This window comes from Myotis myotis, unplaced genomic scaffold (assembly GCF_014108235.1).
Source record: "Myotis myotis isolate mMyoMyo1 unplaced genomic scaffold, mMyoMyo1.p scaffold_m19_p_7, whole genome shotgun sequence".
Classification (NCBI taxonomy): Eukaryota; Metazoa; Chordata; class Mammalia; order Chiroptera; family Vespertilionidae; genus Myotis; species Myotis myotis.
This window is the reverse complement of record NW_023416379.1, coordinates 21,194,405-21,338,583: the sequence shown is the minus strand read 5'-3', so window position 1 is coordinate 21,338,583 and position 144,179 is coordinate 21,194,405. Positions and strand designations below refer to the sequence as shown.

The 144,179-nt window shown below is 38.2% G+C and overlaps 2 protein-coding genes across 2 annotated transcripts; one reads left to right on the top strand and one right to left on the bottom strand.

Moving 5' to 3' along the window:
* The first annotated feature begins 43,796 nt into the window (after positions 1 to 43,796).
* CCN2 (cellular communication network factor 2) lies at positions 43,797 to 47,059 on the top strand. The gene is made up of 5 exons (XM_036317765.1): positions 43,797 to 44,101; positions 44,236 to 44,455; positions 44,735 to 44,986; positions 45,118 to 45,329; positions 45,712 to 47,059. Exons 1-5 carry the CDS (start codon positions 44,033 to 44,035, stop codon positions 46,006 to 46,008), a joined length of 1,050 nt encoding a protein of 349 aa, XP_036173658.1. The 5' UTR covers positions 43,797 to 44,032; the 3' UTR covers positions 46,009 to 47,059.
* A 36,752-nt stretch (positions 47,060 to 83,811) lies between these two features.
* ENPP1 (ectonucleotide pyrophosphatase/phosphodiesterase 1) lies at positions 83,812 to 143,620 on the bottom strand. The gene is made up of 25 exons (XM_036317343.1): positions 143,378 to 143,620; positions 121,189 to 121,261; positions 118,765 to 118,881; positions 117,968 to 118,093; positions 116,054 to 116,114; positions 113,404 to 113,501; positions 112,088 to 112,167; positions 110,925 to 111,044; positions 109,504 to 109,613; positions 107,741 to 107,806; positions 107,376 to 107,448; positions 106,226 to 106,334; positions 104,705 to 104,836; positions 101,429 to 101,460; positions 100,314 to 100,441; positions 99,130 to 99,199; positions 98,133 to 98,220; positions 96,448 to 96,617; positions 95,595 to 95,646; positions 93,883 to 94,037; positions 92,173 to 92,302; positions 91,020 to 91,100; positions 90,046 to 90,178; positions 87,929 to 88,091; positions 83,812 to 84,956 (listed from the first exon to the last, which is right to left on the bottom strand). Exons 1-25 carry the CDS (start codon positions 143,612 to 143,614, stop codon positions 84,786 to 84,788), a joined length of 2,775 nt encoding a protein of 924 aa, XP_036173236.1. The 5' UTR covers positions 143,615 to 143,620; the 3' UTR covers positions 83,812 to 84,785.
* Positions 143,621 to 144,179: the final 559 nt, after the last annotated feature.

The window sequence follows — 144,179 nt, the reverse complement described above, 5'->3', positions numbered from 1 at the left end:
TCCTGGCTTACTGGCTTGTCTCACTTGGTTATCTTCCCTGTGTTTACTCATTCTCTAGCTAATCTCACCCACGCTCGTAACTCATCTAGTTAAACATCATCTATTTACTGAGCTTTCCCAGCTCTGTATTCCCTGCCCCCTGCCCTGACCCATCCAGCTGCCTGCTTGACACCTGCAGGAGGATGTCTAACAGGCATCACACTTAACTGTTACAAACTGAGCTCCTCCCCACCCTGCTGAAAGCTGCCCCGCCCCCAATGGATTTTCCTGCGGTATGGCAACCTTATCTGTCCACTGGCTCAGGCCAATAAATCCTGAAGTCTTTGGCTCCTCTCTCACTGCACCCCCCAGCTCCCAATGCTGAACCATCAGAAAGCCCTATTGCCTCTGGCTCCAAAATATATACAGTAGTTACCACCGCCCCTGCCATTGCCCTGCTCCACACCACTATCGCTTTCATTTGGCTTTTTACAACAGACACCTAACTGGTCTTCCTGCTTCCACCCTTGTCCCTCTCACTCTATTCTCAACACAGCTGACAGACTGATCTTTTAAAACATGTTGTGCCATGTCACCCCTCTGCTCAAAACCTTGGATTGGCTCTTTATGTCACTCAAGGTGAATGGCAAAGTCCTTACTATGATCTCCAAGAGCTACCCTGTCAGGCCTCTCCAACGTCCTAGTTTCCTCTCTGACCTCTCCTATTACGTTACCTGTCCCTGGTTCTGCTCTAGTCGCAATCACCTACTCATTGTTTCTGAAGCGAGCCAGGTTCACTCTCAGGGTCTTTGCACTTGCTATTACCTCTTCCAAGAATATACTTTTTATCTAAGATAGGAGCATGGCTCACGACCTCACCTCCTTCAACTCTTCACTCAGTAAGATTTTCCTGAAATTCGTCTGTTGAAAGTGCAGCCCTCCATATTCCCTCTCCCCTCTTCTCAACTGTTCTCTTCATTTACCAATACATAACATTTTTTATATTTTACAATCAATGTTAGTTCTATGAAGACAGGGATATTTGGCCTTTTTTTTTCATTGCTGTATCCCCAGCATTTGAATTAGTGCCTGGGACACAGTTGGTGTGTAATAAATGAATTGAATGAATAAATTCAGTCAGCTTACTGCCAGGAGATGTTTCAGTGTAATATATGTATTTATGATGAGCAAGAAAGATGATTTGAAAGTAGAAGAAAGTAGTAGATAAGACAGAAATAAAAAGATGAAGGTGTGGGAACAGGGGCAATGGGCTAATGAGGAAGCTGAGGTAGGACCAACTATTAAGATATTCTGAACTGTTGGGGTTTCCCCACAGCATACAGGTACTGTCCATCTGTAGCTCCTGAACACTTGAGGCTTGAAGTTCCCAGGCAGGTATGGCCTGGCTCCATGGCTGCTGAACTACACTCCAACTCTGGAGTCCCTTGGACTACAGCTGAGTTTTCAGTGCTGAGGATCCAGGGAGCAGATCCAAGGGACAGGAGCAGTCCTGAGCCAGGGCCTGGAGAGGGACTGGGCTAGGCTAAGGCATATGAAGGAACCCAGGCCCAGGTGTTTGTGAAGGACAGAGGTGGAGCCCAGCTTCTGATTCCCACAACTCCCAATGGCACTAGATAGATAGAGGTCCGCATCCTTGTTCTACTGCTTATGAACTAATCATTTTATATGTGTATGTTACTTCACTGCTCTGAACCTGCAGTTGTAAAATGGAAATGGTAAAAGGACATATCTCATATAATTATGATAAGAATTAAATGGGATGATATATGTACAGGACACAGCACAGTGTTTGGCACATAGTAAACACTCATATACACTGTAGCTTTTAAAAATTATTTCAGTACCTCATCTATATAATACCCAAGATTTAAGAGAAAAATTCTTGAATTTTATCATCCTTTCAAGCAAACAAAAATTTAAAAACAAAAAATCTCCATTATCTGAATAACCTGTTTATGAACTCATGTAAAGAATGCTCTGAAATATTTTTGAGTACCATGAGATTCTTTAAAAACTTTTAATAAAAAGCCTTCATAAAGATCTCCCTAGATTGTAGAGCAGAGGTGAGTAAGAAATTATTTTGCCTCTACATTATGGTCATTACCAAATAACCTGACTTACTAAAATAATAATAAATTCTGCAGATTGCCTTAGATCAGTGGTCGGCAAACCACAGCTCGCAAGCCACATGTGGCTCTTTGGCCCCTTGAGTGTGGCTCTTCCACAAAATACTACGTGCGGTATTTTAAATATGAGCGAAGCTTTTCTCAACAGGTTTCAGAAATTCAGAAACAGCAAAGCGACGTTAGCCTTTGTTAAAAAAATCTCTCAATGCTACTGTAACAGAATTAAATTTTTCTCCCTTTAATACTGACAATGGCAACTTTGAAATGCAATTGCTGGATTTAAAAAACAAAGAACTGTGGAGCTCGAAATTTGAACATCTTTGTGCTGATATAGAAATATTGGAGAAAAACAAATGTGAACTTAGTTCACAGAACAAGTGGTCTGCTTTGAAAGACCTGGAGAAGGAAGATATGTTGATTTTTAACACCTGGAATAGTATTCCTAACTCATATAATCAACTGAAAAAACTAGCGTTTGCTGTTCTTTCCTTATTCGGGTCTACATATTTATGCGAACAATCATTTTCAAGCATGAACCTTATCAAGAGTAAATTGAGAAGTCGTCTTATTGATGAGAACCTGGAATCGTGCCTAAAATGAAAAACAACAACATACAAACCTGACTTACCCAAACTTTCCAAGGAGATGCAAGGCCATTGTTCACATTAGTGTTTGTCAGTCATTGTCATGATTTAATTTTATGGATATTGTAACGTAAATTGTAAGGAATTTAATTTTATCAATAAATAATATCCTCCCCTAACCGGTTTGGCTCAGTGGATAGAGTGTTGGCCTGTGGACTGAAGGGTCCCAGGTTAAATTCCGGTCAAGGGCATGTACCTTGGTTGCGGGCACATCCCCAGTGGGGGGCGTGCAGGAGGCAGCTGATCAATGTTTCTCTCTCATCGATGTTTCTAACTCTCTGTCCCTCTCCCTTCCTCTCTGTAAAAAAATCAATAAAATAAAAAAAATAATATCCTTATTAAGTATAATATCAAGTTTTATTCAATGTACCTATAGTTTAACTAAGACTTAAAACTTTAAGTTTATTAAGCTAATTTTAGGGAACGTTGTGGAGTGAAAGAAGATGTAGTGTCAAGGATTGAGAAATGTATGTTGAGATGGTTTGGACATATAGAGAGGATGAATGAAAGGAGATAGACGAAACAAGTATACAAGACAAGTGTGGATGGGAGAGTTGGAAGGGGTTGACCTCAGCGAACGTACCTCAATAAGATTGAGGACATTTTTAGCAAAAGCCAGCTTAGGAGTACCCTAATTAAGTTAATAACAATGTACCTACCTATATAGTTTAAGTTTAAGTTTAAAAAATTTGGCTCTCAAAAGAAATTTCAATCATTGTACTGTTGATATTTGGCTCTGTTGACTAATGAGTTTGTCAACCACTGCCTTAGATGAAGGTGCAGAAGGCACTCAGAGCGGAGGTTAATTACCTATCAATGTGGGAATACTAAGTACTTTACCAACCTGAATAGCTGTTCTAGTCCTGACCAATTGACTATCTGTCCTGCTAATCTTGCCTTATATCCCACAGGGAATGGCTGATAACAAAAGGAAGTGAATTTAGAACTCTCAGAACTCACCTCCCATTTGCAACCTAATGCTTTCTTTTTATAAAAAATGTAATTAATTAATTTTTATTAAGTGTATTGGGGTGACATTGGTTAATAGGATCATATAGGTTTCAAATGTACAGTTCTATGTTACAGGGTCAGTATATAGCACTGTGTGCCCACCACTCAAGGTCAAATCATCTTCCATCACTTCACTCCCCACTCCCTTCCCTGTAGCAACCACCACACTGCTATTTGTGTCCATGAGTTTCAGTTTTATATCCCACATATGAGTGAAGTCATATGGTTCTTAGCTTTTTCTGACTCACTTATTTCACTTTGCATAATATTCTCAAGATCCATCCATGTTGTCGAAAATGGCAGTATTTTGTCTTTTCTTATTGCTGAATAATCCCTTTGTTCTTACAAGGAGATCCTTACATTTTAAAACCTGAGACCCATTCCCATTGCTACAAAAGTACATGAATTTTGAAAAATAAATATAAGCTTAAAATTATCACTCGCAAGTACTCATACGCAAAGCACTTCTTTGTGAGTTATACCTGTCAGATTAACCTGAGATGAAAGACTTTCTGCATTTAGTAGGTGTCAAATTTTCCCTACATAGACAATTTACTGAGAATAGTTACATTTTACTAGTTTCCAAATAAAAACAAAAAGATGATTCATGTCAAACAAATCCCTTAAAACATATTGGACCTTGGGTAGGGCATTTACATTTCCTGGGGCTCAGTTTCTTCCTCTGAAAAGTGAAGGAGTGGGACTAGGCAATTTCTGAAGAGGTAATTTTCTTTTTCCATCTTAAGTATTTTATTTATTTATTTTTCATTAATCCTTACTTGAGGATATATTTTTCCTTTGCTTTTTTTTTTTTGGAGGGGGAGAGGGGTGGAGATTCTCTCTTGAAGCCAATGTTCTCCATCAGCAATGAATCATGGGGACTTCCAGTGCTGGAATCCCCACTATATCTGCTTGACCCTTTCTGTTGACAGGAAATTTACTACCTCTTGAGGCTGTCCAATCATACGCCCCACAGTTATTTTCATTAGGAGGTTCTTCCATCTATTAAGGTGAAATTTTCACACGTAGATCATGAAACACAATATTCTATGTAATTAACTCCCTCTGTATCAGGATTACTGTATTGAATTGAATGGCTTCCTTATCAAGCCTTAAAATAAAGTACATGTAAGTCATGTCACCCATGTGTACTGCTGTAGCTGAAGAGCAGGAAGTTATTTCCTGAGTCAGGCAATTTGGACCTACAGCCTACATACTTATATGTTCTACTTTCCACACTGGGCTTCAATCCAACAAGCACAACAATAACAGAGATGTTCTGAAGCATACGCATATTAATTACAATACAGATTAAACATACATAGGAATACCTGCATTTTCATGTGGATTTTGTATTGATACACTTTAAAAATGGTAAGTAAAGGATGTATGGCATATGCACATATCATAAGGGATGATATTCAAATATTTAGAAAGCACTGTCAGATTGATTCAAACATAGCATTACCACAAAGACTTAGTAATAATATACTAGTATTTGAAACTTTATCACATTAAAAAATGTGAGAGGTCTTACAAACCAGGCTTTAAACTAATGAGTTCTGTTCAGTTAAACTCTGTAAAGAATAACATATTCATTTTTGTTTACTTTTATTTGCCACAATTTTAGGCATCTACAACACTCCTATAAATGTTGAAATCCAAATCCTTCTTCATTTTAACCATAAATGTATCATTTTTTAGGAGTTTAGATTTGTCTAATTCCTCTATACTTTCAAATCAACATTAGATTACAATTTCTTATGAAGTCAGAAATAGCAGAACAACACATTGAATATTTTGATTTCAGGTACAAACTGAGCACAGCAACAGGCAGAGCTAAGCATTTAATCATCTTTTAAAAAATTATTCATAAAGAGTTGTATTTGTATTCACAAAGGGTACTGGGAACAGACCTCAGCACTTCTGTGTTCCGGAATAACCTTGATCTACAAGATGAAGAAATTCAGGTCTTTATGAGCACCTAACCAGGCAAGAGGTACTACCCTAGGCAAAGCAGCAAAATAAACGTTGCTGTGAGCACTGTGTTTCACTTTCCTCATTTGTAAAATAGAAGTAAAACCAGCACACTCTTCTGTCTGATAAGGTGTTTGTAAGCCACCAGAGGAGAAAAAGCCTGTGGAAGAACATTGAAACCCCTAGAAAGTACCCTACAGGCAATCAGATGTTAGGATAGTTGCAATTATTGTTGCTATCCATATAAGTGAAATTCTTATTTCAATATTAACCTAAGTGCTTGAATCCCATATTTTAAAACAACAACAATTCAAGCTAGAATTTTCTTGAGGACAAACTTTCTCAAGACATTTTAGAACTTCCTGCTTATTTAACTTCTAGCCAAAAGCACTGCAAAACAGCCACAGTCGTCATTCTTTCACACCTCTGTTTCCAATCCTGGCCAGACTCTCAAGTACGAAAAAGATGTGCTAAGATAGTCGGGGGGAAAAGTTCAGTGGATGCTACTGAGCCTCTAAAACAAACTTTGAAACAAAAGTGATGGCAGTTATTTTTTGGTAATTAGTCTGTCTACTGAAATGGTCAATCTGCTCTAATTTTTAGAATTTTAAAAAATAAACATTTTAATCGCCTACCATGCTTTCCTTATATTTGTAATTCTAATTCCCAGGACTGAAATCCTATACCTGCCTAAGACAATGGAATGTATAGGATCATTCAAACCCTGCCATACTTGCCCTAGCCGGTTTGGCTCAGTGGATAGAGCATTGGTCCACAGACTGAGGGTCCTGGATTCGATTCCAGTCAAGGGCACGTACCTTGGTTGCAGGTTCCCTGGCCCTGGTTGGGGTGCATGCAGGAGGCAACCAATCGATATGTCTCTCTCACATCAATGTTTCTCTCTGTCTCTCCTTTCCCTTCAACTCTCTAAAAATTGATGGAAAAATACCCTCAGATGGGGATTAACATACACACACACACACACACACACAGCACCCTGCCAGACTCAAAATCAAGTTCAAAACTATATATCTAATATTCAGTGACTTTAGTAATAGAAGCACTTGATAATAGTATTTTTTTTCTCTAACACCTACTCTAATAAGTACTCACAAGGGACTCGGGAGAATATGGGAAGCAATAAGGACCATCCTGTACTAATGGAATAATCTCAATGTTCAATGATTCCCCTCTAGTTTGCACTAAGTTCACAAAGGAGTGAAGGGGTTCATGTCAAACGTCTTTAGCGAAAGAGGGAAGGGCTTTGAAGACAGACAAAGGGTAGAATGGGACATAACACTAGGATAAAGAGAATTGTTTGGTGGTGAAAAATCTCCACACACACACAAAAACTAGAAACTAATATTCTGGTAGATTAATTTTAGATGTTTTGATGAAGTCATTCTTTGAAGGGCCATTGGAAATCAGTAAGTTATTTAAAGTTACTGCCTAGCTGGTTTGGCACAGGGGATAGAGCTTTGGCCTACGGACTGAAGGGTCCTGGGTTGCAAGCTCAATCCCTAGTAGTGCAGGAGGCTGCCAATCAATGATTCTTTCTCATTGATGTTTCTATCTCTCTCTCTTCCTCTCTAAAAAATTAAAATAAAATAAAAATGAAAGGTTAGAAGGGCTTAGGGGGCCTACATCCCCACAATTTCCAGGAAACATAAGGCACGGACCAACCCTAGTACACCTCTAAGCATATAATTAAAAGAAGAAAGCTCCAGTGCATTGCTAGTCATAGCAGCCGGGACTCCTGTGCTTTATTTTTTTTACCTAAAAGAGGAAAAACAACAACAGTGAAACTAAAACCACCAAGTTCAATTCCATGGGCCAAATCCTAAAAATAGGTCAGACTCAGCTTTCTTACGGAAAGAAATACAAAGTAAAAAAGAAAAGAAAAAAAAAAAAAAAAACAGGAGATCTGAACTGCTTTTCAAAGTCGTCTGAATTTAATGCCAAGTCCACAAGGCTGCTTGGACCTTTGGCACCTCTTGTGAACTGTGTTAGGCTTTATATAGTCACCAGTGACTAAGTTCATGATGCTGGGATGTGATGGGGGGGGTGGGGAAGGAAGGTTATTAAAAAGCACACAAGCTACGTTCTGTATACTCTTGTTTAAACATACAATTTCAGTTATTACAGAGATTTATGTTGAAGTAGTTTTCCTAATGAACCAATTTAGATAATTTTTCTTAAGGGTGCCACATCTATTGAGATCAAGAGAGGAGGATAAAAAGTTTCATGTTCTACATGCATTTGCCTTCTAGATTCACCTTTCAGCAAATATTGATTATCTACAACCATGCCATGTGCTATGCTGAATCCAAATATAAATAAGAAAATCTTCATGCACTAGTGGAAAGAGCTTCGCATAGTTTCTGTAGCATGCCTGTCACAGAATAAGCCCTCAATACACATGAGCTACTGCAAGGATGACAGCACCAATGAAGACTCTTCTACATACAAAACATCCTGAAATGTCTGTGCTTTCGTTTTCCACAAATATATTGTGCTATTAATTTCATTTTTAATAACAAAAAGCCTTCTTCCTGCCAGGGGGAAAGGTCAGGCAACTGTATAAAAACACACAATACAGCATGAAATGTGACTGGAGAGATAAAAATAAAGCATTATGGTTGCTCCAAATAAGGCGTGAAAGTCAGGAAAGACTGCCTTCTTGTGGGAGTTAATATTTGATCTGGGTTTTGAAAGATGAGATGCAGTTCAATAAGAGAGTTCAACTGGATTACAGAATATATAAAGGATGTTGTTAGGCAATATAGTGGCTAATCTTGAATGCTAGGCTAAGAGCTTAAATTTTAGATTTTATTCACCGAGGAAGATGAAGCCAGTAAACGTATTTAAAGAGAGGAGTAAAATATACATATACATGATTATATACATGCATCCATATGTATGTGTGTGTGTATATATATATATTTAAAAAGTAAATAGGAAAAAATCAGTATAAAGTTCTTAAATAAAAAATGAAACATATTAACAAAAAATAAATAACCCAATAGAAAAAAATAAGCAAAAGGATGAACAAACACAAATGGTCAATAAACATAAAAAAATCAACTCTAGCCCTGGCTGGGTTGCTAAGTGGTTATAGCACCAGCCCGCAGACAGAAGTCTCAGGCTCCATTCCAGGTCAACGGTCCATTCCAGGTCAAGGGCTCCTACCTAGGTTGCCTGTGTTTGCTCCCTGCCCCCTCCTCATCCCCCCTTGGGCATGGGTAGGAGGCAACCAGTCGATGTATCTCTCTCACATTGATGTTTCTCTCTCTCTCTCTCTCTCTCTCTGTCTCTCTCCTTCCTCCTCCTTCCTTCCTTTCATTCTCTCTAAAAATCAATGGAAAAAATATCCTTAGGTAAGGATTTTTAAAAAATCAACTCTAGCAATAGTCAAGTAACTTCAAATTAAGATAATTTTAACAAAAATTAAGACAAATAACAAAACAAGATATGGACCAATGGGGATTCATACACATTGCTTGTGGGAATATAAAATTGTGCAGTGGAAAGCAACTTGGTATTATTTTGAAAAGTTGATCATTTGCTATGACCTAACAACCTAAAACATCTTTTTTGTAAGAAATGAACTAGAATGTTGAGAGAAGCATATTTCATAATGACAAAAAAAATCTAGGAAACCAAATGATCCCTTACAAAAGAAAAGACAAATTTTGACATATTCTCAAAGTTAATATTACATAGCAATAAAAATGACTAACTTACCACTGATATTAATATGTATTATCTTAGCAACAATATTGGGTGGAAAATACTGATATATACATTATGAAACCATCTTAATAAATTTAAAAAAACAAGAAAGTATGTAATATCTTATTTCAATTCATATGACTATATGTTAAAACAATTTTTCAAGAGAATGATTAATTTAAAAATTCAGCATTAAGGTTACCTCTGGGGAGGAGCTGGATAAGTAAAGAATACAAAGGTATGGTGTTTTTCTAATTCTTTTCTTTTTAATTGAGTTTATTGGGGTGGTACTGGTTAACAAAACCACACAGGTCTCAAGTGTACAACTCAACAAAACATCATCTGCACACTGCATCGTGTGCCCATCGCCCAAAGTAAAGTCTCTTTCCGTCCCCATTATTGCCCCCTTTGTATTACTTTGAAAATATGTTTCATAAATTATTCATATTACATGTAAGTTTATTTGTATAAAATAATATATTAAAATGTAGAAGGATTGGACATTGAGGAGATCTTGGAAAGAGATAATAGCAGAAGAGCAGGAAGTATATCTTGCTGCAATGTTTTCAGCTGAGTAAATACTCACCTGCTTAACTGTATTTCTTTTTTAAGTCCCAATTATAATAACATGTATTTTTTAAAATATATTTTTTATTGATTTTCAGAGAGGAAGGGAGAGGGAGAGATAGAAACATCAATGATGAGAACCATTGATCGGCTGCCTCTTGCACGTCCCCTCTCTCCCCCCCACTGCAGATCAAGCCAGCAACCCAGCCATGGGCCCTTGACCGGATTTGAACCCAGAACCCCTCAGTCCCCAGGCAGATGCTCTATCCACTGAGCCAAACCAGCCAAAGCATACGATAACATTTAAATAATTAGGTAATAATACATTTTGGAGTAATAGGTTTTTCAAAAGTCATATTTCTGTTAAAAATGATTTTCTGAGTATTCATAAACTAATAATTTGTATAAAACACATTTTTTGTTTTTTTCTTTTTAAAACACATTTTTTTATGAAATAATTTTTATTTCAATTTTATGTAAAAATATCCTGGCACTTGCAACTTAGTACTGAAACTCATAATTTAAATAGACCCTCCCCTTTGGTTTATAACTAGTTTGATAGTATACAGTAACTATTGTTGAGACAAAAAAAAATTACAATTTATCATTCCCAGATAAGGTTTCTAAGTTATATCCTCTCTTTCCACAATATCTTGTCTCAATTGATATGTGCTTTTTGTTTTTAAATGTGGCTCGTTTTGAAAGAAATGCTTTCAGAAAAAAACCATGTATGATTAATGCTAACTTTCAAAGATACCCTAAAATTCTGTGGTCTTCTGAACATCACATGTTTAAAAAAAGCTATTTGAGATCATATTGTAGATTTTCCAAAAAAGGCCACAGAGGCTTTTCCTAGTGATGTTACGGAGTTCATCTTGAAAGCAGCTGGGAATATTTAAGGAAATAGTCACAATTTGGAATGTAATTAGATTCTTAGTCATTAGGGTAAAGAACACACCAGAAAACAATCAATATGCCAGGCTTCCTCAGACCAAGGATGGAAAGTGAATAGTAAATCCAGAAAATATTTCCAGAGGAAAAAAAATGTGCCTTATTTGTTTCTTCTACTTACCAAGTATGTTTTAAATTCTAATGGATCAGCTTCTCCAGCAAGTTTACTGGTTCAGTTTATTGGAATGCTAAAACATATAAGTGATTAAGAGCAGGGAAATGCCCATGTGGAGTATGGTTGAGATCCTTCCGACTCACGTGTGGTCTGCGGACCACATGGGAGCTTGGTGGAAATGCAGAATCTTGGGCCCACCCAGACTTCCTGAGTCAGAATCTTCATTTCCACAAGACCTCCACGTAATTTATGTGCACATTAAATTGAAGGACTCACTGGTGTAGATTAAGTTTATTTTAAATAAAGTTACATAAAAGTCATCTGCTCTTCTTGAGGTCACTAAATTCCACAGAAATGCATATGAATAATACAGAAAGCCTAGCAAGAGTTGTTGCTGTTTTCTTTTAATTGTTCTTCTAATTTAAAAAAATAATAATAATTCTATATATTTTTTTCTGGATATCTGTTTTTGGGAACTGGGAAAGCAGGAATTTCCCTCAGGATTGAGGACACAAGGACAATTACTAAACTGGAATTATTATTCTGTTAAAAATCCTTTTCTGTTTTCCTTTTTAATTTTTATATATTTTTAAAAAAGACCCAAACAACCCCAGTTATCCCAGTAGATACTAACTTTTTAATTTCTGAAGGTTAAGAAGAATTGGAAAGTACCCAGGTAATATGTGGCCATTAGAGTTTACAGAGAATCCTTAGAATACGTAGCCTTTCCCTAATTTCCCTCTGTAAGTCATCAGCAAGGCCTGTCAGTCCTAGCTCCACTGTATTTCTCCGGTTGTCCTCCCTTTCCTCTGAAACCCTTCTCATCCAAATCACCATCATCTTTCTCCTGGGCCAGTGCAGTAGGCTCCGAACTGGTCTCCCTAAGTCACCTCTTGCCTCTCTCTAATCCTTCCCAAAGGGAGATCAGAGGGACCTTTGTAAAGGTAAATCAGACCATCACCTTCCTGACTTAAGGCCTCCCACTGGCTCCTGTACAATGGCCTGATGGGCACAGCATGCAAAGGCGCCAGCTGCCCTCACCACAGGGTATCTCCCTGTCCTCCCTAAGGTGCAACCACACCAGCCTCAAGCCCCCATTCCTGGCCCCTTTCCTGACTCTGGGTCTCTGCACCTGCTCTTCTCACCCCACCCCCAGCACATACACTCTGGCTCTTTCCACACCTGGCTCATTCTTATCCTTCTACTCGAACTGTGTAGTCCACATTAGTAATAAAAATATGCTCTATTCTACTATATAAAGACCAAAATGTCCATTCAGCTCAACCTTTAAAATGGCTTTTCTTCTGTCCTAGCTGGTTTGGATCAGTGGATAGAGCATTGGCCTGTGGACCAAAGGGTCCTGGGTTTGATTCTGGTCAAGGGCACATACCTTAGTTGCAGGCTCCTCCCTGGCCCAGGCCCTGGTCAGATCACATGCAGGAGGCAGCCAATTGATGTGTTTCTTTCACATCGATATTTTTCTCTGTTTTTTCCTCTCTCTTCCACTCTCCCTAAAAATCAATGGGGAAAAAAATGCTTTTCTTCTAATGTAAAGATGGTTCCCAACACACAAACACAGTAGTTATGTTACGAGATATTTGAAGGAAGGACCTGTTTAGTCAACTGGCACACAGTGGGTACTCAATAAAGACGAATGAATAAATCAGGTTTAATCCATTTTATTCTAAAATAGAAACACTACCACATGCTTGGTACACAATAAAAGTATCTTAGTAAGACAGTAACTACTACTAGAAAATATTTACAAATTGTCTGCTAAGAATAAAGAAAATATCTGGCGATGGTGCCAATTGTTGAGAATTGACTGTGATCCAGTTACTTTACATTTATTGCCTTATTTAAACCTTAAAAAAAAGCCATACAAGGCAAATACTATTAGAATACATATTGTACAGACAGGGGAACTAAGGCTCAGAGTTACATAATTTGCCTATGTCACATCACTGCTAATGGTAGAGCAAGACTTTGACCTCAAACAATCTGTCTCTCACATTTACCCCTTTAACCACTGTGTTACCCTATCTTCAATTTTTTAAACCACTTTTCAACTTACAGTATGTAGTCTTGGAAAGTCAATAAGGGAAAAAAGCAATAGGCAGACTTCTACTTCCTAAAAGGAGATATGAGACATAATGAAAGTGCTTGTAATGGCATATATTGAAGCCAAGATGGTGGTTTTTAATAAAACTGAGAAAGGGTGGATTGCTTTCCCACAGAAATTGTGGAAACACAGACGCTGTCCAACCTTAGAAATGTGAAATTGTTCATGTTTTTGATCTCTGGACCAAAGGAAAAACTACAAATTCCACTGTTTGGAACATTTAATGGAAGAGTTTAAAAGGAAACCATTATTATAATCATGGTACTCACCAGCATTATGAGAATCCAAGCTCTGTCAACATTTTCTTTATAAATTCACTATTAGGACTTTCTAACTCATCCAGTATTATTCAGCTAGAGCTTTAAAATCTGAAACGTAAGATCTTAAATTGTGGGCGATATTATTCCAAGAATTAAGGAGGAAAATGGATATCATGTGATACAGATACAATAGAAAAATGTTTGGCTGATGCTGCAGTTTAACAGGTATTAGCTGTTTTTTTACTTTTTTTCCCCCCTTGCTTTGGAAGGAGGGTTGACCTGGGAAGGAAAGTTGTATTGCCATCTAACCATAAGCAAGATTTTAAAATCTCAGTATGTTATATGCAGTTTGATAAACTTAAAAAAAAACCCACAAGCTGTTGTCTCCACTTTCTGAATCTGCACAAAGGCTTGGAATCTCATAAAGAGAGATTACTTTTAAGAACTTTGGCGCTTGGCTTTTACCATAAAAAAATGAAAGAACAGTCATTTCTAATCCTGTCCAGTACATTCCAGCTAAATGGAAGCAAGAAGACACAGAATAAAAGGAACTATTCAGTCATTTCAGAACTTCAACAAACATGGAATTAAATTCCTTTCTCCATAAGGGTTAAAGCTGCAGGGATCTGTTATCTCTACCCAATGTTGCTGGACCTTATTATTTTTTTTCATCCTCCTTTCTTGAGACGATTTACCTTTAATAAGAAATCAAAGGTTATAAAAAGAAATGTAGCAAATTGTATCACATGAAGGCAATTGAATACACTTTTTTAAAAACTCAATCTGGAATTATAGTTCATGTCACCATTTATCACACTCACAGATCAGAATGAACAGTTTGTAGGATCCCATGAGATGCTAAGTCAGAAGAGAACAACTGGAACAATGCAATACATTCAATTTATCGTGGCCAATCTACAGTTATGAAATGTGGAAGAGACCTAGAAAGATTAGGCCCCTCTCTGATGCTGTAAAGTAACAAAGTGAAATGCCCAAGCCCATCCTACTTGACTGGACTCACATAAATGTAATCTTTTTTTTTTTTAAATATATTTTATTGATTTTTTACAGAGAGGAAGGGAGAGAGATAGAGAGTTAGAAACATCGATGAGAGAGAATCATCGATCAGCTGCCTCCTGCACATCTCCCACTGGGGATATGCCCGCAACCCAGGTACATGCCCTTGACCGGAATCGAACCTGGGACCCCTCAGTCCGCAGGCCGACGCTCTATCCACTGAGCCAAACCGGTTTCGGCCATAAATGTAATCTTATGCGGCTTCTTTTGCTAATATTTCTAATTATATTTTTACCTTGATGGATCTTAAAAAACATATACTCTACATAAAGTTCCAACCTTAAATCCCTCCTGCCTCCTAGGATTACTAAAAATCAATTGGTTGATTATTAGAGTACAAAGTAATTTAGATTTATTTTTCTGGTAGGGCCTGATATTCCTCACCAAAAGAGTCATCAGACTATTTTACCTAACCTAGAATTTTTGCTTCCAGATTTATTTTACCTAGTAAATTTCTGCATCATATATTCACTTAATGAATAATGTCTTATAATAATAGACCCATACTAAATAAACTGTCCATTAAGTAAGTAAAGTCTTGAAACTATGAAAATTATAGCTATGTCCACTATTATGCTTCAAATCTTATGATTCACACAAGGTTCTGATGTACCTTTTTGGCTACACGTACATCTTAATATTACATTTTTTAAAAATGGTTTAAAAGTAAACTCATGTGTCAGCATAATCTAAATATGGAAGGCATCATCTTATAAGTAGAAATGGTACTAAAATTCTGAAATTAAAAGGTTTACTGTAAGTAAGAAGCCAAAAGTTCAGACATTCAACCAAAGTTGATCCAAACCTCTTGGGTTGAAAATATCACAAAAGCGGGCTTTTCCATGAAATGGCCTGTATTTCCTGTTTTTAGCTAAGCTGGAAGTGCAATAGGAACAATACTTATTATGGCATGTCACTGCTGCTACTTTTGGTCTGAAAACACCAAGCAGAGACTATGAGTGTGACGAATCAAAAGAAAAAAAAGTTGAGTGGAGAGGTGTTCTGGGCTAAGAAGGGGAGAGTTAATGGGAACAGAATTTCCTAACTTGACCACCAGTTAGCCATAGCTTGATGCCCAATGTGCTATGAGTCACTAGCAACTTGCTCCAAAATAACACAAGAACAACTTGGGCTAGATTGTTACTGAATATACTGTTAATAATATTTCCAGAAGAAAAAAAAAACAAGCAGCAACAGTTATTCAAGGGGTCAAATAGTACTCAGGTAACTTTCTTTTTACAGAACAATCTGGAAATGAGATAGCATAAACGACTTGCTAGACAGTCTGATAATGTTATTCATCACATTCATTTAGGAATTTTTGGCAAAAATCACAGCTCTCATGAACAGGGTTGATAATAACTCTTCGCAGGAAGAGTGTGAAATTGCTCAAGACAGAACACACACTGAATTTTCAAAAGCAAAGTCTGAGAAGTTTTGTGGATTGTGAGTATGAAGGTATACTTTGCATTTTCCGAAAGGCCAATAAATGCTGCTGTCTCTAACTTAATTTCTTGACTGATAAGCTCAAACTACTAATATTCAACCAGTTTGTTAATATATGTAGTGGGCCTTTACAGTACTGACTGTACATACTCAATTAAGGAGGAAAATCTTGGAGCTGTTGCTCTTTTCTCCTTGACTGCTCTGTGCTAGAGGACGGGGTGTAAAGTTGGACAAGGCACTTAGTGAGGCAATATCTCAGCACCCTCTTCTAGAACCTGGAAATAGTATTTGCCCCTAAAAAAATCAATCCTCAAAGATGAAGAAAATAATAATAATCTATAATATTAAAAGCATAATATGCTAATTAGACCGGATGGCCTTCCAGACCACCTTCCGGATGAAGCCGTGGTGGCGGGGGCCAAGGCAGAGGGAGCAGAGGTGACAGGGGCCTCCAGACGCTGAGGCGGTTGAGGGACCAAGGCAGAGGAGGCAGGGGCTGAGCCACTTGCATGAATTTCATGCATCAGACCTCTAGTAATAATAATAATAATAATAATAATAATAATAATGATAATACACAGGAGAAAAAGAAAACAAGTGTTTAGGATCTACAGCCAGGACAAGTCAGCCTTAGTATACAATGTTGACACTAATCTATAAAGGGATTTGTGAGACCCTGCACAAAAGAGTGAAAAGTAAGAACACAAGGAAATGAGACACAGAACAACCTGCTCATCCCTTTGTGGAGGTCTGTTATTCCTAGCACAAGGAGCAGGCCAAGCAGCCGGTAGTAGGGTGGCACCCTGGCCCTCCAGGGCTTGGTGATGCAGCAACCCAGACTTGGCTAAGCAGAAGAGCAGAGGAGGCACTGCTCAAGCTAGCCCTGGGGCAACTTCTCCACCAAGACCAGGCTATGAAGCCAAGAAGGGCAAGGGTGAGTAAGGAGCTGTACATCTCAGGCAGAAAGATGAGGAAAGGGCCTCATGGGGAGTAAGGGTGATAGGCCTAGATGTGCTTTCGGTGGGTGCAGTGAATGAGGGCCGCCCTCTAGTCTGAGGCAAAACCCAGCACTGCTGTGTGCTATTTTGTTTTGCTCTGTTTCCACGGTTTGAGCATCTCCATTTTGCCACAGCTCCTGCCTCTCCTCTTTGTTTATACCCCTGACACTTTGTATGTGTGTTGCTTGTGTGTGCCCAGGAGTTTGTAGTCTAGGTCTGAGTAATATTCAATATGAAAACAGTTCATCAAGTGCACATACAGTAGGTTTATTATTCATGTCTATGGCTGGGTTAATAATTGAGTCATGTTAGTTAACGGTTAAAAACAGAGAGAGATAAGGTAATAATGGGCCTCTTGTTTGGTGGCAGCCAGGCTTCCTTCCTGGAGCCATTCTGTTGGCGGGCTCTGAGACAGGCATGAGCTGCGCCGTGGGACCACATTCAGGGGACGGTAAAGCCTGGAATAGCGTTGCGGGACTTTAAATGAACAGACTATGCATGTTTGTTGAATTTTGAGTCCATAACAAAAAGGCTGTGTTTGATCTCTCGAGAAGGGCTTGCCTAGCTGAGGTAATTCTGACACAAAGGAAACTCAAACTATAGAGAAGCAAAACAAATACGTACAGAGTGGCTCTCCTAATTTAAAAATTGCAGAACAATGAAACCCTTATAGTGAGTTATGTACTGGGGCAAAGCCCATGCCTCATTGGGTTTTATTTCCCAGCATCTAAGCATAATGTCTGGCATATGGTAGGGGTTCTATAAACATTCAGTGAACTGAACTGAACTGAGTTGCTTCATATCCCCACCACTGGTCTCCTTTCATCCGGTTAACAACTGTACTTGCCCTTGGCTCAGCCACAACTTCCTCCCTGACCTCCCTGACTTGATCGATTCCCCTTAATATTTCCACTTATACTGTTATGCACATACCTTCAAAGAATCTATCATGGCTATAATTTTGCATTTGCAAAGACCCTTTGATATAACAATACAAACCATAGACAATAAATTCTGAGGGGTAAGAGCTGTGCCTTTTTGTTTTCCACTCATGCAGTAAATATTGTTTTTGTTGGCGCTCGGTAAATATTTGTTAAACTAGTGAACCACAAACCCATAATTTTCATGGTTTCCTCTCATTCTAATAATACTCACAAGTCCTCAAATAATATGAAATAAATTGTCTAGAACTAACTCACATAAGAGTCAGAGATGGGAAAGTAAGTCTGTGGTGTGGGCCATCCAAGTTAGGAAGGATTTTGATAAAGCGAAAGAAAAATGCAAATATCTTCCACTGGCTAGAAGTTCGGTCTTCATCCTGAAGTATACCATACATATGTTTATGAAGATATGTTTAATTCTTTTACAGGCATCTCAGGTGTTTTATTTTTTAAAAGAAGAATAAAAAAGTAAAGTCAATTAAGTTGAACCATAAAAGGTCAAAAACTCTCAAATATTGTCAATTTCATATGGCCTAACCTAGCAGACTATGACTAACCTGGCAGACCATGACTAACATGGCAGACTATGTATATTTGTTTACATAGTTTAGTCACAGGTAAACAATTTTTCCATGGTATTATCCTCTGAACCTTAGGAGTAAAAAAAAAGAAAGAAAAAAGAAAACTGCTCCCATCCAAAATACAATATTATAGAATATGAGATGTGGTGAGTGATGAAGTTATTTTCTGGTTAAAGGAAAAGAAAGAGCAGAAACTGAAACTTAGTCATGTTTAAACTAATATCCAAACATTTATAATAACCCAATATATCCACTATTATTTCAGTCAACTACTTAAAAAAGTAAAATTGCAGAAGGATTAAGACAAAAAAAAAAAGCCCATCCAAGAGGGCTGTTGCTTTAATTCAATTGGATCATATTTATGAAGCAACTCGTGTGTGTCAGGCAGCATACTAGTACTTGGCACACAAAAATGCAGCTATAATCCCAGCTCTCAAGAACTTACAAGCTCGGCCCACATGACATGGCTCAGTGGTTGAGCATTGACTTATGAACCAGAAGGTCAGGGTTCAATTCCCACATGCCTGGGTTGCAGGCTCAATCTCCAGTGTGGGACTACATGAGGCAGCCGATCAATGACTCTCTCTCATCATTGATGTTTCCATCTCTCTCTCCCTCTCTCTTCTCTCTGAAATCAATAGAAAAATATATTTTTAAAAAAGAAGAACTTAGAAGCAATGAAAGAGTCCCCAGTCTGTATCCACACCCTCCACAGCTGCTCTATCTTCCTCCCATTCCATGGGGGAAACTCCTGGCCTCAGGCAGGTTCACAGTAGATGCTCTCCTCCCCCTAAAGGGAATTATTTCTGTTCACTTGGCCAAAATTCTTAAAGGAAAGTGCTATGTACCAAGTTAGGTTTCAATAAATATTTTCAGAATAAATTAATTAATCACCCAACTGATATGAGAGGGAGATCTATCTGTAAATAAAGAATTGGACAAGAACACATATAGCTTGCTTTCAACATAGGTCATGTTTTCTGACTTGGCTCTGACCATCTAAGTTCAAGTGTATTTATTTTTTTTACTTTTTTATTCCTCACCTAAGGACATGTTTTTCATTCATTCTAGAAAGAGAGGAAGCGAGAAAGAGAGAGAGAGAGAGAGAGAGAGAGAGCCATTAGTTGCTTCCCATACCTTCCCATACCCTCCCCAACTGGTGATCCAACCCAGATAAACAAGACATTTTTATGACTGAGTTAAGTCAGCCTTACCCAAAAGAAAAAGGTCACCTTTCTTCTTTAACTATGTAATATATGCAGCAGATACTCTGGCTCTGAGAAGGCAGAAGAATCTCAGGCCTGTCACTGTATGATTTTGAAAAAATGATAGTGTCTTTGTGTCCCTGTTTTTTTTTTTATAAAATATTGATAATCATACAGTAATTTCATGAGGATTAAATGTGGCAATACATGTAAAGCACTTGGCACAATATCTGGTATATAGTAAGTGTATAGCCAATGTTAGTATTATGATTATTATCATATTCCTTGTAGTCGTATTATTTCTCTTTCCACGTACTTTTTTATTGGTGAAATCAAGGACCTAGTTAGATTGAAGAGCTAAAAAAAAGCTAAAAAAAAAAAAAATACCAAGTACCTTCATTCAATCATTCTACACATATTTATTGAGCTTCTGCAAAGTATCTGGACTGACCAACTCCCAGAATCAAATGGGTGACTTTCTGGGGTATTGGAAGGGAGAGGGTAGAATTGTGGAAAAATAAGTGAAGTATAAGTTAGTGGGACCAAACTAAGGTCCAATCCCTGGGGACAGTTAGTATAAATAAAAAGGGTCAGGTATAGAAGTGAACATCAATGTCATTGGGCAGCATTAAGTCTTAAAAAAATCACATTGACTTTTAACAGGAAGAGAGCTCAAGCTTAAAGAACTTTCTTACCCAGGACTGGACCTTACTTAACCTAGGATGCTAAAGAACAATTCCCCATCTTAAATGAGCATAAATCCCATCGGAGATGATTTGTTGTGTTTTTGTTCATCGTCATAAAAAATCAAAAGATAGAAATCAGTTACCTTGGCAAGAATTATCATCCAAAAGTGAACTAGAAATCTATTCAGAAATGGAAGTCTAGTACTGACTAAGGATAAAAATCAAGCCAAGTGAGGAATAGTGAGGATAATTACTAATATATTTAGCAATAAAATGGGAAAGTAAAAGCAGCTCTTCAGACTATCGACCTATAACCCAAGTTGCTCAAGGCTGGCCTTACTGGGAGTGAAGTCAGCAGTGGAAGAGCAGCAGTGAATTATCTGAAAGCCCCCAAATTCGTCAAAGTGTCATTATTTGCTGATTGCTTTCCATCAACTACATACATATCTGGTGTCCGCAGACAGTGGTTCATTGTGAAATGCCAGAATCATCCTGCTAGAAATACACAGGACTCAGGAAACTGCATATGCATGGACTCAAAATGTCCTGTGGTTTTGTTGTTGATTTTGTTTTTCACTAAACCAGAGATTGGGCAAAGAGGAGATGCCTTGTGACCTGTCAGAACTGTGAAGACTATTTGCAAGCTAACACTTAAGTTGTAACACTGTCGGACTTTTGTGGATGCTGGAGGAAGACATGATATATCAGGATCAGAGACAACTGACTTTATTACTCTCAGCAGTAGTGGTAGCCAGAATTTTCTTGCACTAGTTCCAATTCTCATAGGGCACAAAGAGAGAGGGCCAGATGACTCTTGTATAAACATTATAAGAGAGGGATCCTGAGCTGAAGGAACCTGAATCTTTTAAATTGGGCAGTAAGCAAGCCTGTCCCTTTCTCTGGAGGGATACACTATCTCCATCTTCCAAAGTTGTTCACTCTACAAACATTCTTAAAATGATGGAATGGAATAAAGTCAGGTAGTTCCTCTTCTAGCAAGACATAGAGAAATGAGACCCATTCTGAGAACTGTCTCTCAATATGACCTTGACCCTAAAGCAACATGCTTAAGTGTCTGGCGTCCTATTGGTGGACACCTTAAATAACTGGAGCTACAAAGCCCTTTCTGGTTCAGGATGTCTAATCTGGACAAACCACAGTTGCACATCCCCAAGAACATTCTCCTGAGCTTGCAAACCACAGGTATTCATTTCACCTTTTTTTTAAAAAAAAAAAAACTTTATTGATTTTTCACAGAGAAGAAGGGAGAGGGACAGAGAGCTAGAAACATCAATGAGAGAGATCGATCAGCTGCCTCCTGCACGCCCCCTACTGGGATGTGCCCGCAACCAAGGTACATGCCCTTGACCGGAATCGAACCTGGGACCCTTCAGTCCGCAGGCCAACGCTCTATCCACTGAGCCAAATCGGTTCGGCCATTTCACCTTTTTTTAAGGTCAGTACAAATCCCTAAAACTTTTGTCTTCTACTATTTCCCATAAGAATTTGGGGGTTGATACTGTAAAAGGCTTCTGCAACATGGAACATCTCTTCCACTATCGCTAGAAAAGTTTTCAAAAGTATACCCTATACCTAGTATAGGATTTAAGGTTGTCATAGTCCAACTTTATACTCTAAAAGCATTTTAATAATAATGCTCCCTGCATCCACTACTAGTCCACCCAAACCTTCTAAATAAGGGTGTCAATACCGAATAGTAATAAAGGCATGACTCTTGGCTTTAATACTTACTAGCTATTGTCTTGGATGAGTCACTTCTTCCTTACTGTGAAATAGGGATAAGAACACTCACTCTTCCTACCCTCACACAATTTTTTTAAAAAGTCACATCTGTGAAAGCAATTTATAATCAAGAAAAAATCATCCCCTCAGAAACTGGGTCTTCATAGTGCATTAGCAAAGTTGTGGGGTAATCAGTCATTTGCAATTGGATTCATGTGTTTTGGGGTGTCCAGGGGAAACCTCTTTGTCATCAAAATTTGGGGGGGAAATTGGGGTGAAAAGGGTATGGAGGGAGGAAACACAATGTTATTTCTAGGTTTGAAGCCATTCCCAGATACATAAAAAAGCCAATATTTTATAATACCAAACATTGGCTTTTGGTTAATCTTTGTTGAAAATCAGTGAATAGGAAAAAGATAAAATGTGCTCTCCACTTTTCATTAACATCTTTATAAATCTGCCTTCTATATGTTTATCTTTTCCTAAGGCACCAATAAGACTACTGTGGGAGTATATATTATTTTTCCCCAACAGTGTTAGGGTGAATCTACAGGCAATGCACAGAAGTCCTGAGAAAAATAGTTTAAAAGCCATAAAAGATGCATGACAGTTGGTGAAGCAGTTCTCATGCTGCAAATTACAAAGATTTGGATAAAAAAAATTCTGCTCTCTGCCTAACTTTCCAGAAATGGAAAACCTTATAGACTTTTAATATAGTAAAAAGGTAAGGAACATAAGCACTGAACAGATAAGCAAGAAAACAGGAAAAAGTGGAGGGATCTGATAATGATCCAAATTGTTTTGAAATGAAAACCAGAATAAGAATAAGAAAGAACTAAAACAGGGAAATAGTAATCCATTCTTATGGCACTGCATTATTTCCTATAGAAAGAAAACTTGGTCCAGATTATTCCTACTCCCCAGAATTTTTCTCTGTTCAGTCATCGTCAAATTTTGACAATAATACCATTTACAGAAAACAGATTTTCCATTAACATTTAAAGTTAAAAGTATCTCTCAATTACTTAAGTTACCTTGAAAGATAAATGATTTGCATCAGCAATGGAATTAGTTGTGTCTAAGTATGTTTCCAATAGCATCCAATAGTCCAGAAGAAAGCAATTCATAGAACTTCTAAGTGTGAAGTATCTTTCTGGAGAACAGTGACTTCCAAAGTCAGTTTGTGTACTGCATGTTTTTATGCTCTATTCTATTTTCTCTTCTATCCTAGCTTATTTTGACCTCTTTTCTGGTTTATTAAACCTTGGTGTATTCATCTGGCTGTTCAAAGTTCTTAACGTTAAATATTGTATTTTTCAGTTCAAGAGTATGCATTTGATTAATTTAAACAAATTCCAATCTTCTGTTGAAGTTATCCATCTTTTCATCTCTTTTGTACACCATTTTCTTGATCTTATCAATCAGTTACTTTAAAGTCCCTATTTGATAACTGTAATATCTGAATCGCCAATGGGTTTATTATTGTCTTTTTCCTCTTGGGTTTCGGTTATTTCTTCCTGTTTTATAGCATGCCTTGTAATTTTTTTTTTTATTATTGAATGATGAATAGCATGGAGGGTCTGAATGTTATCTTCCTTCTAAAAAAATTAAATTTTTTCTCACATTCAGGAAAAAAAAATATTCTGGTAGATCATCTGATCCTATCTAGGCTCAATGTAATGCTCTGTTAGGGCTTATCTATTTCAGTTTTCCTAGGGTTAGGTGCCTACTCCTGGGCTTGACAGACAGTGTCTCCATAGAAAGCCGGCACCTGTTTCCCAATGTCCCTCCACCTTGGCAGCATCTGAATGCCTCTCTTTCTCCCCAGCATTATGCAACTACATATATCCCAGGTCAGTTATCTGGCCTCCCAGATGTCCTTTTGTGCCAGGTTTTGGAGGGTCTTTGTCCTTCCTGTGTGCAGATTAGTACTTGAGCAGAATTTAGTTTCAGATATTTGTGCCACTTTGTGGGTTCCTCCTCTCCAGAAATTTGTCCCTCTTGTCCTAGCCACTTTGCCCAAAATTCTGTCTTCTTTCTCTTTAGTTCAATAACAATGACACTCTTCTTGATACATCATTCACCTGTGCTATGATTTAGAAAATGCTCTCCTCATAGGAAAAGCTAAGGAGAATTTAAGTTCAGCTTATAAACTTTTCATCTCTAAAGGATCACAACCCCTCTTAGGTCCTAACTATGTTGGTTACTCTCCAATGCCTTCAATGTACTTTCTTAGAGATTCTGTTGAGCTTTACAGTCATTTACTGCAGAAGGATTTGTACAAGTGATTCCATTATGGAGACGGAAACCTTCAATATAAACTTTATTACACAGAATGCTTAGAGAATGAGGTGAGCTTTCGGACAGAAACAAGCACAGACACACGCATCATGATACAGGCATCAAATGCCCTCTTTAAGGTTGGTAGGTAAGTAAACATGGCTTGATAGAATAAGGTTAGGCAGTGTTCACTGTATGGTGGACAGCCCACTATGACAGAAACAGCCTGATTTATTGTCGCAGACAAGGATAGGCACAATTTAACATCAAGATAGCAGACTAATAGGTAAGTACCTGTAGTGGGGAGGCTAGGTGACTCTCAAAACCCTGAACTCTTAACATGAACAAAGCTTCAAGATGGCAAAGAATCCCAGAATGAGGCCTAGCATAGCTGCATGGGTCTCTGGTGCTCCAATTAATTTTCCCTGCCAAAGGAAGTCTTTACTTTGTCTAGATAATGGCTAATCAATCAAGCTCAATCATTGAGGGGAAATACGCAAGGCTGAAAGCAATTTTGACCAGTTATGGTAAACGGTGACCTTCACCATCAATAATTACATAAGGAGACATATATCTATCAGGACATCTACAATCCACCACCTCCACATCACCCCTTCAGGTTCCACTGAATTAGACTGAAAGTGATAGACCCCTTTATTCTCTGCATTATTCAACCTCTCAGTGACCTAGCCATCCAAAAGAGGTAAGGGTCAGCCAGCAACAGGATTTGTGACCCACAACAATAAGTAAATTACCTACTTAATAAAAATCATTTACAAAGAAATAGTTTTTTTGCTTTAAATACATCAAAATAAAAAATCAATTACCTTGCTTTTCTGTAAATATACATGTTATATTTACCATGGAAAAAGCATTATATAACAGTTAAAATTTAATGTTTAAAGAATCAGCATTTTAAACACAAATGTTACTTTCTAGCTAAGCAGCTGCAAGAGACACAGTACTTATTTAAGTGTCTATCTCTATATTCCTTTTATATTTAAGAGGAAAAGATGGAACTTGTTTGTGGCCCTGCCACAGGTCAGCCCGAGGCTTGACCCTAGAGCTGCTCCCTACACATAATGAATTAATTGATTAAACTTTGAGATGGAATTATACTGGTCCAACGACATGCCCATCATGCTGATATCAAGTTAAATGGACCTGCTCATCAGATACAACTCTATAATAAAGGCGGAGAAGAGAAAGGAATCTGGATTGTTAAAGGTTCTAAATTCTAGATTCTTTACTATGAAAGCCAGAGGATGTAATCAAAAGAGCTGCAAAAGAAACAACATTTGTTCCAGGGCTGGCTCTGCCACTGTTTGTCTGGGAGGGAGTATCTAAGCAAGGCACACGCTGCCTACAGAGTCAGTGTCCTCACCTGTACAAGGAGAGGTGTGTGTCCCTGCTCTGCAGAGCCCGGTCCCACAAGGGTGCCAAGCCCAGCTGTAGTCCCCTCCCTCGCAACAAGCACAACAGCTCCTCTTGGCTTCTGTAGAAGATTACATTTGAGCAATAAGGGGCCGTGGTTAGAAGTTTGAAAAGCATAAGACCACATGACCCCAAAGATGTTTTCCAACTCCATGAGTCCCTAATTCTATGAATATGTTTAACTAGATTAGGAAAACAAAAGCTGTCAACTTTTATAATCAGAACCAAAAATAAAACTACTTTCATGGTGCTTAGTTTTTGGCAGATTTTCTAAGACAAATTCCCAAGACTTTGATCAGTTTTAAACTTGCATACTTAATCAATACTTAATGCATGTCTTAAATTTATTTACCCTAAATTCATCACAATGAGAACTAAGGCCACTTAGTCTATTTAACAAATTTTTTAGCATAAAGCCTGAGTTTCAAAGCAAAATAACTTAATTTAGTAACTAAGCTGCTAATTAACCTGGTTTATGAAGTTTTTACTAATTGAAAACACTGTCCTGTTTCTCACTTAATGGCCCTTACCGTGAGCTAACACACAGTCTTTAAGAGAGATTATGGGAGCACTGAGAAGCGCTCTCCAGGGAGTAAGCTTCCACTTGATCCCCAATTTTTTTAGTATTTTAAATTGAGGATAGCAAAGCTTTCATCTTCCTGGATAACATTAATTACTAAAGTAAACATAATAATATCTAACATTTACCATATGCATCAACACTATTCTAAATACTTTAAATAAACTATGCTTTACTGAGTTCTCACAACAACCCCATTTTTTTAAGGGAAACACTACTCTCACTCTGAGTGAGAGGCAGAACCAGCTTCACCCAGGCGGTCCGACTCCAGAGCCCAGGTTTGGAACCACAGGCCCACATGCAGCATCAGCATCCACTGAGGGACATCAATGTCGTGGGAATGAAATAAACCAGGATGTTGGAAATTACTAAAAACAACAGTCCTAAATTAGAATTCACTTTACTCTTTTTCATTTATTTTTATTTTCCTCAGAATATATTTCCCCATAAATTAAATAAATAAATTTAAATAAAATAGGTAAGTTAATGAATTAAATAAAATAGAATGCAGTAATGAGCAGGGGGGAAAAAACAATGGAAACCAGCACTTACCAGTTCTGCCACTAACTGGCTACGTGACTTTAGACAAGTCTTTAAATATATAATCTAAGCCTTAAGGGGGAAAAAAAACACAATTCTAATTTTACTTGCATAAAAATTCATAAGGAAGTCATGTCAATTGTGTTACTAATGACCAAAACCAGTGCAATAATTTTATTATTAAAGGAATAACTGCAAATAATAGTCATGCTTCAATTTCTATTATACTATCCCACACTGAGCTTAAAAAACTATTCTAAGACAGTTTAAGAATGGTGTCCTCTGGTTCATGGCACTTTTCCTATAGATAAAATTGTCAGCATTTCCTGTATGATTTTTCCTCATTACTCTGCAACTTTCTGAAGATGAACCACACTGAATAAACTCCAGAGAAGCCACATTCAGAAGAAATGGTAATTAGCACAAGCTGCTTAAAGTTTATTCATCTTATAGAACAAATGCCTTGACTTTTGTTTTTATGACATAAAATTAAGACACATATTTTTGGATATATTTGTGTCAAATAAAAATCTAGTTTACAAATGGGAACACTAAATGGTAAGATGTGATCAATATGTGATCATATGTTTGAATTTCCACAGCTATTGTTCCTTTCATTCATTCTTACCTTTTTCATAGTGGGAAGTCAGGCTCTTTCAGTCACTTCTTCATCCTGTTACCTGAAACCAAAGAATATGGTGTTATTTTCATGACAAGCTAAAAAGAAAACTCCTATTCTTAAATTTTTTATCTGTGTATTCAAAGTGGCATTACATTTACCTCATTCAAGACTTGCCCTTATAACAAACCAAATGAGTATAAAATTAAAAGAAAAAAGCCACCAATTTTAGTTTATTTTTGATTTAATATTTTAAGTCTCTCTCTCTCTCTCTCTCTCTCTCTCTCTCTCTCTCTCTATATATATATATATATATATATATATATATATATATATTATATTATCATCACAAAACACTGACTCTATATCATTTTACCCATTCATCTTCTAAGTCAATTGTTGGTTCTTTCGATTGTCTGATAATAACAATCACCCACCTTCGTAACAATCAGGCAAATATGAAAGTTTCTACTTGTCTCTCAATGAAAGTGATTTAAAGTCACTTTCTTATTTATGTTGGGTTTTTAAAAAGACAGTTTATATTAACTGACACTTTGAATAAATATTATGCCTTCATTAACAAATACATTTTAATTAGGCTTTATAAATTTAGGGGGAAAGCTCTGTCTGAAATTAATGAGATGACAGGCTTTTATCCTGGTATACATTAGACAACTTTTATAATTTCTTCCAAGTACACTTTACTAGGAAAATTGTTCATGTTTCTTATTATACAAATCAATCAAACAAAATGTATGCTTTACGGATGCAATGGTTACTAAAAAATTTAATTTAAAAGTTCCTGAATTTGGACTTTCACATTCATATTTACATGTAATTCCAACTTACTGTAATGATCACAAATCTAAAAGGGTGATTTTTTTTTTTCTTTTTAAGGATAGCATACATTAGTCACTTATCTAACAATGGATAAGCATTTAAACTCCATAGAAAGCATTATGCTTTGTTCTTAATATACCATATTATCTGACATATATTGATAGGTTACTCCTCTTTACATTATAAAAGGTGATGTGGTATCTAGTAAAACCTATGGAATTTGGGGAGCTAGAGAGGCCTGGTGGGAATCTTGGCTTTGCCATGTATTGGTAGCCTCCCCACCACCTCTCTGACCCTTATCTATAAAAAGAGAGTAAATTTCATAAACATGCAGGGTTGTGTGAGGATCTGCATTAACCTACGTAATCAATCTCGCATAGGTCCTCAATAATGGCAGCCACTATCGTTATTAGCAATATACGGTGAGAGTCCTGTACAAACACCTGTCCTGTGGCAGCTCCCCTCTTCCTCCAGAGCCTATGGGTGGTCACAGGGAAGCCGTGCGTACGAAGAAGCAGGACCCACCAGGCCCCTCCCCACCCGAGCTGTTCACTGACAGGGAGGATGGTGTGGTGGAAAGACTGGTGGTGGCAGAGTGAGAGGAGCTCCCTTTGCTTTATGTGAATTATAACAGTTGGAAGACGAGTGGCTTTATTTCTTCCATATAGCAGCATCTGAACAGAATGATCTCTAAGGCCCCTGCTGCCCTGCTCTCACATTCAATGCACACTGTAAAGTTTTAACAGAAGCACTAATGCACAGTAAATCTGTGCCACAATAAAAAAAAAAATGTATGACCTCTCACAATTTGAGGAGTTTATTAATGGCAATATACACCTCATTTTATATTTATATTGTCTTTTTATGACTTTTCTATTTTTATTTCTTATTCAATCATCTTTTGTCTTCCAACTGTTATAATTCTGGTAGAGTTTGTTGTTGGTGGTTTTTTGTTTTTTCCAGTTAGTTTTCTGAACACAATATTAAAAAGCCCAATTTCCAGCTCAAAGCCAGATATCTGACAACACCATCATTAGGATTATATTTGTTCCACAAACACTCAACAAAACTCTCATCAAGCGACATCTATAAACAAGGAATTAGGCTTGGTACTAGGGACATAAAGGTGAATGACTCAATTCTGCTCTTACGGAGCTCTGTCTGGTAAGGAACACGGTTAAATCACCATACAGTTAGACAAAGGATAAGCACCCAACCCAGTCTGGAATGCCAAAAAAGTAAGTGACATGTGAGCTGAGAGTTGAAGAATGAGTAAGAGTTGGCTAGCCTATACAAAGGCATAAAGACATGAAACTCTTACTAAAATCCCCATGAGACTAATAGTCCTCACATTAGACACAGTGTTCAGTGAATGCACCCATTACTGAGTGATTGAATGAAAGAATTTGTCAGACAGCTTGGCCAAGTAATATTTACTTTAGCCATTTTTGTTCCCCAATAATATAAACACTTTTATACTTTATAGTTATTGGACGTCCACTGTGTATAAAACATCCTAGTAGGAGTCATAGAGAAGCATAGAAAGAAAAAATACATAATCTCTGTCCTGAAGAAAGATGCATTAATTCAACAAATATTCACTGTGCTTTCATTTTTTTTTTCCATATGCCTGGCACTTTGCAATTTGCAGAGAAAAAACAACAGATATAGTTTATTAAAGCAAGAGGAGATCAGAAGCATAACAACGATTTCAGCATTGCTAATTCTTAGTTTTGAGGCTATCTTAATGTTACCCTCTAAATCTACAAATGTCTTGTAGCATTCTCTAAGGCCTGCAAACCATTGTAAAGTAAAATGCATAGGTTCCGAAAGAATAGAGGGCTAAAATTATAAGTGATGTAGTCAACGTATAGCCAAGAAAAAACTTGGGATCCTGGTTCCAACACTGCAGTCCCTTCCCCAAGCTTTCCAATTCATCCCCTGGTGGGTTTGGATCAAAGCAGCCCGTCTACTCTCTGCCACATATGCCACAGCATTCGCAGTCAAGACGGTTCATATCATTTATTTCTAAGGTCTAAAATGCCCTTGCTGGTCCTCTATTCCTCGTCCTTTAATGAAGCTTATGGCCATAAAATTCATATTGGTTACTTCTCCCTCCTCTTCACTCACAAAACACTTAGCACTATATCCCTCCATACCACTCAATGTTCGCTCCTCAATAATATAAAAACTTTTATATTACCACCAACCCATTGACAGTCGAAAAAGAGCTCTAGAGCCTCGTGGTGTGTAGCTCTATCACAATCTGTGCGTCAAAGCTCCTCAGAAGTTCTAATTCCAGGGTCATGAAATGTTGCGTCACACCAATCCTCCAGAGTTTTCAATATCTTGAGGTGACCAACTATGAGAGTAATGGTTTAATGCTAAGTCCATATATAGATCACCACCTCCTTGTAAGCAAGAACGAGGTAGCGTTTACTATCCCACTATTTAGCGCCCTATTAGAAATATAGCCAAAGCTCAAAATATTTGTGAACTATTTATTTTATTGAGAGGAGACGATAACAACAAATGACAGACTTTTAATTTGGGGCATCTGAATAGATGTATTAGTCTGGAAGAGTTTCACACTTAGATCTTATGTTTAAGGTTAGGCAACTTGGACAATTGCATTACCTTTTAAAATTACATCAGCCAGTCAGTCATTTAGCAACTTTTCCTAAACACCTACTAATGTTACTATTCAATTTTCTAGAGAATTATTTACTTTAATAAATTATTGCCTTGAATAACATAAACACTGTTTTCTCTAATATTCTGAAAAATATAAACTTATCAGGTATGAATGCATGAGCCTCAGAAATTTTAGTTATAATAAATAAGTACAAAATGCTTACCTATGAATTGATATAAATATACTATAATATAAATCACCATATTCCTAAGACCTCAGTAATTATGCAACTTTAGCTAAATATAGAATATTTTAAAGTTCAAGCTAGCTCTCAAACTTTACATAAATAATTCATTCAATGGTGGATTTGTTTGTACTTGATGCTGTGAAAGGTTATTCACAAATACTCAACTTCCAAGAAATATCTTAAATTACTTAGAAACTTTTTCTAAAAGGAAGCAATTTCCCAGTTAGTTCCCCTATGATCTTTGACATCTTTACATCAAAGGGATTTCTATGCCATTGCCATTCCAAAATTTTAGAACTTTTAGAAAGCCTTTGCCCCAGATGCCATTAAAATGTTATCATTTTCTATGTATTCCATTATTTAAAAAAAAAAAAAAAGACTCTCACAGTGGTGAAGTCTGCATCAGCTATGACATTTTATGGTACAATATTCAGAAACCATTGATAAAAAGGGACATATTAACTCATGAAACTGATAAGCTTCATGTAGCACCAAGAAGCCAGGCTTTCTCTCTGTCTCCATTTTGCATTTCACTGGAACTCCAAACATTGGTCTTCCAGCCACTACAGGAGCTCCACTGTTGGTCCCAAAATGTCCATAGCATCCCAAACCGCACATCCTCACACAAGCTCCCACCTCCCTCCACTGCTTACTCAAGTAGCCTATCCTGATCACCTGGGGTTCCAAAGCCATATATATATATATTCCAATATGTGCGTTCAATTAGACAGTAAAATAAACTTTGAGGTCAAGACCAATGTTTTTTTTAATGAAATGTAACAGAGCTTAAAATACCAAAGGTAGCATATATAGTAACAATAAGCATTGTTTCTATATATGTTTCATTGTCTATGTGTATGTGTGCCTGTACATGTACTAGACCAAATGTAAAACAAGTTCTTACCAAGTCAAAGTTCATTTGGTGTAAACATACCTTATTGCTCCTCTAAGTGCTAAGTGAGAAAATGAGCATGTTATAAAGGTATGAAATGGCATGATAAAATTGTGAGTTACTGAAACCAACTAGAGCGAAATAGGAGGCAAGAATGGTGGGTAGTGAGAGATCAGACTGAAGAAGACAGGAGTCAGACAAGGAGCCTTATCTCAGGGCAATGGAAACCCTGTGAAGGCTTTAAGTAGGTGAGTAAGCACTTTGCATCGACAGATTCTTCAGGCAGCAGAGAAGGGAATAAACTGAAGAGGGCAAATCATGTGGTCATATTACCAATTAATCACATGAACCTTTGAATTTCTCTATCCGGCTTCCCTAGGACTTTTGTTGTACCTCACTTTCTCCAATGGAGCAGAGGAAATAACCATATTTTTGGCTATCTTATATAATAAAAGCCTAATATGCAAATTTTCCCTCGGGCAGTCCTTAGACTGGGAGTTTGACCAGGAGGCCGGGAGTTCGACCGCTCGCTATGAAGTGCGCTGACCACCAGGGGGTGGCACGGAACATGGCGGGCGTCGGTGACACGGCGCTGGCAGCAGGTGGCAGTGGAGGCACTGCTGCACTTCAATCACCAGCCAGGCCTAGGGACCGCACCTGTGCACAAATTTCATCCACCGGGCCGCTAGTTAATATTATAAAATTTTTGCAGCTATTAAGTATAATTGTATCATTCAAAGAGATATTTCATTTTCCACTTGTCCAGTTGTCTATATTTTGGAGTTGTCTTGTCTAGCTATTGAATTTCATAAGGTTAAATGTCCCCATATGTACACATGGGTTCAGTACCATCCATGGTGTGAAGCTGTATCACATTCCTATATTCAAGCCATTCTCATCCTTGTTTTATATATATTAGCACTTACTCACCTTTTCTCTCTCCTTCATGATTTTAACGGCAAAATTAGAAACTTAATTTTCTTCCCTCTCCTACAGCGTCAATATTGGACACGTATGCGCGTGTGCGCACACACACACACGGACACACTTCTCCATGTCACAGAGAAATTTTCCAGGCACTGTTTTTGCAACAATCACAGAGTTATTAAATCTAAGGTTGAACAGTGGTCCAATTTATTATTTCATCATCAAGATTTGTATTTAATATAATCTGCTTAGATGTTTTAGATAAGGGATTCTTAATAATAATTGTTATCAAATTCCTTATTCTTTGCATCTTTCAAGAACTTACACTACCTCCTGTGGCAATGTGATAGCAAAAAAAAAAAAAAAAAAAAAAAAAAAAAACCACAAAAAACAACAACAAAATGGGATCCTTAGAAACAGAATCACAATTCATAACTCATTCACAAGTGACATAACAATAGTATATGTCTTTCTAGTAAAAGGTTGTCAGCAGAAACTGTCACAACATTCTTCTCTTTCCATGTAATCTGCATAATGCATGACCCAGAAACCTCCTGGGCTAAAGGCTAATATTTGGCAATGTGCTAAGGCAGAAATTTAGTATCTGAATGTATTTAGAGATGAACTAAAAGGAAAGTTTTATTGTACTTTGAACTAATGTTTATTATTCAGTTATTCTGTGACATGCTTTGTGCTCAATTTAGGATATTTAATCCTCACAAATTGTCAAAACAATCTTCTTTGGTGAGTGCCATTAGTTAAGAGGAGTGAACTGAGGCTTAAAAAGATCAAGTAGTTTCCTCAATGTCAGACAATTTAAAAAATGGCAAAATAATGAAATAAGAGAAAAGAAAAGACGTCTCTTGAAATAGAAAGAGAAATACAATGACCATCAAATTATATATTGAAATAAATTTCATATTGTCTATTAATAAATAGGACATTTAAAATCAAGGTAACAAAAGTTGGCCTAGCTCAATCCAAAATGGTGGCTAATTTTATGAAATGCTTTAAACTATAGAATGCTTTAAACCTATTTTAAAGTAATAACATTTCATAGTAGGATATCAAACTAGAATTGTTGAAAATCTCATTTAATTAAATATGAATCCAGTTTAGTTTGTCAGACTTTATTTTTGAGCTCTTAAAAATAAATGTAAACACCCAAAAGGTATTTTTTTTATGATCTATTAGTATCTGTTTTCCCCCTTTGCTTTTCTAGCCTAGCTTGAATACTGAGCTGTCTGAAATAGTAAAACGGCAGTGTTTTTCTACTACCACCCCTGCCAGGAAAAATAAGGAACCCCAAGCAAAGGGACCCTCAGCAGTGCTTCTCGGAAGGATGTCAATGCATTTGGTCACCTGCCCTCTGTACAAAGTCTAAGACTTCCCCTAGCCCTTGGCACTTATCGGAGACCAACTGGCTTCCTGAATTGCTATTTCTGCTCAATATAAGGTCATTTTCCCTTCTTGGAAAGTTGGATGTGATGTGTGAGAAACATAGGCAGTGTGGAGTCCCTGAGCCCTCTGGAGATTAAGACCAGGCTTCAGTGAGTAAGAAGAGAACATCAGAGAGGCATAAGTGGTACCACCACACTGTGGGGCCTCCCTCGGTCAGCTCCTGCAGAAGCTGGCCAAGAAAAATCGGCTTGACTGGTGAGAGAGGAGCCTGCCCGTAAAGTAGTCACAGCCAACAGGAGATCCATTTGGCTGTGGCAGTGCCCAGCTCCACTGCAAAGTAAAATTGGTTCAAAGTCTATCTGCAGCTGGACGGGAAGTTTGCTTACTTCCCTACAGAGCTGAAAGCAAGCAGCCAGAGTCTCAGGAAACAACCATATATGGAAACAGCAGGGCAAAATACACGAGCAAGAAGAATCAACAGAGAGCAGACAGAAAGGATGAAACACCACAAAAGATTCATTTGAACAAAATCTGCTTTCACCATCTGTATATGTGAAATGGCTTAATGGGGAAATCTTTCCAGACATTAGCAAGTTTATGATTAGACGAAACTTTATCCTGCAGTTGTTAACTTTCACACACATGCATGGATCTGTAAGAAAGCTCCCTCATTATACACCTGCCATTCCTAGACAACACTCTTAATCTCTGCCATGTGTAGGTCTGACATAGATCTCATTCCATCAACAATATGAAACCAGTCATGATTCTAATCAAATCATCCCAAGGCAAAATGAGAGAGGGGAAAGGTGTAAGCCTAACATACAAACTATATTCTGTCTGAGGAAGATGCATTTGCACTGACGATGAAGTTCATAAAATAGGCACTATGTCAATAAGATGTGGGGACATGGCTATTAAGGGATATAGTGAAAAAAGACCTATGTGTAGAGTAGACATTGCTTCAATGCTAAGGGCCTGTCTGAGACTGTCCTGATTTTTATTCACAAGAATAGCTTATCAGTGAAGATGCAAGTACTCAAGAAGACTTTTATGATGTCTGTGGTTGGTCCCAGTCTCAGCCTAAACAAGATCGCCCTGAGTTAGAGGCTGAGCGTTTTCAGTGTGGGCTGAAGCTGATGTCACAGTAGTACACACCCTGATATTAAGCCTCCCAAAGCACACCCATCATCTTGATTCACTTTTCCTTTTTTAGCTACACCAGTTCATTAGCGGATAAGAAGCAACGCATCTGTCGACAAAGCAAAATCACAAAAATCTTAATAAAAAAAATCTTTGTCTGAGTCCAAGGTTCTCTCCTAATACTGATCAGTAAACATTATCTTGCTACTTCATGCGTGTCTCAGACAACAGTATAATACTGACTCTGCCAATCAGCCCTCAGTGTTTGATGTGCCTTCCAGGGTGTGCTCTTTAAGACGATCTTAGATAATTATCTTAAGAACAGAGATCGCTGTACTGTGTATAAAATGTGAAAAAAAAGAAGCACTGGCGTTTGGAAGAGAGGCAAGGGTGTTCCCTTTAGGACTGAATTCAAACGCACATCTCTACTCTACCTGTATTCAAGCTTGTGTGGTTACTTAGCCTTCTTGGACCTCAATATTCCCACCTGCAAATGGGGAGAATAATACCTCCCAGGGTTGCTATGAAGCTGAAGTGAGGTTGTATTTTCGAAAGAGTTTTGAAATTTAAAATTTCTACATAAACAGAAAGGGATACAGCCTTACATCCATTTTGGGTACCCAGAGAGAGCTCTAAGAAGCGTTCTTGTTAAACTGATCATTCAAAATTGGCATTGTGCATTCTAATGTCAAATTAAACGATGCCTTATGATTTATATCTGGTAGAAGAGATACACAATGGTTTATTGGCTTGCAGTACATTAACCAGTTTTGTGTTAAACTATCAATCTTATTCTAATATTCCTTTTGTTTTTCAAGTTGCCTATAAATAATTCCTCAAAATGTCTTATTGAAATCATTTTATATTCTGCTGGCGTCTTCATTAATTAATGAGCTGAATAAATTTTGCACGTGTTCATTAAAAAAATTAAACAATGCATTATTAGTTCATGTTTACTTTAAATCTGATGATGTCAAGAGTTTAAATAAAGTGTGCTTTTCTTCTTCATAAATGGTGTAAGCTCCAATTTAGAAGGAAATACATCTTCTCAAACAGCCTTATCCATGTTCTGATTTTAATAAGTTATTCCCACAGGCACCGTCATTTAAAAATTCATAGGTAGGAAATATTTTAGAAACTCTTTGGACAATTTGAACAACTTAGTTTGCAGCATTCTAGAATGTACCGGCTGCCAGTTTCCACTTAAGTTGAAAATTTGTCACTATCATGATACCACAGTTTACATTACAAAATGAAATAAAATAAAAGTGCTAAAAAAAATAGGTAGAGTGTAAAATGTCTGTGGCATTATGTTAAACAAAAGGACACCATCTTTGTTTCTGAGAAATAAATAATCTAAAGAAAACATCATCTATACAGGCAATAACAAATTTTTAGTTGTTTCTTTAATATTTACACACCATTTCTTACCTATGGATTAGTGGCACATGCTTTCACTGAAGAAAAAAAGAACTATTTGTAACCCTCTATTCCTTCCAAAATGGAATGAAAACTATAAAACAGAAATGAAGGGAGTAGATGTTATCATGTGACCAAAGCTGGGTATAGAAGTTCTTTTTATGTATCCTGAAAACTATGATTAAAAGATAAATATATTGTCATATTTCACTTATACAGGTAACATGTAAGGGACATTAGAGGCATAAGACAAAAAATTTTCCTTTGTTAAATATCTCTACCAGTTGTGAGCATCTAATCTACATACTTGAAGAAATAGGATTTGATTTTCTCTCAACGCTCACAGAGTTTTAACATAAAATCCCTTCAAAGATGAATGGTGTTATAAAGACTGTGATGGGCTTTTACAGTCAAAGCTGAGTTGGATTCAGTCTTAAGGGCAAGGAAGAGCCACTGAATAACAGAAGAAACGGGTAAATTTAAAATCCTACTACATTATGTAAACATACTTTCATAAATATGATCTCCTTGGGCTGAATAGTAACCATATCCAGGTGGTAATTTGGAGCTCAGAGAGGATGACTGCATTCCCTGAGCTTAAATGACAGGTAAATGGCAGGTATGGTGCTCACACCTCTAGCCAACCAGACCTCTGGTCCCTAGCTAATGGTTTTTTAAACCGTTCCAGGGAGCCCTGAAGTGGTGAGAAGGGACTCAGCCTTCTGGGCAGGAGGTGGGAACACATTTCCAAGGATGAACCAGTGGCATCCGGCTTGCTTTGTCTCCACCTCCACACTCTCCAGCAGAATCTCTAGGGACACATTCAGGTACATATTAAACTAGTCCTTTCAGAATATGTATCCCTTACCTTACTCTCATTCTTTAAAATAAGTTATCTGTTTCAATTCTCTCTTCCTCTTAAGCCTATTGATTTGTTTCACCAAATTACAGATTTGAAAGAATGGTTATCTCCACTCCTTTTCATTCCTACTCGCTAACACTTAAGTATCACCAAAAAGGCTCTTCACATTTAGGCTGATAAAACCAAGGTTGTAAATACTCCTGCTTGCTAAATTGTAATAAATTTGAGTTGCTGATATATCAGGAAAAGTAGCAGAGACACATCTCCATCAGTAGTAGCATCCATGTTCTACGGCACCATCTGAGGGTCATGCAGACTAGAGGCAATATAGGATTCTTTTTTTTTTCTTTACAACAGGATTCTAACTAAACTAATAGAATTAAACTAGACCACCTTCTTAAACCATATATAATAATAAACTCTAAATGGATTAAAGGTATAAATGTAAGACTGAAAACCATAAAACTCCTGGAAGAAAACATAGGCAGGAAAATCACCGACTTTTCTCTTAGTAACAGTTTTCCTGATATAGCTCCTCAGGCAGGGAAAACAAAAGAAAAAATAAACAAATGTGACTGCATCACACTAAAAAAAAAATTTGCACGGCAAAAATGCCACCAACAAAATGAAATAACCTACTAAATGGGAGAAGATATTCACCAATTATACATCCAATAAGGAGTTAATATCCAAAATTTATAAAGAACTCAACACCAAAAAAAAAAAAACCACACAAAAAAAACCCAAACCTGAATAAGCACTTCTTCAAAGAGAACATATAAATGTCCGATAGACATATAAAAGAAGCTCAATGTCACTAATCATCAGAGAAATGCAAATTAAATCCATAATGAGATACCACCTCACACCTGTCAGAATGGCTATTATCAATAAATCATCAAATGACAAGTGTTGGCAAGAGCGTGGAGGAAAGGGAACCCTTGTGCACTGTTTGTGAGGATGCAGACTGGTACAGCTACTGTGGAAAACAGCATGGAGGCTCATCAAAAAAATTAAAAATGGGACTGCCTTATGACCCAGCAATTCCACTTCTAGGTATATATCTGAAGAAACTCAAAACACGAATTCAAAAGAATATATGCACCCCTATGTTCATTGCAGCATTACTTACAATAACCAAGCTATGGAAGCAACCCAAGTGCCCATCAATAAAGTAGATAAAAAAGCTGTAGTATATATGTACAATGGAATATTACTCGGCCATAAAAAAGAATAAAACCCTATCATTACTGACAGCATGGAGAGACCTAGAGGGCATTATGCTGAGTGAAATTAAGTCAGCAAAAAAAGACAAATACCATATGTTTCACTTATATGTGGAATCTAAAGAACAAAATAAATGAGCAAACAAAACTGAACAAACTCATAGATACTAAGAACAGACTGATGGTTCCCAGAGGGGAGGGGTATTAAGGAGCTGGGTAAAAATGGTGAAGGAATTGAGAGGTAGAGATTTGTAGTTACAAAATAACCTCAGGCGTATAAAGTACAGTATAGGGGATATGGTTAATAATATTGTAATATCTATGTATGGTACCAGGTGGGTACTGGAAGTATAGGGGGGTGGAGGGGCACTTTGTAAAGCACATAATTGTCTAACCACTATGCTGTACACCTAAAACTAATACAAAATAATATTGAATGTAAACTGTAATTAAAAAATAAAATTTAAAAAAAATAAGTGAGACAAGCAGTAAACTGAAGGAAATATATATTTTTTTAAAAAAAAAACAATCTTATCCTTTCTCACTCCTCTAGCCTCTACTCCATCTCCAAGTAAATGAACAGGCAAACATAAAACCCAGACCACATGAAACAACTTCGACTACCTTCTGACAAATACCTTTGCATCAGAAAATATGCTAAGAAAGTCACAGAACTAATTATAAGGAGGAAAAGCAGGAAGGAAACGCATGCAATTTAGATAGTAAACATCTGTGCTTCGTTCCCACCTCTGAACTCCCAGAGTGCACCCTCTCTTTAACCTTCATCTTAAGCAAATATAAGGCAATGTAAACCAAGCCAGGTCCCTGAAGTCTTCCAGATAATATTTATTAGAATTTTCAAAAAGCCTTCTGGCACATTCATGTACATGATTGAATTTGAGGCATGCCAGAAACATCAGAAGCCCACTCCCAAGCCTCTATCATGACAAATCGCTCACTGTCCAGCTGTCCTTATACGGCCAGACTTCCTATAAATCTGACAGTTCAGTGTATGCATTTCGTATGTGTCTTGGCTCTGAGTCACATTCCTCCGGTATGTTTCCTTGGGAGCTTTGATTTCCGCTTTGAGGGCTGGCACAGACTCCTACTCGCTCTTATAAGAAAATGTCCAGGATTCAAAGTTGAAAATGTGCAAAATTCCTTCTTTAAGTACACAAACACTCCAAGTCTGGCCACTTTCCTGTAGTCCTGCCAGGTTTTCTCCATGTCTGATACCTGATCAAGTAACCTTTTTTTTTTTTAAAGGGGGGAACAACAACAAAAACATAGGAGAAGGAATATAGTACATCCACAGCTGAACATCTTACAAGACTTAACTAAACGACCTGGACAAATGATGCCCACATAGACACACACATACCTTATATAGCTCTGTAAACAGGGTTCAGTGGCCAGCTTAGTGAATTCCTCATTTCACCAGGGGGGAAAAATGCTCTCTAAAAAGCATTTGCTAGATAAACACTTGCTTACAAGACAAAATTAGTGCGTCTTAACCATTTTGTACACAAATTCAAAGACCTGTTTCTCCCAATGCTGGGCCTGCTGTCAATCAAAAGGGTTGGGATAAGTCAGAGTTGGACAAAGTTATAAGAAGCCACTATATCCACTCTACCGCCCAGGCACACACAAACATTTGCTGAGTCATTTATAATAGTGCAAGAATTCAGATCCCCATGGCATGAGTTAGGGACTGAGTGTCAGCCCTTCCTTTTGAATTTCCTGGCACTTGATGATCCATATCACAATATAAACATACTTTTGAGTCTGTGAATGTCTTGGGTGTCATCTCTCTCTCTCTTAATAACAATCTTTTACTTTAAACCCTTCAAAAGAGTTTTGATCATACACCTTATAATGCACAGGGTATTTTTCTATCCTGAGATTCTATGCTCTGTATATTTCAATATGCTTATTTTCTCTTAGCCAGTATTAAAACCACCCATTTGGAGCTGTGATGGACTTTTACGACTTTGAGGAACCATGTGAATTTTATAGTAAAAAATGTACAATGTCATGGTATTTTTACCATCACAGCAGAATGGTAATATGTTTGTTATGTTTGTGGAGAAAGAGAAAATAAAAGAAGACTAAATAATAATAATAATCCAAGTCCCTGAGAATTAATCTAATTAACCATCATTAAACCCTATGAAATAAAAAGTTCTCATTATTATCATCATTTTATAAATGGAAACTTGGGAATATGGCGGCTCCTACTGGTGACTTCCCTAAGATTTGTGAATGGCAGTTCCAAGAATACAACCCAGGTCAAACAAATGTAACCCAGTCCAGCAATGTATCGCCTCCATGAATGAACGTCTTCACTCTGTTTCACACGAAGCTGTTGATGGTGGCTCTCAGACTCTCCAGAAGATTCAAACATTCCCAGCCTTTCTCTCAGCTCCCTCACTCTGCAAGCTGAGAGAGCTCACCACTGAGCCCACATCCCACCTTAGGTGAGGTTAGAACTTCACATCCCTACCCTTCCCCATTTACCACACCTTTCCAACTATTAGTGGTAGATGTAATTGGGGGTTTAGGTCTTGAAAGATTTCGCTGTGGCTTCCCACATATTTTGGACTTTTTAAATCATCCACAAGGGAAGAAGCAGTTGGGGGCCAAGTTGCCTTTAATACACATGTGGCTATTAACATAACTTGGAATGTTCCTTCTTTAAATAGGAACGTTCAGGCCTCTTCTCTTTGAGGAATGCTTGGAAAGAACATTAAATAACAATGATGAAAATTCCTCCTGAGCTTCAGAGGCCCCCTTTGCTGGCCATTCACACTGTTGACATGCAACTACACTGTACAACATGTGGATTGCTTAACAAGGTAATTGTGCACAGATGATGCGGTCGGTCTCTGCTGAAGTTGGAGTGGTGTTTTTGGGTAGTTTTTTTTTCTTGGCTATTTTTCAACAGAATGAATTGAAACTTTTAAAAAAATATGAAAAAATATGGCCAGCTTACACAGGCTGTTTTCAACTTATAAATCTACAGTGTTGTTTCTGAAAGTTTGTCTCTGCATCAGAAACAGATATGGGTATCTTAAGCCAATAACATGAAGCATCAACAAGTCATCGGTACCACCACTGTCAAATGATGTGGCATTACAATAGTAATGTGGCATTACTGGGATGGTACTGGAATCACTCTCTTTACATAACATGGTGACCGGAGCTATTAACAAAAAAGCGACTAAACTGTAGATGCCAAATGAAAGCACAGTTCATTGACTTGGTCCTTGGTGAAGCTAACTAGCAAAATTAAGACGTGAAGATAGGCTTGGGCTTTGTTGGCCATATTTGAAAACTGTACACAAGCAGAGGGAATAAAAACTCTTCTTTCCTTGACCTGATCTCATCCCAGTAGACTGCATGCTCCTTCGGTAATAAGAAGTTACAATCACTATTCATAGATGGGTGGAGAGTCACTAAAATATATTATTCACTGGCACTCTGAATTCATAGCCAGGTAAATGGAGGACACTGTTCTTGTTATATAAACAGATATTTTACTGCAAGACAAACCAAGGATAATCCACATTTGAATATTATAGGGTTGAGTGTAAGAAAAATCACTCATTTCTCAAAGACCCACAACAGTGTTTTCAACACCCCCAGTAAGCCCCAAGCATCTTGCTGGCCCGCTCCTGTCTGATTCCCCTCTCTTCCCACTCCTGGGTTCTCGCCCCAACATTCAGAGCCTCTGCCTACCCAATACATAATCATCTGCTCTGACATAACAAGAAGACCATTTTTCTGGAAATATGGATGCCCACTCATCTGCTTTCCCTCCCTCTACCCCAATAATAAAACTGCTACATGAGTTAAGAGAAAACAAAGCAAGAGTGCTGGAAATCTCCCCCAGAAAGCTGCACATGCCCTCAGACCTCTGGCTGTGTTCTCTTTCTTGTCTGGCAATGGGCAACCAAACCGTTATCCCAAGACCCTAAAGATCAAAGTCCTAGGTGTCCAGTCTGGCATTCAGGGTTTTGCAGGCAGGTTTCTTGGGGATTTCCGCTTAAAAGCAACGAACTCCTCTTCTGCTCTCTGAAGAGTTTCAGAGGCAGACAGCCTCTAAAATTAAAATCATTGCAGGATTAATAAAGAGGAAACCCTTTCGAATTTTTTAGGAATCCCTGCTGTTAGCTTCTTTAGCCACCTACATCCTAAGAAGGATTTGTCAGGCGGCAGAACAGGCATAGCTATTAGAAAGAGAAGTGAGTGGTATAAAAATAATAATAATTGCTGATGTGTTTTTAAATGATATAAATCAGGAGCGGTGCGAAGAAGCAAGGGGGAAAAAAACCTATTTGGTGCTGGAAATACTGAGCCTTTTTTTTTTTTTTTTTTTGGAGAGCTGGAGTGTGCCAGCTTTTTCAGACGGGAGGAATGCTGAGTGTCAAGGGGTCAGGATCAATCCGGTGTGAGTTGATGAGGCAGGAAGGTGGGGAGGAATGCTAGGAATGTCCCTGTTTGTGTGGGACTCCATTCAGCTCATTGGCGAGCCGGGGCCGCCTGGAGCGTATAAAAGCCGGGGCCGCCCGCCCTAGCCTCACACAACAACTCTTCCCCACCGAGAGGAGGCAGCCAGTGCAACTCCAACCACAGGCGACCGACCGCCTCCAGCCCGACGCCAGCCGCCCGGCCGACAGCTCCAGAAACGACAGCCCGGCATCCAGGCCTCCACCTCCGGCCGAGCCCTCCACCAGCGCCCTGCCGACCGCCCGCCGCGCCCTCCCCGCCGCGCACTCCGACCCTCCGTCCGCCGCGCTCCGACCATGTCCGCCGCCGCCGGCCTGGGTCCCATCCCTTTCGCCTTCGTGCTCCTGATCGCCCTCTGCAGCCGGGTAAGCGCCGGGAGACCCCCACGGCCGGCGCCGGCGGGGAGGGACTGGGGGAAGGGGAAGGGGAAGGGGAAGGGGAAGGGGAGGGCCGGCGGCGCGGGGGGCGTGCGCCCGGCTGACCGCCTCTCCCCCCGCAGCCCGCCTCCGGCCAGGACTGCAGCGGCCAGTGCCAGTGCGCCGCCCCGGCCCCGCGCTGCCCCGCCGGCGTCAGCCTGGTGCTGGACGGCTGCGGCTGCTGCCGCGTGTGCGCCAAGCAGCTGGGCGAGCTGTGCACTGAGCGCGACCCCTGCGACCCGCACAAGGGCCTCTTCTGTGACTTCGGCTCCCCGGCCAACCGCAAGATCGGCGTGTGCACCGGTAAGACCTGCAGCCCCTCCCTGGCCCCTGGCCCCTAGGTGCCACCACCGCCCACCGAGGTGCCGGGACACTTCGTGACCGGCCACCTCCTCCCTCACGCCCACCTTCCCGCCAGAAAATGAGCCGCTGGAGTCGAGTCCCTTCCTCTGGCTGTTTCCAGCCCCACCCCCACCGCCTCCTCCGTAGCCCTGCTCCCAACTGGCATGCCCAGCGCGCCTACAGGATTAGGAACCTATGCCTGACCCCAGTAACCCCCCCTTTTTCCTTCCTCTCCTTCAGCCAAAGATGGTGCCCCCTGCGTCTTCGGAGGGACGGTGTACAGGAGTGGAGAGTCCTTCCAGAGCAGCTGCAAATACCAGTGCACTTGCCTAGACGGGGCCGTGGGCTGCGTGCCCCTGTGCAGCATGGACGTGCGTCTGCCCAGCCCTGACTGCCCCTTCCCGCGAAGGGTCAAGCTACCCGGGAAATGCTGTGAAGAGTGGGTGTGCGATGAGCCCAAGGACCACACCATGGTTGGCCCTGCCCTTGCCGGTGAGTCGAATCTTCTTCTAAGTTAGTGTTGCAATTCTCCCCCAGGGACTGAGTCCTAACTTTGCCAAGGGAAGGAGGCAAATGTCTTATCCTGGCATCTTACCTTGTGTTTGTGTGCTCTGCTCTCCCAGCTTACCGACTGGAAGACACGTTTGGCCCAGACCCAACCATGATTCGAGCCAACTGCCTGGTCCAGACCACAGAGTGGAGTGCCTGTTCCAAGACCTGTGGGATGGGCATCTCCACCCGGGTTACCAACGACAACGCCTTCTGCAGGCTGGAGAAGCAGAGCCGCCTCTGCATGGTCAGGCCTTGCGAAGTGGACCTGGAGGAGAACATTAAGGTACCTGTTCTGCTCCTATTAACTAATTTTTATGGAATGATAATAGATAGGACCAAAGTTAGGTCTCCTACCACCCTTGTTATTATAGGCCTATTATATTTCAAAAATATCTAACTATTGTGCTGTTTTGCTGGAATGAGATGTTGTGTAATAGGAACCACCAGCTTTCCACTATAAAATCTTCCACAGTGGTAGTTAATTCAAGACATCCCAAGAGAGGCTATGCCTATTTTTGGAAAACTGGCAAATGAGACTCCAACTTCCTCTCCTCAAAATATAAACAGAAGTCAGACATCATAAGCCTAGAACACACAGAGGTTGGAGAAAGCCACTCCCCGTGTAGAATCATTGATTTTTTTCTCTTCTCCCTTGTCTTCCTTAGAAGGGCAAAAAGTGCATCCGTACCCCCAAAATCTCCAAGCCTGTCAAGTTTGAGTTTTCTGGCTGCACCAGTGTGAAGTCCTACCGGGCTAAGTTCTGCGGAGTATGCACGGATGGCCGATGCTGCACCCCTCACAGAACCACCACCCTTCCCGTGGAGTTCAAGTGTCCTGATGGTGAGGTCATGAAGAGGAGCATGATGTTCATCAAGACCTGTGCCTGCCATTACAACTGTCCCGGAGACAATGACATCTTTGAGTCAACCTACTACAGGAAGATGTATGGAGACATGGCATAAAGCCAGAGAGAGTGAGAGACATTAACTCATGTAGCTGTAACTTGAACTGATTCACATCTCATTTTTGTGTAAACATGATTTCAGTAGCACAAATTATTTAAATCGGTTTTGCTAACTGGGGAAAAGGAAAATTCCCTCCGAATTCAAAATATTGTGCCATGTGACATTCAAATAGTCTATCAACCCCAGACACTGGTTTGAAGAAAGACTTGACAGTGGGACTACATTAGCACATAGCACCAGAATGTATACTAAGGTGTGGCTTTAGGGGCTGTGGGAGGGCTTGAAATCTTAAAGTAGCAATGTGCCTGCTATTTGGAGTGTTATTGAGAAGGAAAACCTTAGCATGTTCGCTGACCTGCCCGTAGCTCCAGCCTGTAGCTGACAGCTAGGATGTGTGTTCTGCCATCATGAGTCTGAGTCAAGTTCTTCTATAAGTCAGAACAGCAGATTCAGCTCTGACATTCTGATTCGAATGACAGTATTCAGGAATCAGAATCCTGTCTATTAGACTGGACAGCTTGTGGCAAGCTAATTTGCCTGTAACAAGCCAGATTTTTTTATTGATATTGTAAATATTGTGTATATATATATATTTGTACAGTTATCTAAGTTAATTTAAAGTTGTTTGTGCCTTTTTGTTTATGTTGTTAATGCTTTGATATTTCAAATGTTAGCCTCAATTCTGAACACCATAAATAAGACGTAAAGCTTGTCTGATAATTCAAAGCATGAAATGGATATTCAAATGGGAATTCTGCTCAGTTAGAGTGACAGTCCATCAAAACAGATTGTTTGCTGAAGGTGAGCCAGTGATGCCCTTGGAAGTCTGATGTGTAGGTTGAAATGTGACAGCCTCACTTTTAATGAACAAGTGGCTTTTATTGAAATAAGAGTGGCTCTATATAGCGGATCAATTTTCCACCTGGAAGCATTTGTTTCTACTTTGACTATGACTGTTTTTTGGACAGTTTATTTGTTGAGAGTGTGACCAAAAGTTACATGTTTGCACCTTTCTAGTTGAAAATAAAGTATATATTTTTTCTATAAAGAGCTTGGCTATTCATTTATTCTCTAATCATTTCTGAGTTTTCTTGCGTATAAATGGGAAGCTTTTGTTTATCTTAAAACTATTCTATAATTTTCTAAATATCTTACATACTAATAAATTGGTTAAGCACTTCAATAGACTTTACATAAATGTATTTTACAGTGAATCAAGTGTCATAAACTTGAAGGAATATACACTATATTGAGAACACAGGCATTTTTTTTATCTTCCCAGTACTTCATAAAAACAAATTCAATTCTCTTTAGATTACTTCAGTCTCCAGGAGCCCCTATTGTATTACTCTTGGTCCTATTTACATTTAATGCCTCTGGCTACTGTAGGCATTTAATTTCCAACCCTTCACATCACAGACTGTGCCTTGCACATAGAAAATGTTTAACTATTTTTTGAATTTTTATGCTCTTAGTATATCTATTTCTGAACTTTAATATTGTACTGTTAAATCTGAAAAGTATAAAATTAAATGTGCATTAAAATGGAGCAATGTAATAAATCTTATTTTATATAATTGCCATGATGTTCAAAAATAGATGATGGCATAAGTAGAAAGAAAGGATAAGCAAATCGTTGATTCATTAACTTTAATAGAAATTTGTCTTAAAAGCAACCCCTCCATTTCCCCAAGTTGGCTTTTTCAGATCTCAAGAGTAATGACTTACCTAGTGGTTTGTAAGTGACAAAATGAAATTGTTCAAGAAGCTTGGTTTAGAAATTATGTGTGGCCCATCCAGGCCTCTACTAAAAACAGTAAAGTGAAGTAAGTGGCAAACAGAAATACTCCAAGCACAATTAGAAGCCTTATTTTTTCCACATCAGAATAGCTGTAGATTCTAAGGGGGGGGGGGGGGCGGGGGGAGGGGGGATTAGAAAATAGTTGCAGACAGACTAACCCATCTCAGAGTAATTGGCAATGTTGTAGTGCCTGTGTCATTTTGAGAGACAAAAATACATCTGAAAATAAAGGCTAGTTCTACAAACAGTGCTCATGCCACAAACCAAAGGGAAAACTTCCCATGTTCAAAATGTGAAAAGTATTTCTGGTCAAAACATTGGACTTTTAGGACACACCCACAAACATATATAGCAATGCTGTCAGCAGCTAAATCCCACTTCCCCAAACCAATCCACATGAGCGAGGCGAGTGTACATGCGCAAACACACACACACACACACACACACACACACACACACACAGTACATTGTATTTAGTTCACTTTTTCTTTCTGTCAATTGACTCCTAGCTGTGAAGATGAAGGGCCATGGTAAATGAGCCAGACTGTTTTTAAAGGAATTTGAGAATTCTGGGAAGATATAAGTAGAAATAGGAGTACAGATTTTAGATTTTTCCAAATCTCCACATAAAAAATAGAGTAAGTAGATTGCAAAATCATAACCTCGTGAGCAATATTTATTTAAAAACTAGGTGGCAAGGTATCCCATAAACCCCCAAATATGAATGGGATAAAATCATCAACCCCCACACGACCTACACTATGTGAGCGTATGTGTAGGAAAAAGCAAAGGGATGTATATATGAGGGTATATGATACTTCTGAGAACAGGAACACTCCAAAACAGCTAACAGTGAAATAGAGGATATGATTTGAGAACAGCTACTGAAACTGGTAAGGGTTTTGCCCACTCTACAGATGAAGGCTCTTTCCCAAGAAAGGATTCCACACTCTTGGGAGCAGAATCAAAATTCAGCAGATCAGAGATATTGAAATAAGACATTGAAAAAGAAGGTCCAGATAAGAATGAGGAGAGAAACAGAGACTCAAAATGTCAGGAAGAAAACAGCCATATTTTTTTTTAATGCACAAAAACAAAAGAGGAAGCTCTGTGGAGTTAGAAAAGCTATCTAAACCAAGATACTTTCCTGAACAAAGTTCAAGAAAACAAATTTCACATAAAAAATAGAAAAATAAAATTATCAAAGCCAAATCCCTAACAAAGCTATCATATGGAAAAGAAAAAAGTAAAGGACAGAAAAACATCCCTACAGATAATAAAAACAGGTCAGAAATACAAGTCCAGAAAACATGTCAAAACTATAACCTGCTATTTAAAAAAAATTTAAGAAAATGACAGTAGACATAAATGATAAAAAGGAAATAACTAATAACAAAATAGTGACATAAATAAGAATTAATAAAACAGAAATATGGTGATAAAACTCAAGAAGGAATTAGAAATTTAAAAAATCAAAGTAGAAGAAACACAAGAGTGAATAAATACAACAGATAATTTCTTAAGAAGAATAGATCATTAGAAGGATAAAATTTATAAGTTAAAAAAAGAATGTAAGTGTTTCAAGAAAAAGTAGTAAGTATTGCAAATAGGCAAAGAAGATCCAACATATAGATATAGGAGTGCCTGAGAAATTATTAAAAAAACGAAAAACCTAAAAACTATAAATCAAGAAAACTTTATTAAAATAAAAAATGATTTGAAAACATATTGATAAAGCATGTCATGTACCTAATAAAATAAATCAACACTAAGACATACTCTAGTAAAATTACAGAAATATAAGGAAAAGGGAAAAACCTTCAGGACATCTAGGCAAAAAGAACATGAGCCTTTTAAGTAAAAGAAAATTAACTCATCATCAGTGTTTTGACAGCAACACTTTATATGAGAAAAATTAGATTAACATATTTAAGATACTCAAGGAGAGAAAATGTGTGCCCAAATAATTTTTACCCTCCAAAAATGACATTCAAGAATAAAAGACACATTGCCGAAACCGGTTTGGCTCAGTGGATAGAGCGTCGGCCTGCGGACTGAAGGGTCCCAGGTTCGGTTCCGGTCAAGGGCATGTACCTGGGTTGCGGGCACTTCCCCAGTGGGGGATGTGCAGGAGGCAGCTGATCGATGTTTCTCTCTCACCGATGTTTCTAACTTTCTATCTCTCTCCCTTCCTCTCTGTGAAAAATCAATAAAATATATTTAAAAAAAAAAAAGAATAAAAGACACAGCCCTAGCTGGTTTGGCTCAGTGGATAGAACATTGGCCTGTGGACTGAAGGGTCCCAGGTTTGATTCCATCAAGGGCACATGCCTAGGTTGAGGGCTTGATTTCCAGTGGGGACATGCAGGAGGCAGCCGATCAATGATTCTCTTACATTGTTGATGTTTCTATCTCTCTCTCCCTCTCCCTTCCTCTCTGAAATTAATAAAAATATGTTAAAAAAGAAAAATAAACACATTTAAAAATAAAAAAAAATAAAAGACACAAATAGTAAAAAAACATACAAGAACTCGGGCTGATTTTTCCTTTGAGCTCTTTCTCAGGAACCTACTAGAAAAGAAGCACAGACAACAAAATGTCTGAGACTTATTGACATAAGAACTAGTGGTAAACATTTAATATAGTTTTCTTTAGAACTACAACTAAATAAAGATTAAAGAGGTGAAAGTATAGTATACAGTGGCTATATGTTCTGACAGTGTAGACCACAACCATAAAAGGTGGGGGAGAGAATAGTGATAGCATATGATCCTCCCAAAATATTTAATTATTTTTCTTGGTGGTGATGGTATTATTAATACTGACATGCTGAGACTGTCAGGTATATAATGTCTGATAAACTAAATGAGCCATTATAGATATTCTAATTCTGTCCCTAGTGTTGGTAAGTACTAGAATGCTTAGTGAGGAAGCCAGAAAATATAAATGTAATATAAAAATGGTTAAGCAAAATTTTGTAGTCCTGAATTTTAATTAAATGTCAGCATGAATTTATGATGCATTTTATCTTTAAAACACACACACACACATACATATGTTTTTTCCTTCATCTGCTCACTGAAAGGGCTTAGATACAACGTCAATCCAAGAGTAATAAATATCCCTAGGCCCAGATTGTACTCTTGAATTATTACTTTCCACTAAAAGAAATTAGAGCTTCTTGGAGAATGGCTGATTCCAGGTCTACCAAGAAATGTGTAAGATAAATACACTTATGCTTGAAATATCTTTTCATATTGTATAATAATGAAGTTAGCAAGGACCACTAAAATCATATAAAAAAGATTCAGGAGGCAAATTGAAGAGAGTTTTATTAATGATGGGGCAATTTGAGTTTCACTAAGGATAGAATAAAAAATGTGGGTATTAGTGTATCAACTATCCTTAAATTCATTAGTTCATAATGATAGTTAAAGAAAAAGCTACTTGGTCATCTGAGAATGGTAAGAAACCTATCCATTATACTCAAAGTGTAATCTTTCTATGATGACTTCAATATCGTATCTTTGGTATCCTGTACAGCTCACAGTGCCTCAGGATGTGTTCATCTCATGATGATTTGTTGTAAATCATCAACAAATGATTCTTTTTTTTATAATTCTTTTTTTATAATTTTCTATAATTTTTTTCTATGTTCTTTTTTTATAATTTTCTGTAGTTTTCCAAATATTCCATGTACTATTTTATAAATCAGAAAAAAAGATAGTTGAACTATTTTATCTCCTCATTTAAAAATATCAAAGAATATGCCAAAGAAAGTTAGTTTTTCATGATTTCAGATTTATATAAACAGTTCACAATACATAAATCAATAAATGGTGTAGCTCTTTAAACCTATTCCTTAAGTAGCCATGTGCCTGGATAACATGTGCAACACACATATAGTTTCTAAAGAATTTCTTTATTCATTTATATTCATTATATGCTTTTACCTCATTTTCCTGCTATAAATAAAATCATGAAAGATTTTCCTACATAAGTTTATAATAACTGTTCTTTATCTCATGAATCATACTGATTACATATAGATTGTTGCTAAGACTATGGATAAAATAAACACATAAAATATACCTTTAAAATACTAATTTATATTCCAGCTCTAAATATAGGATCCAAAGCAATACACATGGAGACCATATCCTATGTTAGATGTTTAAAAGGCAGTCAAAGATGAGTTAATAAGAAATGTAGAGACTAGTTGATTAATTGGAATTTACATCTCAAGAATACAAAACATATTAAGACTTGCTTGGGTCAAAAAGTTCTAATACAATTTTTGTCAGGACACAACATGTGTAATTTAGAGAAACAGAACTTTAGAACACTGTATGACAGTATCTACTAAAGCAGTGGTTCTCAACCTTGGCTGCACATTAGAATCACCTGGGAATCTTTTTAAAATCCTGATTTCTGGGCCTCATCCTCCAGAAATTCTGTTTCTTTGTTATGGGGTGGGGCCACAACATTAGTAACAAAGAGACAGAATTTCCGGAGGATGAGGCCCAGAAATCAGGATTTTAAAAAGATTCCAAGGTGATTCTAATGTGCAGCCAAGGTTGAGAACCACTGTACTAAAGCTAAACCTTTGGCTACCTGTGACATAGCAAAGGTATAGATCCAAGAAAAATGAATAAAATATACAAGATTCTCAAAGTAGCTTTATACGCTGAAAACAATATTGAAAACAACCCAAGTGTATATCAATAGAATAAATAGAATGTAGAATATTCATGCAAAGAAATAATATGCATCAATACAAAGAACAACTGACATTATGCTGAATAAAACAAGCCTAGTTTATTACCTATATTTCTGACCAACCTGCTATAAATCAGAAGTTCCCATAACCATGGCTCTTAGAGCTCTATGCTAGAAACAGGGGCAAAGACCAAATGTATATTTCTTATTATAAATCCCAATACTACAGAGTAGAAACTCAAAGCTAGAAGTACCTATAAAAAGAAAGTATCTTAGAGAGGCATTGCCTTACCCTTTAAACATCAGATAGACTCACACCATTTCTTATTGAAATCTCAGAAGACAGATTGACCTTTGACAACATTCATGTTTTATTAGCTTATCAACAGGCACATTCATTAAAACATACTTCCAAAATGAAAGTAATAAGTAGAATTCAAAAACTATATATTTGATGTACATTTAATTGGACTCAATAAACATCATGTAATTACAGAACACAACAAGATTTGAAGGTGTCTGGAGTCCCATGTGCAAAATGACCTCTCACTACGTAAACTTTCACTTCAGCAATGAGAGTTATCAACACATTACATTATGTTTATGTGCATTTCAACAGGATACAGGCAGGCAAAAAGTTAGAAAAAAACTACTTTTATTAAAAACAAAAACTGCTCTGATCCATGCTGCCTTTACCTAATTAAAATAAACAAAACCGAAAAACTAGAGGCACCAGTTAATGAAGCATCCTGGGGCAGGACGAAAGGAGCCAAGAGAAGAGAGGAGGAGGCGATAATTCCAATAAATTTTATTCATATGCGAATACATAAAAGTTTCAAACCAAACCCAGTCATTTGATTTTAAAATAATAATTACTCTGCATACATTCACTTTCATACAAGAAACCGTGATTCATGAATGTCACTTAAGGTATCTGGGTTCTTTCCCTAAGAAGGATGTGCTATAAACACTGTAGTGATTACATTTTCAGTCCAAGATGTAATAAAGACAAAGGGAATAATAATAAGGCCAATGAATCTAATTGGATGAGGAACATCTTGTACTCATTATCTTGTATTTCCAAGTGACCTTCAGGCTATCATCATTTTTATAAAAATATTATACAAAGTACACAAAGCACCCAAATCTAACTGCTGATGTGATGGGTGTTATAAAAAGAAGTTAGAATTGAAGAAATACAGATTTATCACAAACCATATGTAATTCAAGATTCAGTAGAGTAATTTGAATTGGGAAATTGTGATAAATGTTTGAATTTATACATTGTCATTCACTGCTAACAATTTTTCAATCCAAGTCATAGTGGTTTATTCTGTTTGGGACTGAAGTCTTTAAATATTGAAACTCTTAACATTACAAAAAAGATAAACTATTATTCTTTTCATCTTTTTTCCAATGTTCTTTTATATCATTCCAGAGGAATTTTTTAAAAATTAGAATAGACCTAACTCTTTATTTTTCTCCCTAGACTGAATTCCCCTCTAGCTAATTTTTTTCTGATCTGTGTTCAGTATTTGTTATATCTTCTCTAGTGCACTATTATGAAATATTGAAAATGGCATTATATCTAAGGGCTTAGGAAATATTTTCTACAGGACTGCTTTTTTTAAAAAAAAAAAAATGCCACTTAATTGCTTTAAAATTTTACCCATAATTTGAGCTGATGAATCCCAGTGCATATTCTTTCCTGTCATTCATAATTTTAAACTTGGGGTTATTAGGTCTGGAGCATAGATGCCTTGATATAGGGATGAGAGAGAAGGAACATATGTGGGGCATGAGCCGAACACTACAGTTCCCTAGATATGGGGAGGGAGTTATGGATTTCATAGTGTGACCTTTGAGAGATAAAGACAGGAGCCTGCCAGGGCTCTGGGAAAGTCAGTTCCTTCATTCTGCCTTGGTAAACAGAAAAAAAAAGTGGGGGGAATGGGAAAGGCAACAGGAATGGAATCCTGAATAATATTATATACACCAGAGGCCTGGTGCACAAAAACTTGTGCACGGGGGGAGGGGGGGGTGGGGTGGGTGGGGGGGTGGTCCCCTCAGCCCAGCCTGTGCCTTTCACAGTCTGGGACCCCTTGGGGGATGACCACCTGCTGGCTTAGGCCCGCTCCCAGGGGATTGGGCCTAAGCTGGCAGTCAGACATCCCTCTGGCAGCCTGGAAGTCCTTAGGGGATGTCCACTTGCCAGGAGGGAGCAGGCCTAAGCTGCAGTCGGACATCCTTAGCGCTGCTGAGGAGGCAGGAAAGGCTCCCACCACCACCACTGTACTGGTAGCCGTCAGCCTGGCTTGTGGCTGAGCAGAGCTCCCCCTGTGGGAGCAAACTGACCCCCAGGGGGCAGCTCCTGCATTGAGCATCTGCCCCCTGGTGGTCAGTGTGTGTCATAGTGACCAGTCATTCCCAGTCATTCTGCTGTTAGGGTCAATTTGCATATTACCCTTTTATTATATAGGATTCTTGGTTCACTCAAACAGTATTTGGTGGCCTTCAATCTTTTGGGTATGAAGTCTTTGTACAGTTTCTGCTCACATTATGGTAGTCTTTCTGTCACACTGTTTCAAACATGGTGGTTTAGTGATCTCCCCAACACACATGTACATAGAGGACCCCGCAATGAGAAACACTCATCAGTCTTTCAAGCCAGAAGCCCAGCATCTCTGTCTATGGGACTTTTCTTCCAGAGGCATGTGGAGTAGCCAATGGAGACATAAAGGACTTAGAAAGACAATGTGGCATTGTAAGTGCCCACAATGGGCTTATAGGGAGCCTATTGAGAGCTGGCCTAGAGCAGTGGTGCCGGAGGTCTAATGCTCTCATTAGCCACTGAGGGAAACCGGAAGCTTTTTTGAGATTTTGGGATTGAGGGCTTTTAAAATTAAACCTTTTAGAATTTAAGGGGATTCCATGGAAATACAAGTCAGGAGCTGCTGGCAGTCACTTGGAGCAGTGTCCACCTGCAGGATGACCTGCTGGGAAGTATTGCTGCTGGTTAGGGTCTGTGACCATGTGAGTGGCCACTGGAAGCTGCTGCTATGGAAACTCATGCTAACACTGTTGGAAGCAGTGGCCAATCGAAGCTGTCATTGCCAAGAGCAACAACCAAGAGACTCTACTGGGAGATGTTGATTAGAAGCACCATTGGGCGTATCTAATAGAGAGCCAGGTCTGGATCGTGCACTTGAAGAGATTTGGGGGGGAAGGAGGTTGTTTGCTTTGTTTAAATATGCTTCGGTGAATTAGCCTTGGTGTTAGGGAAAAAGAGAAATACTGTTGGTTTTATTATGCTCCACACGAAAAGAACATCATAATTTCCTTCAAAACCAGTTTCTCCTAATGATCCTGGATTTCTAGTAATAACACTATTAATCTACTTGTTACCCAGGTAGAAACAAGCCACTTCCCTTTCACTCATTTTTAAGTGTTTTAACTTCAATTTAGAAATTCACTCACAGAGAAAGTAGTCCCTCACCCAGTCATGAGGGTACAGGGCACGTTTTGTGAGTTTTGCCTCCAGGAGCTCTGTGAATATTAGAGACAAATCCCCTTTTGCTTCATGCTGGGGGGAGGGGAAAGTGACCATTTTACTTATTTATTATTATTCCCTTTGTGGTTTACTTATTCATTTATTTTAATTTGAATTTTTAAATTTCAGTTGACATTCAATATTATATTAGTTTCAGGTATACAGCATAGTGGTTAGACATTTATATAACTTACAAAATGATCCCCCTGGTAATTCCAGTACCCACCTGAATTTTACTTGATTTTTAAAGAGAGAGGAAGAGCAAAACATTGATCAGCTACGTCTATGGAGGCCACAACCCAGGCATGTGCCCTGACTGGGAATCACACCAGCAACTTTTCCATGCATGGGATGATGCCCAACCAACTGAGCCACACCGGCCAGAGCAAAAGTAGCCATTTTTAAATATACCAGAGCACTCTGTTCTTCTTAACAAGGCCACCCCTCAGAAAAAATATTTTACCAGAACCTAACTTACTGGTATTTTGTCAGAGCTTAACCTCTGTGGAGGAAAGAAATTCCTAACTCTAGCTCCCCTTAACTATGTGTTCACATCTAAGGTGGGGAAAAATTGAGAGGGCACAGGTTCAGCCCTGAACCAATCACTCATGACAGTGGGAGGGAATGTGCAGACTGACTGAACCCAGGTGATCCTTGGAGTCCATGAGTAGAGTCAGCTTTACCCAAAACACATGGGCTGAAAGCTGGGGGGGCAATGGTTATACCAGTGGATCAGCAAACTTGTCCTACAAAAGGCCCAATAGTAAATATTTTAGCTATTGTAGGCCATATAGTGTCTGCATATTCATCTCTGCTATTGTAGCTCAAAATCAGCCATGGGCATTTTATCAGGGAATGGGCATAGTTTTGTACAAATAATTCTTTGTTTACAAAATCAGAAGGCAGGCCAGATTTTGCCCACAGGCTGTAGTTTGCCAATCCCTGAACTAAGGAGAAATTGAGTACAATTTTCAGGATGGCTGTCAGGCAACCAAAATAAAAACAAACAACAGATACAATATGGACATGCCTGCTTCTTTATCCCTTCTCCCTTTTTATAATAAGAATCACAGCAGATGACTCTTAGATGGGTGGGTTTTTTCCCCTAAATTCACCTAGCTTTAAATTAAAATGGACTACTGAGTGTTCAGATGGTTCTTGTAAACACTTAGAATCCAGAAACAAAGATGACAGCCTTCAGGGTAAGTACTTCTTATTGTAGTACTTCTCACACCAGGTAATGCCACTCCTTTTCATTTACTCATTGAGGCTGTCATTCTTTTTTTGTTTTCTCACACCCCACAGCCAACAAGTCAGCAAGTTCTACACTCAAGTTGCCACAACTCCAGTCCTTGTCACCATTGTCCCTTTCCTGGACTTCTCTGATAGCCCCCCCACCCCCACCCCCCATGGGTCACCTGCCTTCTGCTTGCTCTTCTCTTGTCCTTTCTCTACTCAGCAGCCACGGTGATCTTTCTAAAATATAAATCCTCCCATGGCTTCCCATTATGTTTAGAATAAAATTCAAACTCCTTAGCATAGTTCACAAGACTCCCATGATCAGGACATTCTCATTCTTCCTAGCCTCATCTCCTAACACTCTCCCCTTTTTAGCTTTATTCCATCCGCATTGCCTTCTGGCCACTCCTTATGTGCTCTAAACTCGGCCTGGACTTGTGACTTTTGGACTTTCTATTCTCTCTATTTAAGCAGATCTTTTCCTAAGAATTTTTAAGAAGGTTGAATCCAAGAGAACAGGGTGTTGTTGCTCTTCTTCTCCACTATATCTGTAGGGTGTAGAATAGTACTTGATGTGTAGTCAATATAGTCTATATTTGCTGAATGAAGGAATGAATGAGGCCAATGTGAAAAGTCAAATGAGGGCAGGTTTCTGGACAATGGGAGAATACAGATATGTTCTGATTAGTGGAATAATTCCAAGGTTCCAAAAGAGAGACAATTTTTGTTAAATTTTCACTGCCTGACCAGATGGCTACACCATGAAAATTTTAAAGTAGCATTTACTCAATGAATAAAGATAATCCAGAAACAATAGGACCAAAAAAATCTTAGTAGTTGCTACTTTGCTATAAGTGATGAAATGTTATGTTCTTCTGAGTCAAGGAACTGCATTTTTCTAGAGCTCAGAGAAGAAGAAAAAAAACAGATTCACATCATGGAAAAATAAGTGGTGTGCTAAATTAAGCCATTGGGAAATGAGTTGATTTAATTAATACTGATTTTTCTATGAAGTGCAGAAAGAACCTTGCAAAGAATTACTAACACTAACAAAATTGGCAACAAAAAATATTTCACACTTGTAATTGAAAAATGAAAAATGCCTACATCAATAAATCCCAGAAGATGTCATTAGAGACAAATAAGCATTCAAATATCTCCATGACTTCACTCAGAGCATTCTGACATGGGGCCTTATGGCCTTGTGAATGGGTGGCAGAGGGATTACCTTTAATATTAACTTTCTAATTCTGTTAAAGTGCTAATTACTCTAAAGCATTCACAACACTGTTTATGCTGATTAATACAAAAGTACACCTTTTCCAGTTAGATCCATAAAAGAACAATGAGAAAAACCCTCTTACCTGGGGGAGCTTTCCTTCTGAATACCTGTATTAGCCTTCCAGTGGTGATAAACCAGTCCCAAATCTCAGTATAACAATAAACTTTTCTTTCTTACACAATTCTATGTTGGCAGCTATACCTCATTGCTGTGGCTTAGCTCCATGTCCCTTATCATATCAAGAACCAGACTAAAAGAGCAGCCCCATTTGAAACACAACATCATTATTGAGGCAGAGGGGAAAGGGTAAGAGGCAGAGCCAAATCACACAACTGTCCTTTAATCTGTTGCTTGGATGTGGCATTAGCACTTCCATTGGCTAAGCTGACATGGTTGCAGGAAGTGTATTTTGCCCATAAGGTGGCTCTGCAAGTCACATGGCAATGGAGAGGCAATGGAAGTCATAATTATTCTACAAGGAAGGGAATGAGTCTGTGGGAACAATAGTGCAATCTTCTACAAACACAATCATCTTAAGTATATCCTTTTCCCCCAATAGACTACACCGAATTTTGTAAGATTTGAGGTTCTGAAGCCTCCTGTAGTTTTTAACTCCTTAGTTAAGTCCTTGATCCTGAGTTCAATTTTGTGCCTCTGTTCAAGTCTGTTCTCCTAAGTAGTACAAGGATTTAATCCATCTTCCCTCTTATCTAGACCATACTACCAACCTACTAGGTATCACATCCTTTCGTCATCTTCTGTAATCCTCCCAGGAATCTCTGTGTATTCAAATGGAGTGTCTGAAAGGCTAATGAAGTTGCCAAACTTCTTACTTCTAGAAATTAATATGTCCAGGATATGCATTCTATTGATTTTCTGATACCTCAATACCTACTATATGGATTTGCCTTACCTAGGAATGGGAAAGGCCAGGTATGGGATGGGTAGAAGGGGTTTACAGGGTTATTTTAAGAACTTGGTAGGCACTGAGTTCTTTTTACTATGGAGGCTCTACTCTGAATCACACTATACATATATATATATATATATATATATATATATATATATCTTCATCCCACACTAAATAAAATTTTTGGCTGTAAATATTTTGAAAGGATGATTATAATTTTATTTTTGAAATTATTTGGGTCTATGCAGGATTTGATTTATGGTTGGCTATCATTTGTCAGCTATTACCATGTGTAGTTAAGACATGTTTCAAAGTACGAAATTCCAACTTTCAAAATTATATTCACATGCAATGAAATTTGTGTAAATACTAAATTTGACAATGAATACAGTTGACATCGTGTTATATTTGTAGGTTTTAATTAAGCATTCACTACTTTCAATTTTCCATTCTTTTACATTATTTGGAGCCCATACATATTTTTTTTTCAGGACTCCAGCATTTTTGTGGGCCTCTGAAAATCTCATAAGCTCCAGGCTTTGTGCCTATGCTGCCCAATGAATTAAATATCCCTGAAGATGCTTTATCCCAGAACTATCTATTCTGGGTGAGGGAAAAAACACATCCTCAAAACATGGAGCCCAGGGAAAATAAAATACCAAGTCAGGTATTGTCCAAAGGTCAAAGAGTAGATCTATGTGTGAGACTCCAGAGCAAGTGAGACATTTGAGATTAAGACTGAAAATAAAATTGAATTGAAGGGAGGGTGGGACAGTGTGCTTAAGCAGTAAGATCACTTCAGGCATTGGTGCCTCTATGGCCACTGTGGAGGTCGGAGCTGCTGAAAAACTGGCCTTTAAGTATAGCACATTTTTTATGGTTGATCTTAGCAAAAAAAAAAAAAAAAAAAAAAGTTATGTTCACTTACTAGCTCCAAATGACGACTCCCCTAGTCTCTAGAACTCCTTGCTGATGCCATTCTTGCCCTCTCCAGTTTTCTGAGAGATCCCTGTGGCTCCCCCAGGAGATACTTTTTCTCCTGTGTGGCCCCAGGATCCTTCCCTTGGACATTTGGCTGTCCTGAACTTTCAATGAAGTGTCACTGACTCCAGTCTCAGGAAAGCCTGTAACCTTTCTGATGTGTTGCTCTCTTGATTTGACATCTCTAATGGAAATTTTCCTTCTGCAGGAAAACTATATTTCTGCTCCCAAGATTCAGTGATTTCCATGTCCAGCTCTCATTTCCTTACACTTAGTCTATTCCCCTTAGCAGTGGTTCAACCTTCCTAATGCCGCGACCCTTTAATACAGTTCCTCATGTTGTGGTGACCCCTAATTTCATGGTTACAAATTGAACATAATTAAAGCACAGTGATTAATCACAAAAACAATATGTAATTATATATGTGTTTTCCGATGGTCTTAGGCGACCCCTGTGAAAGAGTTGTTTGACCCCCAAAGGGGTCGTGCCACAGGTTGAGAACCGCTGCCTTAGAGTCATGCCGCCTTGATGATTAAAGGATTTGCGTGACTGTGATGGAGCATCTCAGCCCTCTGACTTCTTCCATTTCCCAATGAATTCATGTTTCCAGGCTGAAGAAGACCACTAGGTTTCCAATTGATTTTGAAGCAGAGATGATTGACATACCATCAGTAAAATTGTTTCCATAGCTTCTCTTTAATGATAAAAATCAGGTGTCTCTTTACCTAATCTCAGCAAAAGAACTTCTAGGCTCTAATTCCTGTTTCTTTTTTGTTTAATAAAAATATTTTTCAAATTTAATAACGATGCCCTGATGAGGTCCAAGATTATGAGCCTGACCCCAGGCCTAATCTCATGAAATGTGAAGACAAGACATTTTGTCAAGCGAGCTTTTATGGAGATGTCTGCTCATAGTAGAGCTTTTCTGGAGAGAAGTAATGTCAGAGGAAACATCCCAGGCAGATTTGGAGGGAGGTTAATGAGATGCAAGATAGCACATCGTGAGTGAGGCAGATGGTGAGAGAACTGGAGCTGAGGATGCTCTGAATGGCCTGACCCACCAGCCAGACTTTAGTTAAGGTGTCTGAGTGACCTGACAGTATCACTGAAACCTCTGGTGGCTATGTGAGTGATGCCCCCTGGAGTTATGTAGTTTGTACCCTGTGGGCCTGACAAAGGGAACTGAGCCTGGTAGCTGAGAAATGGTGGTAAAAGTAGGACAATCAAGCACAGGGCAGAGCCTCAGCTGTCCTGGATGTAAGGACAGGAGGAGCCATCCTCCGAGGTCTAGAAGTGATCATGCCGTTCGAGGCTTCATGAGAATAACTGCTGCTGTATTGTCCAGAATGTAGCCACTAGCCACATGCCATTATTGATACTTGAAATGTGTCTAGTGTAACTGAGAAGCTAATTTGAAACTTTATTTAGTTGTGATTAATTTAACTTTAAAATTGATAATCAATTCAGTTATTGGGAAATTTTATGTGTGATTGGAATAATGGTATGTAAATGTAATTTTCAGCTATAAATTATATGAAATTTATACACAAAAGATATTTTCTACAAAAATTAGTGTCCAAATTGAGATGGGCTATAAGTGTAAAACACACATTGATTTCAAACACTAAGTATGGAAAATTTAAAATATATCAATTTTATATTTATTTCATGTTGATATAATAAATTTGTATTGGATTAAATAAAATCATCATCAATGTATTTTGTTATATAGATTAATATATTGTTAAAACATTCATAAATTGATTTAAAATATATCTCAATATAAATATGACAAATATTTATATATTTTATGTAAAATATATAATTATACAAATTTGAAATAAGTAATTTTAAAATATATTAATATACCATTATAATTAATTTTACCTGTTTCTTTTTACTTTTTAAATCTGACTTCTAGGGATTTTAAAATTACTATGTGATTTATATTTTTATTAAACAGTGCTGCTCTCTTACATATTCATGTACATCCTCTAGGTTTTTTAATAATATAATTTTAATGGTGAAATACAATACAAATAATTTAATAACCTTTTTCTACTTCTCAACATGCCAAGAACATTATATGAATAGATATTCATCCAGCTTTATAAGGATTAAAATAAATCAGATCCTTGTTTGTTGGGATAAGCTTCTTACTGAGCCAATTATATAACTTGAATCTCCATTTCTTAATTAAATTTTTCCTAAAATATCTAAGGCAGAAAGCTAGCAGGTGGGGAACTCTGGACCATTCAATGTATTTCCAGGAATCTGAGTAGAGACTTGGATGAAAGGAGTATGTATATATGAGCTAAACCTTTCATATTGCATTTGCTCTGGTTGCAGTAATAATAACAGACTATTGTCTGTCAATAGTATCTATGAGCTATTCTCTCATACAGGTTTATGATCAAGCAATAATACTATTTTTACAAGGTGACTCTATACTGTTGACAAATCAGGTAGTAGCCACAGACTGCCTCTAAGCAACCAATACAAAACAGATGGATGGACTTTCTGCATTTAAAGTCTTATAAGAGAACAGGGAGTAATGAAGACTCAAAATAGATTTTTATAAGAAAATTTAAATGTCAATTTTTGAAGTTCAACTCAAATATAGCAAATCTGGACTTCTCATACACAAGGGATAATTATTTTGTATGTATGCCTACATATACTGGCATAGAAAGAAAGGCTAAATTACTTCACAGATTTCCAGATCCCAAAGCAATAGTTAATGGTCTCAATATTCCTTGCACAGTAAAAATTGTCCAGAGACAATATTCATTATTGCTGCTTCTTCTCAGAGAAGTATTACGGCACTGTATAAAAATCATGAGTTTCTATTGCTTCGAAGATTGGCATTTAAATCCTGGATGAGCACTTACTGGTTGTGTGACCTTAGAATGTACTTTAACTTTCCTAAACTTCAGTTGAAAGGAAGCAATATACTATTGAATATACTATTGAAAGGAAGCAATAGTATATGCCTTGTACATCGATGTGAATATCAAATTTAGTATTGCATTCAATAGACCCTTTAAGCATTTATTATGTGCTACCCCATAATAGTAATATAAGATAAACCATCAGTAAATATTCTTTTTTTTCTTCCTTTCCACCTTAGGTTACTTAAACATCTAACCTGGGTACATTAGAGAATATGGAAGTAAGAGAAGAGAGATAAGAAAAAAATAAAAATAAAGCACAGCACACTACCACAACAGGCTAATAAAACTATATATAGTTTTGGGTTTGTTTTTTTTCTCATTTCACTTGCCTGTAATAATTTATTTTTAAAAGACATTTGAGAGGGAGTTTACTGAAATATATCATTTACTCTTTCCTTTAATTACACCGACATTGGTGGTCATCTCAACATAACTGGAAATTGACAATTATTATTCCCACATTTTTAACCTTCATCTGTAGGGTTGCTATATGAAGACTTGAGTCTCTACATTTAAGAGTTAAATAACAAAACAAGACCAAAGTATATATACTTATTTTGGAGGCTTTATTACACATCATATCAAACATTAAAATGCATGCATATTTCCAATTAAACAAATTAGATGGATAGTTATAAGAACTGAAATTAGTTGACTAACTACATTGTTCTGGATTATAGATAGTTGATAAACTATTAATTTTTATTTAGTTTGGTACTTTCTTTTTGTGACTTGGAGATAACATTTTGTTTTTCAAATGACAAACCTTTTTTGCAGGCTTTCATAATCTTATGTCCCTGGGAAAGCACTCTATCTAGATTACTTAGCAGATAAAAGGCTGTCTGTATTGTATGGCAAGGTTTCCCCGACTTTAGGGAATCATCAGAATCCCCGCAAGGTTTGTTAAAGCAAAGATTGCTGGTCCCCACCCCTAGAATCTTTGACTCAGGAGTTCTGGGGTAGGATCTGAGAACTCGCATTTCTAACAAGTTCTCTGGTGATTCTCATACTCCTGGTCCATGGACTACACTTTGAGAGCCACACATGTGTTTGCAACTACTAGAATCCAGAGGATCAAAAACACACCATTAGTGAGGGGAACTACACTTAAATAAGTCAGGGTGCAGGTAAATATACAGAAGATATTTGGTTTTTACCTCAAACTGCTCACTGTGTGGCAAGAGTTGGTGTCTGGAAGACATGGTGTTGGTGCCGAGAACAGTGGAGTTCCAGTTTTCCATTCATTCGCAGAATTCTCAGGGGAAAGTCACTTCCCTTCTCTCTGGCTCTCAGTGCTGCCAGCATAGAATAGGTTTTGAGTATCAATGAATTATGAGATGCTAAGGCACTATATCAATGAAAGTTATTATGTTTATTAAGTGAGAAGTCAAATAAATGGGGAGCTTAATATCCTTGGAAGAAATATATGCAGTCTAAACACTAAAGCAAACTAAAAGGGGCAGGAAGGGTCTGGGTGAGAAAGAGTTGGTTTGGCAGAGTCCTTGGCTGAGGCTAAAAGGCCCTCGGTACCATCAACTCCGTGAGAGCTTTAGAAAACAGTTGCTGAGAATCTGTGAGTGAACTCAAAGAGCTGCAACCTAACTACCGAACTACCCAAGCCAGGGTCCCAGCAAATTGTAGCAGTGAACAACTGGCCCCTGGACTCTTCGGGGACTCACGCTCAACAGTGACACCACATGACAATGACTGACAATAGTGCTGAGAGACAGACAGGTTCTCTCTGATTCCCTTTGTATTAATATCCCTAGGGGTTACTGAATAGTTTTTTGGAGAGGGGAGGCATCAGAAGAGAGACTCTATCCTTGTTTAATGAAGGCAGTTAGATTTAAAGTGATTACACAGAAAAATAAAGAAAAGGGGTCCATATTTGTACACTGGAATGGGTGAGTTGAGTCATGCCTGGAATATAGTGTTTCTGCCATGGGGAGAACCATCCAGGTCTCAGTCTTCTGTATCTACACCTGTAGAGATACAGATAAATCATATAAGGAGCAGCTGTCACAGGTCTCACCCTATTGTATGTGTCTATGGATGCCAAGGACTGCTTGAATGATGTTAGGTATTAAGGATTTGCTGGATGGATTTCCATTTCTGGGCAATAGATAGTATTCTCCCACTAAAAACCTAGAAATTCTGGGTAAATATAGCCAACGTTCTTTAAAATGCATTATTGAACTCTCAAGAAAAAATGGCAGTTCCACAGGGCCCTCAAAGCAAAAGAAATTAAAACTACAGCTATGAATGCAAATAACATGGAGGCTACCTGGAGGGAAGAGGATTCCCAGTCCTAGTAACCAAGAGTCTGAGGTCTTAACGCCCACATGAGGACAGAATATGAAGTCCTGAAGCCATACCCCTGCCTCAATAAAGCCAGAATACTTGCTATACCAAACCGCCAGTGAAAGGGTAAACCAAAAAAAATTCACTCACTAACTCAGGAGAAACAGTGTGGGCTGCCTGGATGGTAAAAACATTTCCTCTGGGATATATAGCCATAGGCTTTCCCATAAGCAGTTTGAGGTTTGAAATAGTGCTAGTGTGGGAACCCCCAAAGCTGGGATATTTATGTAAAAGTTAGTCCCAAGATGCTAAAGCAAATTGGAAACATTTTTAAAAGGCATATTCCCAAGCCAGGCTGTGGAGGAATTCCATAGATGAAGATGAGTTCACAATTCAAAATTATAAAACAAATATTAAAATAATCTTTCACAAGGGAACATTGGGGCACACACACAAAAAAAAATCACAAGAATTTTAGACCCCCCCCCCAAAATTAACAGAAAGGAGGAACAGAAAATCCGTTAGGGACGGAGGTGGGGGTGAGAAGTAGGTCTCTGCTCTAGGCACACGGTATCTGATGATGGTGGCTCCCCTGAGCTCTGAATTGAGAGGATCTGAGGCCATGCCCAGGCTCAATGGAAGAGCGGAATTGTCATGTATAGTGTTGTCTTCCTATTGGCGAGGTTTGTTTATGTTCTCTCTCTGGATCAGGGATGCCAAGAGCTATCAGGCAGTTAATGATAAAGAAAAGTTTGTGTAAAAGAAAGAAGTAGCATTGAAATGTTAAGTCCTCTACAATGTCTTCCCTAAGCTACTCCCTTTATCTGTTCCCATTCACTTTGTACAGTCATTTATTATTATAACTTATCAGGGGCTAAGATTAGAGCTTTACAAGTCTGCCTCCAGCACTAGGCAGTGAGCTCTTTGGAGGAAAGTAGAATGATGTTTTGTTCAAGTAGCTCCAGGGCCTATCAAAGCACTTGGCACATAGCATGAGTTTAATAAAAGTGTGCACAACTGAACCAAAGGACGGACCAAAAGGACCAAGGACCAAAGGACCAAGTGAGAGAATTTAAAATCAGAAAATAGTTATCATTTTTAATATAAGCAAGCACTTCATTCTTTATGTTGTCTTTTCAGACAAATGAAAACCATTCACTTTATCCAAAGCACTAAACAAAAAAATTGACATCACTATTTATTTTTGTATCTCCCCCCCCCCCCCCTCCAGCATCTGTCACTGTTCTTGGCACGTGACAGGTGCTCAGCAAATTCTGATAGATCAGCGTTTCTGGAACAAAGCTTCTTTAACTCCTGATTAAGCTACCTGTATCCCTGGAATCCTAGAACCCAGGGCCTGAGTAGTGGCACCAGCTGGTTGGGAGCACCAAAGACAGCCATCAGCCCCCAGAAGACAGTCTCGGTGGGGCACAGGAAGTGAACTAATGAAAGGGTTAGCCCCAGAACTGCCTCATATGCCTTTAAAAGCCACTATTTTTACCCTTCACAAGATATTTTCCACTTCAAAATTGTTGCCCTTTTCATCTTGATATATCTTTTACTTCTCAATTAAGTTTCAGGCTTTCTTTCTTCCAGTTTCAAACCAAAATTCCCTCCCCAGAGATATCTCTCCAAACATGGTTTTATGGGGAAGGCTAACAGACCTGGACTGTAGAGTGTTAACGGTTCCTTTGATATGGATGGGAGCACAAACAGCCCTCTCACCTCCAGGGAGTGCTGCCAAACAGGCAACCACTTTAAATAGACAGAACTCAAGCCCTCCTCCCCTTCATTATACCCCACATCCGAAATCTCTATCCATCATTCACACTCCTGTTTGGTCTGGACAAGGGAGTAACTTTGGCGAGGTTCTCAGAATATTCTTCATGAACTCCGGCATTCCTCTTTGCGGTCTAGTCAACCACAGTGGATTATTTCAGTTTCCCCTTTTAACGGAATTTTAGGAGTTAGTGGACAAATTTAAAGACTCGTGCTGTTGAGAGATCAGATTACTTGGAGTATAGCAGAATGAAAAGGACAAAGAGAAAAAAGCTCCCCAGAAGAAATAGCATTTGAGCAAGACCTTGAGGGAAATGGGGGGAGACAGTTCATGGAGACAGGGAGGAACACACACAAAGATGGAGAAGAAGATGGGAGGTGCCCATGGGGCACACCAAGAGTCATGGTCCGACCAAAATGTAATAAATATAACAGAATGAATGGAGATGAGAAATTAAAAAATGATGTTAATACATTGTTTGGGATCAGATGGTGAATATAAAAGAACTCCAAGTCCTACTGTGGCAATAACCAAAACCACAGCCATTTGAGTATCTACCATGTGCCAGGTTCTACCATAGCACTGAGGTTACCAAGTCATCTCAGACACAGGCCTCAAAGTCCCCTCTAGGAACTCACAGTCTAGCGTCTAGCCACTGGACTCTTTAGAAAGACACATAAAATAAGGGTATTTTACCATGTGACTTAACAAAGTGCCTTAGAAGACAGAAGCACAGGGGAAGAAATAGCAGGGGTCGGGAGAGCAAGTTCAAGGTTACTTCAGGAGAAACTGAATTTGCTTTGTTTTTACCTTTTGACCTCCTTCATCCATTTCCCCCACCCCCTACTTCTAGCAACCACCAATCTATTCTCTGTTTCTGTGAGTTAGTTTTTAAGATTCCATATAAAAGTAAGAACATTATTTATCTTTCTCTGTCTGACTTATTTCACTTAGCATAAAACCCTTAAGGACCATATTATAGCAAATGGCATTTTTTCCTTTTTATGGCTAAATAATATTTATTGTGTATATCACATTTTCTTTATCCATTTATCAATTAATGAGTAGTTATATGTTTTCATGTCTTGGCTATTGTAAACATGGGAGTGCAAATGACTTTGTGAGATAGTGATTTCATTTCCTTTGGATATATATCCAAAAGTAGAATTGTTGGATCATATGGTAGTTCTGTTTTTAAATTTTGGAGAAACCCCCACACTATTTTCCACAGTGGCTGCACCAATTTACATTCTCACCAACAGTGCACAAGTGTTCCCTTTACTCCACATCCTTGCCAGCACTTGTTATCACTTGTCTTTTTACTGATAATCATACTACTAGGTGTGAGGTGACATATCACTGTGGTTTTGGTTTGCATTTCCCTGATGATTAGTCATGTTGAGTACCTTTTTGGGTACCTGTTAGCCATTTGGATATCTTTTGGAAAAATTTCTATCCTTTGCCTATTTTTAAATTGGATTATTATTATTATTTTGCTATTGAGTTGTATGAGTTCCTTATATATTTTAGATATGCAGTTTGCAAATATTTTCTCTCAATCTGTAGGTTGCTTTTTCATGTTGTTGATTATTTCTTTTGTTGTACAGAAGCTTTCTAGTTTGATATAGTTCCACTTGCTTATTTTTGCTTTTGCTGTTTTGTCTTTTAGGTGTCATATAAGAAAAGAAAAAAACAAAACACCACATTGCCAAGACCAATGTTAAGAAGTTTTTTTCCTCTGTTTTCTTCTAGGAGTTTAATGATTTCAGGTCTTACGTTGAAGTCTTTAATCCATTTTGAGTTAATTTTTGTGGGTGATGTAAGATAGGCATCTAGCTTCATTCTTTTGCATGTGAATATTCACTTTTCCCAGTACCATTTGTTGAAGAGACTGTCTTTTCTCTATTGTGTATTCTTGGCTCCCTTGACAAATATTGGTTAAACATGGGCGGAGGTGAATTTCAACTGGGCTTTGGAGAGTGCGATAATCTGAGGTTTGGGAATGGATGGGATGTATGAGCAGGACAAGAAGTATTGTTAAAGGCCAAAGCAAGTGTATTTGGATCAGTGGAGTACTGGTAAGTATTTAACAACCAGCAGGAGTTAATGGACGGTCTTGGTTCATAGCAATAGAAGATTTCTATTGTAAATGCTTCTATGATAGCCAATTTCAAACTACCAAAGCAAAGTCAAGCAGCTTGCAAAATCTCTGGCAAATTATCAATGGGCTCTTATGAGCCCATAAAGCAGTGGTTCTCAACCTGTGGGTCGCAACCCCTTTGGCGGTCGAATGACCCTTTCACAGGGGTCGCCTAAGACCATCCTGCATATCAGATATTTACATTACGATTCATAACAGTAGCAACATTACAGTTATGAAGTAGCAACGAAAATAATTTTATGGTTGGGTCACAACATGAGGAACTGTATTTAAAGGGCCAGAAGGTTGAGAACCACTGCAAAGGCTGCTGTATCCAGCATACCACTGCCTGGTGTGAACATGCCGAATTTGAGATGACTCTCAGACGCCTAGGTGACTAGAGAGAATTACAGGTGGGTTCCCATGAGAGGGTGAGCCAAAGCAGGGTCTTCAAAGTCCCAATGGTCTGATTTATTTGGGCAGAATGTCACTGAGAAGTTAAGTTCCAGGCCCCTAAAACAGCTCTGCTGTGAATGTGTTTTAGGCTTAAAAGGCAGGTGCCACTTTGCCAGTTTAAAGGCACCAAGTAAGACAGTACTTCGGGTGATATACAAATTAAAAACTAACTTCAGATGAGCATGATGACCAATATGCTCTTGGAATTATCTTTTCCAAACAGCCCTAGTACACACCAAGGATTTCCACTAATGCCTGTTACAGTATTTCCCATAATCATTTACTGCCATCTGCTGGGTGAAGCGATGCAACACTCAAGGACAAATTGCAGCTCAAGAACCAATTGAACTCTAAATAGGTAGGCTCTTAGTCTTCTGCTGTCACTGTTATTAAAGCAAAGCCATGAAAATACACCCAACCAATTTTTGTCAGAAGCCTAAAAGTGACGCAATAGAGGAAGGGTAGCCTTTTCAACATGTGGTGTGGGATATGCAACTGGATATTCATAGACAAAACTATAAAACCTGCCCTAAGCCTCACATTTTGTGCAAAAATTAATCCAAAATTTGGGGTCATAGAAAATGGAAAACGTAAAACTATAAAACTTTTAGATGAAATTGCCAAAGAAAATATTCAGGATCTAAGGCTTGGTGAAGAGTTCTTAAACCTGGCACTAAATGCATAATTCATAAAAGAAAAAGAATGGATACATTAGATTTCATCAAATTAAAACACTTGTTCTTCACAAAACCCTGCTGAAAATGTAACTACAAGAACAGACTAGGGGAGAATATGTGCCAACCATGTATTTGATAAAGAACGCCTACCTAGAATTTATAAAGAATCCTCAACATGCAAAACAAACAAACCCAAACTGTTAATTAGTAAAAAGGCAAACAAACAAACAAACAAACAAACAACATGAAAAGGTTTTTCACCAAAAGATATACAGTGGGGCCTTCTGAGACCGAGCTCGTTAAGGAGCTCGTTAACTCAAATCACTCTGTCAACTCAACGCAAAAAATCTGCAGAGAGACAGCTGGTATCTCAAAAAACTCGTTAGTCGGGACACTTGTAAGTCAAGGCCCCACTGTATAGATAGCAAATAACCACGTGCAAACACATTGAACGTCATTATCAAATAGGGAGATGCAATAAGATCATCCCCCCCTCACACACCCATCAACACAACAAAAATGATTTATAATGACAACCCAGAATTCTGGGGAAAATTAGGAAAACCTGGGTCTTTCATACATTATGAATGGCGACATAAAATGACACAACCACTCTGAATAATAGTTTGGAAGTCTCTCAAAAAAATGAAACATACACTTACTAGACAACCCAGCATTCATCCTCCTGGGCATTTATCCAGAGAAATACAAACTTAGCTCCACACAAAAACCTGCACATGATTGCACATAGCAGTTTTATATGCTAAAAAGAGCTAAAAACTGGAAATAACCAAAACACCCAATAAGAGGTAAATGTTTAAACAAACTATGTACATCTATAACAAGAATACAGCTCAGCAACTTAAAAAAGAAGAAGAACAAACTGTGATATATGCAACAACTTGGAAAGACCCCAAGGACACTGTATTGTGGGAAAAAAAAAAGCCAATTATCAACAACTCGCATACCATACGACTCCATTTATATAACACCCTTGAAATGATATAGGGATGGTGGCGGGAGGAAGTGGGTGTGGCCATTCAGGAGTAGCACTGGAAGTCTTTGCGGTGATCATGTACTTTCTTTTACCCGTTCTCAAATTCCTGTTTCGAAGATGCAATCACTAGGGAAGTGGGGTGAAGAATACATAGGACAATATGCACTACCACTGAAACTTCCTGTGAATCTGTAATTATTTCACAATAAAAAGCTGTTTTTAAAAAATCCAACTAGGAAAAAAGAATGCTCTTTGACAATTAATGTACTTGTGTGCCCAAATATGATCAAATTAGCTCTTCATAGTGACTTCTAAGGGTAGGAGTCCAGTTTACTAATCATACTTCTGTTGAACCTCTTTACTACCTCCTCTATGCCTCAATTCTTGTACTCTAGTACATGGATGAATTCTGCCACAGTTAGAACTTCTTATTGCATCTGATTTAAGGATTTACATGTCTAAGTCATTCTATTTGATATCAAACATAGGTCCATACCAATGTCATTTTTTAAATATATATTTTTGTTGATTTCAGAGAAGAAGGGAGAGGGAGAGAGACAGAAACATGTATGATGAGAGAGAATCATTGATCAGCTGCCTCCTGCACACCCCTTATTGGGGACTGAGCCCAAAACCTGGGCGTGTGCCCTTACCGGGAATTGAAGCATGACCTCCTGGTTCATAGGTCGACGCTCAACCACTGAGCCACGCTGGCTGGGCAACATCGTCATTTTTGAAATGTGTTTTTAGCAAAGTGCTTAGCATGTATTAGGGGTTAAATAAAGGTTGGCGAGTGTGTGAGCTATATAAAAATTAACTGTACATTCATTTTAAGAAATAGAAGAATTAATGAGTAAATAATTTCATAAAATAGCGAAGGGAGTTTAGTGTTTCTACAGGAAATATTTTAGAGAATGAAAGCACCTTAGAGAAACATGCAGTCCTCATTTCCTAAAGCTGAACAATTTCAAGATGGCCAGCAGGGGGAGAACTATTCCTTAGTTTATAATTGAAATCTAACTATCTGTGGCTACAGGAGTTTCCTATGTTTAATTTTATCCAAGGCTTACATTTATAGAACTAACAATGTTTCTAAAATGACGGTTGTTTTTGTTATTCTTACTGCTGTTATATTCATAAACTTGCAAATTCCCCATCTACCATCAGGACTTACTATCTATCCTGTCAATATGACCTCCCCCCTCCTCAATTATTTTTAAATTGCGGTAAAAACAAACACACACAAAAATAACAAAATTTATCATTTTAACCATTTTTAAGTATACAGATTAGTAGTGGTGAGTATATTCTCATTGTTATGATAAGCTGTAAAGAAGAAGGATCTCTTACCCTTTGAGGCAGCATGGAGGGACCTGGAGAGTATTATACTAAGTGAAATAAGCCAGTCAGAGAAAGACAAGCATCACATGATCTCACTCATATGTGGAATCTAATGAATAAAATAATCTCTCATTCACTACTCTCTGCTGTTTGGGCAAATAGAGAGGGTGTATGTGGCTATCAGGACCCAAACTGATACTTTATGAAATTAAACATTGTTTCTGCCTAAATGAACTTTCTGGATTCACTTTTTTTCCAGATTATAAAATTAATGCATTTTAGAGAAAGTGAGGATCACCCCAAATCCCACCACACAGATATAATCATGTTAATATTTTAGCGAATTTACTACCGAGAGAAGAGTGTGGAGAAACTAAAGAGGAGAGTTACAGAATAAGAGAAGAAAAAGAGGATTCTATTTTTCTTTTCACCAAATGGATAAATGATCATATGCTATTTTAGAAGCCATCGTTTTCAATTCCTATATTGTGAAATTTTCCACTTTAGTAAATTTTGATAAACACCAAATTTTAAGAGAACATTATATTACATGCATATACTATTATTACCATTTCTCTAATAAGAGTCAACCATTTAGACTGAGCATCACTGTATTTTCCTACATAGTAAATTGGCTTCTTCAGAATAAATCTCAAGAACTGAAATATAAGTCATGGTTTATGAACAATTTTTAGACCTTCGGAGCACAATTATCAAATTGCCTTTAGATATATCATAGCATCTTGTGCCACCAATCTCAGGGCATGACTGCCTATTAACACTGGAGATCTGCATCTTTTAATCCTTTCCCATATGGTAAGAACAAAAATGTCATTAGCATTTCTAGGATCTAATTAATGAGCTAAGACATTTTTATTTATGTTTGCTCTCTGCATTTCTTCCCTATGAGTGTCTTAATCTAGATTTTTGCCCATTTTCCAATTGAGAGTTAACATTCGGGGGATGTTTTGTGCTTTTTTTATTGATGATATTTCATGCTATTAATACACTACTAATACATTTATTTCAAGAATTAGTTTAGAATTCAACTACTGATGAAGTAGAACTTGATGAACTTGAACATTTTTAAATTTTTTATTTTATTGAATTTATTGGGGTGACCCTGGTTAACAAAATTATACAGGCTTCAGGTGCACAATTCCACAACACATCATCCGTACACTGTATTATGTGTTCACCAATCCAAGTCAAGTCTCTTTCCAGCACCATTTATACCTGCTATACCCTTTTCCATCTCCCTCCACACCCGCCCCCACCCCCACCAAGCAACACACTGTTGTTTTGTTCTTGAGTTTTTTCTCTTTTGTTTTCTTTTCCATATGATCTCACTCCTATGTGGAAGCTAATGAACAAAATAAACTAACAAACACAAGAGAGAACTTGAACATGCTTAATGCACTATTTAAGGAGGCAATATAATATACTGTTTTGAGTTTGCCAAGAACTTCGTTCAAATCCCTACAAGGGATAACCCACTAACCAGGGTTAGGATTAGTATTTTCACATTATGGAGTTGTTGAGAATATATATATATATAATTTAACACAATGTCTGAAACAAAATAAGCAGCCAGTACCTCAGAAGACTAAAAATGGAACTCCCATTTGACCCAGTGATCCCACTACTAGGAATATATCCCAAGAAACCAGAAACGCCAATCAGAAAGGATATATGCACCCCTATGTTCATAGCAGCACAATTCACCATAGCTAAGATTTGGAAACAGCCTAAGTGCCCATCAGCAGATGAGTGGATTAGAAAACTGTGGTACATATACACAATGGAATACTACACTGCGGTAAAAAAAAAAAAAAGGAACTCTTGCCTTTTGCAACAGCATGGATGGAACTGGAGAGCATTATGCTAAGTGAAATAAGCCAGTCAGAGAAAGATAAATACCACATGATCTCACTCATTTGTGGATTATAGAGAACAACATAGACTGATGAAAAGGGACAGACCCAAAGACTGAGAAACAGCAATCAGGCTATCAATCCCCAGAAGGAAAGTAGGGGAGGGCGGGGGTAAGGGGAAGAGATCAACCGAAGGACTTGTATACATGTATATAAGCCAAACCAATGGACATGGACAACAGGGGGATCGGAGCATGAGTTTGTGTGTGTGGGGGGAGGTTGGGGGTTAATGGGGGGGATGAGGACACATTTGTAATACCTTAACTAATAATAAAAAAATAAAAAAAACAACAAAATAAGCAGCCAGTAAAAGTAGCTATTGTAATTATCACATTTGATCTAGTTTCAGAGATCTTTGTTATCACAGTAATATTACTGATTCATTAGGTACATGAAAATGTGAGTTTATTCACTGTCAACCGTCGTCAGACATCTGACGGATGGAATGAGTTCACTCACCTCTAATACTGCTTGTTCAATACTCCACCAATGCTAGACTCCATTGCCCTGGATTTCAAAGAGAGGAGGAAGGGGTAGGAAAATCTCTCTCCTCTTTGGTAAAGCGAAGTTGCCTGAAATGTGTTTGTTTCAGATGTTTCACCTGCTTATATCCTTCCACGCTGACGTGCCTTTCCTCACAGCAGAAGGTTATCTGGAGTTGATGAACGTGAGAACTAAGGTGCTCCTGTGCGTCTCCACCATTGCCAGCGAAGGTTTACAGAAGCAGCTTGTTGCTCGGGAAACACTGCACACTTTGTAAAGAGGTTTTCATTTGAGATGTCAAAACTCTGAATAGGTCATTCTTTCCTGTTCGGTTCATTAGGCAGCATACTCTCCACAGGATGCAGTCAGTGTAACAACTGTGAATGGCCCTTGAACGGCATTACTTGATCTCTATGTACTATTTTTTAAAATTCTGCCTTGTGCTCTAGGAAGATATCTGTAAATGAACTTCTTTTTAAACATCCCATTTGCATCCCCATCTGGCACTTAAAAACTAGGAATGCAAATAATAATTAGCTTCTGTGTGATTGTTCTAGTTGCCTTCCTGTCACCTGCGATTCCTTAGCTGTTTTAAATGGGTGTTTTGGTAGGATCATGTCCAGTGGTTCTCAAGCTTGGCTGCACATTAGAATCACCTGGGAATCTTTTTAAAATCCTGATTTCTGGGCCTCATCCTCCGGAAATTCTGTTTCTTTGTTATGGGGTGGGGCCACAACATTTGTTACAAAGAAACAGAATTTCCAGAGGATGAGGCCCAGAAATCAGGATTTTTTTAAAAATATATTTTATTGATTTTTTACAGAGAGGAGGGGAGAGGGATAGAGAGTTAGAAACATTGATGAGAGAGAAACATCGATTGCTGGGGTCCCACCCCAGCAGGTCCAGGGGTCCCACCCCAGCAGGTCCAGGGGTCCCCAAAGGTGTGGACGGAGTCGGCAAAGAAGGAATGACATGGAGGCAGCGTTCAGTTGATCAGCAGCCTAGCCAGGATCTCCAGCCAGGACCTCCAGCCAAGTTCTGGTCTGGATCTCCAGAGAGGTTCTGCTTCAGATCTCCAGCCAGGTTCTGTAGCCATGTTCCCTCGCTAGGTTCTCCAGCCAGGTTCTGTCCAGGTTCTCCAGCCAGGTTCAGTCACCAGGTTCTAGTCAGGTTCTCTTGCCCATTTCTGTAGTCAGGTTCAGTCCAGGATCTTTTGCCATGTTCTCTCCAGCGAAGTTCTGCTGTCTCTAGAGAATGTTCTGTGTAGGTTCTGTGCCTAGGTTCCGTCTCTCTTGGTTCTCTCTTCTAAGTTCTGTGTGTAGGTTCTGTGTTCTAAGTTCTGTGTTCTAAGTTCTGTGTTCTAAGTTCTGTGTTCTAAGTTCTGTGTCTTGCTGTCTTGTTGCATCTGTATTTATACCAGTTGATTCAATCCTATCAATCTCTATTACAAAGGTTAGGGCGTTTCTTATCTTCATTCCAGGGAGTAAAGATTATGTAGCTTAAGCACGATTGTTCGTAGTTAAAGTGATTAATTACCCGCCTGGCACTTAGTTAAGAGGTTTTATTCCCTCCCTAACTTCGGGGGAAAATCCCTACCTGGGGAAACAACCTTTCTCAGAGAGGAGACCTTGGTTAAAACACATAGTGCCAAGAAGGTGAGCAAACATATTAAGAACAATATGCCATATATGCCAGGTCCCTTGAAACAGCAAGGATGGACCGGCTCCCGGCAATCGATCAGCTGCCTCTTGCACGCTCCCTACTGGGGATGCCCACAACCAAGGTACATGCTCTTGACCGGAATCGAACCTGGGACCCATTGAGTCCGCAGGCCAACACTCTATCTGCTGAGCCAAAGCGGTTAGGGCAGGGGTGGGCAAACTTTTTGACTCGAGGGCCACAATGGGTTCTTAAACTGGACCGGAGGGCCGGAACAAAAGCATGGATGGAGTGTTTGTGTGAACTAATATAAATTCAAAGTAAACATCATTACATAAAAGGGTACGGTCTTTTTTTTTTTTGTTTTATTCATTTCAAACGGGCCGGATCCGGCCCGCGGGCCATAGTTTGCCCACGGCTGGGTTAGGGCCAGAAATCAAGAGTTTAAAAAGATTCCCAGGTGATTCTAATGTGCAGCCAAGGTTGAGAACCACTGATCATATCGTTGGTTTTTACTCATCTGAACAGTGGTTTTTAATTGAGCAACTACTCTCTGCCTGGCATAGTGCTAGAAATAGGGGTAGAGAGATGATTTCTGCCAAATGAGAGTTACCACCACTGGGGGGAAATATCCCACAGTATTTAATTGTAGTCCTTGTGAAACAGCTGTCTTCACAGCTCATCAAAATTACAGTTTTGGGGAATAAGGCCAAAGGATACAGTCTCAGCAAATTTAACAGAAGAACACGGTCTGGAAAACATTTAGATAGTGCAGCTTCTTGGAACTTCTCAATTTCCTCATGAGGTTTGTGGTAATGTGTTCTCTTTAGGATACAATCTTGCCAGGTCCCTGGAAGCCCCAAGTGGACACTAACAATCCTTTTATACCTATAACCACACCATCCTGAAATTATTTTCTTTCCTTGTATGGTTTCAGACTGCCTCTAGTAAGCACTGTATTTGGATCTAGCATCATGGGTCTATGTTGACATAAGAAATATACAAGCCTGTAGAGAATTTTATAAGATTTTATTTGAGCCAAATTGACAACATATGCTGGGGAGCAAGTTCTCAAATGATCAGGAGAATAACAGGTTTGCAGCTTCTTTTATGCACGTGAAATTAAGGAAAGAAGGAGCAGAAGATTATATGAAGGTGGGAGACATCAAATAATTGGGTCAGATTACAGGTTAACAAGATTAAGTGCTCTCTGGAGGACTAACTCTCTTTGAGGGGTATTTCAACAATGTGTTAATTCAGATGCATAAGAACAATGGATAGGGCTAGTTTAAAATGTTTCACTAAAGAAGTTAACAAGATTATGTCTTCTTTTGAGGGTGGAAAAGAGGACTGCTTCTGGCATTTAAAAGTGTTAACCCATAAGCACAAGGAAAATGAAAAGGGCTTGCTTAAAAAACATTTACTATACAAGTTATATGCCCGAGGTGTGACTATCCACCATTACCTGCCCAATACAAGGTTATGATCAAATCATTGTGTAAGATTATTTTTGGTCACCAAACTTGTATATACCCCTTTCCATCCACAATGAGAAAATATGAACTTAAATTTAAAATAGCCTCCGATGGCCCTAGCCAGTTTGGCTCACCTGTGGACTCAAGGGTCCCAGGTTCCATTCTGATCAAGGGCACATGCCTGGGTTGCGGGCTAGGTCCCTGATGGGGGGTGTGCAGGAGGCAGCCACTCAATGAACCTCATCATTGATGTTTCTTTCTCTCCCTCTCTCTCTCTCCCTTCCTCTCTGAAAGCAATAAAAATATATTTAAAATAAAATAAAATCTCCTCTGGCTAAATGGGACTTTTTTTATGTTCTTGTTTCCTTTGGGCATCCCATAGATACACAACCTATTCCAGAGATTATTTTTATTTCTAGTAGGCTAAAACATACTTTATGCATTTATGGTTTCTGGTATGCATATGATTTCTAGTAAACATCTTTATTTTTTCTCCAATCACTATTTATGTACAATGGAGAGAATAGATGCAAAAATTTCATGTTGAAAAAAATCTATGGAAGTCACAAGTTGGAAACTTTCCCTCTGGTTCCAAACCATTCTAAATACTGGAAGGATATTTATATATGCCTGTTGCTTGCTTTTACCTGGAAGTATGATTAAATGTAATTAAAATACCCCAAACAAGAATATAGGTCACAGATCAGAAAAGGATGTTTACTCTGTGTGCTAGAGTGAACTTTGGATCTTTTTTCTCCTTCCAACAATATAGATGTGGTTTATTGTCTACAACCCTTGCCCTGGATAAACACCACCACCCATGCCCTGCCCCCACCCTCTAAACACACACACGCGTACGCGCGCACACACACACACACACACGCACACACACACTCCACACAGGAAAGCAGCCAAGCTTCTGTATATACAACTTTTATTGGTACATCCACATTTCTTAGCTTAGAGACTCTTATATTCTGTAGATTATTTTTTCTATCCTACAATATGGACTGACCAAAAATCCAGGGAGAATGTCCTTAGATTGTAGCCATAAAATTTTACTTAATGCTTATGAAAGTGCCTACCCACCAATTCCTGTGATAGGCTTCAGCATGAAGTGTAATCATATTTAGTTTCAAAGTTCAAATGCCATTTTCTGTTATGGATAAGCATGTACCCACAGGACAGGGCAGGACAGTTATTGTAACAAATGAGAGAAAGATGTCCAAGAGGGTAAGAGCCTCTCCTGTAGGAGGTGGTTCAGCTCTTACCCTGTCTGTCTTGTCTCCTTAAACAGGACCAAGCCAACTGGCCTAACAGCCCTCTTATCTACTTACCCCACTGGACCCTGAACATTCCACTTCTTCCCCTAAGATCTGCCCTCTTTCCTCTGATATTTTAACATATTTTTAAGTTCCACCATGTTGTTTGCCTGCTGTGTATAAATTGACTAGCTATGCAATTTTATATGGAAGTTACCTCGTTTTAAGAAATACTGACCAGAGACTGCAGACACAGCGGACTCTCATAGCCAGTTAGCCTGGAGGTCAAATCACCCCCGGTATTACCATCAACAATCAAGGCTTAACTACAACAAGACTGCGCACAAAGACCACTAGGGGGTGTACCAAGAAAGCATAAAAAATGCGGAGACAAAGAAAAAGGACAAAACTGTCAATGGAGGATATTGAGTTCAGAACCACACTTTTAAGGTCTCTTAAGAACTGTCTAGAAGCCGCCGATAAATGTAGTGAGATCCTCAAGAAAACTAATGAGACCCTCGATGTTATGATAAAGAACCAACTAGAAATTAAGCATACACGGACTGAAATAACGAATACTATACAGACTCCCAACAGCAGATCAGAGGAGCGCAAGAATCAAGGCAAAGATTTGAAATGCGAAGAAGCAAAAAACACCCAACCAGAAAAGCAAAATGAAAAAAGAATCCAAAAATACGAAGATAGTGTAAGGAGCCTCTGGGACAGCTTCAAACGTACCAACATCAGAATTATAGGGGTGCCAGAAGATGAGAGAGAGCAAGATATTGAAAACCTATTTAAAGAAATAATGACAGAAAACTTCCCCCACCTGGTGAAAGAAATAGACTTACAGGTCCAGGAAGCGCAGAGAACCCCAAACAAAAGGAATCCAATGAGGACCACACCAAGACACATCATAATTAAAATGCCAAGAGCAAAAGACAGAGAATCTTAAAAGCAGCAAGAGAAAGAAACTCAGTTACCTACAAGGGAATACCCATACGACTGTCAGCTGATTTTCAACAGAAACTTTGCAGACCAGAAGGGAATGGCAAGAAATATTCAAAGTGATGAATACCAAGAACCTACAACCAAGATTACTTTATCCAGCAAAGCTATCATTCAGAACTGAAGGTCAGATAAAGAGCTTCACAGATAAGGAAAAGCTAAAGGAGTTCATCACCACCAAACCAGGATTATATGAAATGCTGAAAGGTATCCTTTAAGAAGAGGAAGAAGAAGAAAAAGGTAAAGATACAAATTATGAACAACAAACATGCATCTATCAACAAGTGAATCTAAGAATCAAGTGAATAAATAATCTGGTGAACAGAATGAACTGGTGATTATAATAGAATCAGGGACATAGAAAGGGAATGGACTGACTATTCTTGGGGGGGAAAGGGGTGTGGGAGATGCAGGAAGAGACTGGACAAAAAATCGTGCACCTATGGATGAGGACAGTGGGTAGGGAGTGAGGGCGGAGGGTGGGGCGGGAACTGGGAGGAGGGGAGTTATGGGGGGAAAAAAGAGGAACAAATGTAATAATCTGAACAATAAAGATTTAATTAAAAAAAAAAAAGAAATACTGACCAGAGGCATGGCAGTAAAATTAGGAATAAAATTTTTGCTTAGCATTTGAGAAGCAAAGAATAGCCTTTATTGAAGTAGGAGTGTTTCCATATATGGTCATATGAATTCACCATTCAACTGGGAAAGTGGTAACTAGTTACATGCTTTAAATTGATGAAATAGTGAAAGAGGGGTCTCTTTCAAGAGACACAAGAAAAAAAGGAATACTGTATAAGAGCAACTGGGGGGTGGGGAAGCTAAGTAGAAAATGATATGGATGCTGTTTCCTTTAATGAGTCAGCACAGAATTTATAGTCTGACATTTCCTTTACGAACAGGAGACTATTATAACAAAGCAAGAAAAATAAAATAGTTCTATAAGTTGGTCACAGTGATACTTGTAAAAAATACTAGCAATAGCAGTAAATGGCAAAATGGCAAAAATATATCCTTCCAAGGGAGGCTACAATGTCTATTTTTCATCCATTCACCCGAAAAGCTTCAGTTCATCCTTCAAGTCCCAGCCCCAATGTCACCACCTCTGGGAAGCCCCCCCTGATACTGCCAAGCAGCATCTAGTGCTTCCTTTGTGCTCCCCGGCACCTCTCCCCTGGCTCCATAATAACATTTACCACTTTTTAGGCATCATTTACACTTTTGCTACCTCTTCTCTCTCTCCACGATGCTAAGGATTGTAACTTTTCTTTGGATTCTGCTGTCTAGCAAAGGTGAGAGACATCTGTCCATTTCATTAAGATCTGCTAAGATGTTTCACGTAGAAGAAATCATGAGCCTGCATGTATTTTGAAGAATAAAGATCAATGAGACACTTCTATGAAGAAGTAGATATCCTTCTGCTAAGTATAGATAAAAAGCTTGGTTATTATATATAAAACAGGAAGATTCTGAAAGTCAGAGAAGACAGACAGAGTACTCGGGACTCAAGGAACAAAACTGTGATGAGTTTCTGAGTTTCCTTGTTAGCTCATATATTCCAGACATGGAAGTGACAAAGTCAGCAACCTGGAAAAGCTGAGTACAGACAAAAAGATGCCCTAAAAATAGGCCATGCTCTCTCTCTAACCAAAGGAGCAAAAGAAGAGTAGCCTAGCAAGAGAAAAAACAATAACTGCTCCCATTTCAGCCGAACACCACAGAAAAGGTCCTGACCCCACTCAGGCCAGCAAAGGCAGGATGGGGAGCCTACATTTCCACCCCTCTCAGGCTGCGAACAGGTGCCCCAACTCTCCTGCATGGTCACGACAGAGGAGACTGAGTAGGGAACTGGTGATTTCCTTCCCACCTGGTGGTAATAAAGCTTCCGCTGCTAACCCAGCCCACAGTGTCAGTAGAGACCACATGGGGGCAGTACAGGGCACCCTGCACATCCCAGCCAGGGAGGCATCAATGGAGGTCAAGTGGGGAGCTTAAGTCCCACCATGTCCAGTAGCAACAAGGGTACCCACTCACCCCAAGTATCAATGGAAACTGAAGAGGGAGCACACCTATCAATAATGAGGCAGTGACCCCAATTCCCCTGCTAGGGTATTAGAGAAACTCAGCTAAAACAGGAAGTTTAGAGAAAGTCCATAGTCATAAAACATAATACCTAAAATATCCAGATTTCAATTGAAAATCAATATTGCACTGAAAAACAGGACAACCATTTTGAATGAAAAAAAGACAATAGATGCCAACATAAAGGTGACAGAGATGTCAGGATTATCTGACAAGGATTTCATAGCAGCCTTTATAAAAATGCTTCAATGAGCAATTACAAACATTCTTGAAACAAATGAAAAAATACGAAGTCTCAGCAAAGAAATAAAAGATACAAAGAAGAACCAAATAAAAATTTTAGAAATAATAATAATATAACTGAAATATATTTTTAAAAGATGAGCTCAACAGCATAATGGATTAGACAGAGAAAAGAATCAATGAACTTAAAGATAGAACAATAAAAATTACCCAATTTGAACAATAGAAAAAAAAAAAAAACATTTTTTTAAATAAAAAATAATGTACTGAGCATCAGAGATCTGTGGGGTTAAAACAAAAACTCATGAAACTTTCTAAATTATTAAATAATTTTCAGATACAAATTGTATTATCTAAAGGCCTCTGTGGCCCCGAGGCTGTTGAAGAATAAATATCCTCTGAAGGACAAATACAAATCTTTGGTGCACTAATAGAATACCTAAAGTACACTCAGGGAACCTAAAAGTGAATGTAGCCTTCGAAAGTTCACAGGTTGGCACTAAAGGATGTAGTCTATGCAGTGAATAAATCAAGTTCATTTATTGTGACCACCACGGAGACAGGAAGTGATGGTACCGTGTTCTCTTCAAATCTATGGAACTTCAAATAAACAGCTCAGTGCAGTATAGCTCTGCTGCTGGTGGAGTCATTTTTATGTACAGAGGAAAACATTCCTACCATCTCGATGACAAATGCCACCTTGCATGTGCGGACAGGTTCTCTGAAGTTTCACCAAGAGAAGACATTTTTAACAGTCTAAACACATCACTTTTAGAGCTGTGTTCAACCTATGTTAATAACCAGTGAGCAGAATGGGAATATTTTTCTTTTTCAGTACAAATATAAAAATTTATAGAGATTGACGTACTCAATTCACAGATCTTCCTCAAAGTTTAACTTGTTAAAGCCTTTTAACCTGGAGGAGCCCAATCATAATTAAATAAAACAACAACAGAGTATTACATATTTTGCCTTTTGAGAACCTCAGAAAAATTTTGTTTCCATTAATTTTTTTATTAAAACTAAAATAAATGAAATTTCAAAATCACTTTTTAAAAAACATCAAGAATTGTTTTTAAATTCTTGTGAAGATATGAATGTAACATGGATTAGTCCAATCCTATTCATACTCCTGCTGTTGCCAGCTACATAAAAGTTTATTCATGATAATAAGAGTCAAATATCTGGTATCCAGACAATGTTCACAGGCTACTTCTGCCTTTAAGAGAAGTAGAAGAGCAGTTTTAGGTTTGGTCTGTCTTTATTCCCAAATTTGAACTGTTACACATTCAAACATGTGCGAGACTCAATAGGAACACTTTCCTACTGCTATGCCGAGGCCACGCATTTCCCTGAGATGGTCGTATCACAGAGGAGTCCCAGTTCTAACTGTGGTCAACAGTTTCCAAACAATGCAATCGTGTGAACAGAGGACTGTGTCAAACAGAAGGTTCTTTCAAAAAAATTTATGGTCTGTCTTTGGAATAAAAAAATATGTATCAGTCTTCTTGGTTAAAATTTAGCAACTGTGTTTTCAACTTTAAAAGGTCTGAAATTGGCTCTTTTCTTTCTTGATAGAAGCTGAGTCCAGTGATGTGTTCAACATCTGTGATCCGAGCTCTGTGTAATTTCAACAACTCTTCCACCCATGAGGATTCATGCTTCCCGTGCTGTGAGGGTAGGAAATAAAGAAGAAAAGTCACTGGAAAACAGTTAGTTCACTTTCCCTACCAGCCTTCCATGTCCCCCATTGTAATAAGCTTTGACACTTTGGCTCCCAAATAGCAGATGCCACAAGATTTGTTAGACATACTCCCTGCTCTTGAGTAATTTACCATTTTATATATACGATGCATGTTTGTTTAATCAGATGTATCAATTTTTGGAAAAGACAAGTATACTTGGATTAGATGCTCATTTATTGCATTGGTGCAAGGAATTTCAATGGTGTAGGGTTAAAAAATGTTGGAAAACAGAAGCAACATGGGATGGTAGAGAGAAGGTGGGAATTAGCATAAAGAAACTTGGATTCAAATTTTGGTTCTACCATCACCTTATCAGGTAAATTAAGGCAAGTTATTTAACATCTGAATCCTGATTCTCTTCCCTTGCACCTTTCTTACAGGGTTGTTTTGAGGATCCAATGCAATGATGTGTGCAAATGCACAATACAAACACTAGTTCTTATCAGAATCAGTTATGTACATATTTGCAATGAAGAAAAGGTTGAAGGAAGTGGTAAAACATAATCGTTTCTGGTGAGGTAGTAAAGTCTCAGCTAATATGAGATCAGTAAAGAATTAAAGACATATGCTCTGCTCTGGCACATGGAAGCAGGCAGAGCTGGTAGCTGAAGCAGGTAACAGAGGTGGCAATTGCACATCTATGTATTAATGTAAATCTTTCTGAAAAAATCTCCTAGAGAAGGTCAGATGAACAAAGTATCCATGGATTGGTGGGCTATGAGTGTACTTTAAAGCCAATAAGGTTCACATATCCTTAGGACATTATTATTGAAAACTAGAGGCCTGGTGCATGAAATTCTTGCACTGGGAGGGGGGTGTCCCTCAGTCCAGCCTGGACCCTCTCACAATCTGGGACCGCTGGCTTCTAACTGCTTGCCTGTCTGCCTGCCTGATTGCCCCTAACAAATCTGCCTGCCTGCCTGATCGCCCCTAACCACTCACCTGCCTGCCTGATCACCCGTAACTACTCCCCTTCCTGCCTGATTGCCCCTAACCACTCTGCATGCCTGCCTGATCACCCCTAACTGCCTCTGCCTCGGCCACCGCCACCACGGCTTTGTCCAAAAGGACATCCAGAATAATGTCTGGAAGGTCATTCGGCTGTCTGGTCTAATTAGCATATTATGCTTTTATTATAATAGATGATAAATATAGACTTTTCACATAAAAGGGAAATAGGCTAATAATTTCCATTTTCTCATTAGCCTCCAATCATCCACTACTTAATACTGCTCAGCCTGCTTCTCTGCAAATGTCTTCCTTCTGGCTCTCAAGGTAACAGCCCTGACTCAGTAGACTACTTGGCCAGTAGATATTTTCCATCTGTTCCAATGTTTACAGGAATATATAAGAAGTACACATAAGGCATCTGTTCTGCTAGGCCAATACCCAGCCAATCCTTAGTCACTACTTGTTTGTATTTAAGATATCGGTACAATAACTTTTGGAAAAGTAGAGATGGAAAAGGAACTCAACACCTAACTCATGGCATTTAACATTATTTTGGTCAATGTGATGTAAGTATAAGTCTGTTGATGATTTTTTTTTTTTTGGTGTAGGGTCCAGCATTCAGACACAACACCTAGAGAAGTAGAAACCATCTTTAGCCCACATGGGCCACATGCTAAGAACAGTGGCACAGAAAGACAGGAAGGTCTGAGTTCCTAATGGTGCAGCTGATCAGTGCACTGTCCCGACTGTCCACCTCTGGACTTTCTATAATGTGAGGAACCTTGTATTTGCTCAGTCACTATAACTAGGTTCTCTGTTATTTGTTGCAGAACACAATACTAACTGATATCTTTAATGACTATTTAATCTCTCAAGGAAGAGAAAGCAATGAACAAGGAAATATTTGGTATGTGTCCAACAGCAGCCATAACACTGACCAGTTAGCAGAGTTAGATGCCCAACATACATCCAAATAGCTAGCATCTTATTATTCCGTACTTAATTCTGAAAATAAGGGGAAAAGATAACTTAATGAGAAATGTGTTCTAAAAGGACTGGTCAATTGGTTCTGAAAGTTTATCAGAGAAACAATTAAAGCGAGACATATCCTCATTCATTTTAATGAATGATATAGAGTAAGACCACTAGGTCAGGGATGGCAAATGGGCCACTGTTCTCTACTCATGGGGCCACCACAGAGCACTGTCTGTTTTGTTCACTGCTATGTCCTCAGTTCCTAGAGTACCTGGGAACAAATACTTATTAAAGGAAAGAATAACTGGACCAAAGAAGGCTTAAAAGAATGAGTGAAAGGGGTAAATGAATGAGTGACACAGCACTCTCTCCAGCCAAGCTCAGACTGGGCCTTGAGATCCTTTTGACCATAGGACTCTACATGTCAAAACCAATCCAGTGAGACTGGTAGAAAAGTCAAATATATTTTCCAATTTAGGTATAGACTTACTTTGTATAACTTCAATAGAAAAAAAAAAAGAAGAAAAAAAGAAAGAAAAGAAAAAACCAAGTAGGATATCTTAGAAGTACTCTGAAAAAAAACATTTTGACTCACCATAAGGAAAAGCTTCAAAATTGCTAAAATTTTAATGCAATCTTGATGCTCAAAGACTATAGTTTATATTTTTTAAATTCTGAGCAAATAAAAGAACATAAAACAATTATTTCTAAACATTCGAATGATAACAGAATAAGAGAAGATAATTAGGAACAAACATGATTTTTATAATAAAGTGATATATAGAAAATTAATTTGAAATGTTGTCTAACCATGTCCCTCTGAAGATATGTCTGTTTATAGGATCAAATTTAAAATCATCCTATAATTTCAAAGTATATTCAAGTTATGTTCTCTCCCACAATAATGTTAGATATAAGACACACACGGATATATTTTCAATGTTTAAAGTAAATTAACAAAGGCTACTTACCACACAGCTCTCACTGTTATCAGTCCTGTGAGGCAAAATGAAAGCTAATGTATCTAAATTTTCACACTGTGAGGGAGTCTGGGATGTATTTTTACAACTTGTTAGCACAATGAAGAAGTGGGTTGGAATCAGAACTTCTTGATTACGGATGAGTCTACTGTTTCTGTAAAACAAGACAATATTCACTTTAAGAAAGAAATAACGATCTTCCTTGTAACGAATATTTCAGTAAAGCATTTTTTCATACAATATTTCTAAAAATCAAATTTAGTCAAATAAGTAAGTATATTATAAGAAGTGAGTCATCATAACACTTCAACCTATTCTGCCAGGTTGAGAGAGTGAGAACTAGAAGACAGTCAGATAAACTCAACCCAAATAATTTTTATTTTCTATAGAAATTTATTGAATTTGGAATGTTAAAAATTCTACTGTAACACACTGGAATTGAGACATAAATATTTTTTAATACCTACAACTAAGATACTAAAGCAATAGTCTTTTAAACTCTGTGTAGTTGTGGACAGACAGTGGACAGAGAGAGAACTGGGTTGAGATTTTTAAATTCTGGCTCCTGCAGAGAAGCCACGTTGCTGTGAATTCTGTTTTAACTGGATTTTCTTTTCTGTACCAATTCCTTTCTATTTTTTCATTGCAGCATATTCTTAAAGATATCCCAAGTAACACCTTTGCCTCATCTTAATTCTGTTTCCTTTGGTCTGAAAGCTAGGTTAGTTTTGTTTTTTCAGCATCTTTCAAAATTTAAGGTAGTGGTATCATTGTTTTCAAATACAATCTTATGTAGAACCATAATATATAAAACACATTAAACCAGAGAGCCCTGGCCCAACTGGCGTGGGTCAGTGGTTGAGCTTCGACCTATGAACTAGGAGGTCACCGTTCAATTCCCATTTAGGGCACATGCCTAGGTTGCAGGCTCGATCCCCAGTAGGGAACATGCAGGAGGCAGCCAATCAATGATTCTCTCTCATCATTGATGTTTCTATTACTCTCTCCTTCTCCCTTCCTCTCTGAAATCAATAAAAAGATATTAAATAAATAAATAAATAAATAAATAAATAAATAAACCAGAGAGCTCTGGTTAAAGCTGTGAATGGAAAAGGTATGAAATTGTTATCTTTACCCATTTTATTGCTGTGACTTATGAGGCAGTTATAGGGGACCTTGATGCCTCACGGGATATTAGTAAGAAATTGTGATTTCATAAATTAGTAAGTGTGTAAACAGTAATCCCTAAATCAGCCTGCGAGAGACATTCTCAGAAAGAACCTCAATCTCAGCAGAGTGTTTAGTCCCTTTTTCTCAGAGCCTTAATAGCAAAATTACTCCAAAAAATCTTCGAATTACTGTTTTAATAAAGATCAACCCATCTCTAAAATGTTCTCCACCTCTCCTCTATAGAAACAGCCCCACTGATGTTTCCTCAGCATGATCACTCTACCATTCCCCTCCAGCCAGAGTTGGGTAAAAGTTATGACATTCACCCCGGCCTACAGCTTTATTACCCTGGTGATTCCTAGACTCAGGATGCCTCTGCCCCATATGGTTCTTTATCTTCTAACTGGAAGTATGTTAATTAAGACAATATCCCAGCTACACATAGAGATTTTAAACACTGATGTTCTCTTCTTAGTATTGAATCTGAGCTCAAGAATTACTCATCTGAGCTAAGTGGTGGAGGAACACTACTTCTTCCAGCTAAAAAATGTTTCACTGCCCAGCGCCAACGTGACTCAGTGGTTGAGCATCAGCATGTGAACCAGGAAATCAAGATTTGATTCTGGGTCAGGGAACATGCCCGGGTTGCGGGCTCGATTCCCAGTACAGGGAGTGCAGGAGGCAGCCAATCAATGATTCTCTCTCATCATTGATGTTTCTATCTCTCTCTCTCTTTTCCTCTCTGAAATCAGTAAAAATATTTTTAAAATGTTTTACTGAACACTGAGCAAACAGTAAAACTAATCAGATATTTCAAGGGCTGTCAGTGTAATCAGACATGTCACGAACATAAATCTGAATCGTAAAAGTTCTGCTGACTCATCCAGAAGGTAATTCCACTCGATAGCTGTTGTTCAGTTAATGACATATGTTCTTACTGTTTCAGCGTCTCGGAGGCATCATAATGTCCATCGTAGTCAGAGTCAAACACAGGGCCACTGACAACATTGACGCCATTTCTTTCTTCAGCATACCGTGGCAGTAGGGTGCTGTGAAAGTAGCGCCATATTGCTGAAACAAGAAGGACAGTGCAGTTTCAAAAAAACAAGGAGCCGTGCTGTCATGTAAAGTAAATCCAACACCATGATTCAAAACTAGCGTTTGTAGTAATTAGAGATAAAAGTCAAGTTTGGCTCCAATCTTAGTGTGAGGCCAAAAATTCACTGTTCACCTTTGCCCTTTGGGAAAGACTGGTACACAAATGTTATATTCAACTCTGTTTCTGCCTTCCCTGGACCTGGGCAGCATCAGGAACTTGTGGTCACATGTCATCGCTAAGCATTAAAAAGAAATGACCAACAGGGACAAGACGGGTCATTCAGATTTATTCTCAATATCTGAATATTCCCTTTGAAATATTTACAAGTATTCTAGATGTGAACTAGAATAAAAATCTATTTGTATGCTCTATATTTTGAATTCCCTATGTCACTTGAAGTACATTCATTCTTGTAAGAGTCAAATGCTGCAGTAATCAATCACAATATAAAATCTATTCATTTCAAGATTTAAAAAAAATTATCAGGAACTTCCAAATAGTAACACAGACTGAAAGTTAATAGACAATGTTAGCTTGGTAACTTAGAAAAAAAAACATTATATACTTTTTATCACCAAAAACGTTTATAAACATTTAAGGAGAGAGCAGAATAATTATATTGGGATATACCATAATTCTAATACTGGTAAAATTTTTTGTATACTGGAATTCTCAATTTCAAACAAACCAATAAGAATGTATTTGATATTCAGTGATTTCATTTAGAGCAGGTCTTATCACATAAATTATAGCTATTATATATAAACACAGAAATCCATTGAAATTATGAAATGTAGAGTTAAAAATTTTTACCTTGAAAACTTGGGTACATTGGTACTATGTTAGTGGTAAGCAATGCTTCAGAATATATTTTATTTGAACCTTTGTTTAGTTCTACAAAGAGAATAAAAAGAACAACTATTTCATTCTTCACGAATAACATTGGAAATTATACTTTCTCATAGGGTGCATTTAAAAAAATAAGCTGAGTATTATCCCAAACCTGTAAAACTTTCTCAGGTACTGGTTCAAGGGAGAAATTCAATGCATTTGGTCAAGTCCCTCAACAAAATAAAATATTCAGATATGTTCTTCTTCAAAGAAAAAACTTTACAAAAACTTTAATAAGAAGGGCCCCAAATTAAACATTTTCATATTTTACCTTATTTGTCTTATTTCAACTAAAGCATATTGTGTTGACAATCTTCTGTCCTTAAACTCTTTCACGGTGAAAAGAAAAAACACAATATCTGGCTTCAGAACAACACCTACCACCAGAAAAAACATCACAGGATGTCTGCCTGGAAAAGCTGTACAAGGCTTCTTTGTATGGATTTTCAGCTGGGACCTGGTCTATTTTTATAAAGCAATGGCCAGGTTCTGACTTCAGACAGTTATTCCCGGGAATGAACTGGCTATTAAGGGTATTTGAGCACCGAGAGCCTTCTGATTTGTTCCTCTTTAGGGCTGCCTCAAAATGTGTTCTCATTCACATACAAATCTGCCACTTTTAAAAACAGAACATTTAACTTAGAAAGAAAAAAGCCACTCCCTAGGGGCTATGTATTGGTGAGAGAGCAAGAGCATTTAGGCTCTACCTTTACCTAATTCTTTGACAAATTAGATTTTTGTTTTCAAACAACAAAATGATATCTCCTTCTAAAAAATGCAGATGCATTTTTCTGACCTCACTGAGATTTTTCAAATTCTGGTTAGAAGAAATGCAGAAAAGTGAAGTGTGCCCTACCTACAATATCTGTACTGAGTCAACTACCCTTTCAATCAAAAATAAAGTTTTCTAAATTTTACATTTGAGACCTAGTTTTAAAATTTTCCCTAGTAGTTGTATTTCTCACTCACAATTTTCATCAATCAGTAAATATGATGATGTACATTGTCCCACAAGAAAGAAAAGGAAGAGAGAAAGAGGATGGGGGAAGAGGAGGTCAGGGAAGAAGAAACTTACGTGGCGGAGAGAGGAACCCATAACTCATTTTAGCATTATTTTTATAAAATGAACATTTATGGACAGGACTAAGGGAAATTCGTAGATCCTCATAAAGGCAGTTGGAAAAGTCTTCTGTAGAGAAACTGTCCTGAAGATCAAAATGAAAAGCACCATCAGGTATCAGGTATGTAAAAGGAAGGAGAGGACTTTGTAAGTAGCTAAAGGTGAACTACATCATAAAATTACGGAGTTCTTGCTGTCTGTTCATGTCCTTTATCAGTTTTCCATTTCCTACTATGGTATTCATCTCTTTTCTATCTGAAGTGCAAACTCTTTACAATATTAAGGACATTAATCATTTGTCATATATGTGCAAATAGTTTCCTACTATGGTGTGCTAATTTTGCTGATAATAGGTGTTTGTTTTTTTTTACTCAATTTCAAACTTTTATATAGGGAATTGCTGATTTGTAGAAATTTGAGACTACCTTCCATACTGTTACACAACCAAGAGTTTAGGGGTGGGCAAGTGTAAAAAAGCTGCTGCACAGCAATGTAATGTGAAAACCTCAGAAGTAGTGATGACTCGGAAGTTTTGCAGCTTTGATTACATAAGAGAGCTGATAATAAACAACCAAAACACCATAGTTGAGGTATTAAACAACAATAAATGGATGGGGACCGACAAAACTGTGTAGAATGCTATGTAGTACAAAGTCAAGTTTAAAAAAAATGTGAAAAGTGTTTACTGTGTTTGAGTATAGTCTTCTATATATATATATATTTAATTCAAGTTTAAGGTAGAAATATTATGTAAATATCTGAATGTGTGTGCACTATGTATTTTTAAACACAGAAATTATATATATATATGTACACACATACATATATATATATATATATATATATATATATATATATATATACACACACATACCCTTATATTTTTATTTAGCTATCTCAGTGATATCAACAATAGTTTTATTTTTTAAGTTCAACTCATCTAAGCTCTCTATCTTTTAAGGACATCGCACAGCTTGCCAGATACTTTCAGTTTCTGAAAAGCTGGTCAGTCTAGTTTAAAACTTCCATCTCAAGTAAGATCTAAATCTCATCTCCACCCTTTGTTCTCTCTTTCAAAGCCCATCTCTGATTATTTCTCTTTCCACCACAGGCCCCAGGAGTGAGGAGGAATGGTGGTCTTATTCTGGGACATTTTCCCTCACTCCTCTCAAGGCCTGACTCCTCTGGTTTGGGGGGTGAACAGGACCCCCAGCTTCTCCCTGGTTTGGTTCAGGGGTCTGCCTGTGGATGGATGGTATATGCAGGGAGGCGACTGAGCCTTCTCCATCAGTGAGAATCTGCTAAGAGTTGAGCAGTTGAGGGAAATCCGTGTACCCACATACCTATGCATTTAGAGATGAATAATTGTGACTGATTGTAAAAATGATTTCATAAAATTATAAAATAAAATCGTAAAGTCTTTAAACCAAAGGCCAGAGAGAAGGATTTACTGCACATCCCTCGTTTCACAGAAAAAGAAATATTCTCCAAGTCTCAATGTTACTGGCAGAGCTGAGACCTAATTTTTCTGACTCCCAGTTCAGTGACCTAATTTGAGAAGTGATTACAGAGCCAAGATTAACAGTGATAAACAATGCTCTCAATGTTTTGCTTAGTGATAATTTGAAGTAACCGCACAGAACTAAAAGGGTGGCAAATACTTGCATTTCTGTTCACGGAGTAGGATGACCAGAGGGGCATCTGGATGTCTTGGCTGTAACCACTCACGAACTGGTGCTGGTAGAGCAGACAGACAGTGCTGCTCTTCTGGAGAACCCTGGGTCTCCCGTAGGGTAAAGTGCCACGCTTAATAACCTTCTCTTGGGTCGCAGGAGGAAAACAAAGACACCTTTTCAATGTACTTAGAGTGCATTACATGATAATATATATGATACACTCATCTAATTCTTTCCCCTACTTAAAATACTGAAACAATAGTTTTTAACAAACAAAAAAAAAATTCAAAGAGCAGCACCATAAACAATTAAGGAAACAAAAGGGATTCAGTAGTGCACTTTTTGTTCATGAAGATTCTAAAGAGCAATGTAATATGAAGATATCACAATAAACATGAAACTGCTAGAAATTTCAGCAATTTAGAAATTCCATTGCTAAAATTCTTTAACATTATTGCAATTACTTCTTGTTCAGGATGTACTCCAGAAAGAAAATGCATGTACTTGGAAAGCAAAAGTGCAGACCTGAAATTATGAGACTAAGCTGAATGAATCAATAATAGTATAGACTGCTTTTTTGCCCTTTCCCCAAGTGTCATGTGCTTTGTAGAGTTCTTTGTAGACACCATCTAATTTAATTATTAAATAGCCCTATAGCCCTAACTGATTTGGCTCAGTGGATAGAGTGTCAGCCTGCGGACTGAAAGGTCCCAGGTTCGATTCCGGTCAAGGGCATGTACCTTGGTTGTGGGCACATCTCCAGTAGGGAGTGTGCAGGAGGCAGCTGGTTGATGTTTCTCTCTCATCGATGTTTCTAACTCTCTATCCCTCTCCCTTCCTCTCTGTAAAAAATCAATAAAATATATTTTAAAATAAATAAATAAATAGTCCTATAAATTAAGGTTATATAACCATTTTACAGGTGAGGAAACAGCAGCTGGTAGGAAGTAAATACTTGTTTCCATGGACATAGTTTCTAAGCTCATATTCAAACCCAGTTCTACCCAAATTCCAAAGTGTCATTCTTTACCACAACACTTTAACACCTTGGGATCACCAAAGGTTTCTCTAACTGAACATGTATAGAATTTTATACAGATAAGATCAAGTAAAGAACAGTGCAGAATTCACCTTTTATTCCAGCAGGAAGATAATGTGAGACAAGTAACTTAATCTATTAGAGACTCTGTCAAGTGTATCAGACACTGTATATTGAAGTGTCACTGAACATCCAAGTCAAACTAACAAATTTCATCAGATGTCTGCATAGTCTTAATTTTCATTCACAGGTGATGAAGAAATAACTTTAGATAAGTGATTCAATTTATACTCTCTTGTAATTAACTAAGAACCCAGTGAGATAGACATTTAACATGTATTTTAAGTGGAAATTGGAAGATTTATTATAAACCTAAAAAATCTTCAAAATCTCAAAAGATCTCTACTATGTTCATAAAGAGTGATTCAGTTTCCACTAAACATATTGCGTACTGTTTCCACTATAAATATCCCTTCTTTCCTTATGATTAACCATCTAGACTGTCAAGCAAAGAAATCTCTATGCTTTATATCAGGTGGTCCTCCACTACTTTTATTTTATTAGCGGTTCTAAAAATTGCCACCAAACAAGTTCTCTGTGATTCACACTATTGAGAAAAAGCCTGCTTCCCTATTTCAAGTTGAAGAATAAACATGCCTTACCTTCTGCCATGGTCAGATTCAACTGTGTCTGAAAATCCATGACTGGAAACATCTATAGAGTTAATAATACTATTTTTAAGGAATGAAAGACATGTTTTAATTTTGTAACAAACAACATCTATAGATTAATTATTCCATTGTAGAACAAAGATACAATTTAAAACCATCTTGTACAAGTCAAAAATTTTTTTTTTTTTTTATGTTGAGGATAAAGGGATAAGGATGACAGTTGAAAAAAGACAAAATTGTTAGCACAAGCACACTATTAATTGAAAGATGAGAATATAATTGCTACTTTAAAATTCTTAGCCCTACTCCTCAGTCTTTCTAGAAGCCTAAAACAAAATAGAAAGAACAAATTCAACCACTCCCCAAATTTCCATCTTTAGGGATTTCATCAATTTTGCTCATAACCTGTCACATATTTTCATCCTTTTATGATAACTATATATTAAAGTTGGAGAAAACTGGAACAGTGTCATATATCCATTCTGTACCCCAAAAAGAGATATTTTCCCCCTAAATTTAAAATAAGGTGGGGATGCACTTTAGAAAATGAATGTGGTGACTGGTTTATAATCAAGACCTCACTGCTGGGATAAGAGGACTCAGCTAAACTTCCCCCAAACTGCAAGTCAAGTCACAACACCCAGGGATAAAAATAGAGGCAAAAATAAGGTAGAGGAAAAATAAATAATAAAAAGTCTGCATGTGTCATTAGAATTAGAAATAAATATTATTTTTACTCTCACTCATAAATTTTAATTTGATCATTAAGTCTTTCCACAGCACATGCTATGCAGAAGTGCTATGAAAACATACACACTGGGCACAACTTCTCAGCAACACTTACTGAGGGATCACAGGAGCAGCCAAGGTTGTCGCTGGGGGTCCTTGTGAAGGGGCACTGCACTGGGGGGCGGACTTCTTTGGGATGCTTTGGGGTGTAAACAGGATTCTTTAGAAGGTGGTTAAGACTTCCATGAGTTCCATTATTAGGAGCAGGTGTCAAATTCAGTAAGTCTGCATAATTCCAAGAACGGTAAAGATTACTTAAAAGTTTCAAAATCAAATAAATAGACTTGTACTATGATTTATATTACTTAAAACCATATTTATATGAATCCTTAATTCTTTACCTAAAATAGAACTCTAAAATTCTCTTGGGATTTAGAGTATTTTTAACTATGCTAGTCTTTATGGAAATACTGAGGTATATGCTATACTTCTTTATGAATTTTTACGAACTTTAATGTTTGTAATAAATATAATTAGCATATGTTGAATGCTTATTATATGCCAATCACCGTACTAAGATATTTTTTTTTACTTAATCCTCCAAACAATTTAATAAGTTATTGTCTATATTTGACAGATGAGTAATCAGAGCCTTTGGCTCAATGTCTCAAAGCTACTAAGATAATAGACCTAGGATTCAAAACTAGCTTTGTCCAAGTCTAAGATTCATGCTCTTAATAATAGTAATAGCACACACTTACATAATAAAGCACTTACTATATGCCAGGCACTGTTTTAAGTGCTTTAAGATCTAGTAATTCATTTATGTAAATCAGCTCCCATTGAAAGAATTATACTTAGGACATATTTAAGGTTTTGTAAATGCCCAGTATCATTATCAGAAAAAACAATTAATATTTAAGATGTAATATTCCACCCACAAAGTACTATTTTGGGCACAGAATTCCCTGGCTGGTTTTGCTCAGTGTTTAGAGTGTCAGTCCGAAGACCAAAGGGTTATGGTTTGATTCCTGGTCAAGGGAGCGTGCCTCAGTTATAGGTTTGATCCCCGGCCCAGTCCTGGTTGGGGCCAGCTTGGAGGGAAAAGCCCTCCCAGCACAATTATAGCCAAAGGCTATGGTTGTAAGCTTGACCTTATAGTCTGACCTTGTAGTCCTAGGTAGCTGAGGGATGTGGGCTGCAGGAGGTGCAGCAAGTGCTGCCAAAACAAAGCTTGATAGAGTTCAGAGAATGGCAACAACAGGAAAGAAGCAGATTTGAAACTCACAAGAACATTGTAAGCATCTTGCCCTTGTTTTGCTTTGTGTGATCTGACTATAAAATAAAGATCCTGCTTACAGGCAGGGCCACTGTTTCCTCATCCAGGCACAGTGATCCACCTAGCCCCAACTGTATTCTCTTGGCTGTTTTCTTTAATCCTTCACCGTGCCTCCTCAAGTTCACCACTGGCCGTGCTGGACGCAGTTCACACACTGATCTGATTCAATGGTCATGTAATTGAGCCCTGGCAAAGTACCAAACACTGAGGATGTACAGACCTCCCTACTCTGGGTATTGTACTTTACCAACGTGCAGCTTAGTGGAAGAATCAGATAAGTAATCAGATAGTATGTTGGGCACATTTTTTCAATGAGTTGGGGTCAGGAAGGAAAAAGGTAGAAATGTGAGGGTCTATCTTGCCTCATCATCATCTTCACAAAGGTGCCCATCAAGTAACTTATTTTTGATCATCCTATCTCAGCCGTTTTCAGAAGGGATGAAAGCTGCCTGTTCACTTACCACACATTAAGTTATAGACTTCAATATTTTCAAAGGAATCAACTTCAAGACCGTGCTTGAGTCCAGGTCCATAGCCAATAAAGAGGGCCTAGATTGACCAGGAAAGTAGCAGTTTATGAATTCCAGTTATGAATACAGTTGGTCAAATGTAAAGTACAGTATAGGGAGTATAGTCAATAATATTATAATAACTATGTATGGTGCCAGTTGGGTACTAGACTTACTGGGGACTCACTTAGTAAGTTACATAAATGTGTAAGAGCTATGCTGTGACACCTGAAACTAATTGCAATATTGAATGCTAACTGTAAATGAAAAATATTAATTATAAATTTTTTAAAGTGAATTTATATTATTTACATTGTACATATATAAACTGATTATGTTAAGAGGAAAAATACTATGGCCAATGAACTTGGTGGGAATTTTTTTAACCCCTGTTGCACAGATAATCTAAGGACATCTAGAATAATTTTGTTAACTTCTCCGTAATTCCTGACTTGACATTCAGAACAATAGTACAATGAAATCCAATTTTATCTATGAAATGGGATATATACCTCACCCTGCCCATCTCACACAGTGTTGCAGGGATCAAATTAGATAACTATTGTGAGTATATTTTTAAAAATTTTAAGTGCAAAGTAAATTTAAGGTATTATTTTCATTTAGAATATAAGTATGATGTCTTCTCAAATATTAACAAATTGTCTTTCATTTACTGTTGAGCAATATTGTTAGTGCAGCATAATATATGTAAAATAATTATTGGAAATTTAGTAGGAGGTATATGTCACATGTTCATGAAATATGAATATAAATTTTAACAAAAATCTATTACTTTAATTAATACCAAAGAAAAATAGCTATATGAAAGTATATTTTTCAATATTCTCATTCAAGATATATAATCAGTGTTTTTAAGTCTAAAACTTTATATACAAGCTTTTCTTCAGATATAACTATTATTTTTAAAAAATATAATAGGTATACTCACTTGCATATTTGAAAATAGGTTGTCAGAGCCATGAAATCCATCTCCACAATATTTCCTTTCTGAAGGATTCCTAATTTTTACATAATATGAATTAATAATGTAAAGTCAATTCACAAAGCAAAATTTATAACCATGGCATTATTTTCATTAATAAAGATTAAGTAACTATTTTTTAAAACAAACCAAGAAAAGGTAAATAAAATCACTTGGCTTTGAAAAGCATTAAAAGCCACTTTTATCTTTTATTTTGTTGACAAATCAACTATAAGCTATATGGTATAGAGGGGAAAAACCTACTATCATTGAGACAGAACTGGTTTTGAACCTTGATTGTGATAACAATTAGCTGTGACTTTGGAAATTTACTTATCTTCTCTTGATTTCAATTTTGTCATGTTAGATTGTTTGTAACAATTAAATGGTTTAACCTAAAGAAATGTTTGATGCATAATAGATGTTCACTAAATATTAATTCTCCCATGAGGGTAAGAACCATCTGGTCTTTCATATTTCCAAACACTACAAGCGCAGGTCTCTCATAAAGTAGAGACAGTGCAATTCTATTAACTAAATTCCTCAACCCTAGCTTTCTGGCAACCATCAAGAGAGTTAATGATCAAATTTTGAGATGTTAACCATATTAATGATCCAAATAATTTGCTGAACACACCAATAAACTGAGGTTTAGTGATAGATTAGTATAACAAGAATGAAAAAATAACTGTGTATAATGATGAAGCTAATTGGTCATTATAAGGTAAAGAGCTTTTGCCAATTATCTGCTGGACTTTTAAGACATTATTAGGCATAACTGTAATATGCAGAAGAGATACAATGGCAAGTGGCAACACAAATCTGGAGCACAAGAAATAATCACTGTGGAGTAAGTGGACAGAGCAGTGCTTCTTAGCTGTAGGTGATCCTCCCTTGCTCGGGGACTTTTGGCCTGTGTGGTGACAACCTGGGTTGTTACAACTTTTTCATCTAGTGAGCAGAAGCTGGGAATGCTTGCAAACACCCCACAACACACAACACAGCTCCCCACAATATTATCTTATCTAAAATGTCAAGAGGCCAAGGTTGAGAAACCCTAGAATAGAGTCTAGAGAATCATATTTATGCAGTTTTCCTATTGAATTACTAATAGATCAGGCTAAGTTTACCTGGGAGGCTATCAAACTTACAATGCAAGTTGCCACTGAGGGTCCAAATAGAATGTCAAGGGCTCAATCCTGTCACTTTTGGCAAAATGCAACCGCTTGGGTAAGAACTGTTTTAGGTAAGGTTTGAAGTGCTGGTTTGGCTCCCGGCACTAAAATCATAGAAGGCAAAGACAAAAACATTATTTGCAGATTTTCTTAAGTGTAAACTTCTTTTGAAAGTGCTTTCTAACTCCATATGAATTTTTCCTCACAAATATTTTACCAGCATGCCCAGTAAGTCATATGTGGAAAAATAAATGAGTTCATACTATTTGTATAATGTACAAGTTAAATATTCCCAGCTATTAAATATTCTTATTTTTACATGAAACCATAATCACTGCATTGATGTTCCAGGATATGTAGACTGTGTCACAAGATTATATTTGAGATACTACTGATGATCCTATTTTCAAACACTTGTATAACTACAATTGTAAGAGTTTTATCCAAAAGAGAAAATTTTATCCACCAGTTTGGCTCAGTGGATAGAGTATCAGCCTGCAAACTGAAGGGTCCTGGGTTCAATTCCAGTCAAGGACACATGTTTCCGGCTGGATCCCCAGTAGGGGACGTGCAAGAGGCAGCCAATCAATGATTCTCTCATCATTGATGTTTCTTCTATCTTTCTCTCCCTCTCCCTTCCTCTCTGAAATCAATAAAAATACTTTTAAAGGAATTTTTTTAAAAAGTGAACATTTTCTATCAAGTAAAATAAAATAGTCTAGATAATTCAGCACCAGGACAATAACTTAAAAAATAGGCATTAAAAAAGACTGGTAGAAATATATTGTGGTGCTAACAGTGTTTATGGTGGTACAGCTGTAAGTTTTTTTTCTTCAACTGTTTTCAATTATGCTTTTCTTGTACTATCACATAAATTTAACAATGTCAATAAACAAATTCTTAAAACTTTCAAACCTAAATTATTGGGACATGTCCTTAAAGATCTTTAAAATCTACAATACATTTAAATGTTGGCCCAGTTACTCAAAAATTCTAATTCTATAATTACAACAACAAATACTGAACATTTTATAAATATATATTATACAAAACTAACAGTAATTAGATAATAGAACAATAAAGATACTCACAGAAAGATTTCTGACAATGCCTTCATAATTAACTGAAGGGGTACAAAGATAAAAAATTAATTATTGAGAGTATGCTACAATTAGAAATAAAAATAATACAAACATATAGACTGTCAGATTCAAGGCCAATATTTCTAACAGCTCATTTAAATCATTATATACTAGGGGCCCGGTGCATGAAATTCGTGCACTGGGTGTGTGTGTGTGGGGGGGGGGGGAGTGTCCCTCAGCCCAGCCTGCCCCCTCTCACATACTGGGAGCCCTCAGGCGTTGACCCCCATCACCCTCCAATCGCAGGATCAGCCCCTTGCCCAGGCCTGTTGCCTCGGCCAGAGGAGTTGACCCTCATCACCCTCTGATCACCAATCACGGGATCGGCCCCTTGACCAGGCCTGAGGCCCCTGGCAGAGGTGTCAGGCCTGGGCAGGGGACCCCCAGCTCCCCGTGGTTGCAGGCTCCGCCCCTGCCCAGGCCTAACGCCTCTGGCCTAGGCGTCTGGCCCGGGCAGCGGGGACCTGCAGTGGCAGCGGCCCCGTGATCGTGGACGTCACTTTAGGCCCAGGCAAGGGACCCCTAGCTCCTGGGACTGCCAGCTTTGACTGTGCCCAGCTCCCATCGCTGGCTCCACCCCTACTTCCTGCTATCACTGGCCAGGGCGGAAAAGGTACCTGATTCTCCGATCATGGCTGGGGGGCAGGGCAAAGGCGGCCCTGGGGCCGCCTTTGCCCTGCCCCCCAGCTCTTAGCTCCCCCCTGGGTTTCCGATCACTGTCAGTGGCAGGGGGCTTCTTCCTGCTTTCCCTTTCGCCTCCCTGCATTGTGCTTACATATGCAAATTAACCGCCATCTTGTTGGCAGTTAACTGCCAATCTTAGTTGCATATAGCCCTGATTAGCCCGTTAATTTGCATATAGCCCTGATTAGCCAATGAAAAGGGTAGCGTCGTACGCCAATTACCATTTTTCTCTTTTATTAGTGTAGAATAGCCATTGACAGAAATAAGATAGATGTTTAGGAATCCCCACCCAAGCCAATGAAATTACGTCACACGGTCAAATGAAAAGGCAAGTTACAGAACATCCACCTAACCATCCAGTTGTCTCCACGTGACCATCTATCCAACTGCCTATTCATCTGTCTACCCACCCATTAATCCATCCATCTATCCATTCATGCAGTCAAATACTCATGCATCCATCTGCTAGAGCTAGTATGATTTCACTGAATAAAAATGAAAATGAATGTGTTTTATATACCCATAGAAAATGTCTGAGAAGACACATTCCAAACCTAACAGTGTTCATCTCTAAAGAGAGCAACTGAGCTGCAAATTAGGGGAGCTTAGGGTGGGAAACGGTTAGTTTTTGTTTTATATACTTTGATAGTCACTGATAACTCCAGAATTTCACAATAAGAGGGATAGAGAGAAACTCAGGAAAAAAGAAGAAGTAGAATAGTTTTGGAACTGTGTTTGCATAGCAAGCCCACAATTACCTAATTCCAGTCTAGCTTTCTAATTAGTTAGACTTTACATAATTTTGACAAAATTATCCAAATAAAAGAATATGTAATACATATTCATATATATATGAAATTAAATTATATATATATGTATGTATAGGTATAGTTTTTGCTTTAATTTGGGAAACTTGGGGGCCTGAGCTAAGAGTGTGGCTAAAGCTTAGGCATCCCATCCTAAACATTTCTGGGACTGCCATTCCTCTACAGTTTTTATAAGAGGTTCTATAGCTATTGTATGTTACTCTTATACATTTAAAAAATACTAATTAGGGGCCCTGGCCAGGTAGCTTAGTTGGTTAGAGTGTCATCCTAATACACCAAGGTTGCGGTTTGATCCCTGGTCAGCGCACATACAAGAATCAACCAATGAATGCATAAATAAGTGGGACAACAACTTGATGTTTCTCCCTCTCTCTCTATCTCTCCCCCCCCCAAAAAAAATCAATAAATAAAAAATACTAATTAAAATTTGTTATGCATATAGAGTCTATGCTTTGGGTCACTATGTTAATATATTTAACCATTTTCCTGGAGCAAAATCTATTTTTTCATCATAAATATTCAACAGTACCTATTAGCACATATAGCACTCAGTGCCCAAACCTAACTCATTTTTTGTGTGTGGCTATTTGATGTTTATCCCATCACTGTATATGTGGTTCCAGTTTTGATAACTGTCAGAAGAGCTTTCTTCCCCCTCCATTTTAGAAGTTAATTCTAACAAAAAGATAAACAAAATGGCCCTAAGTATCTGAAAGTTACCAAGACAGTAATCAAAAAGAGGGGTATATATAAAATTCTTGAGGAAAATTGTCCTCTAATTTTAGAAAAAATTGATAGCCTTACTATTGTGAATTTTCCAATGTATAACAATAATATTTTACAACTTGTCAAACAAACAAAGAAAAAAGAGGGGTATAACAGAAGTGCAAACAATTATGAAATAGGCTTGACTTGCAAAAGAATAAACATTTAAAACTATTTCTTGGTAGTCTGGGTGGTCAAGAGAGAATGTAAAATTTCTTCTCTGTTTACAAAATACACTGTTATTGCTTTTTTAATAGGTTTAAAAGAACGTCATTTCTGAGGACAGAAATCAATTGCTTATAGAATTAATCATCTCTGCCAGCATTCTTCCTCATAATAGAATATTATTCTATAACCTGAGAAAATTATTTTAATGGAATGTCATTAATTAAAGTTGAATAAATGTAGCTAAACTTTTCTCTTCAGTTTTTTTGTACAAGTAATCTTGAGCCTAATATAAACAAAACACACAATACAACATAAAATTGTACGAAGCTCATGAATACTATGGTGGTCAGACCTAACCTCACATCCAGTCCCCTGAGGGGAAGATTTTCACTGGAGATTATTTAATCATGAAAAGGAAATTAACTTCAATTGATTCTCTTTTTATGTGTTGTTAATCCTTACCCTAGGATATTTTTCCATTGATTTTTAGAGAGAGTGAAAGAAAGAGGGAAAGACAGAGAGAAACATTGATGTGAGAGAAACACATTGTTTGGTTGCTTCCTGCACAATCCCTGACCAGGGTCTGGGTTCGGAAGGAGCTGCAACAAGGTACATGCCCTCGACCAGAATCGAACCCAGGACCCTTGGGTCTGCAGGCCAACACTCTATCCACTAAGCCAAACTAGCTAGGACTGATTCTCTTTAGTTTAGACATATCATGATTTAGAGGAACATAGTCTAGATATCATCATATTCAAGGTCAGCATAAAACTATACTTACATGAATAGTATTTATCTGGGACATCAGAGGGTCTCAGTCGAGCTGCAGGTCCATATACAACTTTAATATTTTTAACATCCCCCAGATATTTATTCAGATATACATATTTCTTACAACTGCCTTGTTCCATGCCTAGGTAAAAAAAGAAAAAAAATCCAAAACATGTTGCAACTTGAATGAAAAATTTAACATGTAGAACAAAATGTCTTTCACTTCTTGAATTTAATTCAATAAACATGTGCTCAGTATTCATGTTAAATATCTAATAGGTAAGACACAGAATCCTAGCTATATCTACCACTTACTTTACTTTTAAAAAAAATCTTTTCCCTTTCCTTTATCCAAAATTAGTTTAATGTTTCTTCTTATTTATGTACCAGTAGAGGCCCAGTGCACCGGTCCCCCGGCCTGGCCTGAGGGGATTGGGCCAAAACCAGCTCTCTGACATCCCCCAAGGGGTCCCGGATTGTGAAAGGGTGATTCTCGAGTGATGCACCCAGAATCGGGCTCCCTCCTCCTTGGTTCCAGGTGCGTTACCTGAGAACCACATCTGCCAAGTCACCGCAGCTTGGCAGCTCCTGCATTGAACATCTGCCCCGTGGGGGTCAGTGCGCATCATAGCTACCGGTTGAACGGTCAGATGGTCACTTAGGCTTTTATATATATAAATAATATCTTTATGTCTTTATGAGAGTGAGGAGGAATATCACATTTTTAGAATAAATATGAAAGCCTCATTATTTTCCCCAAATCACCTAGAATATGAACTGGGAGTGTAAAATTCTTATTCTCATTCCAGGCCTAGAGTTTCCTTAGGATATGACTTTTTAGGACTGTTTCTAGAAATAATTTTCAGTAATTATTTCTGAAGCAAACAACAATAACAACAAGAAAAAAATAATAAAAAGAACTTGTATTCTATTTTCTTGTATCCACACCACTTCTATAGTCCCAAGGCTATATAAAAACATGTATTATAAAGATCACAGTAAGTAAAAGTGAAATTAAAATAGTGCCAAAATTAATATTTACTGCCTCCAAAGTCAGACTTTTTGCTGGGTGAAAAGGGTCAACGGGGGAGAGGGGGAACACATCTGTAATAGTTTCAACAATAAAGATAATTTTTTTTTAAAGTCGGACTTATCATGCTAAAACAAATAGAAAAGGTACATAATAATCTGTTCAAATTAAATCTAAATTGTTAGAGTAGATTTACCAAAATTTAATATAAAATAATTTTTTTAACTATTCAAATTCCTGGTGTAAGTTTTCCCCAAATCAGAACATGGGTGTAAGTATTTTTATTGATAGGCTCTTAGACTTCTGTGAATTCTGTGTTTCATTTGTACTTTATATTTAATATTATGTTTTCCTAAAGACTTTCCACATGAAATTATGTTTTTTTTAAAAAAAGAATTAACTACAACAATAAGATAAAATAATGAAACAATGATCAATCAAGTAAACTGAGGGGGGGGGGCACCATTTAACTTGAAGGGTAAATGATGAAAATTGAGATACCATGATCTGAAATGAGGATGAGGTTCAGGCACCGGTGCAAATTCAGCTCTTTTAGACCATCCATCAGCATGCCGACCATATTGTCAACCCTCTGCAATGCTTTGATGACCTAAGAAAAAGAACCAATCTTATGTGATGTATGCCACACTAATGGCTGTTCCTATATAAAGCTATTTCTGTTGAAAGAAAAACAGGAAGGAAGGGAGGCAGGGAGGGAGGGCGGGCTGGCTCAGTGGAAAGAAATACTATGATGAACTGATTCACATTTAGCCTCAGACAAGTCAGGTAACACAGGAAGGGCAAAATAACTTGCTGACAATTACCAGTGAAAGAGCCCAAATTCCACACATGCTTAATCCTAAATCTTGGGAATGGTGTTAGCTGAACTGATTCGCTCTCCCTCCCTGGGTTCAAAGGTTTCCTATGCTCCATGATACAAAATGATATGGCCACCCAGAAACTGAAAGCAGTATTCGAGGTTTTAAAGCACTGTACCAATTACAAACATAGCCAGCAGTGGGCTAAGTTCCTAAGGGGATCAGTTCAAATAAGATGTTACATTTATTAGAGAGATGGGGCACAGCCTTAGTCCGTGAGCTGTTTCCCTGTCTCTCACTTCCTAGTAACCGCTCAATGAAACAATGATTATTTGAAGCTCTCTATACTTTGGATAAAATCGCCACTCCTTTGATGCCCCCCGCTCTGTTGTAAGCATGGTCTGAGATGGCCAGAGATATATTTCCTGAAGTGGAGAGCCCATAGGAGGCTTCTTCTGCTATTTGACATATTACCCTACATTTCCCTAGAAAACTGGAATCTTACCCATTTACAAAATGTTTAAAGGACACAAAGCTTTAGGCCAACGTAGGGGGATATGGAGTGGATAAAGGCTTTGGGATTGAAAATATTGAATTTAATTCATCATCAGTTCAATTTAGCACTGCGAACATAAAAAAAAACAACAAAAAACAATCCGCCCAACTCTTATTTTGACTAAAGTGCATTCTGTGGTTTAGTAAAATTGTGCTTAATACTCACTCTTTCCAGAAAGCATGGAATCTTACAGAATAGTCTAGAAACCAACTTCAAATCAAGGTTCAGCTACCCATTACCAGGTTTAAGGAAGTAATCACTGATAAGAGGTACTTACTCCACTGCTGACTGGTCCATAGGCATGCCCTGAAGAATCTGGTTCTTCTAAATACAGAGTGTAAAAGTGTGGTCTAAATCAAACAGTATCAAAATGTAATATTTTATGAACACATTGTACAACAGAATGAAAAGAATAATTCAACAATCGACAGTGAACAAAAATTATACAACACTGGGGTAACGTTTCTAAACTTGCTGGGAAATAATTTGCAGGTTGAAAATTCTTCAGAATGTGACTGTAATAGCTCAACAAAGAATTCATTTGGATATCAAATCTCATAGCTAATATCAAAGTTTTCTTGCAGTCTATTTTAAAATAATTGTATAATTTCTATAAGACAAAGGAGTATTTACAATACATACCTTTTATCTTTAGGAAGCTGTAGCCATTTAAGAACACTTAAAATTCTTTCTTCAAATGGTACTGAACTAAAATTAAGAATAAACAAAATGAAACAAATCTGGGACCATTGTTTAGGTTTAAAATATAAATGTTTTTCTTCACAAAATTGCATTAAGAAAGATTAAAACAATCTAATGCATCAATTGTGTCTGAAGCCATGTAAGAGTTTTATTTGGAAACTAAAATTTGTCTTCCCAAAAAAGGAACAAAAGTTAACCCATTGTACGCCATAAGCGTCTTAGATGCAGGCAGCGGACCTTCCCCACACACCATGTGTGTCTATAAAAAAATAAATGTTTGCCCTAAGTGGCAGCCCCGACCAACTTTAAAATCATTTTTCATGAGAATTTTCAGCTGAAAATATTCAAGAACACCTGAATTGTGAGTAATATATTTATTTTTATAATGTTCATTGCAAATTGATTTTTTTAATTAAACTCAAAATATCGTAGCATGTGGGGGTTGTTTTCATTTTGGACGCATGGCAGTAAACTGGTAAGTTTTTCACAAATGAAGGTTGTCATTGGGCTTAAAAATATGCTTCCTAAACTCTACTTGAGGATATTTCTCCTATACCTGAGAATAGCAATTGCTACTATATGAAAAACCCATGTATCAGTACACTCTTCAAAGGCACCTCATGAAGACTCACTTACTGATGACTCAGTAAAAGAAGGAAGTAGGCAGCTGATGAACAGCTAGTTCCCCGAGCAACATTTCTTCAGCAGAATTAATGACACCTTCCTCCAGGCACAGGATTTTGTTTACAAAACTCCACCAAAGTGTGTGCTTGCCCAAACCAATTACAGTTGCATGAGTTGTATTCTCTATTAGACTTTGAGAAGCCAAAGAACATATATCACTAATCTTTGAATTCCCCATGCCTGGTATAGTGAATGGCAATAAAATCTCAATTACCATCCATGGAATGAAAATAATCTTCTATTATATAAAAGCCCAGTGACCCTTACAGCGGAACGACCAGAACAACCGATCGCTATGACAGGCACTGACCACCAGGGGGCAGACGCTCAGTGCAGGTGCTGCCCCCTGGTGGTCAGTGCCCTCCCACAGGAGGAGTGCCGCTCAGCCAGAAGCTGGCCTCTCCTGCCTCCGCAGCAGCACTAAAGAGCAGCAAACCAAGTGGTAAGGAGCAAGCAGGAGGGCAGTTAGGAGTGAGCAGGTGGGCTATGTAAGGAGCGAGCAGGTGGGCGGTTAGGAGCCAGCGGTTCCTAGGAGCCAGCAGTCCCGGATTGCGAGAGGGCACAGCTGGGCTGAGGGGCCCCCTGCCCCATGCACAAATTTCGTGCAAGGGGCCTCACGTGGTAAATAATAAGGTGGGAAGAGGCACTGCACTATGCTCAAATGAACCATAGAGAATTAACAATGGCATAAGATCACCAAAGAAGCCCAACTGGTGTCACTCAGTGGTTAAGCATTGACCTATGAACTAGGAGGTCACAGTTCATTTGGTTCAATTTCGGTCAGTGCACATGCCTGGACCCCTGTAGGGAATGTGCAGGAGGCAGCCAATAAATGATTCTCTCTCATCATTGATGTTTCTATCTTTCTCCTTTCCCTTCCTCTCTGAAATCAATATTTCTCTTTCTTCCTTTCTTTCTTCCTTTCTTTCTTCCTTTCTTTCTTTCTTTTTTCTTTCTTTCTTTCTTCCTTTAAATGTGATTCTATGTTATAGTCCTAGAAAAAGCACATCTACACATACCCATTATATATTTTATAGATGTCTGGGAAAATTCCATTAATTTCCACATCTGAGCCTGGCCAAAAATATGTGGCAGTCCTCAGGCCTTGATATTTCGCTGTGAGCCAAATCTGGAAAAGATCACAAAGAAAAGTTAGGAGATTATGTAAATACTAGAGGCCCAGTGCACGAAATTTGTGCATGGAGGAGGGGGTCCCTCAGCCTGGCCTGTACCCTCTCACAATCCAGGGCCGCTGGCTCCTAACCGTTCACCTTCTTGCCTGCCTGATCTCCCCTAACCACTCTCCTCTGCCGGCCTGATCACCCCTAAACACCTCTGCCTGGGCCCCTGCCACCATGGCTTTGTTTGGAAGGACATCTGGAAGGATGTCCGGTCTAATTAGCATATTACCCTTTTATTAGTATAGATTGATTTCTTAGGAAAACATGTGTTTATGTAACACCAATGCATTCTTCTCAAGTGCTAGGATGTTTTCAAGGTTAATAAAATCCAGCAGTTAGATTTTAAAATAATAATGTAATATGACTCTGAACAGCAGCAAAATTAAATTAAATAATTAGAGACTAAATTAACCTAAAAAATATGGGCATAAGTCAGTTGGCAACTACTGCAACTTTTAGAGCCTTACCCCTACTTAACAGGTTCCCTTTGAAAAAAAGAAAAATTCACAAATATGTATGTCCAATTTATCAACATTTTAACTTATATAACTAATATTTATAAAGCATTTATTATTGCCAATTACAGTTCTAAATCGTAGTCTAATAAGTATCCTAGATTATTAATTTAAATAACACTCAAAAAACCTGATAAGCTACTTAACAGTATTATCTACAGTATAGACATGAGAAAACTAAGGCCCAGAAAAAATAATTTGCCCAAAGTCACAGAGCTTTAATATCAGAGCTAAAATTTGAATTTTATAACCTATAAATTACACATCATGCTTTTTCCAGGAGGATTACTAAGACTATCCAAATAGACCCTATAGAAATATCAAAACAATTTTAAAAAATAGAAAGGATACATCTAAATCACAATCAGAGAGAATCTTCTAAGTTATCATATGCAAAAGAAGTCAAAGTTTACCTCCTTCAGAAATAATTAGCTTTGTGTAGATCAAAATATTACCTCCCATTTACCTACTGCCATATGCTACTAATACAAGAAGATAGAATCAAGCAGAAAGAAAAATCGCCTAGAATAACCCGAGCCCCATTCTGAAGTAAATTACTACTCTCATTATACAATGACCCAAACTGCATTTAGGATTATCAGCATTCATCTACAAAAGGATGGCCATAGGCATAGTAAATGAAGCAGATTATTAAGAGCGCCAGGGAATCTGGTATTTTACTCTGATTGTAAGAGATGAGAATAACAAAAGAAATGGCTTTAGTTGCTAAAACAAACAACTTACTGGTTCTCCTTTGTACCACTCAGGATTAAATTTCTCTTTACTTTTAAGTGCAAAGGAAGCATTCATTTTTGGATCGTACATTTTATTATCAATTATGCCATGGGATTCTGGATAAAGACCCTAAAAAATATAAAATGCAGGTTTTATGCAAGTAATGAGTGTTTCAATGTTAAAGTGACTGAACAGTTTCATCAAAGAAAAAGGGTTACTGAAGCTATAAGAAACTTAACACAGTTTAAGGAGGGAAAAACAAAACAATAAGTTTTATCAAAATACAACCAACCACTCAAACTGTTGTGAAGTATTTGTGTTTTTCATTATGTAAAAGGAGGTAATAAGTTAGCAATGCTATAAATGAGGGGCTATATAAATAGGCAGCCTCCCAAATTGTGAAAAAAAGTACTATGCTACCTTTTCGCATTGCTGAGAAAGGCATTTCTGCAGAACAAACTTTTTTCGCTTGGGATCCATACAAGCTAAAGTATTAATTTTCTGGCTTCAAGGCCAAATGAATTCTACTTTTTATTTTCCTGGATTCAAATTAAATCTGGAAACTTTGACTGAAACAAAAACAGGACTGTAATCCTATCCAGAGTGAGGCAGAGTGATTTGCTCAAACTCATCCATCAAGATGATTGATTGGCCATGGACACTGACAGCAGAGTGGTGAAGGCCAGGGGAGGGGTGGCAGGGGCTGGGTGGAGGTGGGCAAAGTGTGTGTGGGGGGATAGGGGACATCTGTAATAGTGTCAACAATTTTTAAAAAAAAGATGATTGGAAAGATAAGTTGCAAACACGCCAGTGTGAGATAGTTTGGGGGCTTAAATAAAGTAAGCTACAAAACTAGTCAGAAAAAAACAGGATCTAAGAATCAGAGATCTTAAAACTAAAAGGAACCAAGAAAGCATTTATTGAGGTCTTTGGTCACCTACTTTCAGGTGAGAAAATTGAGACTCAGAAGGTAAAGTGACCTTCCCAAGGCCACAGCTAGTTAGTTGCAGAGCAAAGACCGACAAGAGTCTAGGTTTCTTGGCTTAACTATACATTGGAAAAGAAGGTGTGTTTTTTTTTTTTTCTGATCTGATATTTAATTAATCTCTCAAAAAATGCTACATTGACATCTCACGTCTGTGAACACATAAAAGTTGAAATGCAGAGCTTACCGTGACAATGCTATAGTGATTGGGGAAAGTTTTTGATGGATATACTGGTCTCAAGTTTCTAGCATATGTTCCACAATTTTCTACAAAGGAAAATAATGAAAGGTCGTTATTAAATACAACTGACAATCTGTTTACCTTATTTAGCTGTGGTACCACAGCAGTCTATAAATTGTATAAAAACATTAACCCATGAGGAGTTTATAATCATATACAAATTCAGGGTGAATTATAAAGCAAAATTATTAACTCAAATTCAATGTTAAAATAGAGTTAATTTTTCTCCTAGTCAAAAATATATTAAACAAAATAATTAAGCCAACGAATTAATTATCCTATATTAATCAATAACATTAAGTTCCAGATGGACCATTTATAATAATGATGCTTGCTAGATCTTTGTGACTATTTAGTGGTCACATACCTAAATTGCAAGAGGTAGTCCAAAAAACACACTCAAAAACACACACAAGACAATAGCAACAACAACAACAAAATTGAACTAGTAGCTAAATCTGTGTAAAATTAAAACTAGGGTGAAATGGTAGCTGGGGTGACCATGTCCCAACCCATAGATTCAGAAGTAGCTCACATTGGACAAAAATGCTGCTGAAAGAAAAAAAGGCATATTCTGTTTTCAAGTCAGAGAAAGAGTAGAAGTCAGATTGTTCCTGAATCAGCTCCTTCTGCATCTGCTACTGAGGAAGGAACATTTTAATACCTCATTGATTCTAGCATTTTAATACCTCATTGCCTCACAATGTTCCTTAGATTGGCATGTGTCTATCTCACCGCCTTCCAAACACTCATAATGACAGACCACATTCACCAGTTATTTCAAGCTAGACAGGCTAATTATGTATTGGTATCTTTTAAACTTCACATATCAGTACCCACAGCTACTTAATTCTGAACTCATGATGCCATGTTTGATGCCATCAAGAAAAACCTTCCTCCCACTGGTAACAAAGGGCCAGATGCAAGCTTGAAGGCCCATGGTCCTGGCTGGTGAGAACAGGGCCTTCCTTGCCTACGCAGGCTCTTCACTAAGGAGTTTTTATGTCAAGTGATATTTCTAAAAACTATTTTCTTCCAGTAAGAAATAGAAAACAAATGTTAGCAGTATTTAAAAGGAAGCTTTAGAGTAATTACAATATTAAACACTAGTTCCTTATTATCAAGTTCAACCACTCCATATCAGAGAAGTTTAGTAAAACAGTCAAGTTCAAACTGCCAGTACTTTTCCAAAAAAAGACTGTGTCCCTTGACTATCTCATTGAAATCGTGATACTCCAATAGTAAACTCAGAAGTTACTCACTTAGTCTGCTAATAACAGGAAGAAGTCCACCCCAGGTGTGTAAATATTCTGCTCTGAAACCATCCAAAGAAAATAAGAGGGTAGGAGGTGTTTCAAACCTGAGCAATAGGAAAAAAGAACATGTTTAAAGAAAGAAGACATGCATCCAATGAAGATTTTCCACTGAGGTCGGTGTGTAATCTAGAGTTAACCAGCAAACTCAGCTAGCGACCTCATGAAGGATATTTTATAAGCATTTATATTCAGATACATGCTTTTACATTTTATTATATATCTATTATCAAACAGTATTTATTAAGCATTCATACCACTGAGTCACCATACAGAGAATATCACTCATGGGTTCTTCTATTCTACAATCTAACCAAATGCTACTAGAATGGAATATTTTCCCAATATACATCAGAATAAATGTTAACAAAAATTATTTTCTAAATTATGTTTTTATTTCCATTAATTTTTTTCCTGAAAAACCACTTTCTTATATTGTCTATACTTAAATCTAATAAGTGGCACCTAATATCACATAAGTTATATACAATAGTTAGATTTTAGGTTTAATATAGTTAAAAGATATTACTATTTAACTGAGAAGTTTAAGAGGTATTTACTGCATTTAAATATAAACAACAAAGAAATGATCCAAAGCTAGGAATGAACAATGACAGCACACACACACAGTCTGTGGTGTGAAAATCTAAACAGGGAAGCAAAGAAGGAAAAAACAAACAAACCACACACAATGATATACTCAGGCAAAGAGAACAACTATGGACAATGTTACGTGACTCCACCAAAACAGGCATGGTTCAGAAGTTCTGCAGCTTCGAATGCTACCTGGTAGATGGCAGGAGAGTTATATATCATTGGATAACCATGGGAAACACTTTCCACTGAAAATGTACTCAGGAATTCAAACTTTGAGAGCTAATGTTTACCTCGCCTTGCATTTTTCAACTCTATCTCCTCCCCAGCTTACTCTCATATACAAACACAAATAGAAAAAGGAGGAGATGTGTATATAATTTATATAGTTTACAGTAACTAGTGTTTATACCACACTCTATTGCAGGGGTGGGCAAACTTTTTGACTCGAGGGCCACAATGGGTTCTTAAACTGGACCGGAGGGCCGGAACAAAAGCATGGATGGAGTGTTTGTGTGAACTAATATAAATTCAAAGTAAACATCATTACATAAAAGGGTACGGTCTTTTTTTTTTTTTTAGTTTTATTCATTTCAAACGGGCCGTAGTTTGCCCACGGCTGCTCTATTGGGTGACTCTGCAGAATTAGCTGCATATAGTCTCAATGGTCTGTATCTTTATAACGTTATTTATACTCAATCAACAACAAACATAAAAACAGTTTACTGAACCACCAGGTAAAATATACTGGCAAATCAATTTCCAGTATGATAAAATGTGTTTTAAATTATGATCTTCTTGTAAAGAAAGAAGGTACGTTTTTCCACTAAAAAAACTCAACATTATAATTGAAAAATAATGATCAATGTTTAGAAGAAAAGGAAAAATTCAAAATTCACTAAGTCGAAAATTCACTATATATCTTGGACTTAAAGGCAGCTTAAGGTACATGAGAAGTGTCCTTTTAAAAAAAAGTCTCTTCTTTTGGAACTTTTTGGTTGGAGTTTAGCTTTTTCTATTGCTGTTACTATTGTTTTAAACAACAAAATATATTCTCCCATCCCAAAGAAAAAAATACATATTTTATAAAGCAAAAATAAATTATATACATAAAAATAAACTAACATTTTTAATAGTTTGGAAAAATCATCATTTTAAAGAGGTAAAAATATATTTCTTGAAATGGATAACTCAAGCCCAGCTGGCATGGATCAGTGGTTAAGCATCGACCTATGAACCAGGAGATCATGGTTTGATTCCAAGTCAGGACACATGCCCGAATTGTGGGTTTGATCCCCAGTGTGGGGCATGCAGAAGACAGCTGATGAATGATTATCTCTCATCATTGATGTTTCTATCTCTCTCTCTCTCCCTCTCCCTTACTTTTTGAAATCAATAAAAATATATTTTAAAAAAAGAAATGAATAACAAATTATATGGGGTAGATCTCAAGTGGAGCAAAGCTAAATGTATCTAACATCTTTTATAAAATTTCCATTCCCTGAATTCCACAAAACCTTTATTTGATGGCCTAGTAAATATAAAATACTCTAAGTGCCAAATACTCTAAGGACAAAAAGAACAAATACGAATTGTAAAAATCATGTAACATCCTCTCACAGACATGTTGCTTATCCCCCAAATTTATAAAGGAACCAAAAGCAAAAATATAAAGAAGAAGCTGTAAAATAATTTGCTACAAGTTCAACTCTCAAAACTCCATATGAAAGTAAAGACGCCCTTCCTTCTAAGAAGGAAGATACAAATATTTCCACCCAACACTCACGAATACTAAATACTACATATTCATGACTTCTCTTTTTTCCACTACATTCCAGAGTGGGGATCACACCACTTTGTACCATCTCTACACACCCAGTGCCAAATATGAGGCCTGAAATTCATGTTTACTGAACCAATGAATAATAATTATTTTATCTTTTCAATTTGGAAAGAAAAATTATTTCTAAATAGAAAAAATTTGTATCTCAGAATATCATCTTACCCTGCTGGACACTGTGGCTCATTAATGCTCTCACATGTTTCTTCTACCCAACTTTTCTCACCTAAAATATTTTAAAGAAATAAAACAAAATGAACACACTTAATAGCAATAACAATATGATGCTTGTGAGACACATTAAGACAGATTCTAAAAACAAAATGTGTTAACATTTACATAGGTAACATGGGACATGGTTCTAGGGAAATATAATGAAAAGAGGGAGGTAATCTGTTTCAAAATAAAATTTGTTTCCAAAGAGTTAATTGATATCACGAAAAAAAAATGAATGTATCATCACAGGACTAAAATATAATATTACATTTGTGAGATCTTCAAGGCATCTTTTCCATTTTTAAATTGTTCATATTCTCAGCCAAAATTTATAACCCTCCTTCTATCCCAACCAACAAAATATTCTGGTATTAAATCTATGATGTCAGTTCCTCTCAAACAGAGCTAGATAGTGCCAAGGAATTTCAAGGAATCCTGTAACATCTAGACAAGACATCCTAATAACATTAGTTTACATACTATCTAATCCTTTGCAGTAATTTCACATCCACTCTCTCAATGCATGGTTGACTTTTTTAAAAATATCAAAGTGTGAAATGCTGTCTATTTGCTAAGAACTCATAATCTAACTATGGAGAGAAAGTAAACACATGAGACAACAATAACTGACAAAAGAGAATATGCAATGAGTTTGAAATGAGTGACACAAGCAATATATGAGAGAGAGGTCAGAAATGAAGTAGACAGGATGGAAACTCCTCTTCCTGTGTTTTAACATAAGCTTCCTTTTAATGATCTAAAATACGACCTACTGAAGTCTAAGAACCCAATGTTTAAAAAAAAAAAAAGAAAATGTAATCTTAATAATATGCATTAGGAAGTTGAGTTTTCAATATTTTCCCACTGTACCTTTTACAAAATGAACAGATTATCCTAATGCCTAAATCATTTCCAGTAAGAATTTAGGCAATGTGTAGTCATTTTTCCCCCCAGACATGATGTTACATTTGATGCAATGCAATATTCTTGCTGCATTTTCCTTTTTTTAATTTGAGGAAGAGATCACTGCCCTTCTGAGACCCTCTGACCCGGCTCTGTGCTGTGGATTCTCAGACAATCTGCCACAGCTACCTGGCTATAATTTTAGGAAATTAGGAGACAGAATCCTGTGGAAAAGTTAAAGTCTCATGTTCATATGAAACGAGCCTCATGATTCCTAAGAGAGGTAGAGGCCATCATAAAGGACAAATTTACTTTTATGCAGTGAGGAATACAGAGATATTGTTCATTCTTTGAGCACAGTCCCTGAAATCCATGAGCCAGCCACCTCTCTCTCTCACCTCTATCTCAGAATGTTGTGACCATGCTCATATTTACAGAGCTATGTCAAGCTATAGGGGGCCCAACAGTAAACCTATCATTTAAGCTCCTCCTATTACTCATGTCATAAATTCAGCATCTAAGTTGCTGCTATTTTTTTAATTGAATTTATTGGGGTGGCATGGAAGTCATGATCCTCGTGTTTTTACAAGGGAACCTGGGACACAGGAGTCAGCCGGGATGACCTTTCCACAATATGGCATTAAATATAAAGCTAATGTCAAAACAACAGGAGGGGGTGGTAGCTGGTGAATGAATCACTATAGACAAAACATGGTTATCCCTGTGCAGGTAATAATTATTAATCCGGGTGTAGGTACAATGTTCACAATACACTTTCTTTTTACACTTTCTTTTTGCTTGAAATTTTCTTTAATAAAATGTTTAAAAATATTTTTTCAGCTAGTATGGTTGGCCAATAAACATGACTCCTAATGTGAAAAAATAAAACGTGTGCAAAACCCAGCTAAGACCTAGGAAGACGTCAGGCTGTAGAGCCGGCTGAGAACATGGAAACCTGACCTCGACACACAGGGCGGTAGTTGATGCAGCAGTCACCGTGGTCCCTGCAGTCATCTGAGCAGGAGCAGAGGCTTCGGGACAGCCTTTTCTCACCACACCTGAATTTGCTGCAAGTCCATATGTGCTCTAGGAATAATATCAACAATTTTAGGGTCCAAACTCAACACAGAATTGTTGTCTTCTGGAGTAGGACCCGTAAGAGACAGCAAACGGGTCCATAACTTTCAGTTCGTCACAGAAACCTTCCATCACAATGTCAATTAGAACAAACAGGGCAGTTGTTATTATGTCACTAAAACCCCAGAATCTCATCATTCTATAATGTGGACAAACAATTCTTATGATGGAAATCATAGGAAGGTCTTGGTTTTTTCCACCAGCCATTTGCAGGGTTCTCAAACTTGAATCTAAATCTGGCTCACTCCCACTTAAATATTATTCCATGTCAGACGTAGAGAAGTCAACATCAAACTGAGAAAGTTTTCCATGTTCTGAAGGTTTTATTTTAAAGTTTACGTGGACATTCAAGAACTCTTGCTTTAATAAAATAGTCATATATGTTCCTTTGACCTTAGTTTAAATGCAAATTAGGTTGTACATTAAAAATAGACACAGTGTTGCTGGCCATATAGTGTTTAATGGCCAAAGTATGTGGAATTTTTTTCTCTAAGGAAATATAAAAGCCAAAATTAAAAAAAATCTCAGATGAGTTAGGTAATCGCATACCTAAAAGATGCAGAACCATCCTGTGTTTTTACTAATACTTATGACTGCCTTTTCCCCCAGGACATTTTTACCTGGTTCTATACACGTCTCCTGGTAATCGAGGCAGCAGTTTCCAAGTTCAACGCAAGCAACATCACAGCGACAGTTCCCAAAGGTTCTTTCAAAACAGCGACCTTTGCAGCTTTTAACTGAAAATATGGAATAACGAGTTAGATGTTTCTAATCATTATAGAATTACAAAGCAAACACCAATTGATACACCTAAGTGCATCTTCTCTACAATTCAAATACTACTTTAGGAAACACAGAAGGAATAATAAAGTTACCTAAGAAGCTTTCACAAATACACATGGAAACTGATACAAATAGAAGGTAACCTATATGCAGAATTCATGATTTTCTCTTTTGCCATAGAAAAAAAGAGAAGTTTTTTCTTTCTTATTACAACCCTCCTGGGTTTGATAAGACTTAAATACTTTATGGGATAGTAAAGAAAAGTCCAAATAGGGGCTTGTTCTGAAGGTTGGCTTAAACAGCCATGGAGTTCTCTACAATTTCAAAATGGGAGAAAAGATTTTTAAAGTGTTTATCTATGAATTTTTCAGAAAGAAAGAGAATACCTGACTTACCTTACTCTCTGTCTTAGTGTAAAGAAGTAATGGGATTATGCGGAATACATTCTGCAGGACTGTCCACCCCCTCAATCACCATCACCTTGAACACCCATTTTACCTTCAGGTCCAGCCTGACTCCCTCTAAGAAGCTTTCCCAAACTGCCCAGTCTCAATCCACTTTGCTTTCTTAAACTTTTATAAAATATCCTTCCTCTCAGTCACTTAATTCCATTTGTAACTGGATTATTTGATCAGTATCCCAGTCTCACACTAGACTACAAACTTCTTAAGAACAAAGACCACACCCAAATTTTGCCCAGCACAATGTATCCCTTGTACCCACAAGACACGTGACTATCATTGGTACTAATAAGTTTTCCCTAAATAGATAAATGGAGGATATGGAAGAAAATAGTTTTCACTAAAAACAATTTTACATTGAAACTCTTCACTAGATATCTAGAACAACCTAGAATTTTTATTGGATTTCTAAAAAATCAGAATGATGAGAAAAAAATATACATGGAAGTCCAACAGAAGAAAGGAATAATCCTAGCTCTTGACTTGAATAGTCTCCTGACCCAGTAAGACATTGCCACAGAACTTAACTCTTATGACACTGGGATTTTAGGCAATTTTAAGGACATAAAATGACAATACTTTTTAGAGTCAGAAGTGCTTATTTTCCTGACACAGGGTGGGGAAAAGCTATTAGAATAATAGGTATTATTTTAAGCTCATTAATATGCACCTAGAAATTTTTTAAAATACTATGCACACACACTATGTCAGGTTTAAAACTGCTATTTTTGCATGTCAAACTGAACTCAAGGTAAATTACTGCATGCCAAAAAGCTACACAGCGAACACTAAAGTCTGCAGCTTCTTAATTTTTGCTCTGAATACAGGCACATCTTCTTTTATTGTGCTTCGCTTTATTGTGCTTCACAGATGCTGCTTTGCTTTTTGTTTTTTTTACCAACTGACAGCAAGACCCTTAACCAGCAAAAAGATTACAACTTGCTTTATTGTCATACTGGCTCTGTTGCTGTGGTCTGGAACCACACCTGCAATATCTCTAAGGTATGCCTGTAAGATTGTTGACTAAATACATAAAATTACTACATTTCATTCATTTCAACAATAAATAATAGCTTAATAAGCACTAAATTTTTTTAATGACTAATATTACAATTACAGAATCGTTAAACAGGAAAAGAATTTTCAAAACTGAATTTTAAAATTTTCAATGACTTTTACAAGGGGAAAACAAACCTCAGACGCAAAATAATGACTCCTACAGTGAACTGTGATTCGGTTTTATGATTTATAGTGATCTTATCAATGCTGGATAATTTCTACACTCGATACAAACACACACACCACGCATGTATTAGCTTAAAAATACCACAATTGCTTTGAAACCACTAAGTCCACAATTTTAAGAGCCATGAGAGCAGATAAAGGTAAGTTCCTGGTTGCCCAGGGATGCTGACTGGTCACCTGGTAACCTCTGGGGTTGCTTTGCAACTCACAGCTCAAGGAGAAAGGAGTGCTGGGGGAAGGCAGCGATCGGCTGCAGGAGCCTGATGCCATAACCCATGGGCCACGTCTGCTTGTTTGTTTCTTTGTCCTTAATTTATTTTCTTTTGTTTTGGAGTTTTCTGTTTGTTTGGTTGGTGTTTCTATCATAGCCCCTCTTTATTTTTTTAGGATGAAATTTTCCAAGTAAATAAAATATGGATAAAATAAAAGAGTTTTAAGGCGGCTCAAACCAGCATCAAATATGTACTATCATGGAGCAGCCATAGGATTAGAACATAACACTTATCACATTCTGAAGAAGGCTGCATATCAACACACATACAAAGTACTAATTACCTTCTTTGGCACAGCTTGGTTTCAACCCAAATATACAGCCAAGGATTATTGTTAAGACACAGACTGACAATACCTGTGGGGAGATACAAAGAAAATTATATAGCTTCAAAACTTTTTATTTCTTCAAATGTTTTATTTCTTTAAATGTTTCTAAACTTGCTGATGCTACTCTGTTTCCTGATCAAAGCACAGGTCAAACAATCATGTTCACTTTGTGACAATTCAAGCTGCACTTCTGCATCATGAACTTTTCTGTATGTATGTTATACTTCAACAAAAAGACTACTTATGTCCGGCCAGCATGCAGTGGACAACAAACTGCGGCTCGCGAGCCACATGCGGCTCTTTGACCCCTTGAGTGTGGCTCTTCCACAAAATACCGACTCCTGCGCATGGGCCACAAAGTTTCAATCGCACTGTACGTGCGCACCTGGTATTTTGTGGAAGAGCCACACTCAAGGGGCCAAAGAGCCTCATGTGGCTCATGAGCCGCAGTTTGCTGACCACTGGCCTAGTGGTTGAGCGTAAACCTATGAACCAGGAGGTCACGGTTCAATTCCCGATCAGGGCACATGCCTGAGTTGTGAGCTTAATCCCCAGTAGGGGGCGTGTAGGAGGCAGCCAATCGATTCTCTCTCATCATTAATAGTTCTATCTCTCTCCCTCTCCCTTCCTCTCTAAAATCAATAAAAATATATTTTTAAAAAGCAACAAAAAAACAAAGACTACTTAAATGTTTGCGATATATCTATGCCATCCAAAGTTAATGTTGCTAGAAATTTTCCAGTTGATATAAATTAATCTAATTATAGAACTTACAACAAGTAAGAGAGAAAAAGAGGAAAATCTAGTTAATAACTCAATTTCCTCTTTGGAAGGCAATGAGAACATTAGCTGCCTCCTTTAACAGTTGAACTACACAAACCTAAACAATACCTTCATATGCACTCTGGCACCTTGTGGGAACAAGCACTAGACAGGGTTAGGTGACTACATCTCTGGTCCAAATGTTACCACAATTTGGTTGTACGATTTAGGGCAAGTCATTTAAGCATTCTAGACAGCAGTTTATTCACCTGTAAAATTAAAGGGTTGGACTACATGGAATCCCTAAAAATATTTCCAGTTCTAACATCTTGGTACTTCCTCATTCTCCACTCTCCTGGCCTTTGACATTTTAAAATTAGTGGATACATCATACAATACCAAAGAACAACAGAACTTTATTTGTGAGTCAAAAGGGAAAAAAAAGAACTCATAAAACAATTTTAATATTTTTAGTGGGATAGAGTTTCCTTGACAGCTCTCTGGAATGCCACTTTACAGGACAATCCAACAAAATATTCATTGAATACCAACTGTGTGTAAGAACTATGTTACACATTGAAGGAAAGAATAAGAGATTCCTCGGGGAGCTTCTATTTTTGTGGGAGGAGGTAAATATAATAGCATAAATGGATCATACTTGGTAGCCTCTACAAAGCAGTTGCAGAGGTCTATAGTTGTTTAAAGGAGAAAGTCTGGGGTGGTTGGGAGAGGGAGATCAGAAAGTAAGTCATAGAGTAAGCCTTAGGGGGGCAATGATGGTCTGGGACAGCAGGCAGAGCTGAGGAAGCAAAGAGAGGACAGAGCAGAGCAAACATCTAGGAGGAAGGCCAGCATAAGGAGACGCTCAAAGAAAGGAAGACGTATGAAAGGCAGCAGATGAACAGTGAGCAGTCTACTTTGTCTGGAACAAAGAAAATGCACAGGAAAATGGACGTGGATGCAGGGAGAAGGCATGGGAAGGTGGAGTGGTATTTCCCAAAAGCCAAAATGAAGAGGTGGTAGACAAAGGAAGGATGAATGAATGGGCCAGGGTGAATGGTGGGTAGTGGCTTTTATGAACACATTTCTTTAAATAAAACTTTAAGTATTGACCTTATGTCAATATCTAGGCTAGGTACTGGCTTCTCAGTAATAACACAGACATGTCCACTGTCCTCAAGGTGTCTATTCTTAGATGACTGCAAGAACTAAGAGGAGGAGAATGGTAAGTAAACTGAAGCAGTGGGTCTAACTTATTTTTTAAAAAATGGGGGTAAAGGAAAGGAGAACAAGAGTATCATTGCCGGGAGCCAGTCCATCCTTGCTGTTTCAAAGGACCTGGCATATATGGCATACTGTTCTTAAAGTGTTTGCTCACCTTCTTGGCACTATGTGTTTTAACCAAGGTCTCCTCTCTGAGAAAGGTTGTTTCCCCTGGTAGGGATTTTTTCCCTGAAGTCAGGGAGGGGATAAAACTCCTTAACTAAGTGCCAGGTGGGTAGTTAATCACTTTAACTACAAACAATCATGCTTAAGCTACATAATCTTTACTCCCTGGAATGGAGATAAGAAACGCCCTAACCTTTGTAATAGAGATTGATAGGATTGAATCAACTGGTATAAATACAGATGTAACAAGACAGCAAGAGTCAGAACTTAGAACACAGAACTTAGAACACAGAACTCAGAAGACAGAACGAAGAAGACAGAACCTACACAGAACCTAGAGACAGAGAGAACATGGCAAAAGATCCTGGACTGAACCTGACTACAGAAATTGGCAAGAGAACCTGACTAGAACCTGGTGACTGAACCTGGCTGGAGAACCTGGACAGAACCTGGCTGAAGAACCTAGCGAGGGAACATGGCTACAGAACCTGGCTGGAGAACCTGGAGAACCTAGCAAGAGAACATGGACACAGAACCTGGCTGGAGATCCTAAGCAGAACCTCTCTGGAGATCCAGACCAGAACTTGGCTGGAGATCCTGGCTAGAGATCCTGGCTAGGCTGCTGATCAACTGAACACTGTCTCCGTGTCCTTCCTTCTTCGCCGACTCCGTCTACACCTTTGGGGACCCCTGGACCCGCTGGGGTTGGACCCCGGCATATCATGGGTCTAAAACACAACAGGATTTAGGCCAGCCCCACCCTTTTTTAGGAAATCAAAAATCTAAGTGTATTTATGTCCATTAAAATAGGAAACAATCAGAGGAAGAGCTTGAACAAATAGCTGAAAACAGCAGAGGCAGAACACGGTATCAGAGAGAGTACTAATGGATTCTCCAGAACCTTTGATGCTGGTGTAAGTTGACACAACTGTACAGAAGCATCATTTTAAAGCATCTATCAAAAATATTAAAAAAGTCTCTTACTGTCAATTATAAATCTATAGGAAAATGAAGAAAATAGTAAAACTAACCTGTATTTAATACACTGTAAGTTAAAATGTGGAGAATTAAAGTTTTATTTCTTCATAATAAGCTTTTCAAGAATAGTTTGAACAGTGTTTTGTCTTCTCATCGTGTAACTTACAATACAGAGTGAGAATTTTTCTAAGTTTTTGTGAATTGTCACATTCCTTTCTAAGTTTAGATCAGTTTCCAATGCTTTAACCTTTGTCCTTTTACTACCATGAAATATCTCCAAGAGTTCCTTAACTATGAAATTTTTGGGCCAGTGTCACTTCCTCTAAGGCATCTTCATCCTTTTCATTACAGCCATGCTCCTTATTTGTCAGTAAACTCTCGACCACTAAGTTCCTCTGGCTGGGTATCTAGAGCCTATTAAACAGCAGAGTGTTAACATTCCACAGTAGCTCTTCCTTTCATCGCCCCATTTACATTCGATTTGAAATTCACTTCCAGCATTATCACTTTTATTTTCTTAACCATTGGCTTAAAACGTACATGGTATATGCAGACTTTTACCCTCTTGCTAAGCTGCAGAAGAGGTACACTGATTTTTTGAATCACCTCTTCTTTGATAAATTATGTTACTTAGATTTGCCTTTTATAAGATAATGCATAGCATGTAATTGAAACAAAAGTACAACAAAAGCAATCATTTCTCATCTATAATCCCATCCATAAAAGATGAAATTTAGATTACCTACTACTCCATTACACAACATCCGATCAGAATAGTTTTCAGTAGGGAATTTCTCATCAACAATTTTGAGAACTTTGAAATCTAACTCAACTTGAACTATCCTCTCAATGTAGTTTAATTCTACAACACAATAGCACAATTTCTTTACAGAGTAAAATTATGACTTCAAAACTTTATCTCCATTTCTAATTCATGATAGCTTTCAAAAAATATCCTTTATATCTCTGTCTTTCCAACCCACACTCAACCTCATCAAATTAGATTTAAGAAATATTAATGACTGCCTGTACTATGCCAGGGAACATCTAATATGATAACTGTCTTAAGCAGAATGTCCTTTATCCTCACAATTATGTCAATTGGAGGATAGGAATATAGGATTAGTGAGATTGTTTATTATCTCATTAACAGATCTCAGTTAAAAGTCAAAGAAATAATTATTGCAGTATCTATCAATTTATGGCTTAGCATAGATTGAAGACTATGATGACAGAAGCAAAGGTGCTGAAATAAAAGTCATGTAAGAGTTATTTTATAAAGTTTTAAGTGCACGCACACACACAGATACACACACACACACACACACACACTCATACAAGATGACAAACTCTCCAAATATCTATGGTCTTAGTGGACAAACCACTGCTTGCAAAAGTAACTAAAGAGCCAATCAGAGGCTAATGACAACATAACAGAGGCTAGCCCTCTGGTGAGTTCCTTTGGCTCTGAACAGATCCAGACAGAGGCAGAGCTTGTCACTACATGATGAAACCCAGTCGCTAAGGCACTTGGAAGACCCTCTATTACACACAAGTTAAGACCACAAGCCATAGAACTGTTCCTCAGAGAGACTCCTATTTCTGTGGATAAAAAGAATCTCCTCTCTGCGGATACCAGTATAGCACTTTCCACAAACATTAAAGGGAAAAAGTGAGATAGTAATTCCACAAAAATAAGCTTCAAAGACACAGAAATTTTGTTTGGCTTTCCAAGAATCTACCATCAACATTTTTTTTTGCAGTAATGATTAATAGAATTGCTAGATGTATGACATAATTTCAAACAGTACTTGCTTCTAATTTATGTCAGAAATAGTGCCATGAATCTGGTGCCGTTTTTTAAATGGCAAATGCTTCTCATATTTAGTAAGTGGGAAAATCATCAGCAGCAGGCTGAGGTCTAAAAGACTCCACCAAAGTGGATTCTAGTTATGAGTAAAGAGAATTATATTCATATTTTAACAAACTACATGCTTTTCTTTGGGATCTTTATGCTCTTTTTCTCATGTTTTTAAAAAGAAAACTGAAGAAAAATACAGTTAGAAGGAGGTAGAGCAGTTTCGTAAGGCACAAAATAGAAATCCTTAAATTGTTATTATTTTAAATACTGGCTCTCCATCAGCCTGCGGACAGAAGGGTCCTGGGTTCGATTCCAGTCAAGGACACAAGCCAGGGTTGTGGGCTCGATCCCCAGTAGGGGACGTGCAAGAGGCAACTGATCAATGATTCTCTCTCCCTCTCCCTTCCTCTCTGAAATCAATAAAAATATATTTTTTAAAAAGACTATCTCTCGCCGAAACCAGTTTGGCTCAGTGGATAGAGCATCGGCCTGCGGACTGAAAGGTCCCAGGTTCGATTCTGGTCAAGGGCATGTACCTGGGTTGCGGGCACATCCCCAGTGGGAGTTGTGCAGGAGGCAGCTGATCGATGTTTCTCCCTCATCGATGTTTCTAACTCTCTATCTCTCTCCCTTCCTCTCTGTGGAAAATCAATAAAATATATATTTAAAAAAAAAAAAAAAAAAAAAAAGACTATCTCTCTTAAATGCCCCCATGTGTCACTCAGGGGCTCCAGGCTTTTAACCATTTCCTAAGTGAGAAAGACAGATAATAGCTGACACATATTTTTTAAAATTAAGGTATGGGACTATGTACATGAAAGATAGAGAGGACAATGTCTCCAATCTCATATAAATCTGTTAGGAGTCTCTGGTAATAGAACGTGCAGTTAAAACAATTATTTTGAAGAAGCACAGTCCACGTTTGGTTGAACTAGTCTCTTGGGAAGATAAAACATGAGATTCTTCTCCAAATGAAAATTCATAGTCCAGAAAGTTTTTCTTGGCACCTTTGATATTTAAGCAAATAGTCATTTCATCATTTCCCTGATTTTCAATAAATCATCCTGGTAAATAAACATTTAAAGAAAAGTCACAAAGAAAGTTCATATCAGTAGCCTATGGGAGCTGGTAATGATCATTGAAAAATATATATATTTTTTTAGGAGGACAGGTTAAAATAAAATATCAAGTTGCCCTGGCTGGTGTGGCTCAGTTGGTTGAGTATTGTTCCTGCACTGAAATGTTGTTGGTTCAATTCTGGGTCAGGGCACAGGCCTAGGTTGTGGGCTCCATCCCCAGTGGGGGGCATGTAGGAGGCAGCAGATCAATGTTTTTATCTCATATAGATGTTTCTCTCCCTCTCCCTTCCTCTCTCTCTAAAATCAATAAAGCCATATTTTTAAAAAAATTTCAAATGAAAAGGCTGACTTAAAAAATAATCCTAGTACTTTACCATAAACTGTAAGAAAATTATTAAAGTTCTAGCCATTTTTTAGATTAAAAATATAAGTATGGCAAAAATGTGGTCCTAATCACAGAAAGACCAATAACTCTTATGCCAGCATATCCAAAATTAAGATGTGCGGCATGGAGGGACCTGGAGAGTAATATGCTAAGAAAAATAAGGCAGTCAGAGAACGGTAAGTGTCACATGATCTCACTCATATGTGGAATCTAATGAACAAAATAAACTGATAAACAAAATAGATCCAGAGATACAGAAGCAGGAAACAGACTGGAATCTCAGAGAAAAGGTGGGGATGGGTGGGTAGGTAGGAAGACCTTGTATGCATATATGCAAAACCCATGGACAGGGACAATAGGGTGGGGAAGGCCTGGGGCGAGGGCCCAGGGAGGGCGAGAAGGGGTCAGTGGGGGGAAAAAGGGGACATATGTAATACTTTCAACAATAAAGATTTATTTAAAAAAAGGTGTGCATTACATTTGCAGTTTTGTGGTATTGAGAGAGCCACATCATCTATAGTCCCTTCATTGGACTAGACTGGATATTCTCTATACTCCCTAGTAAATCTGAGATATCTATGAGTCTACTTCTCCCTGGCAATTGATCCTACTTTTATTTGGATCCCTCCCCATCCCACCCTACATCTTGAGCTACATCCTTCATATTAGACATTTTTCCTGGGACTTTGCAAGGCATCCAGAAAATTGTTTATCTAGGGCAGTGATTCCCCTTTCCCCTCATGTTGATACATCTTTGTTTCAAAAAGTACCAAGCATTTTCAAAGGAAAGACTATCCAGCACTTATAACTTTTGCCTGAGTGAGCAAATCACTTCTCCCAGTTCTCACCTGGTACTTTCACAGACCATTTTCTCTTTGAAGTTCAAGGTCAAAGGATAAAACATCCATCAGTAGAGACTCAGATTGGATGACATCCTTCACCCCAGGACTTGTGCACCCTCACTAAATCTGGAGGCACAAGCACGGAATCAACAATGTCAGTAACAGAAACTAGATAGCACAAAGCAAATCACTTAGGAAGGCTGGGGAAGCTCCGCGCACACAGCCTCTGGCCACAGTGTTTCTCTTTACACCCACAAATGGGGAATGCCACAAGTGACCACAGTATTCATAAATACCAGCCCTCTCGTTTTGGTCTCATGGCTTATGTAACCGTCTTTTGTCTCCAGTAGGACTGTTAGTACAGCAAATACATTCTCATGGCCTTTATATAATCTTCTGATTTACTTAAACTTCTTAAGAAAGGCAATCTATTGAGAATAAAGATCTTGAGGGAAGTGTAGTACACAGCATTTCTACCTCTCGCCTTACAACAAAATAAAATGACAGATGGGGTTGATATCTCTAGGAGAAATTATGGGAAAATATTTTTTTATAATTTTAGGGTGGTGAACACCTTTACAAGCATTGTGCAAAATTCAGAAATTATAATGGAAAATTTGATATATTTGAACCCCTAAAAATCCAGAGATTTCTGTAAAGCCAAAAAAACCCCCAAAATCTACCACAAGCAAAATTGGGGTGGAAGAAACTAAGATAAATCATTTTCAACATATGACAAAGGTTATGTCCATGATAGATAATAAGTGTATAAAAATCAAGTAGGAAAGGATAACCCACAGTTTTATAATACCAAAAATAATAAATCAGATGTTTAAATAAATAAACAGATAAAATGTAGGATATTTGCCTTCACTAAAAATCAAAGAACTATAAATCAGAGTCCTTTTATTACCCAATATAATTGGAAAATGTTTTAAAAAATTACAATTTCAATGATGACAAGAATGTGAAGTAAAACAGGCATTTTCACTGTCTTTGTTGAAGTATAAATTCCTTTCCAAAAGGTCATTTATATGACTCCACCTAAATTTAGCATGTGCATACTTCCACTCCTGCAACTCCAATTCTATTCATTTATCAGATAGAAATTTTCACATAAGCACATAAAGATATACATAGATATTTATTAGCATTGTTTGGATAGCAATGATGTGCAAACAACCCAAATTTCTATTAATAAAAAATTGAGTAATGCAATAATAAACCCAAATAATACAAAATACTATCTAATTATTTTTAGATTATGTAGATCCATCACCGGAACACTTGCTCTTAAAGCCTTCAGCCGCCCATCAGCAGTCTACTCTGAAGCCATCATGCTATGAGTAAGCCCAAACTTTCTATACCTAGAGACCACTTGGGGAAGTCCTAAAACTACAGAAAGTGAGAGTGATACCTTGCCAGCTCCTCGATGTTCCATCCCCTGCTGCTGCAACTCCAGCCACCATCTATCTGACTGCAATTGCAAGAGGGTCTCTGAACCACATCTTCCCAGTCATGCCTTTCCAGAATTCCCAACCCGTCAAAAATTGTGAGAGGTTTTAGAATCTTCAGAGCTGATGATCAGATGCTGAACCGAGATGAATTTATCACGTTGGTAGACCTAACCAAAATGACTCCCTGACCACATGAGAGAACACACTTGCTTTTCTCCTTGTCCCAGATTATATGCCTAAATCATTCCTAAGGTGAAGCACCCATGAAGAAATCTAAGGATTGGCTCTGATGAAAGTGCACAAGGGGCCAGCTTCACTCAGTGGTTCTTCATCACTTCATTGGAGGAAATGACTACAGACTGTCTCATTGCCACAACATCCCTTGTTTGGCTTTCAGCTCTTCCAACACCTTTGTAACTTGTTTTTTCTATTGAATGCTCCTGATTCAATTACCAAGTATAGCCTTTGTTTTTCTGATTGGACCCTGGCCAGTACAGTAAAATAATCAGACACCACACACACACACACACCAGAGCATACTCTAAACTAAATTTAATATCGACAAAGAACTTTCCATTTTGAGGATTCACTTGTTTTAGGTTTTTTAAATTTGATTTTAGAGCGGGGAAGGGAGAGGGAGAGAGAAGAGAGAGAGAGACGTGAGAGAGAAACATCGGTTGCCTCCCCCATGTGCCCCGACCATGGATTGAATCTGTCACCTCTTGGTGTACAGGACAGCACTCCAACCAACTGAGCCACACCGGCCAGCGCAGGGTCACTTGTTTTTAATTCTCAATCTCTTAGATGCAAAAAATACTTTAACTACAGCTTGCTTCATATGAATTTCAAGGAAGAGAAAGAAAAACAGCATGACCAAAATAATCCTGAAAGCAGTTTGTTTCTTTTAAAGCTATGATCAAGAAAGAGATGACTCATTAAATAAAAGTAGTATTAAATGATTTAGAAAAAACAGGTAGTTGAGTTAAGCTCATGAAATGGAAAAGAAGTTTATTTATGCCACAGGACAGCCCTTCCTACCCTCAGGCAAAGGATAAAACAGACTAAAGGTAAAGCACCATGGGTTTTATCTAAAAGACATTTTTCTTGCCTAGGCAGGGTTCTTGCCTTCACAGACAGTGGGTCAGAGATGAAACAAAAACGGGGTTGGGGGATGGGGTGGGGAAGAGGGGGAATTCACGCTCAGTTAAGTTTCTGTGATTTCTTTCTTTTTATTCTGAAATAAATTTTAGAACATAATGACCAGAGCTAGAAATGAAAGCAAACAAACAAAAAATCTTTAATAATTTCCAATTGCTCTTAAAACAAGAACCAAACTCTCTAAAATGGCCTGCAAGGCCCTGCCTGGACCTGTCCCCTGACCACCTTTCTGGTCTTCTCACCCATAGCACCCTTCTCTGTACACCAGCCCCCCTGGTCTTCTCCCTTTCTGGAATGGCCCATGCTCCCTGCTCTCCCAGGGCCTTTGCCCCTGCTGCTGCCTCCCCTCAGAATCTTCTGCTCACCTGTGACCTCCTCAGACCTCCATTACTGAGCCCTGTGTATAGCTTCCAATCAGCACTTGTCACAGCTGCAACGTGAGACAATCTTTTGAGATTCTTTGATAAATATCTGGTCCTGGGAATATATTCAATAGTGTGGTAATCACTTTGTACAGTGGCATATGGTTACTCGACTCACTGGAGTGATCACATCTAAGGTATATAAATGTCAAAGCACTATGTTATACACCTGAAACTAACATGCTACTGTATGTCAAATATACTTTAGTATACACACATAAATAAATAACATCTGGACCTGTGGGATGGATCACAAGGACAGGGAATAAATCTTTCCCCTCCCCTCGTCACCATTTAGCTCCCACCCCTTCCCAAGAACTGCTCACACAGTAGGAATTATAAATATTTGTTGAATAAGTCACTAACCACAGCAATAAACCCCAATCTAGTATCTATTATCTCTCAGGCACTTTTACAATTAGTTTACATATAATAATTCATTTGACCCTCAACATAAACTTATGAGGTAGCTACTATAATTATCTCCATTTCACAGGCGGGGAAACTAAGGCACAGAGAATTGAAGGGACTTGCCCAAGTACAGAGAACAGTTATTGACAGACAGGATTCACAGCCTGGCAGTCTGCCTCCCGAGCCTGGCCCTGAACCACTAAACTCTATGGCCTCGATATGCTTGTGTGACAATGGATCAGTTCAGGGACAGGAGAGAGCTGCCCAAAGAGCAGCTAAGGAATGTATCCTGTGGGAGGATAAATTGAGTTGGATCCCAATGTGTTGCATAATAAAAAGGGAAGTGAAAAGGTCACTCCTGGGGTAGAGAACAGAGTGTGTTGAGAACAGTACAAGTCTGGGCCGAGGGTAATGGAAGGTGTGGTTTAGCAGAACTGGAGCATCTATCAGGCATGAGCTTCTTGAGCCCTGTCTCTCTAAATCAGTGGTTCGCAGCCTTCTGGCCCTTTAAATACAGTTGTGACCCAACCATAAAATTATTTTTGTTGCTACTTCATAACTGTAATGCTGCTATTATTATGAATCGTAATGTAGATATCGGATATGCAGGATGGTCTTAGGCAACCCCTGTGAAAGGGTCTTTCGACCGCCAAAGGGGTCACGACCCACAGGTTGAGAACCACTGCTCTAAATTGACAAAGTGCAATAAGAGCAGAAGTTGACTGAAATATACCTGAGCCCTTTGAACTCCTAATTCCATGTTATGCATATAACACACATGGCCCATGTAAGATAAAGGACACAGAGTCCCACTGAGATGTGGGACTCAGACCAGACTTATTCACCAGCCAACAGGTTTGTTCCCTCTTACCTCACACACAGTGTCAATTAAAGGAGATAAAGTGCTAACATCGGGTCTGACAAAGAGTAAACTCAATGAAGGCATGTATGGATTCAACACACATTTACACAACACTCACTGTGTGCTGGACAAACACTGCCTAATACATGAGCACACATGTATGTCACAGAGCTTTAGGAGTGCTGTGAACAGATGAAACTGCTCATGCTAGGCCCTCGAGTTACTCAAGCAATAAGAAATCAGGCTAAAGAGAATATTAAGTTGAGGAGTACATTTCCCCACTCATGTGGAATTTCTGGGAGACTCTACGTGGATTCATAATGAAGGGAAGTCATTATTTTAGGAAAACTAATAATAAGCCATACAAAAAAGACACAACCAATGTCAATGAAGTTGAGAAGTGAATAAAACAAAAGATGTGTACTAAAAAAAAAATATTGGGGACTGATTATGCCTGAGATAATACTAAGGATAGTTTCAAAGTTTACCCCATGAACTAAGGTTAGTGCAATAAAAGTCTCAAATCCTATCCGTGAAAGACACACTGAAAAGCTTTCTAGCCAAAATAAATTCACAACTGCACATAAGTGAAAAAAGGAAATGGTACCATATATGCAGTGTGATCCCATTTTTGTAAAAAAATAAATAATAAGTGATCCATCGGGAATAAGCCACAATATAAATAGCATATAATAAGACAGCACTTTTTATAGACTTCTTTATACTTTTTTTTTGCATTTTCTGAACTTTCTGTGATATGTATTATTTTTATAACAAAGGCAAAATATTGTAAGCTCTCTATGCAAAGACTTTAGACCTAGAAAGAACACACGTAATCTGAACCCCTCTTTTTATGGTTAAGGAAACCAATCAGAGGAGCAAAGCGACTGTTCAGAGGTCACCAGGTAAATGATTCCCGTGACTCCAAGTTTAGGACTCTTTACCTGACCCCTGTCTCTCAAAAACCTTTGTCTAAATCATCCCAGAAAGATCAACGTTCTTTTTCCCTTTGAAAGTTTCCACGAGATGACACATGTAAAGCACTTTCATATGTCAACATGCTTTGCATTTACTTCCCTTGAGTTGATCAGTAAGATATTTAAATAAGCCCTAGCCAGTTTGGCTCAGTGGATAGAGCATCGGCCTGTGAACTGAAAGGTCCCAGGTTCAATTCCAGTCAAGGGCACATGCCCGGGTTGTGGGCACGATCCCCAGTGGGGGGCTTGCAGGAGGCAGCCGATCCATGATTCTCTCTCATCATGGATGTTTCTATCTCTCTCTCCCTCTTCCTTCCTCTCTGAAATCAATAAAAATATATTTTAAAAAATAAAATGCACAAAAATTTAAAAAAATATATTTAAGTAAATAGTGTACAAGTATAGAGTTGTTTTGTACTTATTTCCCTGGTTAATCCAAAAATAGGAAAGACCAACACAGTCTATTCATAATGCTCCCAACCCACACCCTTCCCACTTGAGTAAACTTCATTCATCTGTTCCTACTCTCCATAAGGTTCTAATCTAAATGATGCTGGGTGGTACTTTACAGGAAGCCAGTGTGTTTGGCCCAAGTATTATGGAACACACTCTGTGCCAAGGACATTGAACCTGATTCGCCATCACTTGAAAAGCCCTGGTATAAGATTTCTTTGTTTTGGTTTTGCATCAAGTATATTGTTGACTGTGGAGAAGGTGCTGTCGTGGAAACTTTGAAGACCTCTATTGGTGGTGAGGTGTAAGGTGAAATCTACTTGATATCCTGATAGAGAAGCGGTTGAATTGGAAAGAATGTCGGGATGTTATCAGATCACGCCAAAGGCAGAAGATTGGCACAGCTGAAAGCAATAAAGAGCAATTAAAGGACAAGCCAGGGAAGGGTAAGGAAGAGGCAACTGCAATACATGAAAGCAAATGAGAACACAGGTAGGATCCTGAGAAATAGAGACTGCACAGTGAAGGGAGTAGGAGACTATGGATCCAGTGTCCTGCACACAGGAGAAGAGCAATGGGCTACTTTCACCAATGAGCCCCTGAGGTCCAAGGAAGGAAAAGGGCAAAATGCAATCAGTGGCAGCAGCATTTGAACCCAACACCAATATGGTTGAGATCAAGGAACATTTTGTAATGTTTTTATTTTTTTATCGTAGCATCATGTATGAAGTCAATGGCTGAACAAGGGATGATTAGAAGCCTCAGCTAAAGAAATTACAGTAGCTATGCCTCTGAACCAATCAGAGCCTATGGGTGCTGCTCCTCACACTTTCAGATGCAGACAAATCCCTGGGGATCTGTGGGAATGCTGAATCAGGTTAGGTCTGGGAGGAGGCCCAAGATTCTGAATTTCTTACAAGTTCCAAGGAGGGGTGCTGGCATACTGGCCTGCAGATCACACTTTGGATGTAAAGTGGCTTCTGAGGAAGGAAAAGTAAAAAAACAATCCCATCACACTGCCGCTTAGCAATAACAAGAAAAACAACCATTTATTCAGGGCACACTATGTGCCACTTTGTATATGATATCTATTTAATTCTCCTACACCTGACATGGTTTTATCATCTCTCTTTTGTGCTTGTGGAAGCTATATTCAGGAAACATAAGTTATTTGCTTACATTCCAACAGTGCCAGAATTTAAACCCACATCTGTCTGCCTTCAAGACCATTTGTCAATAAGCTACAGTGATGAGATTAAGAAGTTTATTAGTTCTGTGATTTTGGAAAGTCCCCCAAATTTCTCTGAGCTGTGAGTTTTTTCATCTCTGGCATGGGAATAATGGCAGAGCGGTGGTTTGGGCCAAAGGAGGTACTAGATGTAGGAGAATTTTAAAATCTATAAAGAGCCTTATTTAAATAAAGATACAATTGTTGTAACTAACTGATTCCTTTTTGGGAAAACATGCACCAGATACCCAAGTCTGAATAACCACAGTCTGTCAGTTGTTTTTTCTACTAAAAATAATGCTCCATGAAAAGAAGCAGCTATATCAACTTACAACTCAACTGCACAACTGCTTTCCCTCCAGAAAACAATGGTACCTCAGGACGCAGCAGATGTGCTACGCGCACACCTACAATTTTGTCCTACAGGATACTAAACACAGGTAAATTAGGATTGACATGTATTAAAACCTGCTTCATTGTGGACATTTTTACTGCTTCATCTAGTACATTCTTATAAGCAAACTATGTTTTTGTATTGCAAGTGCATGACTACTTGTACAATTGGTGTCATTGCCTTGATTTCCACTAAGGGGACAGCAGTTTTACTGGCACCATGTTTTAATACCATCAGTGTAAATGTCAATATGGTGAAAATGGCAAACAACATCTTACTATTGATGTTAAAGTACTTTGGACTTCATGGTCTCCCTGAAAGACCCCCAGCGATCCACAGGGAGCCTTTGAGAACTGCCACCTGAAATATTTTGGCTGAAACTCTACCTGTGTTATCTTATTTATAAACATATTTATCCAGAACCATATTATAACCATTTATAAGCCATATTTATCTGGAGAGCACGAGGCTCTATTTAAAAAAAATCTTATGGCGGTTGCACAACAGCATCACAGAAAACCACTGGAGTTTCTTTTCAGTTCTCTCTCTCTGTGAGCTACCATACACTCTGGATGCTCACTCACATCAAAGAGCTTCTCAGGGGAAAGAACCACACTTCAGAGCAAGCTGTATTCTCAGGATTCTGCTCCTGAAAACCAAGATAAAAGGATCTGTAAGGGTCCCCAATCTCACCTGTGAGAAAACGTCTGCCACCTAAATGTGTGTAAAGTCCTAAGATAGGATGAGAAAATGATCCGTCCACACATGACTTTCTATCATAGCTATTATCCAAGTCTAGGACATTTTAAATGTATTAAGAAGGAAACTCAAAATAAGAAGAAAGCCACTTTCCTGTCTATACTGGAAGCTCACAATAACCCAGGACCATTGACTTCACACAATGCACATGGCAAATGGATGAGATGGCAACAGCCATTAGTCCAGAATAAATGAACCAAAAGTCCTTTCACTTATCATAGTCTACTTGCGTGCATTCCTGTCTTCGTCTGCTCAGCTACTGTAACAAAATACCAAAAACTAGGTGGCTTAAACAACAGAAATGCATTTTCTCAGAGTTCTGGAGATTGAGAAGACTAAGATCAAGATGCTGGTCAATTCTTTCCTGGTTTGCAGATGGCCGACTCCTCCTGTCCTCACATGGCCTTTCCTCATTGCATGCCCCAAAGAGAGATACAGGGTAGATCGCTCTCTCCTCTCACTCTTCTCATAAGGCCACTAATCCCACCAAGAGAGTCCCACTCTCATGACCACATAAAACCCAATTATATCTCCCAAAGGACCTACCTCCAAATACCATCGCATTGGGAGCAGGGCTTCAACATATGAATTGAGGTGGGGGGGTGGACACAAACATTCAGTCCATTACAATTCCAAATATTCCAAATCACAATCTCTGGGATTGGAGCCCAGGAATCCATGTCTTTAAGTTCCCAAGTGGTTCCTATGCACACTAATGTTTGAGAATCCTGACTGTAGCCCTGTGAGCCAGATAAGTTTCCTTCTTTGTAAAGTAGGATTGTCACCATACTTTCCTATTTCAAAGTTGTTGAGGTATTGAGGATCAATTAAGAATACATGGGAAGCCATTGCCAGTTTGGCTCAGTGGAAAGAGCTTCAACCTGCTGACTGAAGGGTCCCAGGTTTGATTCTAGTCAAGGGTGCAGGCCTGCATTACAGGCTCAATCCCCATTGTGGGGCATGTGGGAGGCAGCCAATCAATGATTCTCTCTCATCATTGATGTTTCTATCTTTCCTTCTCCCTTCCTCTCTAAAATAAAAATACATATTTTTTAAAAAGATTTTTAAAAGAAAAAAAAATAATATATGGGAAAATGCTTTCAAAAACTGCAAAGTGCTATGTGGATGATTATAATCATCTAAGTTTTTACTACTGACATCTCAATCAAATCTTATTCTAAAAACTACAAGTGAGTGAGGAAGCCCTAGTCCATTTGGGTCAGTGGATAGAGCATTGGCCCGAGGACTGAAAGGTCCTGGGTTTGATTCCAGTCAAGGGCACATACCTGGGATGCAGGAGGCAACCAATTGATGTGTCTCTCTAACATCATGTTTCTCTCCCTGTGTTTCTCCCATTCCCTTCCACTCTCTCTGAAAAAGAAAAAGAAAAAAAAAAGGAAGAAAAGAAAGAAAAGTGAGTGAAGAAGAAGAAAATAATGAAAAATATAAAGATGTTATCCTAACTCTTGTAATTCAATCTCGGATAACGAAAATACTCAGGAACTAGAGTGCTCTAGTTAATATTTAGTTGAACATTCTAGTCATTTTTTTAAAATCCCTCTTAAATGTATTTTCTTTCCTTGGTAAACACATAGCTTAGCTCTAATTTGATGCCAAAGGGTTTTCATGTGGGTCACCATTCAGATTATCAGTTCTTGTTGCATAGGATTTAGGCTTAGAAGAGTAATCTCTGTTCTGCTAAATGCATTTTTGCTTATTTTTTGTTGTTTGGAGGATATTTCATGGTTGATAGAGGCATGTTTATTTTAAACAAAGGCAGAGCTCTAATTACAAGTTGTATTCCAAAAACTTATTTGTCCCTAAATTGTTTAGAATTTGAAATGCCCTTCCTCCGGGCCAAAAAAAAAAAAAAAAAAATTATAAATCACAACTAGGTTCTCTGGCTTGTCCAACAAGCCCATAATATAGATAAAACACATTTGCTATGTCTTAAAATTCCCAAATGTTTGCAATAGAATTATCAAAAACAAAATTAGGATATGATGGGGCAGGAAACAGCAAAACAGAATGTCCAGAGTTAACTGGAAAAGTAGACTAGAAGGGGGAAAGAAACATGTTGAATGGGTATCTCTGAGAAAGAGACTTCATGGAATAGAAACAGCTAACATATAAATGCTGGGAGAGAGAAAGACTAGAATATGACTCAGATCAGAAGATAGGAAGTAATAGAAAGCAAGGCTGGAGGAAAGAGTTCCTTACTAGACCCACAAAGACTGAATTTGGAGTGTGGCAGCAAAGTCACCCGAACAGAAGAGGCCTTGGCATAAGGGAAGGAGAGTCATGTTTGTACCTGCAGGATGGCCTTACTTGTACGTGCCAGATGGTCACACTGAGTTGTTTGTACCTGAGCAAATACCCAATGGCTAGATCCTAATTCTGAATCCAAGTTATTGTAGGGGCCCTGTTTGGTCTCTTAAGTAGGTTGGCCTTAGTTGTAACTTTTATTTATAGTCCATTCACTATCTTTTCCTTCTCCCTTTTATAGCCATAACTAGAGGCCCGGTGCATGAAATTCATGCATGGGTAGGGTCCATAGGCCTGGCCAGTGATCAGGGGTGATGGGGCCTTCTGGCTGCCAGCAGGGGCCTCCCTTCCCCAGCTGCTGGCTGCCAGCTGCCAGCCTGGGCCTTTCTTCATTCCACACCACCCCCTGGTAGTCAGCACATGTCATAGCAAGCGATAGAACTCCTGGTCTCCTGGTTGAACGCCTGTGGGAACACTTTGCATATTAGCCTTTTATATATAGAGATTATATTACATTATTACATATATTATTATATATTATAGTGATAATTATTATTATTCACTAATAAAATGCTTAATCTTCTCCCAGAATTTACATCCAAGTGTCATCTCTATTAGTGCATCTATGTTTGAGTTCCTGCCCTTCAACTGGCCATCTGAGTAAGTAGTTGCACATTTACTAGTAGTCTTTCCATCTTACCCTTTTCCAAGTCAAAGTGTCACTAGGTCTAAGTGAAAACATAGTGCATTCATTCATTCATTCATTTGACCAAAGGCTGGCCTTGAGTATAAGGCACTGTGTTAGGTCCCGTAGTAAACACAACAGTCTTGTTGGGTTCCCAGAAATCTTTGGCACATTTTGTTAGAAAATGTAAAACAAATACCACAAGGAGCAAATAGAAGACTTCTCTGGCCTCTAAGATGCTCTGGTTATCTTGAAATAAAATGCAAAACTATCACTGGATTGATGCAATGCAAGTAAGATTATGAGCAAAGAACTATCCTGAATATTCTCCATGCTGTATTCTTAGAGATAAGATAATGTGTTACAAGAGGAAGGACAGAGAAGCTAACATTCACACCCAAATTTCTGATAAACAAGGCCAACTACTCCTACTTACAAAGATGCTCTGGTCATTTTGCAATAACATGCTAAACTATGGCTGGACAGATGTTAAATTTCATAAACCAAAGAGCAATGTCAATTCCAAGTTAGATTAAGATCAGAGAACTATCTTGAATATTCTCCATGCTGTATTCTAGAGATAAGATAATGTATGGCAAGCAGAAGCAGAGAGAAACTAATGAAATTAACCAAACCAAATTAGCTGGTTTGGCTCAGTGGATAGAGTGTCAGCCTGCGGACTAAAGGGTCCCAGGTTCGATTTAGTCAACATGCCTGGGTTGTGAGCTCAATCCCCAGTTGGGGGCATGCAGGAGGCAGCCAATCAATGATTCTCTTTCATCATTGATGTTTCTCTCTCTCCCTATCCCTTCCTCTCTGAAATCAATAAAAATATATTTTAAAAAAAGAAAGAATTCTTTCATTGAAAGGTGAAAGTAGCCTTCACTCACCACCACTGAGACACAGGGGTCTATGTATTCAAAAGTACAGCAGAAGGTCACAAACAAAAATAATGCTGTAGAACAGCAATCTGGAGAATAAAGAAATTTACTGCCATGTGATTGAAAGTTATCTGACCCTAATTACGCCAGGGGACAAGGACATTTCAAATAAATGTTCGAGTCCAACCTCAGTGGAAGTGGACATTTCAGTTCAAAAGTTAATTTGGAATCAAACAAAGGTATTTAACATGTCTACTGAGGCATCTAGAGAATACTGCTTTCTAATACAAGTAGAAAACGCTTGTTGGAGTTTTCTGCAGAATGGCTTGGTGCCTAGAAATAAGCATTTCCAGGGCCTACGGCCAAACATCCCCAGAGCAGAGCCAGCTGGTCTCCCCCTAGGATCAAACTTGATTCAGGAGAACCAGGGCGGGGCAGGATCTTCCCCTCTGTACCCACCCTCACATACCTACTCCTCATTTAAGTTTATCTGAAATATCTTCAGAAAAATGCAACAGTCATATTGTCACTGATTATCTCCTGCAAGGCGAAGCTTGTGTTTATCCTGCTAGATAAAACTGGCTGAGGACCTCCCCAGTGGCTGGCCTCATCACCTCAACACCAGATGCAATGAGTCAACCCATTTCTCCAGCTTTGTGAAGAGTGTGCTCATGTCAAACCTGAAAAAGAAATCCCATAATTGCAGCTCCTTTCCAGAAGACATGTCCCAGAGCTCTTTGATGACAACTGTCACGCTCCTTTTGTAGACTTTTCCCTTTGGAACTGCATCGTTTGGAAAAGGTCTGAGGGGGAGGAAGGGGATTAAAGTAGGGAAGGGAAAGAAGAATGAGTAAATTAAGAGTTTCAAAAATACAGCAATGTGTTTTGGTGGATATTAATGCCCACAGTACTACATCGAAAGACATGGGGCAAAAATTCTTTCCAATTCAATTTGTGTTAGAGCAAAAGACCCCACCTCCTGAGATTTGAAAAAGAAAAAAAAAATCAGGATTGTCCTACTTGTGGAAGTCCTAGCACACCTCCATGTCAAATTCCGAGTTGTGTCATCAGAGCATAACGGAATGCGGTTTCACCAGGGGATTGCAGAGGCCAAAGACTGGAATGCATGTTCCAAAGGTACACCTTCACTGACGCTGATTGTGGATCTCTGAGTAAATGAGCAGGAAAGATTTAGAAACTAAATTCAGCAACTGGAAATTTAGCAACCTTTCAAGAGTTTGGGCAGTTAGATATGATTTCACATTGGAGTTCACATACAGATTCAATGTGTAATTGCTGAGTACCTTGCAGTGTGCTAAATACTGAAAGTACTGATACTAAATAATTTAAGTGATCTGAATGTAAAAGCTAAGGTCCCCCATTAACAAAAGCAAAAAAGATGACTCTAAACAGCAACTGAGTTCTCATCGATATCATGTGTTCTAGACTTAAACTGTGGTACATGATGCAAAAATATATCATGAGATAAAAATATATGTGATCTGGGACACAACTCTTTGAATCTTAGGCTTATTTTTTGTTTTAATCCTCACCCTAGGATATATTTATTGTATTGATTTTAGAGAGGGAAAGAGAGAGGGAAACATTGATGGGAGAGAGAAACATCGATTGGTTGCCTCCCCCACGTGCCCCAACCAGGGATCGAACTCTAAACCTGGGTATGTGCCCTGACTGGGAATTAAACCCGAGACCCTTCCGTGCACAGGAGGATGTTCCAACCAACTGAGCCACACTGGCCAGTATATGACATTATCTCTTTACTCTAGGAATGTTGGTTCCTCAAAATACATCTCCATGATACCCAAAACAAACTGAAAATGCAAACTCCTATGAAAGGAAAAAAAGGTTTCAAAATCAGAAAAGATATTCTCTACACAGCATTGTTCAATCATAATATGTAAGTGAGGATATATTTTAGGGTACACTGTACACGGAAATCTGTTCTTTCCAAATAACACAATTTACTTCCACACATACATTGTTCCATTTGATCCTCACAATAATCCTATGCGTTGTGCAATGGGTTGATGTCCTCATTTTAACACAGAAGAAACTGAGTTTTGGGGAGAGAGAGGCTACACAAGGCCTCAGCAATTAGTAACAGGCATAAAACCAATGACGCGTGTTTCTGACGCTCAATCCAGCCCTAATCTAGACTGAAAAACACCACCCCAAATCTAGACTGAAAAACAACCCCTTCAGGTCATCACCTTGACTGTTGATCCTGCAACTATCATCATAAAAGAGCAGAGGAATAATGAGGATTTTTGTTATCAACAAAAACCGTGTAATCTATGGTTAAAAGAGTGGACACTCACATGACATGTATATTGATGGACTTTCTGACCAGCTGCAAGGAAATTCCTAAACAGAGCCAAAAGAAAAAGTATTTTCTAAAGTTCCTGATAAAACCTGAGCTCTGTTAAATCTCATCGAGTGGAATCAGTTAAAAGAATCAGAAAAGCCATTAACACTGCACCCAGAGCCACCCAGAGCCCGCCCTGCGGGGTACAACACCATGGGTGGTTCCTAAGACCAACAGCTTTCAGGCTGGTCATTTCCCCTTAAACACCTTGTACTCTCTGTGAGTTACAGGTGGTATTTCTAAAGATCCCATTATTCTTTTTAGCAGCCTGCTTTCGTAAACAGACTCTTTTATGAGCATCAGGTAATACCACTGAGAGTCAACTATCCCCCTGGGGTAAAAAGGAGGCACAGGAGTAATAAGCATGTGTTCCGCCTGCAGAGCGGAGCGTGAAGGTGAACATCTGAATACAGGCTGCCTCTCTCCGGGCCCCGGTGCTGACGGCGGGGGGATCGCAGCAGCGGGGCGCCGCCCTCCCCGCCCGGGGTGCCGCGCGGGCCGCGGACCTACCAGCGACAGCACTTTATAGGTGTTGGGGTCCTTGGCCGGCCGGGCGCGCGCCGCCTTCTCCAGCGGCTCCTCCCCCAGGTCCATGGGGGCCAGCAAGGACGCGGCCGTCTGCGGGTCCCCGGGCGCATCGGCGCCGTGGCCGCGGCTCGGGTCGCGGCCGTTCCCTGCCGGGCCCTCCCGGCGGCCGTGCCCGCCCTCGCCGCGGCTCCCACCCCCTGCATAGCCGTCGCGATCCATAGTGGCCCCGGCGCTCCCGCCCCGCCGCCCGGCCGCGCCTTTAATAGGCTCCGCGGCGGCCCCGCCCCGCCCCGCCCGCGCGCCCGCCCCTCGCCGCCAGACCCCTGGCCACTCGCCCGCCGCCCGGCGCTGGAAGACGGGGAAAGCAGCTCAACGCCCCGGATTATTTGGCTTCCTGTCTGATTTCGGCCACTCGGCCTGTCGGTTATTTTGGGTCCTGGACGTGGGCGTGTCTTTAACTTTCCCCAAAGCCTTCCCCGCCCCGCGCCCGGGCACCTTCCGAACACTTGCAGGAATCGCCCTGCGTGGCCTCGCGGCGCGGGCTGGACTGGAATTGCAGTGTGGTCTGCAGAGGGCATGAGATCATGGGGCCCCAAAATAGAGCAGGAGGAGAAGGATGCAGCGGCCAGGCTGCAAGGTGGGAGAGCCGAGCCGGACAGACCCGTGTTTCTGGATGCACATGCAAATAGGCTACAGAGAAGAGCATGGGGCACGTCGAAATGAAGAATCCCTTCAAAGCCCTGCTACCCGCTACCTACCCTACTCAGAGAGGAGCGTCCAACCT

What these genes read in the sequence shown, in the direction of transcription:
- ENPP1 (XM_036317343.1), bottom strand. Translation starts at nt 143,614, where the DNA reads ATGGATCGCGACGGCTATGCAGGGGGTGGGAGCCGCGGCGAGGGCGGG. An exon ending in CCTCAGTGGCAACTTGCATT is followed by an intron (nt 99,200 to 100,313) that starts GTAAGTTTGATA and finishes TGTAAAAATTAG; the next exon opens with GAATCCTTCAGAAAGGAAAT. An exon ending in TGGGTTCCTCTCTCCGCCAC is followed by an intron (nt 91,101 to 92,172) that starts GTAAGTTTCTTC and finishes TTCTCTTTGTAG; the next exon opens with AACTAAACAAAGGTTCAAAT.
- CCN2 (XM_036317765.1), top strand. Translation starts at nt 44,033, where the DNA reads ATGTCCGCCGCCGCCGGCCTGGGTCCCATCCCTTTCGCCTTCGTGCTC. An exon ending in GGTTGGCCCTGCCCTTGCCG is followed by an intron (nt 44,987 to 45,117) that starts GTGAGTCGAATC and finishes CTGCTCTCCCAG; the next exon opens with CTTACCGACTGGAAGACACG. An exon ending in ACCTGGAGGAGAACATTAAG is followed by an intron (nt 45,330 to 45,711) that starts GTACCTGTTCTG and finishes TGTCTTCCTTAG; the next exon opens with AAGGGCAAAAAGTGCATCCG.